Source organism: Corvus cornix, chromosome 9 (assembly GCF_000738735.6).
Source record: "Corvus cornix cornix isolate S_Up_H32 chromosome 9, ASM73873v5, whole genome shotgun sequence".
Classification (NCBI taxonomy): Eukaryota; Metazoa; Chordata; class Aves; order Passeriformes; family Corvidae; genus Corvus; species Corvus cornix.
Window position 1 is genome coordinate 15,942,380 of NC_046339.1, and position 120,624 is coordinate 16,063,003.

The following is a 120,624-nucleotide window of genomic DNA, read 5'->3' on the forward strand; positions in this document are numbered from 1 at the left end:
TCTCCTGGATAAATAAACTGGCAAAAGGGGTTCCCTCAAGTCTGATTAAGATGAAGCTAAGTCTTCATGCTAAACAAAAACTTGATATATAGCAGCTGTCTGCGGGTGAGGAAGGGATTATATCTTACGGAGGTCATAGGTACCCCTAGGGCAAGCAGAGTGAGCAAGGTGGAAAGTGGCTTTAACAGGTGTCAACACACCTGTGTAATTATTTTAGCTGGAGGCTCATAACTAAGGACTGAATTTCAATCACAAGTCATATTTTCAATTAAAAACAAATAAACATATCCCAGAGAGTGCCAATTTTAACTTTTTTTTTTTTAATTCCAATTTCCATTTTTTTCTACAAACAGACTTTGTTTAACAATAGTTCAAGAGGTATTATAATCCTAACTACAGCTTAAAGGAAACATTTTGGCACAAGACAATAACAAAATAAACAGAATAAATAACCTGCTTTACACATGCTGAAGAAAACAAAAATAAGATGCAATAAACTTAATAAAATTCACGCTCTGTACAACAGCTTAAGGTAGTCCTTACTAAATAGTACTCATGTCATATCAGTAACATACACATATTAGTAAAAATAGAAACTTTAACATGCTTAACTCAAGCAAAACAGCGATGCAATATGAATCAACTTGAGAAGGTCAACGGTTCCAAAGAAGCCAGAGTTGGAGGTGAGTGAGCACACAACAGTGTACAAACTATCTCAGCCAAGAGCCTGAACCCAGTGCTTCTTCAGCCACGTCTGTGTTTAGCTCCTTGCTGGAAACCATGTCAGGCTGACATCTTCCTGAGCTTGTGGCTGTTAAAAGGGAGAGAGGACACACATAAATAATGACCTCAGCCACAAGTCAGTTATAGTTTTCTCTTCTTTCCTGAGAGAGTAGGTCAGGTGGAAGAAAGGGACATGTGACATGACTGTCCCTGAGAAGACTCTAGAAAGGAGCAGCTAAGTCTGACAGGACATGGAAAGACAAATGTGTTCGCCAGTGCTGTCAAAAGTGGCATTCAGGAGACACAAGAGACAGGCTTTCATACATGCCCTGTTTTTCATCAGCCTAGTGTTATTTAGAAGTTTTGACTCCTACCTCAGGAAAAGAAGATGTTTCTTGACCCAGCCTTCCTTAGGATTTACACAGGCCTTCAGCCCACTGGAGGTGTGGAAACTGGAAAAGAAATAATGATAAAGAAATCAGTAAATCATTAGAAATCCCTGCCAGTAATTGCTGTTACTCTGTATAATGATCAATAGCAACTGCTTTTGTAAACCCTAGACATGGGATGCTCCAAACGCCTCAATATTATATGAGCAAAAAGAAATTCAAATGTAATAGCTACTTCAGTCTCAGGGATCATTTTTTGCACCAAAAACTGGTGTTCAATTTCTTTGATCTATTGAGGCAAAGACCTTAGCTGATGCCAGAAACAATTTATAAGATTAAGGAGAATAGCTGCTATCAAGCTAAGGTGACAGATCAACACCTAGCCCAGAACCTTGTAAAAAAAAATCCGATCCCTGTGAATTAGAAGTCTTGTCACTTATGTGTCTGTTCACAGGTTTTGGCAAGGGAGCACTCTATGCTGGCCAGAGTCATCCTTAGCTGGAGACAAAACATGTCTTTGTTTCACAGCTGGTTCCTAAAGAGTCAGAATTATTATTTACATTGTATGACTGTCCAATGAGTTAGTAGTCCCTATCAACTAGAAGTTGTGTGTTTTGTTTACAGGTGTGAGATACAATTTATTTAGTTAATTTAACTGTTTGAAAAGGCAGGAAAAATCATGCTTTTAACATTCAAATCATAGTTTTAGCCCAAACAGACATCCTAAGGTTAATATATGTTAGAAAAACCAGAGGAAATTCAGAAAGTAACTTACATGATGGCAGGGATGTCACAGACCTCACTGGAGAGCTGTTCAGTGTAACCCTTCAGGGCCCACCGAGGCAGACGCACTTTGGTGTAAGACAGGCAACAATCCTGGTTGCTTTGTGCTGGAGTGAAGGAAAACAACAAAGTCAATTGACCCCATTTGGCCCACTCTGCCCAGCTGTCTAGGGCACTCACTGGTCAACCCCAGCCATCCAGCTCCCTCGTGGCAGAAGAGGAGGATGAGGCAGCACACTTTGCTGAAACCGTTCCCTTACAGCTGAGCCTCATCGTGCTGCCAGCTGCGAGCAGCACCGGGAGCCCTCCCCAGGGCAGAATGCCCGAGTTCACTCACCTTCGGAGGTGCCGCACAGGAGCAGCACCAGGAGCCCCAGCAGGAAAACCAGGACCATGCTCTTGCTGCTGCAGCCAATCATTCCCTCTCCACACACGCAGCTGTGCTTCAGCGAGTGCCTGGCTGCTTGTCCTGCCAGCCCTGCCGCACCTCCACCTGCTTATAAAGGGGTGGCAGGAGCCACGGGAATTCACACGGGCGGGTTCCACTGTCATCAGCGGGTTTCCCCACAGCAAATTCCATCGTGCCCAATTTGGCCCCAGCACTCCTTCCGGGTGCTACAACCAGAGATAACAGTGTGCTGGGGAATATATATATTTTTTTTTAAAGTAGCTTAAAGATTCCGTCTAAAAGAAAAGGAAGCAAAAGGCTGTGAGGTAATGGTTCTGTGGGTGAAGCATGTGTAATTTTAGGGGTAGGAGTGTGGGTTGTGAAATGAGGAAAGTCAAATGTAGGTAACTTTAAATGTTACCTACAGAAAGTGCGTGTGCTGTGCCCTGGTTTAATAAACCCAGCCTGGGGATAGAGGGAGGTGGGCTGAGCCAGCCAGATTTGTTTCAGTATGGTAAGCTCACAGGAGCTGGGTCACAAGCTGCACTGACACCAAAGTACTACCTTAATATTTACTGGTTGGCCAATGCAGTAACATCAGGCTTTCCAGATTACTGCAAATGGGTTTATTCAGTTTCCTTATCCATTTCCTTAACCATTCCCTGCCATGAATTCCTACCAGTTTGTAACACACCTGAACTATTTCATCTGAAACAGAATGAACTTAAAAGAGACTTGAAATGGGGCCTATATTCTCCTCTGAATCTGTGCTGTCTAGGATGCATTAATGCTGCTTAATGAACAATAGCTGTAGTTTGTTGCTTCCCAGACCATACCAGAGTATTGTGACTCCTGAACATTCAACAAAAATACACACAATCTTGAAATTGCCTTGCACAGCTCTAGAGAAACCACCAGGGAGAGGCTCTGTCACCACTCCAAGTACATTGTTTGAGCTGCTACTGAAGGATGGTACTTTCCCATACTGTTCAAGGATTTGTGTGAAACTACTGTTATGGCTGTAGGCTGTGTCCTGGCCAGCCAGTGTACACAGGAGCTGCTGCCAGCTCCAGGTGCTTATAGAGCAACCTGAGCTTTAAGTGGCTTCTCTTAAGGTAGAGCTCATGGACAGTTGTAGTCAGTTTATAATTACATGCCTTCTATCCTTCATGGAGTTTCAGTACCTCTATCAAAGGGTGAGTTCTTATTATTTCTTTGTAGAAATGTAAACAGCTCGAACTCTAGAACAGAATGCTATTCAGAGAAATTAATTTCTCTATGTAATAGCGAGAATTTAGGGAATTCCATATGGTTGAGGTATACATGAGCAACCTTGCAGTGTGCATGGCATCACATACCCTGGACATGCTTCTCTGCAGAGTCACAGCAACTGGCCAAAGGATGGGGAGGAGGCAACAAAGAACCCATGCCCTGATGTATGCGGCTTTTTGTAACTGCTTTATGGATCACAGCGAAATGCCACAAAAATATAAAAAGATCAATGCTCTCAGTATGCAGCTATCTCTGCACTGCTTTAAAGACTATTTGTCAGCATTAGGCAAGGCCTCAAACTGGCTGCCTAGAATGGCAGTTTTTTCCTTTATGTACAGATTTCATGGATCCCAAATCTATTACACCTGTACCCAACTTTGGCATTTCTTATGCCATTTCCTAGTCCATGCTGTTATCCACATGGAGGTGGCCTTGCACCTCAAGTCTTCCTTGTGACTCTACATGTCTATTTCTTCTCCATTCAGTGCTTCTTGGACAGAATCTTCTCATCTGAGCTTTGACACTTCTACCTAAACACCAGCAGTTTGGATACCAGAGTGATGACACTACTCGGGCAGTGCTCACCCCATACTCCTGCCCTCAGGCAGTTTTCATCACACCAGTGGTTCCCATAACTGACCATGGCTGGGGATGCGCCTCATCACGCCTGGTCTCATGCTCATGGTGCTCCTTTTATCTCATGTTTTGTTTGATTTAGGAAATTAGGTTAAGATTTAGATTTACAACAGCCACAAGGATGGCCCAAACTTTAGGAACGCTGTCATTTTGTTTGTACTTGGTGTCTACAAAGCACCTTCAGTTTATTTGCACGAAGTAGTTAAAACAATCCAAAAACGTTTAATGCAAACAGCTCAAGAAAGCTCTGCTGGTTCTAATATGACACATAACTGTATCTTATCAGTCTTTTATCTTCACAAACCCATAATGCAAACAGAAAGCAAAAAATATATAAAAACAGGGAGGTGCTTATGTGTTCCAGGGAAGTGTTATTCATTATTCCCTGGGCATGATGGGACAGTGACTGTTGTTCACCCTGACCCAACCAAATTTTTAACCTGGTTTCCTTTGGCACCTGTGTGACCAAGTGGGGCTGTATGGGCTGGCTGGGGACTGCCACACAGGCAAGAGATGGGGCTGCCAGGCCCCGGGTGGCCAGTGGCACTTCTGAGCCTGTTCCTGGGTCAGTTGCAGGTGCCATATAAATGTGTTTAGTGTCTTAACACTGCTGCACTTTAAAGGCTGGACATGGAGGGGGCCACCAGGTCAAGGGAGGCCATCATTTCCCTACCCTGGTGCCTGCATGGGGAGGGCTGTGCCCAGAGTCTCCTTAGAGGGTACAGCCAAAGCATGAGAGGTACCAGCCACAAATTGTGAAAAGGAAAATTCCCATCAGATGTGGGGAAATCTGCTTTCCATAGCAAGGGGGTGAGGCACTGGGACAGGTTGCCCAGGACAGGATGTGAAAGCCTAGTTTGAATACCCTTGCAGATACTCAAGCTGGATGTGGCCCTTCCCTGAGCATGATCTTAAACTTGGGTTCCTTCCCAAGCCACAATCAAGCCCACATTATTTTTTGTGAGTTTTCCCCATTTAGCTGTTTGTTTCTTATTTTAGTTTCCTAACTTATTTGTCTTCCTGACTTGACTTTGCTGTCAGCTTCTCAGCTTCCCTCCCTTCTGTTGTCCCTCCTCAGATCCCCTCACAACAACTGCATTCACAGTAAGGCAGAGCAGCAAAACATAGACTGACAAAGTGTTCATCCTCTCCTAAGCTTCCTCTCCCATTGTTCCAGAGAACAGGCTCACACCCTTCCTGTGTGTGTAACAAAAGATGAGGCAAAGACAGCCTAAGTGCCAGTGCTGCAGAGCCATTCAGTCAGACCTGTGGAAGGAGAGGAAATGCATCAGGAAAAACTGGGCCTTTTCCCAAATAATACTGGGAAACTGACAGTTCTGAGCAGTTTGGGGATGTTAAAGAGGAGAGCTGCAGAGTCAAACTGCTCTGAGACACCATCTGCAAAGCTACAGCCAGAGGCAAATTTCCCTGGTCACCAAGCTGCTGCATCCTGATAATATGCTTCCTCTCTTATATCCCAAAGGACTCTTACTCACAGACATACCTGCTGGAAGTCTGAAGAGCTGAAGAGGACTTAATAGTTCAACCTTGATAAACACCCCCATACAGGGGAAAAAAGGCATTCTTTGGGGGGAAAGAGCTTACCACATCACTCTCCCCATCACAGAGAAGCGCAGGAGCAGTCCACCTGGTTTCCACACAAGAGTTAAAACACTTCATGGACTTTTGAAGAGAAGGAATTTTATAATCATTAACCATTTGATTATTGTCACTTTATGGGTTTAGGTCTAATATTAAACGTGAAAGATTAAAATAAAAAAGCCCAAACCATCTCTTATCGACTTGAATGTCAGACACTGTCAGTATCTTTTCCTGTCCCCTACAAAAGATGAGAAACATAATGACAGTTGTTAATCAACTGGCAGTTAACAATAGTTTCCATGTTTTTCCTCCTCACAAAGAGATGTTGTTTTATTGCATATTAGTACCTTTTCTGAAATGGTGAAAATAAAGCCTTACAGCAATATAGCTGATCAACCAGGAAACAGAGAACCAAATGGGAAATTCCCTTCTGTAATTTCCAATGGTTTAGGACTCCTTTGACAAAGCAAAGGGCATGAGAAGGCAGTAGCTGAAAGGAACATGGCCAGATATGGGGATTTAATCATTGCATAATCTCTGATGAGTAAATGTGTAATAAATCCCAAGCACAAAAGTTCCAGAGGTAACTTGCTCAATATCTCTGGAGCTTCAGAGGCTGTGATGCAATCCAGTGATTTCATGCAATTTAGTGCTTGCATGACTGACAAAAATCGTTATCTGAGGAAGAAGCCAATTTGCACTAATTATAGGTTGCACTTCATAAGTTACAGATCTAGAAATACTATTGAATGACATTGCTTTGATGCAATTATGGACAAGATGTGCCTGTTGGGGGAAATTAACTTCATCTATGGAAAGTGCAGGTTATGAGGAGACCTGGTGCACCTGCCATGAACATCCTGGCAGCCATCCTGGAACTGCTGATTGCTTGCTGCTACCTACATATAGAAGCTAAATATCCAGTGTTCTGAGGTCAGATTTCTCTCTGCAAAGACTCTACTCTGTCTGCAGTCCCTTGGGGTAGCCAACCACCTTTTCACAGAATTGGACCTCTCAAAGGTGATGGCAAGGCCTGTAATTGGAAAGAAGAATGAAAAAATAGTCTTCATTAGATTTGTGTGGCAGGGTTTTGGTAGTGGGTAGGCACCAGGGGTGGATTCTCTGCTAGAATCTTCTCCCATGTCTGGCAGAGCCAATGCTAGCTGGCTCCAAGGAAGGACTCTGTGGACAAGGCTGAGCCCGTCACCAACAATGGTAGCATCTCTGGGATAATGTCTTTATGAAGGGGAAATAAACCCTGTACAACTGCAGCCAGAGAGAAGAGTGAATATATGGAGGATGGATATATGAAACCACTCTGCACAGCGCAAGGCCAGTGTAGGAGGAGGGGCAGGAGCTGCTCCTGGTGCCAGAGCAGAGATTCCCCTGCAGCCCATGGTGAGGCAGCTGTGCCCCTGCAGCCCATGGGGAAGCAGAGATCCACCTGCAGCCCTTGGAGGACTCCACATCAGAGCAGGTGGATGCCCAAGGGAGGTTGTGACCTCTTGGGAAGCTCACACTGCAGCAGGATCCTGGCAGGACCTGTGGCCCCATGGAGAGAGAAGCCCATGTGGGAGCAGGGAGATAGTGTGAGGATTCCTCCCCCCAGGAGGAAGGAGCAGCAGAGGTAACATGTGATGAACTGACCAAACCCCCCATTTTCATACCCCTGAACAGCTGGGGGAAGGAGGTGGAGAAAATTGGGAGTACAGTTAAGCCCAGGAAGAAGGGAGTTGTGGCATGAAGATGTTTTAAGGTTTGATCTTACCTGTCATTGTCCTACCCTGATTTGATTGCTAATAAATTAAATTAATTTCCTCAAGTTGAATCTGTTTTGCCTGTGCTGGCAATTGGTGAGTAATCTCTCCATGCCCTTACTTTGATCTCAGAGCCTTTCCTTATTTACCTCTCCTCTGCCCAGCTGAGGAGTGGAGTGATAGAGCAGCTTAGAGCATCCAGCCAGGGTCAAGACACCATATAGTCAAAAGAGGAAACAGTTAAAAGCTGCCTGCCAAGCTGGACTCTAAGTTATATTATATTTGCCTTGTTACAGCCCTTTTCTCTTCCAATTTAAATTTGTATTTGCCTTTAGGCAAAGTAAACACAACAGCAGAAACATTTTGACTAATACGTTTCTGATCCTTAAAGTAGTCCAGAAGTGCAGATTTTTCTGAATAACTTACAAAGGTGAGGAAGAGAAGAAAGGAAGGAATCACTTGAGAGGATACACTATCTCCTGCAAAGGACTGAGACCACCAAGCATCATTTGCAGACAAAAAGAAACCTGATTACAAAAAGTAAGAATGTGATTAATTAAGTAGTTAATGTAATTAATGAGTGCAATTCAAGGATTCTATCATGTTAAACACATGATAGAAACAGATGTGTTTAACATCCCAAAATCTTCACCAAGAAAAGCTGTCAGCAACTTTTCAGCACTAGAGTGATCATACAGCCACACTGAAATTGAGCCTGAGCCTCACCACTTCCACACAAGTCAGTGCTTCTCAACTACTCTGGTTTGGCTGAGAGTTTCCCCAAGATGCATAGATCCCAAAGAAGATTTGGAAAAGGAAAATTGCTGGAACCAAAATCCACATCCTGAACATGAAAATGCCTTCCAAAACTAAAAAATGAGGGCTTGCATTTTAAAAATATTTAATTCAAAAAGAGAAGAAAAAGATACTCTGCCTTGGCAATTATGAAAGAGTGACATTTTCTGAATTTTGAAAAGCAATAGACAAGAATAGAGGTAGGGGGAAAAGAAATCTGCTACTTAAAATTTTCATTAAAATGCAGTTTTAGGTGTGCTGAAACTATTCATTAATCCAATTGAAACATGGTTTTGTATCAAATTAGAAGAGAATAATTTAAAAAATGTGAAGCTGTTTTTTTCTTGTGTTCTCTTTGCTTCCTCAGGAAGACCTAAAACAAATAAAACAAACCTTATAAAGAAAAGAGACAAAAGAGGAACTAAATAAGATGAAGTGGTAAAGTTTTAAGTTGACCAAGACAACTCATGAAGGTTTTACTAAGTCATTCTTGACATATGGAACATGTGATTACTTGGACCACTTAGTACATTATTAACACAGCCAGGGTTTTGTCATGTGTTACTGGAAGACTGGCTTAAAAATACCCAGTAATACCTGCTTATTTTGGATTGCCACACAAAAACCAATCAAGATCATTTTAAATAGCTGTTAGTTAACCCTGTGGAGTGGCTGTGTCAAGCAGCTGTGGCCACAGGCCCTCTCAAGGCAAGTGCTGCAATCACTGCAGCTTTTCAGCACTCCATGGTTACGTTATAGGGACTTTCCTATCAGGAGCTTTAAACCATGGTTGCCCAAACCAGCTAGCTTGGACTTCCCTCTTTCCAAGAGGCCTGCTCTTTTCCCAAGGAAAGCACACCACCACATCCCTTCCATCCTGACTCTTACAGGTTCTTTTGCATAACACAACCGAGATCACTGACTTTCTTACCCTCCTACACCCCTTTTCTGGACCTTGGTCCTCACCTCTTGATTTCTGTGAGGCATTTGGAGGCCCTAAAAAGGGCAGCCTTGCCCTAGCTCCTGTTAAGGAAACATCTGCCAGGGTAATTTTTCCTCTCTTTCTGCAGGGTTCCCTTGGCTGCTTCAAGCATTATCTTGCTTGTCCCCATTTTCAAAGTCTTTCTTACTTATTGCTAGCCCAGACAACTCCAGCCAGCCCCAAAAGTGCCCTGTTGGTTGGGCCCTTGGCTGGGGCTTCGAGGAGGATGCTGTGTCCAACCACTCAAGCCTGCTCACAACCATCAGGTGCTCCTGTAAACAACAAGGCAAGAACCAGAGACAAATAAACTGTTTTAAGACACAAAAGATGTTCTAAGTCAAACCATCTGGGCTTGACAGAAATCTGCTATTCCAAAGTGACCTGTGTTTTACAAGAACATCTCCTCAAGTAAGTTGGCTCAGCCTTCCTCAGATCAAAGACTGGTCCTCTTTTATGCATGTTTGTACCTAGCCTAGGACATCGAGGGACATGGGAACCAGGGCCAGAGCTCCAGAGTACAACACATACTGTTACTGCTCTGCCTTTGAAAGGACAGGAAGGTGAAGGCACTTGGAAAAAAACTTGGACCACATAAAAAAATTGTTTCTTCATGAAATGGATAAAACTTAACACACTGTTGATGAAAAAAAACAACCGACCAAACAAAAAAAGCCCTAAGGACTTTGGTGACTCTATCATCAAAAGTCTTCTGAGCTGGCAAGAAATCAAGGTATTAGAAGAACTCCAGACACTTTAAGTGCAAGAATTCTTACTTTTAAGCAAACACTAGCAGCATAATGGCTTATTATAAGCCTGTTCTAGGTGTCATTAGGGGTTTAGCATTAAATGAAGCAGCCCATTTGATATAAGCACTTGTCAAAATGTGACAAATGCTCTTCCAGCAGGACTTGACACTACTTGGGCTGTTGCAATGATTCAGTCTCCCATGGTGTCTGTAATGAGATGAACCTTGAGGGTAAAAAAATGGTAGAGGAGGTGCTGGGCTGAAACTTCCTGCACACACAGATTGTGCAAATGTAAATTTGCATCTCTGAAATGATACATCCATCCGTGACGACAGGACAATATCTGCCACCAGTGGGAGGTTTGTGGAATAAGTCTAGAGGGGAACACACCCTGGAAAGTGATCTTTCAACATGGAAAGTTCCTTAGAAATCCCTTCAGGTTTTTCCTCTCGTTTCTCTTTGGCAATCCACAGTAAGTGAGCATTAGTCATTACAAGTATTAACCAATTCAAGTGAGATTTCTTTGACCTATATATCACTTCCCTTTTGTTAATTAACTGGAGATTTTAAAAGTGTGCAATCCAAGAAAGACTAAAGCACGGTCAAAGAGTGTGCATTGAATTGGATCGTATGGCATTGTTACAAAAACTACAACTAAGGTGGTAAAGTCACCAGGCCCAATCATCAAACTTGGAGATAGGGGAGGTTTTTTTGGTTGCTGGGATAAGCATCCTACATACATCTATTTCTAACTGTAGTTAGAAATTCTAAAGGTGAAGCTTAATAGAGTGTTTTATATTCTTCCTCATCTCCTAAAAGCAATTCTTCTTTGCTCATTTTTTGCTCACTGTTACCAAGTGTAACAATGACTGCACTGAGTAAAAAAGATGAGGTTTTTTTCATTTCTAAAAAGAACCACAGAAAACAACAAACAAACAAACACAACGAGAACCAACCCCCCTCCCCCATAATTAAAAAAAAAATTGCAAGAGTGGTTTCATGGACCTTGGCTGGCTCATTCATCACAAGGGGTTGGTCTGCGGTTGGCACTGATGACAAAACAGGCCTTAACTTTTATAGCATTTGATATTTTCTGAAAGCAATTTTCTCATTCTTACATGTAACATGTAGGTCATATCAAGAAAGTATTACACAAAATATTCTTATTAGCTACAGTCAATAGATGTGTTTCCCTCAATCACAGTTTGCAGAATGGAAGAGCTCAAAACCAGCTTGTGAAGCACACAGACAATCTTGACATCAAAGTAGTGGTGAAAGATTACTTTGCAGCCATAGCAAAATTCAGCCACTTTTTTCTCACCAGAATCATCTTTCTCCACTTCATTGATAAACAAAAAACTGCTGTTCTTCCTTTAAACACTGATGGCTTCTAAGAGCTGACAGACAGTGTAGGAGACAGAGGGACACCAGAGCCTGGTGCTCCCAGCTACAGTCAGCACTTGCACAAAAGTCAGCTGCAAACCTATAGCAGTGACCTCGTAACATTTTATTAGAAAGGAAAATCCTCAGAGAATTCCACTGACAAAGGAGTAGTTCCTGTCCTCCACTGATGATCTGGAAGAAAAATATAAGGAAAACTAAAGGACCTACTTAAGGTATAACCTATTCTTCTCTCAGCCTTTCTGTCCTGCTGTAGCATTCATTGAATGCAACAGAAGGATTTTCTCCACCTTCCAGTAAACTTCAGATCTTTTTGGAATTTCAGTTCTCAATTTTAGAAGTCTCAAGACAGTAATTTGCTATTGATACAATTACAACAGAAATAACTTTGGCAGTGAGGTCCAAAATACACCCTGATGCCAAGAGGGAGACCATACATGAGATATCATCCATCTGCTCAGTCTTGGAAATTTTACCATCTATTCAACTCGTTTGCTTGATTTTTTTGTTGCTGTTCAGTAGTTTTGAAACATTAAAAAAACAAACAAAGAAAAAAACAAAAAAAAAACACCCAGACAAAAAGAAGAGATGAAATTGAATTGTCCAACATTCTCAGACCTATGAAGAAAATAGGAAGATACCACAAAGCTCACAGCTTCATTTTGAACAATGAATTTTGCAGCCGATCAGCAGGTACTTCCACATGCTGAACTATTTTTTGGCTCAGCTCCTCTGGACCTCACTGCTTTGCACCCCTCAGCTGGGAGAGCCAAGTGTGCCTTGTGCCAGTAAGAGTGAGAAAGTAAAAGGCTGCTCAGCCAACAAACCCAGTCCTCAGACAATGGGAAAACACCTTTATTTGGAAACCTCCCACGGTCTTGAGAGGTTTTTGCACAGAGCAAATCAGAGAGCTGCAATGCAGGTCACTGACATGCTAGTAAGGATGCCTGTAAAGTCTTGGTAATGCTTCCAAGGGGACACCCACTGTAACTGAATGCTCCTTGCCCAGCTTCTCACAGCTACATTGGTAACCTGTCACCTACAGTGAATTCAGCAATGAAACTGTAACCAAAAGCAGAGACAAACCAGCCAGTGACTTATATTGCAGAAAGCTAATGCAACTTATCTTTCCCTGGCCAATAACAGATTAAGAGGGTAAATGACTCCTTTCAACACACTGGCCCAGACTTCATTGTGTACAAAAGGGGCTTTAAGCACAGCTCTGCAGGCCAAGGTAGGTTCAACCAGTCTTTATAAACCCATTACAGGACTTTTATGTGCTCCATACCACGTTGGTAGCATGTTATAACAAGAGCTCCAGGCCTTGTTTGTGCCCAAATGTGCCACCACAAAAATGCTGCCTGTAAGAAAAAGAATTAACCTCCCCTCCCAAAATGTCTCAGGGTGATGATTAATGGCACAGCTGTTTGTTCCAGATCCTGCACTTCTACCAGCAGCCACTGCCTTTCATGGTGCAAGTGGCAATGGGCAGTCCAGTGACAAGAGTAAGAATGAATGGATAAAAAGGGTGGGCATTATGCTTAGGTAAGGTGCAGCATAGTGAAAAATAGCCTTATGGCATTACTTTTTAATAAGGAAGCAGCTGTAAGTCTACATTTAAACCAAGTACCTGAAACATTCGTTTGGTTGAATGTATTTCCTAACCTACCCCTTGGAGTAATGCCCTTAGTACCTTCTAGCTAAACATCCCAAACTGAAATTTGCATATTCAGTTTTGTGTCTCCGATGAAAAGCACCTGAGACATATGAATGCCCTTCCACCTTGGGAAGCTGGGGCAAGATTCAGCTGAGAAGCAAGTTATGGAAACCCTCACCCACACACCATGGGATTCAGGGCCAGACTGCAGAGAGCAGCTCATTCCCAAAATGAGCATGCAGTACATGAGAAAAGATAAAGATCAGCTCATCCATAAGTCAGAAAGTTACATGTCCTGTGAATACTCCTGGGTCTGAGAAATCAGACAAAAATACACTTTAATCTTTATAACTGCCATTGGAACCTTTCTGTGCATAGGCTGTATTTGGCCACGAATGGAGAAAAATCTTCAGTATTAGCCACAGAAAATTTTCTTTGCTATTGCTTGCTTTAGAGAGCATAGTACACATTCTTCAAAAAGAACAAGCCTTCAGTTTCATTTGAAGAAGTCTCTTTGTCTGAGTTGGGCAGGTGTCAAGAAACAGATGTGATTTGTGAGCTGAAAGCCAGTGACCAAACTTACAGATAGAGAGACACCTCACACAGCCAATGTGAGCCTCTCAGCCTTGGTGCCATCCTGTGAAGCACCAGAGATAATATCAGGATTGAGTCCAAGGGGCAGCAGAGGCACGAGAAAGGATCTGGATGACAGAGGTTTGCAGTCTCCTTCCTTTACTGCCTTTCCTTCCCCTCTCAGAATTGTCCTATCTCCTTGATTCATTAGAGACATGCTAGATTAACTGTTTAGGATATACTACAACAATAAAACTCACCTTTCCTCCTCTCTTACAAAATCTTCCCTTTCCCAACTGAACAGAATTGGGATGTCAACTAGAAACAGATCCCCCAGCCCACCCACCAAGCAGAACAACACTTCTGCTTCTAACTACTCTTCATGAAAAGAGTGTAGTCCCCTTCAAACCCAGCAGCCATGCTCTGCTGCAGGCAGCTTATGGCATAGGGCTCAAGTTCACCAAAAACTTGCATAAGCTCATCGCAGTTTTACAGTCTTCCATCATGCTTTTTCACTGATTCACATAAACGTGAATCAGTGAAAAAGCATGAAATTTTAATTACAAACAAGGTGGACTGAAGACTATGAGAAGAGAGGATCTGAAAGAAAAGAAACCAAATTTCAATGCCTGGAAGTTGCTTAAATCATTCTTCCTCATTATTGTGTTACAGGAAAAGCAGAATTTTGCCGTTTTTCTCAGTGTCAAGATATTTGAGTTGGATTCTTAGTAAGTCAATGCAAACCCCAAGTAACACTCTTTCCCTAAAGGGTTCTCTGCATTTTAACAAGAGTTCATGAGAATAAAACCAAATGCAGGTATACACAGGGTTCTCTCAGAGGGGCTGTCACGTCCCATAGCTGCAGGGTCAACAGAACTAAGATAGCTCTGGGATCAGTGTCAGACAGAGACTGATGGCTCAGAAAGTGCCCAAAGGAGTTATTACATTCCATTCATGCATCAGTTTCACACATATTACAGAAGCTGCCAGCATTCACGGAGCGTCTGGATGACACACTGAGTCACAAGGTATCATTTGAGATAGTCCTGGGAGGAGCAGGGACTAGGACATGATGATCATTATGGCTCCCTCCCAGCTATGACTCTGTAAGTACACAGCACTGTCCTAGGCAGGAGGAGATGGTTTCAGGGACAAAGGCCAACAAACAAATTATAAAGGCAAGAGGCAGAGATAGCCCCTCTAACATCACTAATCCTGTAGTATAGACTGTTGAGGGGTAGAAGGAAAAAAGGCTGCAAAATCTGGCCAAGAGTGAAGACAAAGGACTGGCTGAGCTGGGACACTCATCAGACCAGCAAGGAATGTCATATATTTTTCATATTCATGTACATGTCCATAAAGTTGCTGTTCCATTTTACTGTGTGTGAACCAAGATGCTGCCTTCCTCTGATTGGATAATTCAGTGTTATTTTCAAAGATTTACAAATTTTCCTACTGTATTGGTCATATTCCTAAATAATTTTTACATCCCTCATTCCAGACTTACATGTTTTGGGACCAGGGTGGGAGTAGATCTAGATTTCTGTACATACGTTTTGTGAAAATCTGTACATTTCACAGAGTATACTCTGCTGTCGTGAGTCCCACAGAATCTTCTGAAGCTGACTATAGGGCAGTATCCCCATCTTCAGCAGCAATGTGAGAACCTGCCTAAGCAAAAGAACTAACAAATTTGCCAGCAAGTAAGTCAAGAGGAAGCAGAGCAGGGTGTTTTACTTTTTACTTTTTAAATTTGTCAGAATAGTTTGAAACCCCATGTAAGTAGTGTGGATACATTCCAATCTTACAACAGTGGTATTTGCTCGCCCTCACCTCTGTCACTACCCACACACAGCTACTGCTCCCTCTTTAATATAGGCCAGTATGAGGCACAGATGGCCCCCAAGCCACACATCCTGTTAAATAGATCCAAAATTCTTTGGGAAAATGACTACCTCTATTGATTTTGTGCTAGTCAGGCACCAAACCGTACTTTGGGTCTTGAATTACTGCTGCCTTGGAGCAAAGACAGGCCAGGATTATCTGGCTGTTCCTTTAAGGGTGCTGAACATGGATGCTGAAAGAAAGCCAGCTGGAGGCCGTTTCAAAGGAGGTGTCAGGGCAAGCTGTAATACCAGAAGAACAGGAAAAGCACAAAACCCAGAGTCCAGTAGCTGCAATACACACAGGACAACCAGAAGTAACATTGGAAATACTAAAAGGAGGCTTTCCCCTTGGAAGTAAGAAAGGAAGAGCTCCAGCACAGAAGGTATGATTATATATGAACTTTAGAAATCAGAAATCCTGCAATGACAAGGAAAAGTGGGAGGAAAGAAGAGAGCAATCTGGTGGGGACCTGGGAGGCTGTTAGGCTGTGTGTAGAAGAGCTGACAGCTATGGCACCAAGAATTGCTGAAGGAAAAAAGAAATATAGGATTGTTTTGTTGCAGAACACCAAGGCATCCTAAAATCTCTTCAAAAGTGAACAAAACCCTAGATTTACAAAAGACTAATTGACCACATGGGGTGACTGAACCGGGAACAAATTGGATTCCTCCCCCTCAAGCACCAAGGCAGAGCTCTGGTTGTCAGAGGTTTGTGGTCATGAATTCAGAAAGGAGGGGTTGTACAGCAGCTGCAGAGCTGGGGGGGGCTTACTGCTGGCCAAGGGCTGAAGTGTGAGGGGAACACAAACCCCACTGCAGGTTGGGTGACACCATCTCCCACTCTCCAGTGGCAGAGTGGGTTGCCCCTGAGAGCCCTCAGCCCGCTATGCTTCCCAGCTCAGCACCAGTGACAGGGGTTTTTTCTGCACAGCTGCTTAAATCAAGTGGGAAACTTCTCACCTGACTTACCTACCAGCCTAACGGTGGCACCTCAAAGAGCAAAACTGCAGGTGAGAGGTACAGGTCTAGCCAAAAACCCTAAACAGTGCACGTGCTGGCACTGTAGGGATGCAGTGACCAGGGCACACCTGAAGTTCTGTGTACAGCTGAAACCGTGAATTCTTGCACAGGATGGCAAAGCCCGGCCGCTGATGGGCAGCATCTGAGCGGGAGCACAAGCGCGCTGCGAGCCCTGCAGAGGCAGCAGCTTGCCCCACTCACCTCCCAGGATGTGGGATATTTTGACAAGCTACATGAGACTTGCTGCCCCTGTGTCACACAGCCTGCTGGGGGGTGAACAAACAAGGCAGGACCTGAAAGAGACCAGAGCAGAGAATCTAGGCTGGAAAGGGGAAAATACGCCCTGGCTACTTCCCAAAGCTGACTTGTACAAATGTTTCTCATTACAGTGCTAGAGATGCTCTCCACCCCAGTCTTCTCGATGCCTTTCTCAGAATCACATGAAGCATTCCCACAGCACTGGGGTGCCGTATGGCTTTAATGATTACCACGTGAGAGGAGAGCCTGGGGGTGTTATGGTGTCTAAGTGAGCACGATCCTGGGCAGGGCTCAGACTGGTCCTGCCAAAGCCGCGTTTGCAGCAGCCTCATGTTGCAACAGCCGGGGAGGAAGGAGGGGCAGAAATGTTTCCTTCCTGGAGCGCTCAGTATCTCACAGCCCTCCCGAACTCGTTTTGCCTTGCTGGGGTCACCTTGCCATCTAGTGGTTCACACTGCAGAGCTGACACAGAGCTCGGTTCTTTTCTGCTGGAATTCCTGTAATGTCCATGCTTTCGGCTGTTACACAGCAAAGGAATTCAAATTCCCTTTGATCTGCACACATTTCTTAGTGGATCAGGCTGTCAGTAAAATGTGCTACCATAGCATGAAGTTAGAAAAGAAGATGCATAATGCCTACTGCCTTATACATATCACATCCTATAAAAAAAGATCCTCTGCCCATCCAACCTGGAGTGATGTACTCATCAGGACATGACTGGTTTTGGCTGAATAGACCTTTCTTCAGCTTTTACAAATAATTTTATGAAAAAACACTACTTCATTTTTAAGATTTTTTAAAATTCATTTTTTGCCTTAAAAAAAAAAAAAGAGTTCTTGGGAGGGAAGTTGATAAAAGTTCAAAGCAAAGTGATAGAAATCCCATCTGCTAATAAGCAAACTCCAAAGGACTCCAAATGATAAATTGCACACATTAAGATTCTTGACATTGCCTATACTAACATGAATATGGATATTAACTTACTGTGTATTTACTTTGCATGTCCCCATTACACCCATTTTGACTTCTGTTTGGGCTCTGTCCAGCAGAGTTGCAAATTTTAATTTATTCCATCATCTCACCTAGTGACAAGAACAAAAATATCTGCTTCACTTCATTTTAGCATGGACTGTTAACCTTCTGTGACCACTTTTATACATGGAAAATACGAAGTCTGTATCCAAAATGGACTTCTGATGCAGGCAATTCCAGATGAGAATCTGACTTGACATCCTTTCTGTATTTATTAGCAACTCCCATCTTCTAGGCTCCAGAGCTACTAGCTCTCCATAACGGGAAAGCCATGCACATCTAGGAGGCAAAGGAGAAAAAACAGCAATTGGGAACTAGTTACTTGTCATTCAGCAAAGTGCTTGGCTGTGATCAGTCATGGTGTCGAGGGAAATCTCAGTGCTCAGCTGTCTTCAGCCACTTCTATCTAGAAAGGCTTTTCCTGTGTTTTATCTTGGTCAGTGCAGATGGAATGACAGGGTAGTTTGTCTCCCAGTTAAGGATCTTCAAATTCATTTTTTATGCACTTTCTACAAAGAGAGCAGCAGCCAACTGTAAGGGATAGCTGTTCACTTTAACATTACAAATAAAAATTTTTTTGAACTGTCAACCTCTAAAGAGCACCCCTTGGCATCAGAAACCACAAAATAAAAATGAATTACAAGATCTCTTTGCACTTGCATGGGCAGTATCATCATCCTAACAAACTTTCTCCTCAGCTTTGCTGCAGAGGCCATGGGTTGCTGGAAGCAAGAAAAAACCAACACCTGGGCTTTTCCCACCCTGATCCTCTGCCTCTATGGATTCTTCTACATGATGAAACCATCAGAACCTTTCCTAACACCCTATCTAACAGGACCAGATAAAAACCTGACCACAGATGAGGTATGATTTTACTCTACGATTTGTTTTAATTGAAGTAGTGAAAATAGAAAGGGAAAACATTCTTTAAAATTTTTAAACAAAGATAAAAAGGAAAAAAACAAAGCACACAGCTTTAACCAGCTCTGGCAGGTTACCGTTTGCAGCAGACTGCATAAATAATAGATCCATTTAATGGATCCAGGATCCATTTGTCTGCCCAACAGTCCCATGCTGATTCAATGTGGTTATATATTTTATGAATTCCTTCAGAGAAAAAACTTCCCTCTACAACACCATTTAAAATACATGAACTTCCTTTCCTCAACAATAAAAACACTGGCATTTCCTCTCCTCTTCTAGGTTACCAACCAGATTTTCCCAGTTTGGACATACTCCTACCTTGCTCTCCTTTTCCCAGTGTTCCTGCTCACAGACTATGTGCGCTACAAGCCCGTCCTCCTCCTGCAGGGCATCAGCCTCATCATCACGTGGCTCCTGCTGCTCTTTGCACATGGAGTCATGGCCATGCAGGTGGTGGAATTCTTCTATGGCATGGTGACAGCCACCGAGGTGGCCTATTATGCCTACATCTACAGCGTGGTCAGCACCCAGCACTACCAGAGGGTCACCAGCTACTGCAGGAGTGTCACTCTGGTGGCAGCCACCGTGGCCGCTGTGCTGGGACAGCTGCTGGTGTCCTTAGCACACGTCTCCTACTTCTACCTCAACGCCATCACCTTGGCTTCCGTGTCCCTGGCATTCCTGTGCTCATTCTTCCTGCCCATGCCCCAGAGGAGCATGTTCTTCCACAGGAAAGACACCTCTGAGCCTCTCCCAGGGGCTGATAAAGGGGTGGCTGCAGGCAGTTCCCACAGGCCCTCGAGCTGCCAAGAGGAAAAGAGCCCCAACCCTGCTGCCAGGGGCCCGACCCCCCAGCCCCAGGCTGGGAATGCCAGGCCTCACAGTCACATGCTCAGCGTGCTGCTGCAGCTGGCCAAGGACCTGAGGGATTGCTACAGCTCCCGCAAACTCCTCTACTGGTCCCTGTGGTGGGCTCTGGCCACGGCCGGCTTTAACCAGGTCGTGAATTATGTCCAGGTGCTGTGGGACTTCCGAGCCCCGTCCCACAGCTCCGCAGTGTACAACGGAGCTGTCGAAGCAATAGCAACGTTTCTGAGTAAGTTGATGTTTAAACATTGATCACAATGACAGCCTCTGAAGTTTCACTTTAGTAAACTTTCAAAGTACCATTCCATTGCAGGCGCTCCAGGGAGCCAGTGCACATCCTGTGCATTCCAGACCTAGGTCTTTGATGTACAACAGTTCAAATGTGAGTTATGTTGGTTTTTCTTTAGGACCGGACAAATAACTGTATCTTACCAGCATGCAGAAAATATGCAAGTCCCAAAGACATTGCATCTAGCTGGTAAACCCATTCAGAGGCACCCATGTTTCTTTGGATGAGGCTATTTGGTGTTTTTTTTCCCCAAAACAAGTATTGCACTGCTCCCATAACAATGATATCAGCTTACACATATGAGAGAAGTTTTTCATAAAAATTTTACACAGAAAGTATATCATACTCCCGTTAAGATGTTTTTCTAGTGAAATACCCTTGTACAATCAGACAAAAAGAAAAATTCTAGTCATTGCAGGATACAAAGTGCAGGGGAAAAAAGACCCTATTGAATCCTTATGATACTGACGTGAACCATTCTACTTTTGCACCAGGAGTAGATGCTCACACCACACAAGCAAAGTGAGGTTATCAAAAGGTAACATCAGAGGATAGCACCCTGCCTTGTCTCACACTGTGCTGCTGTAAAGAACTTGCACAAGACATTGGGGTGTATTCTACCAGGAGAAATAAACACCTCTACTCCACACCTGGTCATTCAGGTTACCCTTACAGACATTAAGGAGAAACAGATACTACTCTTGCAGTGGGAAACTAAATAGACCAAGTAAATAATGAACTAGAAGCCCTCCTGTAGTATCTACTCCTTGATGAATTTCTCTCTCTTGTGGACTTGCCTTTTTCTCAGTGTATAATTATAGAATTTTTAAAATTGTCTGGGACCCCAAGATGGGCAGTCAAATGGCTTAACTTTGCAACAGATGCATCTTCTAGGAGTCCCACCAAAAGCAAACCAATCCTTTTTCATTTCCTTAGATATACTTCCTTGACACCTCAAAACTCACTTTTTTGACAGTTTACCCCCTCTATGAGGTGCCCAGAGCTAAACTGTTACAATAGAAGGTTTACTAGCCTAGTTCTGTTCTCCTTCCAACTAGGAGAAGCTGGAAGAAATTACTTCTTGAACTCCAAACCATGTTCCTGATTCTCTTCCCAGAGATAACATGCTGTGAACAGACACCTAAATAATGAATCCTTCTACATTACAGTTTATCCTGTGAAGTGGAATAAAACACCAAGGATGGAATGGCAGAGACTTGATTTATGCAGTTGTCTTAAAATGACCAGTCATCTGCACAGCTGCAGAAGTCATTAGAAATGCTTTCAAACTTCAGACTACTCTGCTTCATTATTCAGCATCGCCTTTCAGCATGTGAGACTGGCAAGACTTGGTCATACAAGCTGTGGAACAGATACAACTTTTACACATGTTTTTTTCTCTTTTTCTAGGCTCAGTAACATCTTTCCTAGTACAATATATGAAGATTAACTGGGACCATTTTGGTGAACTGGCTTTAGGGATCTTCTCTGCAATAGATGCTGGTTGTCTGTTTCTCATGCACTTCTCTACCAACATCTGGGCATGTTATGCTAGCTATCTCATTTTCAAGGCATGCTATATGTTACTCCTGACAATAGCAACGTAAGTACAAAACATCACAGTGCTGCCATCATGCACAGAATACTGACCTTACTTCCAGTTTGCTTTGGGCATCCTTTTCCTCCGAGGTAGCTGACCTAATGCTAGACATAACTGTTTAGGTAAGGACAAGGACATTTAAATGTCTGGTTATGTTGTTTTCATTCTTCCAAACAACCAGGAAAGAAAAATTGTCAAAAGGACATCAAACATTTACCTAAGCAGAAATTAAACAAGGTACAAGATAACTTTATTACTAAAGGCAATTACTAACAGCAAAATGTAGAAGCCATTTCGCTCCTTCCTGGCAAGAAAGATGCAGAGTGAACAATAGGGGACAAGCCATCCTTTAAGATCACCATATGTCTAGACCCCCTTCTGATAAACCTTTTAGCATGCCATGAACTGCATGAATGCAGGAAAAGATTCAACATAGAGTGTTCCCCAACATACTTTCATATATATAATCATTACTGATATTAAGATGTAAAGAAGGAATGAAAGGGAACATTGGATGTATAAACTCAGACAAGATCTCATAGGAGACCAAGCCATTCTGTTGTCAGAAATAGAAATATATAAATAATATTAATAACAAATATTTTATCCTGTGTAATAAATATAAAATATTATTGCTCCAGTCATTTTATTGCTTAGAATGTCTTTAGACATACCACACTATTTCATTAACAAAAATACTAGATGCATTTTTTGTCAAACCCCAAAATTAATCAGATACCATTTTTAAAAGCTGCCAAAATTATAATGCATGGCAAGGTTATGCCTATCTTGAAGAAAGCCAAGTGAGCCCTTTATTTTCATTTTGGTAGATTGTTAGTACATTATAGTGAATTACACCTGGACTATTTCAATATATTCTGAAAAAAAACCCAACAAAGTAAAATCTTGCAAAAAACCCCCAAGCTAAAATAACTGAAAATGAGTCTCGAAGGAATAACACCCTTTTGTTTGTATAGAAACTTTGGAGATATATATTGCAAGGAAAGATGTTCTGATTATTGTCAAAAAAGATACTGCAAGTAAAATCTACAGACTCTTGACAGAAATAAGCAGCATGTTACCTCCACTGTCAAGTCACAAAGCAAAATGTGATTCACCACCACAGAAAGTTTGGTTAGAAGATACCCAGTGACCTTCGAGCCCAACCTCCCAGCCAGGGCAGAACTGCTGCCAGTGCCAGAGCAGGTCACAACACTGCCTGGCCAGGTCTCTGAAAGCTTCCAGCCATGGACACTTCACAGCCTGTCAGAGGCAGTCTGTGAAGGCAAAGGAACAAAAAGGGAGGGTACAGAGAACTGACATTCTACCTGATCACCTGATAGCATGGGTTGGAAAAGCAGCCCATGCCAGTTCAAAAAACCATTAAAATACACTATGGTACCCCAGACTTTTTTTTTAGAGAGCAAGGAACCAAACAACCAAATGAAGCACCATTTCCTGTGTCCTTGATGCACCATCTCCATTGATCATTTTCTCTTCATTGACTGATAGACAGCAATAACTTTCCCAGTGGGAAGTGACTGACCTGCCAGTCTCCCATTAGGTTCCAGATCGCTGTCAATATGAGCATGGAACGCTATGCCCTGATGTTTGGATTGAACAACTTCATTGCCCTGCTGATTCAGACCATTCTCACAATTGTTGTTGTAGATTCAAGAGGTTTGGGACTGGACATGGTGACTCAGGTAAGTGCTGTTACCTTGCTTCCTATTTACTGCTCAGCCAAGTCATCTTCAAAAGTTTACCAAGAAATTCCTATGCCAAAGCACAACTTAATTCCTCTTTCTTCCATAGAAATCCGGACATCTTGTTCTTCCCTTGTCATTGTTCATCATCATTTGTCATCATTCTTCCCTTTTGCCTTTTAATGCATTTAGGATTAAAGATGCTGGTCTTTGACTTTTAAAGGGAGATACACCAGAACATAATTAACCAGGCTATGCTATCTGACCAGTTTTGGTAACTAATAGGACGCTGAACAACATCCTCTCTTCCCAAAAGCTCAGACTGGTTTTGTCAGATGCAGAATGGGAGTTCAAAATTATGAGACACAGTCTGGATTATATGAGTTATTTCAGCTCAAGTAATTTCTAATTCTAGCTCTGGAGCAAACCTGGTCTGTATCTCAACATGTACGATAAAGTCTTCTGCCCATAGCTTGGGCACTCCATTTCAGATGGGATATTCTATCTTACAAGAGTGTCCGTATCTTCAGTAAATCTAATGTCACTCATGCTGAAGTCAACTGAAACCTACTGACTTCTGCATTTTCTCAGATGGGCTCTCAGCTGGGGCAGCTGTCTACTCTAATGGATCTGAAGAAGACTAAAGCTATTCACACTCTGCACAGAGAAAGCAAAAGTGACTTTGAAAGAGTAAAGATTGACACAAACATTACATCTTTAAATTTAAGGACAGGAATATGTAGGACTTCGTAAACAGCCTTGCCACTGTTGTTGGAAATACTGATATAAAATCACAGTGTATTTACTGAAGCCATTGTGGTGACAGCACTGAAATGTGCAAAAGCAAAACAAGGATGAACTCAGACTCTTCAAACAGATTCATGACTACATGGGTAATGAAGCTGCTACTACATTTTGCCCTAATAGAAAAAAAAAATCCTGTTCTTATCCCTCTCCCCATCTGACATTTGTTAAGAGGCATAAGGAATGGAAGAAAGGAGCAGTTCTTCATTTCACAGTGCTGTTCACAAAGCTGAGATTTTGCTTTATCACAAAGCAAATTCTCAAACGTAGAGAAACTGTCAGAACACAAGAAAAAAAGAGTGACTGTCATCTCCAAAGAAGCAGCATACCTCTAACGTGTTTTTCATTAATTGTTCTGCCTTTTTCTCCTCCCAGTTTTTAATTTATGGCAGCTACTTCGCAGTCATACACGGGATTTTCATGATCAGAAGCATTTGTGTGCTGGTCTCATGCAAATGCCAAAGGAAAATAGCAAGATCTTGCACAGAGCAGCTGAACCAGACTGAGCACGAGTCAAGAGAGCAGATTGTCACAAGCTCCATGACACAGCTGTAGGAGGCAGGCTCCTTGGCCAGGCCCTCCTGGGAGAAGGATTCCCAGCAGAGAAGAAGAGCAGCATGCAGGGAACAGCAGTGCAAGAAGAACATTCAACTCAGCCCTGAAAAGCTACGCTGAATCATTCCAGCTCTTCAGCACAACATATGCCAGCAGAGAGCTCACCAGAATGGTACTCTGCCAAGAATAAAAGATAAGTTCCTTTAGATTCTTGTTTACATGCCTATAAATAGCTTAAGGGCAGTAATTTATACACAGAATCAGAGCAACCACGTTTGCATCCCCTTGTGCACGACGGCAGAGTGCAGAGTTCACCCTGCCCTGCTCATTGTAGCTCTGAATGTGGCGCTGGCAAAGCTGCTTCCATCATATTTGCTGATTCAGTGGCTGAAGGGTCTGACCCCCCCCTCTACACAGCCCTCGTTCTGAACCAAGGAAGTGTTTGCATCATTATATTCTTTCATACCCAGTACAGGCAGATGGGGCACAGGCTCCTCCTGTCTCATCCCACACCTCTGTGCATACAGCCTGCAGAAAGCAGGGCTTGCACAACCCATCCCGGGAGCTTCACTGCAACACTGTTACGCTACGGTTGTTGCCTGGCCCACATTTGAGAGCTGCAAACACTGTACTGGCTTCACAGCAACCTCTGCCGAAGAGGGAATAATTTCAGGGTCCAAAAAAAAAAGAAAGAGCACCACTCCTTTGCTTGTGCTTCCAATAAATTTAAATTCAGGTCTGACTGTCTTCCTCTTTCAGCAGGAAGAGAAAAAATATCAAGGGGCTTAAGTAGCACAGACTAAAACCAGAGAAGTACACTGTGAAGAAATATAGCTGATTCCATACAGGAAAATTGCAGATTAATAGGAATATCCAAGAAGATTTGTAACTGAAATAAACAGCTAGCTTCGTGTGCTTTTGAGTGCCAAGTGAGGGAGGTCCACTGGTCTTGCCCAAGAATTTGGCAGGATCAGCATCTCAGAGTTTGTCAAGAAGCTTCAAATCCTACAGCTAATTTAGTCCAAAAGACAGTCCAGGAGAAGAAAAAAGAGACTAGAAATTAGTTTGCATAGCGAATGTCTAATTTAATATGAACTATATCCATATGCTAAAGTTATTTCTGTACTGCTGTTTGTTTCTAGCTTCCAATATCTACATCTAACTAATAAAAAATGCTTAGCATTTACAGAATAATATTTTTTCTGTAGAGACACAAGCTATCATTTGTACAGACGTAACTGCTTTTCATACTACTGTCACACACTGCAACTAGACAAAGTGCCCAGATGTGAGGGCAGGCAGGACAGAAGCAATTTGTTTCAAGTCACAAGAACAATCAGTAGGATCTGACAAAATGAAGATCCTGGCTAATTTTTTTAGGCTTTTTGTTTACTATTGTGCACTGTGGGGACATTCTCTGTTGTAAACTGGCTCTAAGCAGAACAGTTTAACCAATGCAGTCATAAAAGTGGGAGATGTACTTAGTCTCCACTGAGCAGTGAGTATCTTCTATTACTGCAGAACCGAGGGCATGATGCTCCTGCCTGAAGAAACAGGGACAGAATCCAGGAGTGCAAGGACTGTTTTTTCTATTCTTCCTTTGTGGGAGTGTGTCTTGTTTGGTTCAGTCCGGGTCTCCCCTTTGGGTTTCGTGTTACTGTACCATCCCGGTTTATACCCTCCTGGTTTCGTGTTCATAACCCTGCTTTCTCTATTTGTCTCCTCCCAGACCCCTGCCAATCGCTCCGGCACCCCTCCCAAGCTTCTAGAAAGTTCTGGCAGGGGCGTCGCGTGATTAGTCTTGGGGGGAGGATCCCTCCCTTCCTTTCCCAAGATAGGTTCCCTTGTGTGTCCCTCATCCCGCAGACCCGTCCTTCTCCTTCCCTGATTCGATGCCGTTGTCATCCCTCCCCCGTCGCCACCCCCCCATAAAGCCCCTGGCAGGCGCGCTCAGGGTTGCTCATTGCTGGATACCCGCGGGGGGCGAGGTCCCCTGTTCGGAGACACAATAAACCTTCCGGATTTCACCCAGAACTGAGCCTGCCTCTTTTGCCGCGGTCCTGTGGAAGGACCCACGAGCCAGACCTCTGGTCTCCCGGATTCCGGAGGCTGGCCCCCGCAGCCTGCTGCGTCCAGAGCTGACCGGGCTGAGTGGGAACTGCTCCAAGGGGACGCAGAGGCATTCCTTGTCAGTAGGAACTCCATTTGAGACATTCCATTTAGAACTAGGTGTCAGTCCTGGACTAGAAGTTAACTAGAGTTTGTATTTAAATTAAAAAGAGGAACTTTGTATTTTCAACTCCATGGTCTTAAACTTTGGTACAGAAAGTTAACAAATATTTCCACGCAATATCTGACAAATGGAAAGGAATCAACAACGTGAAACTTTTTGCTGTTGTTAAAAAACATAATGCCATTTAGTTCAGTAGACTAGAGCTAAAAAACCACGTACAACCAACCATAAAAATTGTTATGTTCTGGCTAGAGCTAGCTCACTGCTCTCTGTATCTGTGGGATGCCACTGAGGAGCAAAGGAACCAAGCAGACAAAATGTATTTGGCTTGCAGCTTTAGAGAACACCATCTTCAGAAAACAGATAAGACTTTAAAGAAAAAATAATCCGTTCCTATTCTCTCTAATCTCAAAATAATAATTCTGAAGTTGGAAGCTGGTAGGCAGCATTATAGGGAAAATAGGGTAGGAAGAGGGCAGCTCTTAGGAGTGTTAGGAGGAAAAAGGCAAGGCTTTATGTTATCCTGGGTTTTCAGGTGCAAATCAGAACTCATCCAGCAATCAGAGGTTTCATCTAAAAGCGTAAGATGTACACATCTACCTGTGTGTTCACGTACCTGCACACACATACTCTGGAGCGGAGATAGTTGAGACTTGGCAGGTTATGAGCAAGGCTGGAATCACAGGCTGTCTAGATCTGCAGGAAAAGGAAAGTCTCAACACATCCACTTCTCCTAGCAGTTTTTAGTGTTGTCTTTCTTCCAGTGTGTTAAAGGTTTCCATGCAAACATGGAACTCTAGAGCTGGGCACATTCCTCCCAATAGCTGCAAGCCCCTCTAAATAAAACATTAATTATCTTTGAAACATTTGTGGGTTTGGGCACAAAGCTTCCGTGAAGATACAGTCCAGCAAGCTGATAAGACCGGTTTGAGCAAACAAGGAAGGAACAAATAGCATGTTTGTATTCAAAGCATGCAGGTATTGCCCAAGCACTGTGTGGGCTACCAGAGAAATACGAGCCAGCAGCCCCTTTCAGCCCCTGCCCAGCAGCACCTTCCCTTCCCAAGGTTCTTTCCATGACTCAGAAGCTCTTGGCCAGGGAAGAGGATGAAGGGCAGAAGCAAGCCTGTCTCCCCTGAGCACTTGCCTGCCTGGTTGCACCACACACTTGAGTACTGAGGAAACCTTCCATACCTGCAGGACCAGACCAGGCTCTGTCGAGCTCACAAAGGGGCCCCTCCTGCCAGGGCCTCAGCATCTGCTCCCAGGGTCAAACACACGTCCTACCAACAGGCTTCAGCGTGAACTCCAGCCTCTGATGACCCTTGGAAGATGCAGGCAGTCCAGTCTAAAAAAAATGGGTAAAGGAAAGCAAAGCAGCAGCATTTCTCTGAAGCAAGCCTGTTGACTTTTTAGCTTAGAACATAGATTTAACAGCTTACTGTCTTGTCCATTTGTCCTTAAATGACAGATCCATCCCTATATAGAAGTAATTAATGGCCAACTAATAGTATGAAGCATTTGATGTCCTACCTCCCAAAGCCCCAGGAAAACCAGGACAGTAGAGGAGACCCCACAAGCCCAGAGGCCTCTGCACTATGCACAGGACAGGGACAGTGTTAGCTCAAACTGTAAAACTGGTGCTCTTGTCTTCCCATGAATCAGAGACCAGAGCTTTTAAAGGTATTTATTAACAAAGAATGCAATCATTGATTGCTTTCTGGTCACAAGTTTTATTAATCATTAGCTTCCATGAGTCTTATAGTTTTATCCTAAAAACAGAACTCAGTTCGCTGACAAAACCTGTAAAGAATGCTTTCCCTGCAATCTTCATGGACAAGTTCTGCAAGAAGAACAGCTATGACAAGTTATTATTATTATTTAAATTCTGGTAACATTTTATAAAGTTTAGAAAGAACTTTCTGAAAAAACAGTTACAGGAATTTCTGATTACCACCAACTCTAAAGGGTGGTTTCTGACTTCTCTGCAAGACAAAGTCATCCTAGGAAGAACTGCACCTGAATCCACAGGAAATGCACCACAGCCACAGCTTTGACAGGTAATTCATCACCTTTGGAGTTATTTGGGAGTATGCTGGCTACTCACTTGCTCAGTGCATTTGGAGGTAATGCAAGATTTATGCAGATGTTATTGATCAGCCCAAGGTTTAATTTTTATCAAAACATTTCAAATCAGGTCTTGAGTTAAAGATACTAGAGGCTGTATTTTATTTACAATTATTTGTAAGAGAAAGATGACAGAGATAATTTTTTAAAATCATGTTTCAAGGTTAGGGCTGCTTTTTCTAACATTCCTCTGAGATCACAGAAATATTGTCTTTATAACATAAAATTTATGCTAAGTTTTAATGAATACAATCTTACAGTATAAGTAAAAGCACTTTTGGAAAAGTGCCTGCTATAGAATGGAATTCAACAACTTAAACAGCTTGTAACAGTATGATTAAACATCAGCTGGTGCTTTGCTTTCAATCGCTTATAAATGAAAACATTGTTTCACTTGTTTTCAGGATCAGGGAAATTGACTTTTTAATACAAAACAAGTAAAATAAACTTAGAAAACCAATTCTCTTTAGACTTCTTTTTGCTGTCAACTACAGTGAAGAAGCAAGTCTGCTTTTCCTTTTGGTCATCACTTCCAGTAGTGAAGTCAGTATTTCTAAGTCTGAGAAGGTATCATGAGCGGATAGTTTCTGCATCTTTCTTTACCCTCTCCAATGACTGGAGTGCAAGAAATATGATGAGTATTAAAGCATTTTGAAGAAATTGAGCTCACAATGGGTTGAGCTGCCTGATGGCTTTTATTGCCATCAAGAACATTTGCACTGTCATCATGTCACTGAGTACTCAGGCTCCAGATCAACAGAAAAACTTCCTTGAGCACACAGAATGAGCTTTAATCTCACAGTTCACCCACTCATTTATTCAGAAATGAGATTGCAATAGAACTTTATTCTCCTGCTACAGCACAGCCACTCAGCCCTAAGCACATCACTAAGAACAACCTTTGACAGACAATACAGAGTTTACCAGGGCCAATGCACCTTGATCCCAGTTGCTCATTTACAAGCTGCAGCTGTGGTCCCAGGCAGGTTCAGTGAGAAGAATATTGGCTTAGGCACGTGGCACAGCTGAACCCATGGACTTCACTCAAGATAGAAGCAAGAATGGCCTTTATTGATGTAACAAAGTTCAGTGGTAAATGTGACAGTGGTTTAACAAGACTCAACAGGAAGGTGTGCTTGACTTAATGCAGAGAGGACAGATCAGGTAAAACTGTGAGAGAGACCCTCCCATGAAGTCAGTGAGTTCTAAACTCCTCTCAGAGAGGAGCCTAGGTGCATTTTAGACCCACTCCTAGTCTCAGATTTGGTCAACTGCTTCTGTCTAAAGGATTATGCAATATGTGCAATAAATTCTTTCTATGACTTAGCCAAGATTTCAAGGCTGAGCACACTCATTTACCAAGAACGTGCTGCAGCATAGAATCTCAGCCTCAGGAGTAACTGTGAGATCTCCCTAAGAAGAGATCCAGATGTGCAGCACAGTGCAGGAGAGCTTGAGATAAGTGGTTTGGTTACATCTGCACACCAGCCAGACACATGAGTCACCTCTGCAGGCAGCCCTTGGCTGTCACACTGCCACCCATCCCCTGAAGTCCAGTTACACTGGATGCCACCACCACAGCCCTCAGTGGTGGTTATGGCTTAGGCGGGGTGGGGGGTGTAGGTTTAGTTAAAAAGTAAACTTGAAAATGAATTTTTACCAACTGTGAAGAGCGTCTATTCATTCCTTTGCCAGCTTTTTTTTTTTCAGGTAGACTATGGATTGCTGGAAGGGAGCTGTAAGCCGCAGCTGGATTTATCCCACAGTGATCATCTGTGCAAATGGATTTTTCACCACAATGAGGCCATCAGAATCTTTTCTCACCCCCTATCTAACGGGACCAGACAAAAACCTAACGATTGAAGAGGTGTGGAACTATTCTCTTAAGCAGTAACTAAAATGCTTAAAGCATTAGGCCTTACAGCAGTAACTGAAGGGAAGACGAAGTGTGAATATTTTATCTAGAGACTCGTATTTAAGATGCTTCTGGAAAAGAGTAAGGAGTCACCTCTTTGGCAGGAGGTCCGAACTTTAAAGTCCCTATATTCTTAGGATTTTGAAAGCCCTTTGGTAGTTGATATTTTTGGCAAAATCAGGTCAGCTAGTTCCTCTCTCCACCCCAGAGGAGGGGTAACACTGACATTTATTTATACTTACCATGGAATTGATTACACTGACAGCAACACATTGATTTCAAATCATAAGAAAGCTAAGCAGCCTTCCCCTTACGAGCTGTAAAGCTTATTTCCTACATTTCCTACATTTTACACATTCATTAACCTGCAGAGGTCAGGTTCACATTCAGAAAAATTGGGGTTTTTTAAAAAAAGCATGCACTGCAAGTTTCCTTGCTGTGCTCCTGCGTTCAGCACTGGCTGCTTCAGGAGTATACCTTCCAACAAAAGGGGACGTGGTTAACACGTGGCTGAGTCATGGAGCTAACAGTAAAATTAGAAAACACAAGCTTGCTACACCCACATACAGCTAATATGAAGCACAGTCATTCCTGATGTGTAGTAGCAAATGTTAAGGCAGAATCTACCAGCACACTGTGAACCCAAGGTTTCTGCTGAAAAAAGGTATTTGTGGTTTAGGTTGTCAGGGAGTTTTTTTTCTCCCCCTTTTTTATTATTATTTTTTTAACCACAAAGGCAAGCATTATTTCTTATATAAAGCATACCGATAGCATCATAGAATGCCTTAATTCTGATTTCAGCAAGAATCCTTAACTCAAAACCAAGCATAGTACAGATACTGTCTCTTTCAGCCAAACTCACGTCCAGTGAGTTAATTCCATGAGGCAATTCTAAATTCAGAGAAACAAAAGAAGTCACACAGAAAGATACAGTGAACCTGCTGCTCACCATGCAACTCCCTCCAGTACACTGAAGGAAAAAGCATTCCTCCAGCATTTGACACAGTTCCTTTCTAGTCTAATTACTTAAGCAGCGAACGAGAGATCAGGAATAGAAATCCCAGCAGGCCCCACAATTACTGGGCAAGACATCCCCCAAAACAGGCAGCTCAGAGTCACAGAAAAAGGTCCCTTTGTGATGTGCATCTAAAAGATGGATACGTGCCCCAGGTGTGCCCAAACTGCCCAGGCAAGCACTGAGCTTTAGTGGTGACCACAAACAGCACCTTCCAAACCAAATGCAAAACAGTTTTAGAAAAAGAGAAAGAATTTCTTTACAGGGCATCTATGTATTGAAGTCCAATGTAAACATATTGAAAGACTTCCATATTTCTTAAATTGGAAAAAAACATAGAAGGTGCAGCAACACAGTGGCAGCTATACACTATGTGCCGTTCCAGTTCCCCCATTGTAAGGGACACATGCTTTTTTTTCTTTTTCCTAAACCTAATAAGGGAAAGAGGTGACCAAAGGTATACAATGACTCACATAAAAAGTTAAAACAAAACCAGCCTTCATTTTCAGCTGCTGTAGGGAATAGGATTTGAAACTAGAGAGATTTACCTCTGACACAAAGTTACAATTGCTTTAAACAGCTGCACATCAAAACCTGCCTTCTTCATAGGCCTTTACTAGAATTAATTTTTAAGCCAATCTACGTGTTTCTTTAGTGGAGCATAGCATCACTGTCTTTGCCCCTTACATAGCAAAGTCACAGTCTTGTAACTTAAGGCAGTTTAAACCTGTACTGTTCACACAATTCAATGTTACCTTTCATCACAACTATGTCGTTCCAGCAATAACACCATCAAAACCCATCAGAAAGGATATTTTAAATGTTTAGGGGATTGGGATTGTGTTTTGTTTAATATTTCCTCTTTTATTCTGTTCTAGGTTACCAACCAGATTTTCCCAGTTTGGACATACTCCTACCTTGCTCTCCTTTTCCCAGTGTTCCTGCTCACAGACTATGTGCGCTACAAGCCCGTCCTCCTCCTGCAGGGCATCAGCCTCATCATCACGTGGCTCCTGCTGCTCTTTGCACATGGAGTCATGGCCATGCAGGTGGTGGAATTCTTCTATGGCATGGTGACAGCCACCGAGGTGGCCTATTATGCCTACATCTACAGCGTGGTCAGCACCCAGCACTACCAGAGGGTCACCAGCTACTGCAGGAGTGTCACTCTGGTGGCAGCCACCGTGGCCGCTGTGCTGGGACAGCTGCTGGTGTCCTTAGCACATGTCTCCTACTTCTACCTCAACGCCATCACCTTGGCTTCCGTGTCCCTGGCATTCCTGTGCTCATTCTTCCTGCCCATGCCCCAGAGGAGCATGTTCTTCCACAGGAAAGACACCTCTGAGCCTCTCCCAGGGGCTGATAAAGGGGTGGCTGCAGGCAGTTCCCACAGGCCCTCGAGCTGCCAAGAGGAAAAGAGCCCCAACCCTGCTGCCAGGGGCCCGACCCCCCAGCCCCAGGCTGGGAATGCCAGGCCTCACAGTCACATGCTCAGCGTGCTGCTGCAGCTGGCCAAGGACCTGAGGGATTGCTACAGCTCCCGCAAACTCCTCTACTGGTCCCTGTGGTGGGCTCTGGCCACGGCCGGCTTTAACCAGGTCGTGAATTATGTCCAGGTGCTGTGGGACTTCCGAGCCCCGTCCCACAGCTCCGCAGTGTACAACGGAGCTGTCGAAGCAATAGCAACGTTTTTGGGTAAGCAATCATTAGCAGGTACTTGTAACCCATCCTGTGCTGAGGGATTCCTCAGCAATGTCTTTGGTGCCTTTCCATCTCCTATGAGGACCAAAGTAAACAGACTGTGAGAGATAAACCCAAACAGTGTTCAAAGCATGATTTTATAGTAAACTTTATCAGTGGGCTCTTCAAAAATAATCTTAAAAAACATCTATAACTAAGCTTTTCCTTCTTAGAGGAGCCTCATTCTGCCAAAATGTTTTAAAAGTTTTAAGCTCACAGCTCTGTTTAGACTATGAATTTAACCCCAAGTAAGCACGTCAAATCCCTGTGCAATGACATCTTACGTGTTCCTCACTTAAATACACCTCAGTCTGGCTAGTTTAAGAAATAAAAGAACACATTAGCAGATACACTGCTCTAAGTACAGCTCAGAGCAGACAGTGAAATGGTCTATTTAGACAGTGGATTAAAAATCACTCTAGTCTAAGTACCCCTCAACAAATATTCTGTGACTACATCTATATCCTGATTGGCAAGTTTACCACAACCAAGGTTGTGGGTTCAATCTCTTTATGGCCCATTCACTTGAGAGTTCAACTAGATGATCCTTGTGAAGTGACCCTTGTGGGTCACTTCCAACTCAGAATATTCTATGAAACCATTTCTGCAATACGACAAGGCTGAGAGCACTGTAATTGTTTAGCCTTGAAAAAGAAGGAATCTTATTAATGTGCATAGAGACCTGAAGGGGAGGAGCAAAGAGGATGGAACCAGGCTCTTACCAGTGGTGCCCAGTGACAGGACAAGAGCCAAGGGGCACAAAATCAAGTAAAGTTCCACTTAAACATAGAACATTTTTATTCAAGCATAATTTAAAACAGGAACAGGTTGGCCAGAGGTGTGGACTCTCCATCCTAGTCAAAACCTAGACACCACTCTGAGCAGCTTCCTTTAGCTGTAAAAGCTAAGACTCAGCTTTTAGCAGGGCCAGGTGATCTCCATCTCTCTTCCAACCTCAGCCATTCTGCCACTCGTGAGTTATCTGGTCCACCCAAATTCCATTTCTCTTTAGCCATAGAGAGATGGATATGGGTAAAGTAAAACTTCATTTACATAGCTGTGCAGCACAAATACAGCCTCCTTTTTGAGCTCCCATTTACACAGCTGTCTCCCCCTTCATTCCAGGAGTTGTATCCCACACTTCCGCAGGGAGTTGTCAGTTTATTTTTCCTCCCTGCAATCAGCACGAAAATTAATTTTACTGAAGCTACTCCAGAACATCTTCTGACTACTGCTTTGAGTAGTGTTCCCGGAGGCTTTCTTGCATTTACACCCTCTGGTGCTTGACACAATTTCAGAATAGAGAAGGCACTCACAGCGCTGGGAACCACTGCTCATAGCAGGGATGGACCAAAGGGGTTGGTTTGCTCCAATTTTTGGAATTCTGATGAAGAGCACATACAACCAGCAAACAAAGTCCAGTTTTTGTGCTAGCCTGCCTGAGAACATAGGGTTTGTTACACTGTAATAGACTCGAGTAAGGGTTTTGCTACATGTAATGGTCAGTAAGGCATTGACAAATGCAGTTCATGAGGCTTTGCACCAGAAACGGAAAAGACACTTCAATAAAAAAGCAAGCATGAGGTGCTACAGATTTTCATTCCATGAAGAACTTTACATGAAGTAACTAAACTCATTATGCATATTTTGGCAGAAAATGCTTGGTGAGATTGTTCTTCTCTTTGCTCATAGTTGTCCAAAAACGGAACAACAACAATACATTGTGCACTGCAGCCTCCAGCCCCAGGCATGAGAAACTTTCCCAGAGCACTTCAGTCAGTGAAAGGTCTAAGCAAGGAGGAAAACATCCAAACTAATGGAAGACTCCCACACCACTAGCAGGAAATACAATCCACACCATTACCAAAGCCCACTATGACCAAGACTGAAGAGCTCCTGGCATGACCCAATGACAGTTATGCTCTCAAAGATAATGTTTCTGACTTTTAATTACTACTTCTCAATTTTTAGGTTCAGCAACATCCATGGCAGTTGGATATGTCAAAGTAAACTGGGATCTCACTGGAGAACTGGCTCTGGCAATTTTCTCTGTACTGGATGCTGGTTCTCTGCTTCTCATGCACTTCACTGACAACATCTGGGCATGTTATGCTGGTTACCTTGCATTTAAAGCTTGTTATATGCTCCTTATAACAATAGCAACGTAAGTACAACACACAACTGTTCTAACTAAACTGATTTAAATCAATTTTTTAAATCAAAATTTTACTGGACATTGCCCTAGATATAAATTTAAATAGGTTATGACAGCAGCATATATTGTTTCTAGCCTGTATAAAACTGGTTAAAATTATATAACCTAACCATTGCCATAGTACACTCCAAGTCAGAACAAGGTAGCTTCTGCACTTGGCTGTTCAATGATCAATGTATGAGTATTCTCTAAGGGACCTAATGAACATACACAGGCATTTAGCAAAAATACTCATTCAAATCAAGGGTAAATAGGATGCACCAAAGTCACAAAGCCAGAAAAAACCAAGGAATTTCTGCCAAAATGAAGTTGTTAAAGCTTAATAGCCAAGGCTGAAGTGACCTTGTCCTTTGAAGAGTGCACTTTGCACATTTAAGTGCTCCTGTAAGTAAAGTGCATCCATCCATCCTTGTTCTCTGTCGTTTTGTGAACCTGTGCATTCATTGTCAGGTTTCAGATTGCTGTCAACCTCAGCATGGAGCGTTATGCCTTGATGTTTGGCTTCAACAACTTTGTTGCACTGGTGATTCAGACCATTTTAACTATTGTTGTAGTAGACTCAAGAGGTCTGGGACTGGATATCACCACTCAGGTAAGCCACTGAGTCCCACTGCTTCGTTGCCCTGCTCTCCTTTGATAGCAAGTTCTAGTCCAAGATTAGCCTTTGGTAATGTGCAAGCTCAGGTGGAAGGCTCAGGACAGTTACTCACTTGGAAAAAGGTTCATTTAAAGTGAACTGGTGTGAACTACTACAGCTTGCTTGTCCCCTAGACCTCCCAATACTGGGATGACTAGAAAATACTCTATGAATATGTTCACAGAACAGGGGGGAAAGGTGACCACCTACTACTCTGGGCATTCTTTAAATGAAAGAGTTCACAAGTGAAAGTTGTGAAAGTTCACAAGTTTTTAGTCAAAATACCCTAACCCAAAGAAGGAAGCAAGCTAAAAGGCAATCTATGGGTCTATTACTAGGATAATTCTAAGTTACATAGCTCCAGTGGATGCACCTTAAAGTTACTGTGATTCTGAAAATTACCTCCTCAAAATTCCCAGCTGAATTTCTAAAATTAGTTTAAACATAGACAGTGAATGAGTCTAAGTCTAGCTTTCATGTTTTGAGCGAAGAGACAAAGTAAGTGCAGGACAGCTTTCCTCCCTTACTGAGGTGGGGAAGGGAAATACATAACAGAACATTATCTCCCCCTTTTATAACCACAGAGTTCCTATAGTGTCAAGTCAAGCAGTCCAGACTTCTTGAGTCCTTTCAAAATGGGGTCATTCTAGGCACAGGTGACAGAAGGGAATACAGCAATGGAGAGACACCCCTTAGAGTAAAAAACCGCTTTTGCTATTAGATAATAACTTTTCTCTTCCTTCCCCACCTCTTTTTCCCAGTTTCTCATTTATGGCAGCTACTTCACAGTCATTGCTGGAATTTTCCTGATCAGAAGCATGTACACCATTATCTCCATCAAATGCAGAAATACAACTGTGGCTGCTGAAAGCACTACCCATTAACAACCGAGACAAAAACAATGGTTACAAGCAGCGGGGTAGAAGGCTCCATCATCTGGACAACAAATTAGGAGAAATGTAACGTTCAATCAACCAAAACTGGTCCAGGTTGAGGCAGGCTGTTTATGAGCCTACTGCACAGAGAGCTCTGTCAACAGGATGATCCACTTGGTCCATTTTCTTCTTCAGCAGTTTAATACAAACACTCCTCAGTCTTTTAATTCAAGTTTAGTGATCTGACACAAACTTCTATTAATGCTCAGCAAGCACAAGTACATACAGATGCCTGAACCTCACACCAGAGGAACTTAAAGAACAACCTTGGGACCTTCCCTTCTATTGAGTATTTCAATTTAAGGCAATTTAGTTACTGACCTAAGACCTTCAGACATGCCCAGGGAATCTAAAGCAGCAGTTGTACCAGGCAATGACCTGTTGGAAAGCTTGTCAGAGAGGCCTTGGGAAAACTTAACACTTTTCCAACTGGAAGTTGTGACATACACTTTTTAAGCAAGTTAACAAATACCTAAACCATAGTTTTTTTCCAAAAAATGCTACTTCTGTATGATCAGTGATGGATTACTACCATGTAAAATAGTACAGCAATACTGTCAGTTTAATTTATCAATGGCCAAATGCAGGCATTTTGATTCCACACAGACAATGCACTGCTCAGAAATGTGAAGTCACAGGACTGTAAGGAAAACATGTCATTACATACAGATTAACTGCTACTGATGCAGTGACAGCTTTTCTGTGAGTTTGTTGAAGATGAATGAATAAAACACACCGACCTTCTCTTTGAGTGTTTGTCTTGAGCGTATGCATTACACGTCTGACAACTGCCATGACCCACACACACTTATCTTGGGAAGCAAAGAACCTCCTAAACTAACTTATTTCTTCGTGGGGAGACACTTTAAATGCCGTACAGGGTAGTCTTTAATAACGTGACTCAAAGTTTAAATATGACTAAAGTTAATTAGGGAATGTTCTTCCAGCTGTTCAATAAGGTCTACTTTATACCCAAGTGCATCAGACAGCAGTTAAATCCCACTGTTCCTTTATCCCAACTGAGAGATTTGTCAAGACTCAGAATTAACTCACCCAATTAATCTCACAGGGTAAATCATCAATTCTTTCAGAACATACTTCCAAAAGCTACTTGAGCTTGCCTTTATGTCCCAGTAAGTTTTCCCTTCAAGACAGCAGAATACTTGCATTGTACTTAATACTTCCAGGAATTCCAACTAAATTTGGGGGGTTTTAAATTATTTTTTGCTTCAGCAATTTGTTTCAATTGTTTTGGTGCTTGGATGTTTGCATTGAATTTTGAACTGCAGTACCTGGACATCACACATGCCTTACAGAACTCGGGATGTTCCTGCAAGTGTAGCATCTTCTTACACTTTAACAGCTGATGTTTTAGTATTAACGTCTAATCTAGGAGGTCTCCATATTAATTTCTGTATAAGAGGCCTAAAGTTATCAAGTGAAGTGCTTTGATGCTAAAGCCTAAAAATACAGCTTTTAAGCAACTACGCTATTTGCACAGACAATTGTGGGAACAACTAGAGAGATTTCCAAGATAAAAACATTTAAATATCAGGGGTCAATAATTCATTTTGTAAATAAAGCTATTTTTAAAACCTAATCAACAAAGCACCTATGGTGTCAGTTTATGGTCAATATACAGAAGACTCAAAACAATACAAGATCTCCTTCAGCTACTTATCTGGAATTTGACAAGCATAAAATTAGTGAACACAGACTAAAGAGGTATGCTTGTGCATAGTAAAAGTTGCATTTTATCCACATTTAACTCTATTATGAAAAATGGTATTCCACTACTTCTACAGCATATTCTAAACTATGTGCCTTGCATACCTCAATCAATTTCAGTATCTCAGAGGTAATATTTGGATTAGAACAATTTCTATAGATGCTGATCTCATTAGCCCTTGCCCAAAGTCTAATTTCCACCAATATAAGTGAAGAGGGCACAGAATTGTTGCTCTTGTGCACTGCTCATCTCATTGACAAGATATCTCTTTGATTTGGTCCAGTTCTCTGCACTAAACATTTTTAAGTGTTCCACAAGCCCTGCTGAACCCTTGCAGCTGCCCACTCTCTACTGCATTTACCTGTTACTATCTGGAACAGCCAAGGTTGGTAAACAGGGAAAAATTACCAATATTTACACTGCGCTAAAATACAGTGGTGAGAGTAATTGCGCCACTAATACCCTGCAAACCTCCAGTTGCTGGGGATTTGTTTAGTGAATTCCCCAGAGAATGTTGGGAACTAAACTGTACACCACACTCTGTCCAGCAGTCTCCATCAGACACAAAAGAGAGACTTCAAGTCTATTTTAAATATGCCAACAGGACAAAAACAGACATTTAAGTATGGAAAGCTGCTACAGGCAGCTTGTTTTATGAGCTGCCTGTATCCTGCTTGGGATCTCCAAAGTTAAAAAAACAAAAACAAACAAACAAAAAGAAATTACAACCCCTGTAGGCAGTCAACAGAAGTCAAAAGTATTAGCATAAATGTTTTTACAAGCAGAGGTCAAGCCTTTTAGATGCCCTAGAAAAACCTATCTAACATTCAGGCAGTCAATTACAAGTGAAATGTCTTACCTTGAAGAATTTTTGTGTTTAACTCAAATGGACTTGCACATCCTTTTTCCAAAAAAAAAAAAAAAAAAAAAAAAAAAAAAAAAAAAAAAAATCAATCTCACCTTATTTATTCCTGTTGTCCTGAAAACTGTTAGAATTTTATTCTCCAGCTGGTCACAAACCTTTAAGCTTGCAGTTTATGTATTCACAATATACTTACATTATTTGCTTAATTCCAGTATTACACTTGAACTTTACCCAAATTATCTCTATTTAAAACACCATAACCAATTACTTTGATCCAGTTATATTTTTCTTGAACCTTAGTACTGTTACAGAGAAGACAAGCCAGACATTTTTCCCTCTACAAATTTCACTCTAGTATGGCAGGAAATATTTCTGTAAATTAAAAAAAAAAAAAAAGACAAATCTAATATTCCACAAGAGCTCTTACTGATATGTATCAGTTTTTAATAAAGAGAGTGCTATTACATCTGTGATACCTTGGCCTGCTCTTACACATTCTGTTCAGACCATAACTAAGGCTTGTTCATTAGTCATTCAGCCTGTCATTAGTTACCCATAATAAGGTGTCTTTTGCTGCAAACCTTCTCTCCAATAACTACCCTCCACAGTTCTTCCAGTGCCCTTCATGACAGATATTCTATCCAAATAATCCAAACCCTGCCTAACACTCTGTGTGACAGGTCCCTTCACTTGAGCTAGAACAGCAAGCTTCATCACAATGACACAAAGAAACATATCCAAGTGAGGCATGTGAAAATTTTAAGCTTAACTCACCTTCAAACGCATTGCTTTGGACACCTCATCTGTGTACAAGACACAGTGTGTACGTTTTCATCCAATAAATGTTACTGCACAGAAATAATGCTACACAGTGGTTTTTTCTAATATTTATTTTTTCACCTGCAAACTGTAGCAAAACATGATCAGCTTTATTATGCAGACAGGTATCCCTCTAACATTAGAGATTTAGGCATGTATAAATAGAAGAGCTCTTAGGAAAGGAAAACATTTTGAGAAATGAACAAACCTTCAATTTAACTTCGTGACTTCCAATACCAATGGTTAAAATGATGCAGCTCATTCATTCCAAGAGATACAACAGCACCTTAAAGTGGCTGATCTATTCCCCAGTAACATTTTTCACATAACAATGTGTTAAAGTTACAAATACTGATATGCACAAATAGCTATTTTCTAAGAAAAATATGTACAGTACTGCAGCATAATGAGTGTGGTATCTGCAATAACTTATTAGCCAATTTTAATATACATGATACCGCTACTTTTTACCTGCCACTTCACAGGTTCAAGGATGTTACCACAGCCCTCTGTTTTGCACATTATTACCTGGTGGGGGGTTGGTTTTCTTGTTTTTTGTGTTGGGTGTTTTTTTTTTCTTTTTAAAACTTTTTAAAGGTACACAATGCAGGCTTTTATTTTTACTTCTTAAAGATTTCTTTTGTGTTTAAAGCTAATATCAGTGAAACAAGACAACAGTGCAAGAGGCGCAGAGATGTTATGTGACCACATAAGAGTTCTTTTGGGCAAAGTGTCTATAAGGCTATAAGAAAGGATTGGTTGATGAGCTTCCTGTTGGAAATTGTCCTGTTGGTGCACCAGCCTGGGGGAAAAGCAACGAAGAAAAATAAGGCAAGTATTTAAGATTTTTTTTCCCATATTGTAAATCATAAATGCAGAATATATAAAAAAGAAAACAACCTGCTGGGGAATACTTCTGTTTTATATTACAGTCTGTTTTTTGGTGCTTCTCTAGAATTACACTACTGTGAGAACATGTATAAAAGTCCCTCTGCTTTGATCTGAACATCCTTACAAATGGCATATCATCACAATAGTGAGCTGCAGTTAGGAGAGTTACATGCTGCCTTCCCTTATTAAAAGCAAGAAAACCCCCAAATCTTTGTGCATCTCTAAATTAAGTGTTACAGACTATTCTTTGGACATACAGAAGTCATTGACATACAACAACTCACCATAAAAGGGTTACTAGATACTCCAACAGCTGCAACTTGTCCAAAAGGAGTTACTACAGGCTTTGCTTGCCCAAATGCAGCAAAACCTGCTCCTTGGAAAGAAAAGTAAAAAATATTAATACCAGTAAACAATGTTCAAATAATTCTTTGCTGCAGCTCCCAGCCAAAATTAAGTGGAATTTTGAACTGCAGAATCAGCAGGACTGATCCTACTTAAACATTATCAAGAATGTAAGCGTAAAACACCGTGGTTGAGCTTTTCAACTGTTCGTAACTCATCAATCTCCAATTTCTACATATGCACTTTCTTCAATGTTATGATATCATATAAATTCAGGGAGAAAATACTTTCAATTTTCTCTTCCCTGCATTCTATAAAGTTCGAGAAAGTGTAATAATGAGTTGCACACATTCCAAAACAGCCCTTCTTGCCTAAAACCCCTTTAAGCCTGGGAACACCTACCATTTTAGTATGACATTTTGGTCAAATTTCAGTTTTGTCACTACACAATGGCACACAGCCAAGTCAAGAGGCTTAACTACAGAGCCAAAACAGTGTGGGAACCCTTCATCAACATTACTATCAAGGTCATGTAGAAATAAATATCCACCCATTATTGCCAACTTATAGACAGACCATTTTCTCCATGTTTCTGATTTAGACAAGATTATCTAAAACATGCAGACCTACCATTTGGCTGCTGAGCAAAAGCAGTCTGTTGAGGGAAAGCTGCCTGGGCTGGGAACGTGGGCTGCTGGAAGTTGCCACTATAACTAGTAGGAAGACTGTAGGAGGCAGGAGTTCCAAATCCTGCCGGCATGCTCATGGATGCAGTACCAAATGTTGCTGCTGATAGACAAAAAATAACATTCAATTATTTGTAAGAAATCACTTTTTCCACAGAACAAATTACTATAAGGCCATGTTAAAAGTCTTCTAATGCCCTCTGTGACGGGACAAAAGTTTCGTTCAACTTCTACAGCCACTGAACTGATTTGTTCACTCAGATCACCACCAACTGGGTGCGTAATTTACTTTTCCACTTTAAAAATGAATGGAGTTATTTAAAATTTAGTAGATCCAGCACAATCAGATATTCTTTCGGAAGAGGAAATTATTTTTTGTTCTCAATGTTATCATATATTTTCCCCACAGTTTTTCTGGTAGAAGTCTGTACACATAAGAAGCAAGCAGGTTCAGACAGCCCAAGCCCCCCTCTGTTTTTCTCCTTCTGAGAAAAGCATGAAAGGATTTTCCTACTTCAAGCTGCACTACAGGAGGTCATAAAAAAAAAAATTCAAAGGGATACATGCATCCCCTTTTTTTCATCCCATCTTTAATGTCTTTAAGGAAATTCTCACCATGCACATTATTGGCACACAAAGTTCCTGCAGCAAACCCTCTTACTGTTGAGGTAGAACTTAAAACAAAAAGAACCCAAAACTTTTCATCTGATTCTCTGCTGAACATTTCAAGTAAAGAACACACAGCTCATAGGTATTTCCCCATGCCTTCAGCAAATAAATAGAAGCACACTAGGTGCAAAAGTACAGTAACAAAACCATTATTCAGTCTTTTGGGAGTTATTCTCAAGAAGAGAAGTACATAGGAGGATTTTTGGTACAAATACAGACAGCAGGTATTCTATGCTAGTTAAACAGGACTTCTCTTTTGAAATATTACAAGCTACATTTTATGCAAGCTCAACTGTTTAAAAAAGCTAATAAAATTAATTTATTGAATATAGCTTAATTATCAGTTGAAAAATTTACCCCAAAAGTATTCAAGGGCAAGACATTATACAGACAAACTGTTGACAAGGTGCACACAAAACTAATTACTAACACTGTTCTCAAGCTACAGTGAGCAGAAAAGCTACTCGACAGCAAACTTGGCTAAAACAGCAAACAGAAACACAACAAAATCACCAGGGGACTTTGGATATCCCAAAAGGCATCAAACTATTGTTGGCAGAAACTTCAACAGTCACTCATTAGCACTATATGGTGACAATGGAGGATATCAATAATGGTTTTGTTTCGGTTGCTCGACAGGAAGTCTATGTACGCTCTTCTCTCCCTCAGCCCAGTTGCCAAATACCCACACCCACTCCATTTTTAAGAAGTCAAGTCTTCCACAATTCTTCGTGCAGAGAACCAGATAGCTGTCAATAAGCTTTTACAAGCAAGAACAATTAGCCACAAGAAACTTGATACCAAATGTGGCCACCTACCAAAATGAGCCTGAGGAAATATGTGAGAGTGCATTGCTCCCGAGAGGCCTTATGGAAGCCACAAAGAGACCAGATAATGTCAAATCATTTATACACTCTTGAACAGACATTTCTTAGTTATATATATATATATATATATAAAGAGAGAGAAAGAGAGAGAGAAATAGATACACATATATGTACCAAACAGTTCATCAATAGCACGACCAGCAACAGCTTAGTATAAGAAAACCATCAGAAATAAGCGCTACAAAACAGATCTCCCATGTACTAAATAGCAAAGTTCATGCAGGAGGAAAACATAAAAGGACAAGCCATAAGTTTACACCTCACAATGAAAGGGGCTGAACCTTATTTTACTTATAGACATTATCTCTGTCACCTAGTATGGAATCAGGATGGCTGCCAAAGGCTTGGAACCTCAGCAAGCCAGGGACAGCTGTACAGAAGGTGGAAGGATAGAGTTGCCATATACAAAGAAATTTATCTAAAGATGCTACAAATTCTTAATGATGATCCAAATAGCCCACTCAGGAATGAGATTAAAATAATTCGGGCATTAAATATCTGAACAAGTTTACCTGCATAGTATCTCAAAAGGGACTGCAAACAGAATGAATTTCAGCAGAAGACACAAATTTATCAATTCAGTTTTTAACTCAGCCTACCTAGATCATTGAGCAAACCACAGCTCAATGTCAAAACGCACATATCAGCAGATTTTCATCTGTTGAAGTCCAGCTAACAGATAGAAGTGTCAAAATTTAGCTCTGGAGAGGAAAATCAGCATAACCTAGCAGCCATCTAAATCCAAGTTCATAGTTTTAAAGTGCAAGTTTGCCTTTTTGAAAAGTGATTAAGTTCTGCCCATGGAATTATGATTCTACAGAATCCTCCCACAGAAAATTAATATAAAAAATGAGTGTAAAGATTAAACATATGCTTTAAAAAAGAGACACCAATGTACTGAGTAAGTGTACTGGTGAGGAGCTAACATCCCAAGAGCCTTGTCTTTACTGGTTCTGGCTCCAGCTCTTTGGTTTTGAGAGCTTTCAGCACTTTGAAATAAAGAAAGAAATTAAAAAGAAGGGCTTTCAAGATCCCTGATTTTAGGGCTACCTGCTATAAAGCATGCTCTAAAGCCAAGGTTATAGTCTTGGAAGAAACTCAGCTGGTGATACACAGACTACAAATAGGTAGAGCACTAACAGATCATTTCGACATTTTTCATGGCCAGCATTTGAAATCCTAGAATTGCACCTCAACACTGAGCAACCATGCAACATGTCAAATAGACAAGGGACAGATAATACAGAAAATCTTTAAGAAACAAATTATACAGATACAGGAAAAAAGAATCAATGCAATTCTTTAAAGCAAATTTCTCAAACACTCAATGGGTTTTTTCCTAACCTGTTGCTCCTCGGCTATTGGTCTGGAATGGATTTGTTGAAGGTGCCACTGGGGCAACAGGGGCAGCTACAAATGGATTTGTGGAAGGTGTTGCTGAAAGATTAAAGACATTTTATTACATAAGTGTTTCTCTAACAGCCAATCTGACTCACATGAAGTCTACACAGCTTTTATACAAAGATAAATAAATACCTAAAATTACATGAAAGATCAGGAATTTGTAAGAAAATACATTAAAAACAGTTATTTGGATAGCAGTATTTTTTTGTTGATAGTACCTTTCTTAACTTCAGTATTAGTGGTATCAAAGTACAGCATTATCAACTAAAAATCAGTAGATTGCTTGCTTACAGTCCCCAAGGGGTGTTAGTAACACATACCTCCAAATGGAGCAGGCACGCTTGAAGATGCAGGCTGTGTCTGTGCAGTAGCAGCCACAGGTACTGTTCCAAAAGCATTGCTGGAAATAATTTATACAATTCATTCAGTGAAGTCAGAATTGCTTGTTTAATAATTAAATACAATTTACAGTTACTGCTGGCATGTAAAAGAAAGGGGATGAACACTTATGTGCAGTTTGCAGAATGCAATGTACCTCCCTGATGCCAGGGTCAGACACTCTCACTAGTGCTGAGCATCTCCACCAACAGCAGGAGAAGGCATACTGAGCTAATGCCAACAGTATAAAGGTTGCAAAGCATAAGCCTTAGGGGAACTTGCAATACCAAGCCACTAACAGGCATTTGGTATTTGTTACTTCAGTGATCTAGAAAATAAACGGGTGGCACCATTTGCACTAAAAGTATCTGAAATTTTTTCATGCATGATCCTATGATTTTGAGTATGTATGCAAGTACTCTGCATAGCAAAGTGCTACCATCTAACAGGTTTAGCATATCACAACTAGAAAGGTGCAGAGAACATTCTGCTGACAGTACTCCGAGAATATGCTATCCCTCAGTACTGCCATTATTTAAAACAAGAGATGCAGTTTCAGTAGTACCTCTAAACTCATTCAACACTTTCTCATTTAGATAACAGATCTGAGAAATGACTTCAAGCTACTTCTGTGCTGTTGCTGCAGTCAGTGTGGGGACTCAGCAGCCCCTGGCAGCATACCTGCTGACGTTACTGGTGGCAGTGTACGCGTTACTGGAGGTGGCCGTGGAGCTGAACACGCTGTCCAGCTCTGCCAGAGCCGCATACTTGTCTGAAGATGCACTTGACTGATTGGGGGCTGACAACACAGGGCCTGCTGATGACACTGCTGTGCTGAAGCCACTTCCCTGCTCACTCCCACCTAGAAAGAAAGAAAGCAGATTCAAAGTACTGAAGATTGTTTCAGTTTCTGCCCTGCCAACATAGAGAACTAAATGAAAGTTCACAGATGGTTGTAGACTTAAAAATTAAATATGCACTAGGGCATAGAAGAAAAAGTGTTTAACAAGCCATTAGCTATTAGCAAAATGTCCTGCTTCTGCAGGTACTCTGCAGCCCCAGAGAGCTTTTGTTTTCCTAGAAAAATAATCCGTTCAACTTCAACTAGAAAATTAACAGAACACCTAACATCAAATAATCCATTTCAGAACAAAGCCCTACAGTACAAACGAAAATAAGTTTTTACACACCATTTGAGAAGAAATACATTTGAGTAATAGAATAACTAGCTTTTTCTCCTTAATTTACTATCAACTAAATCCAAGTATCACTGCTACTATTTTATGAAAAACTAAAGCCAAATCTTTTTGTGGCAGAGAGGTAAGAAAGTTGCTCTGGCAGCTCTTTGCAACAACTGCAGCTCTCCATTCCAGAGCATCCACTATAGGTTTTAGTACAAATATAAAATATATATTTGTATTTTTATACATTTTCATTACTGCAGTAATGATTATTTAGATATTTTAATTCAGAGTTCTTCATCTTGATGGGAAATAGGTTCCCAAAAAGCAGTCTTGTAATGACACCCTTTTGGAATGACGTCTTAAAACTTACATCTTGCACATTATTAAGGGTACATTGACACAAAACTCTACTGATCACTTAGAGAAGGGAAATTTTGAAATACAGTTACAGTACTTTGACAAGCACAGCCATCCTTGTGGTAACTATACACATAGAGAATAATCATGGCAAATAATAAAGTTTAATACCTTGCCCTGCACTGAAGATATTATCTAAATTAGCAAGAGCAGCATATTTGTCAGCTGACTGAAGATTCAGTTTATTCACTGCAGCTTTACTGGCTGCAGTTGCTGTGGTGTTGCTCTGAGAAGCATTGAAGGCTCCAAAATCAGCACTGGAGGATTTGGGGAAGTTATCAAAGTGGGCAAAATTAGCATTCACTGATCCAGCACTTCCACCTGTAACAAATTAAGTTAAACATGATCAATGCTCCAAAGTTAGAAAGTCTCTCCAACTGTAACTGAAGACACAATAACCCTCCCTTTGCGGTTACGTGAGGCAATGTGTTTGCCTGCCCCATCCTACACATTTAAGACTCCTTCCCATTTCCTTCAAAGTTCAGTGGGTCATCAGAAAAAAATTACAATATATTTTTTGGACTGCACATCAGGGATAAACACCCCAAACTTCAACACTTTAAATCACAGTCATAATTTGATCTTGAAAACTATATGCTATTTCTAAGTAATTTCAATACTAAAATCTTACTAGAAAAAGATGTATTTGTCTTAATCTTTAATATTCAAAACACAGAAGCTTCATTTCCCTGCCATATGTGGCTATTAAATAGCAACTATTTCCATTTACTTAGTGGTTCAATGTTTAGTCATTTCAGATGTCAGCCATCATCCTAAGTAAGAAACAGTGCCTGGAAGTCCAAAAGTTGTATGATTTCATGCCCAGGTTTAGAGAGAGTTTTAGACTGCATCCAATCAGCAAAGAGGTGAGGGGGAAGACACAACACAGCTCTTTTATAACAAGTCTCCACTGACACAAGAGATACATAAATCAATTTTAGAAATCTGATATGGGTCCACACAACTGAACTTCAGATCAAGCATGATACCATGAGCTTCCATCTCTTCATTGTCCAGACAATTTAATCTAGGCAGGTCATGTACTTAAATTTAAATGAGTTGCTTCATTAAGTGTATCATATTTTATAACAGTTGGTTGATGATTCCACTCACACTACAGTACTTTCTAAAACAGAAACACGACTTTCTAAAAGCATAATCAACAAGTTGAAACATATGCAACAGTAGGAATGGAAGTGCTATACTACAATGGCATAAAATGAAGCAAGCTGAGTTTTCCACTGCGTGGAACTTACTGTGTACAGCCTGGAGAGGAAAAGCTGAAGTAAATTCACCAAAACTGCAGCTAGATGAAAGCGTTCTGAACGCTGGACAGCCAGAAATTGTGTGTGGGTTAAAGTTAACATAAGAAGGGAAAAAGAAAATTTGAAAAAAAAGTTTAAAACAACACACACTCAAAAGAAAAAAAAAAAGGAAAAGAAAGTCAGTCAGCCAAAGATCTAGACAAACAGCAAGTGTAAACTCAAGCAGAAGTTCTAAAGCATGATCAAATTAAAGGAAAGCAAAATAAATCTTAGCAATAGGCTCTACACATGAAGTCAAACATACTGAAGTGTGTGCATATGCTATACATATGCATAGGCACACACTTTTTTGGTACTGTGACATCCTTTTGGATCTACCAAAGTGCTTCTCTTAGAAGACAGAATCAATTCAATACTTATTAAAAGCAGTAGAGTTCATTCTTTTCATAATTATTTCAGGTGTAGAGCTAACAAACACAGTGCCATAAATCAGACTTCTGAGCAGCATTAGGGGAAAAAAAAAATCAACACCAAACACAAACATTTTGAGTTTCCCCAGAGCTTCAGATGGCTTGATCTCATTAAAGCAGGCAGACGCAAGAAAAACTCAACTTCAATACCTTCCAACATAAAGGTAAGGATTATTTCAATTAAGTATTAATCAAAAGTGCTAGGAGTTCTACCTGTATTTTGGGGCTGAAAAGGAGACTGACTTGCTGTGGGGAAACCTCCAAAATTACTCGAGCCACTAGACTGTCCAAATGCATCAAAGTTTGCAAAACCTGCATTGGCAGAGTTCTGCGCTGTAAATCGCAAAGGAACAAAACATGTTAATGGATATGGGAAATAAACACAAAAACAGATGTATTAACTGAATTCATGGTCATGACAGCCTCCAAGAGTTATGTCCTACCACGTACTTCTTTTTACATGAAGAAAATTGTATGTTATTGTATGACTGGAAGTTGTCTTTGAACAAGCTTTTACAAACCACCTTCACAGAGCTGTACCTGTTAATGCTACTTCTGTCCTTCTTACACAAGCTGCTACTCACAACTGCATGACCTGATGGAGTCCACTTCAGCTTAACCCTAAGTGTTTGCACTGCTGGCTGCTCAGGAAAAAACAGCCATAAAGAACAGAATACCAGATAGTTTCCAAATCCAGAACTTGTGGGCTAACCGAACATTTCTTTGGGAATAAAAATTAGAAGGTATTCTTGTAACATATTGGCAATTCAGATTCCTCATACACAAAGTGCTTCTTCCTCAGGTGAACTTTGGTTGGCACCACTTGAATAGTTTTGGCTAGGTTTATAAATTCATTTAACTGGAAAATTCAGTCTTTAAAAAAACTAAATCAGAGTACAGAAATATGGAAAATCAATACCAATGTCAAGAAGATAGCATTCATAGAGTGTATCCACAAAATAAAATCCAAGGAAATTTCAAACAGAATTTCAGTTTTCGCCTTCCTTTTGTGCCATACTATAGGAGAAAATAGAAGTTAACACTAATCTAATTCTGAACAGCTGGACATTCAAGCATCTATAGATTCAACAGGAATTGCATGCCTAGCTGATAAACTCCACAGAAGCCCTTAAACTCTATTATAAGCAAGAAAGGAAAAAATGTTTTTAATCAAATGCAAACCAAACCTTTTTATATAGATAACTTGAATTACTATCTAAAGAAAGCTCATGAAACAACCTTCTGGAATAACAGATGGCAATACATTATATTTTTAGGTTAGAATTTGTTTATTCTGGAGAGATTTTGCGGATTAAGTATATACAAAGAGAATAAATTATGCTGATTGCTTAAGTACTGTAACTTAATAGTCTGATAGTGCTAGTTAAAAGTTGTATTATTTCACTTAATTTCTATTCAAAAGCATCTGTACTACAGATTTATAACCTAAAAGGACATTTTAATACAAACTACTGTATTCCACAATGCTGCTAATATAAATGGAAGTGCATGCATTTTCCTTCCCAGGGTAGACTGGGAGAGAGGGTGAGGTCCGGCTGGACTCGATACCACATTTAATAAACTGTGTGCATGAGCATTAGGTTTACAGGGCATGGTTTTGGTAGCAGGGAGCAGTCAGGGTGGTCCGTGAGGAGAGAACAGAAGCTGCCCCCATTTCTGCACAGCTGCCGCAGCTCCAAAACTGCCCCCGCCACTGCACAAAGCTGAGCCCACCAGCAGTGCTGGTGGCACCTCTGAGGCACTGTGTTTAAAAAAGGTTAAAAACCAGTGTGCAGCAGCTGTGGCAGAGAGAGGAGAGAGGAAAATGCAAGAGAAAATACTGCAGACACCAAGGTCAGCTAAGAGGGAGGAAAGGACATGCTCCAGGCTTATGGAGAAGACCATGGTGAGGAAGGCTGCCCCACTGCAGCCCATGAAGGACCACAGGATAACACATTCACACTGCAGTCTGTGGAGGAGCCACGGCAGAGCAGGTAGGGAGGGCATGAGGAGGCTGGAGCTCATGGAAAGCCCCGGTTGGAGCAGGGTCCTGGCAGGAGCTCTGGCTAATGAAGAGGAGCCCACACTGGAGCAGGTTTTCTGGCAGGAGCTGTGACCCTGCCTGAAGGACAGCACCCCATGGAAAAGACCCCTGCTGGAGCAGTTCTCGAAGAACTGACACCCACAGAGAGGGTTCATGTTCCAAGAAGTTTGAGAAGGACCATATCCCACTGCAGGGGAGGGACCCTACAATGGAGCAGGGGAACAGCATAAGAAGTAGTGACAGAGATGAAATCTTGTGAACTAACTGCAATCCCCATTCCCCAGCCCCCTCATGAAGAGGAGCTAAAATATTCAGGAGTGAAATTACATTTCACAAGAAGGGATGAAGGTAGGTTTGGTTTTATTTTTTACTATTCTACTCTATTATTAAGTGTCAATAAACTAAGTCAAGTCTGGTTTGCCCAGGACAGTAACTTTCTCTTGACTCATCACCTTTTTGTGTTTTCTCCCCCCACCCTGCTGAACGGAGAGTGAACACACAGCCCCCGTGGGCACCTAGAATCAGGCAAGGTCCACCCACCACAGCATGAGAGTCAACAAGGAGAAAAAAAATATTAACGTGAAAGCAAGATCTTGGTAAAGTTATTTCCACCTCTGTGCCAACTTTTTCCCTTGGCACACTTCAAACAGACAAAAAATTACTTCTATTATATCCTCTGTATTGGTTCAAATAGCATTTTATGGACTCTAATTCCAAATTCTGAAGTTCGAGTTGTTTTGGTTTTTAAACCAGTAACTTTTTAATAGGAATAGATTAAGAATTCGTTTTAAAATGAAAGTGATACTTTCATCCTAATGCATCAATTGGATAGACAAGAGACTGATGTTTAGTTGACCAAATAGGATTAAGTACATAAATGTCACTCCTAGAGTAAGGGCAAGATTATTCATTTTAACCACTCACACAAACAGAAAACTATGTCAAGAATCTTAAATGAAATACCTTTTGGGTCCAAATTAAAAACCGGAGTGTGTTACATTACAAAACACTCAATTTTACTGCATCAGCTCACACACACAGTATGACTTTCAAGTGAGCCCATTTCAAACAGTATTGCTGTAAAGACTCTTCAGTAGAGTATTCTGATACTAAGCTTGCTTTATTTTATGTACTAAAGTTTCAACGTTCATAAATGTGGCATAAAGGTTAAGACCAGGTAATATTTGTATTCTGCTGCACCTGGACAACATGTAGATTGACAATTCCAAAATTCAGTTCTCCACACAAAAACCCAAAAAACAACCCTAAGCAAGCTCAGGGACTGCCAGGGATTGCAGATTGCCATGGACTTACAGCTGCTCTTGACACTGCAAACCAAGGGGGCAGTGTCAGGGATGGGGCTAAAGCCAGGGATGACATCACCAGTCACGGCAATGCCAGCTGCCCCTACAGTCTTTGCACAGTTTGTTCTGTGAGGTTTGCACTACCTGGTGTGCAATAAAGGCATGAAACACTGCAAAACAGAAAAAACTAAAATAAAATCCACATATATCTAAAGTAAAAAAAGTAAAAAGTAAAATAAGTATTTCAAACTATTTTGCTTTTTCTAGATAAAGCCTCTTCTCCCACTTTATCTGTGATAGAGTTGTGCTGTGTCACTACACCTTTCTAAAATCTTTTGTGCAGGTCTTCTATTCCATTAGTTTGTAAGAAATCTACATGCCAAAAATTTTGATCCTTGTTGCTATTACCAATCTATAAACTAAAGACACATCAGTCATGTACCATCTTCAAAATCTCAGTTCTGCACAAATTACAGAACTTCGTAAATTAAATACAGACAGTAAACATAAGGTTAGTTTGTTTCCCCTTCCATAAGCAACAATACCCTGAACCAGCTTAACACAGTAAAGAACTTGGAAAGCAGAAACATCATAAATTGCAGTTTCTGAATAATTTTCAAGATTTACACCTACACTTCATAGATTACAGCAGAAGTTTGTTAATATTTTCTTATCAGCTGATGCACTCAGTAACTTATACTGAAGGATCTTAAGTTTGCTGGTCTCTTCAGTGATTTCTTTAGTTAGTATTGTGTACATGAAGGGGAAGAAGTCCATCCCCTATACACATAGCAAAAACCAAGCCCTAGATCAAGAACACCAGACCATAAACTTTGAGAAAGTAGTGCCAAACTAAGTGCAAATTCTCCCATCCTCCGCTGCAGTGTGTAATTGCTAACAAAAATTACATGTTTATACAGCTCCTTAATGAGCATTTCAAACTCATTTTTGCCAAAGCTGACAGACTGATCAACCCTCCTTGTGTTCTAAAGGAAGTCTGTAACATTTTATTCATTTCACTAACACTACCCTGTACTTACTGCACACAAGACAAGCCTTACAAGCATTTTACTATAACAAGTCAGAAAACACCCTCAGGTAACAAGTCTGCAATACAAGTTCAGCTATCACACGTTCACAATCAGGTTTGTCTTTTAGAAACTGATTTACGAGCCCTGAAACTGCTTAGGGCTCTAAACCTTACGGAAAGAAGTCATGGGAATGACCACAATGGTTAGTTTGTGACCAGAAATTAACAGACTCTTTCCTCAGATCGTATTTATTCTGGAGTGTTCCAATAGCTTTTTATCCTTTTAAAAATTACCCAACAGAGATGCAATGGAATTTTACCTAGACTTCAAACACAGTATTAAAATACTGCTTTAATGGAATTTTCATCTCCCTAAAAAAGCACAAGGAATAATAAAGTGTATATAAATAAAGAATTATTCAGCAACAACTTTGGAAAGAAATTATTAGAAAAATTAACCATCTGCAGCCTTTTCAGTAACACAATACAGCACTGGCCAGTCAGCACAAGTTCTCCCAGTTAAACACACCTCCAAAAATTAATTTGGAGAAATCCTTGGTATTTTGCCCAGGTCCTCAGGTGTGAATCTAAAGTCCTGTCCACGACACTATCTTGGCTGCTAACAGTTTCAGGACTGATTTGCAATAAATCTCTCTTATTCTGGGCAGCATAGCAGCATTACAGTTTCCCTCAGAACAACTACATAAAAAGCCCATTCAGACCAGACAGGCAAAGGTACTTTCCCACAACTACAATGCAAGTTAGCAACAACAAACTTCAGTGACCACAGAATCGACTTTTTCTTTAGGATAGACTTCTATTACTCTTGGTCTTCGGCTGGAAAAAAACCAAACCCTGAGGGTTCAATATATTTTACTGAAGTCATCCTCTAAGAATTCAAGGCCTATCCCCCTTCCTCAGTCAATACATTTGCTCAAGGCTTGTTTATTCTTCCTGAATCTACAGAATACCACCCACATGGGCAGTACTCAGCTTTCAAATAGACACACACACAGAAGAAGAGGTCACTCTTTAAACTGGGCAAGCCTTGGTTTTTCTTTTGACAAACTGGCAGTTATTATCAATGCATTTGAACTCCTTTAAAGTCTCTGTATCTGCTTGCTTTTCATGAATGCTTTTCCTAATAATTTTCAGAAAGAAAATTAAACGTCTAATATCAGCTTCTCCCAACATTTTGTTACTCATCCTCTCACTCTCTCCCCTGAAGAATTTTAAGTTTAGCAGTAGGCAGAAACAGTGTAATCATACATATTGTGGGAAATAGCTGTAGCAATTCCCACTTTCAAAAGCAGAATTGTCAGTCTTTGTCTTCAACTATAAAGACCTGAAAGAAATCTCGAGCAATACAACATTCCTAAGGCACAGAGATTACATACACCTCATGAAGTTTAGTCAAAAGTCATGAAAATTAAGGCTACATTTTATTCATTTAAAAGAGATACACTGGTCCAATACCTACCTGTATGACTGTTGAAGTGTGCAAAATTAGCAAAATTCGCTGTAGCAGTTGACTGAGGAGGAGCAGCAGCAAAGATATCTGAGCCAAGGTCACTGAGGAGGTCAAATTGTTTCTTTTCTTGTTGCTGCTGTCCTTGAGATCGAACTACAACAGGAGACTACAAACAACATTTCAATTAGCTAGTACGAAAAGGTGATATTTTACCGAACTGACATTTACAAAATATTAGAGGGCTAGACAAAGCTTATTTCTTTAACAAGACATTTATTCCTGAAGTTTAAGATGCTATATGTAGCACACACCCTCCTCCTATAGTATGAGGAAGACTATCTATGCTACTAGTCTGGCTTTTAAAGGAACTCTGCAGCAGATTTACATGGTTTAGTAACACCCAGAAGAAAAGAGTAGTGATATATTATTAGCAACTTCAGGTTTTGTAATTGAAACTGCGAATACTGTACAAATACAAGCAATAAAACTTAGTTTTACAAGACGGAAAACAGTTATTCACTACATTCTGGAAAAATCTTTATAATTCAGTATAAGTAGAGAAAAATTGAAGAATTTCATAGCAAGGCTTGAAGTTGCAATTTTCTACTGTTTGAGTTCCAAGAGGTCCATTCAAGAGGTGCATGTATCCTGACGGCAGTTTTCAAAAAAACTGTCTTCCCTCCAAAAATCTAAGTACACAGTGTTGTTTGACTTTACATTACAGCATACAGACACCCCCTGAAAGCCACTTAAGACAGTTTCAGAATGCAAAGGAAGCAATAATAAACACGGCATGCTTTCATCCACATATTCACTACTAATCTCATGGTTAACAGCATAAGTCATTTTCTTGTTTTCAAATAGAACAAAGATGAAAATATAACACATTAGGTCCAAACTTTAGAGATACTCATGCAAAAGATAATCAATTAATCCTATCACACTGGAAAACTCTGCTTTAAAAATAACCACCAAAAATTCAACTTGGTCAATAGAAACAAACTTCATTTAGTACCTGATCTGCAAATGTGTATATACTTCAATAAAATATATGAAATACAGAGATCGTATTAGTTCCTACAGATCAGAGCAGTTGTTATTGCAAGAATTTTTGTGCCACTGAAGAGAGTGCCAAGGACTGCAGAGCAGTTCTGTGCTCCTCAGCTGTCATTACTCACTTGGCTAGGTGTCCCCTTGTTTAAGTGCAGTGCGGGTGTAGCTTCTCCCAAGAGAGATTTGAGTGGCTTCACCTCAGGTGTGCTGCTTGTACTACTGGCAGAAGACCCCGATATGGATGCATGGACTGATGCCACCACCTTTGCTTGCTCTGGAGGAACATACCTACATTCAAGAAGAGCAATGGTTTTTACAAGTTTCATATGAGAAGTTCCACTCAATGCTCCTAAGTCTGAAGTGTGAGAACTGGCAGATGTCAGCTTTGCTACTGAACCCCTGATCCTGCAATAGATTCTGTTAGTAGTTTGCAAAATACCCATTCTTTAAATATAGCAGAGATTTTTTTAAAAATGGACTAGAATTTAAAGTCATCAATATTTTTAGCACTTATTCAATATACAACATAAACAGGATGGGAAATAATAGTCTGCAAAACTGTTACTTTACATTGTTGTTGACATGCTCTTAAGCCATTTCTGTTCCATCAATATGAACATTGAGAAACTTCTTTAGTTTGTCTTCTCTGCTTCCTATAGGAGCTCTGAATAAAGTTCAGAAATCATTTCACTTTACAGAACTATGCAATCTAGTCTGAAGAGTACACAAGAAGGAAAGCACATTCCAAATGACAGCAAACAGTCCATCTTCATTTCTCATCATAGAGGCAATCTTTAAAATTGTAAAGGTATCTTACCATCTTTTCTTTTCATATTTTTCCTGTAGAAATTCCTTTACTTTCTGTGGATCCCTGAAGTCTGGAATTGCTGATGATCTATCATCAAATAGGCCTAGCCAAATCTGTTTGCACACCTTAATAAAAAAACCACAACAATACAGATTGAACAGACAAAATAACTTAATTCAAAGTTAAACTATTTAAGTTTGTCATTATTAATACACTGGACCATTAAAGTGTGTGGCTACATAATTTATATTCCAGACTGAGCTGCTGTAACAACTGACTGGTGCACCACGTACTGGTCTAAATACCTAGAGTTGAGAGACCATCTGTCACAGCAGGGCAAGCAAATCCCAGCATCCAATTTCACCATCCAACACAAATGTTTTTACAAAACATTTGTAGAATGTACTCATGAAATGCAAAGCACCTGATTTCTACTTGTAATCTTTAAGACTCTTCTCCTTCACCTAATTCTATACATTCCCTTACTGTACTTCAGGGCTTAAACTGTTTCAACAGATTCCATATGTTCTAAGCCCCAGATGGTAGATTTTAAAGGATCCAAGGTTTATTTATACTTTTCATTACTGTTTGAGAACAGGAGCTGTTTTTCCAACAGCCTTTGTTATCATGATGTAGTTTCTACAATACCATATACATTTGAGTGATGGTATGAGAGAAGGGGTAAAAGTACTCTTGCTCCAATATAATTTTCTAACTGGAGTTGTGAGTGAGCAAAAGCTAACCACTTGCAAAATTCTCAGTATGTTCAAGCTTCAATTCCTGAGCAAAACAAGAGGAAAGGCAATCTCAAAACTAAACAAGACGTAGGAGTTTTAACTTGAAATATTTTAAGCCCTTCAGACGATTCTGCAAGTAACCTGAATATGCACCCAAACAATAACACCAAATATTAGCTGCCCTCAAAAATCTGAGTGCCCTCTTAGAACAGGTTTCTTCCAGAGAAGCAGTCAAAAAAGCTTTGTTTTTAAGATGCATACTTTTTCTTCCCACACCCTTTCTGAAATAGGCCTGACCATCCTTCTTACATGCCCACTACAAACATGCCCTCTATCCCTAAAAGTGTCAGGTTTTCAACATTGTCCCCAGTGACCTTCAGGAGAAGCACAGGCTCTGACAACCAAGAGCTGCAAAACAGATTGCTCCGAAAGCTGGCAAATCAAGGTAGAAGCTGTGATACTTCCACTTCAGCATCTTCCCCAAACAGGTTTTCCTCTTCACCTGGCCAGGGAGAGCTAGCTGACAAACATGATAAATCTTACGGGTCACTTCAGAGATTGCTCAGGATTAGAGAGATTAGGCAGACATCATAGCTACGTATTTCATACTTGATGTTTCAGTTCTAAATAGCCTGATTGCATATTCAACACCTAACAGTCCTTATTACCAACATTATTATCATCTACTGGATTGAGACAACAACAGGAAAGAGATCTAATGATCAAGATATATTTTTAAATTAGTATTTAAATAGCTAATTTAGAACTAAGATAAGTAGTTCCTACCTCAAACTCAGCTCTTCTACATTCATTCTGCAACTGTACTCCACAAAAGGGTCAAGTTCAATGCACTGATGTGAGTTCCAAAATTAAAGTCACTTGCAGTATAATAATAGATATAATGAAACTTAATATAATTGTTTAATACTTCATACAAACTTAGAAGATAAATGTAGTCAAAAAAGTCACAAGTCTGTTCTAAAGTAAAAGTTAATAGCATGAATCACTGTTTTAATAGTACCAATCTTTCACTACTTTTTGCTGACAAAATATATAAAGTCAGAATATTTACGTGTGTAGCTTTAAACTTGCAGTGCATAGCCTGAGGTGGGCCAGGAGTAGTATTTCCATACTTAGATTTGTGAGTATAACTATACAAGCAGCAGTCATATGATTGCTAAGAGGAAGAGAAGTCCTGCTTGTGGCTATTTACAGAATCTCTAGCAGCAGGAGTTGGTGGTGTTCAACTCTACACAGTCCCCTCCCAACCCCAACTCAGTATTGGAAAGAACATCAGAAAACACGGAAGAAAAGAAAAATTGTGCTTAATTTCAGACAAGCAGAAAGACAAATGTTACAACAGCCCCTACTTGATTCTGCACCCAGCACTGTTAACACTTGGGGCTGTACCATGATAATCAGTTTGCATCCAGCCTGAGATGTGCGGACAAATGAAAGAGGAAGTCCCCTTCCCCACCCATGTCAGGCCATCCAAGTACTCCTCCTTCTCCTGCAACCCAAAACAAGTGAGATCACAGAAACTCATCACAATTGCCATGTCACTGGTACCATTGAAACCTGGAGGAGATCAACTCAGCGCAACAAACCACAGCCCAGTTTTTCACATTTCTCCCTCCCAGTTTTCTGCTTCATCTTCACCCTGAAGTGCCTAAGCATTTGGAGTGAGGGGAAAAGAAAACAAACAAGAAACCTCCAAAACAAACAAACAAAAAACCCCACCAACAAACAATCCAAACCAAAAAACCCCATCACAGCTCCATGTCAAAGTCTCAGGCCATCGTGACCAATGATTTCTGTAAGGACTCAGAAAACAAGGTGCTGTGTGACTTTAGATCATTACCAGCTACAGAGCTATAGTAGATACAGTTCTATGAATATGCAAACAGGAACGGAGGAGGACTGTGCTGAACAAACACCTGTTATTTTAAAATGATGCAAGCTTCTTAAAGGCATCAGCCCTTGCCATTACATGGCAATTTTTACAAACATTCAGAAAGCAGGCTTCCAAAAGTGCTTCCTGGAGCAACTAATTCCTGCTAAATACCTAACCACAAAAAGAAGTAACAAGTGAAATATGTCTTAAGTCACTACTGTAATTAATTTAAACAAACTGCCAGGCACTCTGTGTTTTTCTGTTGCTGGTAACAGAGAGAACAGTTTTACTAATGGGCAACACACAACCACCAAGCCAAAGAACCTACCAAAGAACCTACTTAGTCATACACACTTCAGCAAGAAGTTCTCACTGTACCAGAGTCTGACTGCAGGAGATGTACAAACACAGTGTAAAACATTTACCACACCAGGTGGTAATAATAAATTTCACGTTAAGTTTCTTTACCTAAAGAGCTATCAGAGAGTGTACAATTTCTTAAAAGTTCATAAATATGGACAAGTCTTAAACCAAAACCAGACACCCACAATAGGTAAGAGTAGTTTGGATTTGGATAGTGGGAATGATGGAAAGGGACCATAAGACTAAGTGGGTGTACAACATGACTGGAATACAAAGGGTAAATCACATCCTCATAAGGGCATTTCAGACCATGATTAAGCCAAAAAAAGGCTGTTTTGTCTTCCTACTACAGCTGGGCTTGATAATCTTGAAGGTTTTTTCCAACCTACACAATTTTGACTTAAGTTCTTTAGAAAGCCGTATTTTAAAAAGCTTTAGAATCACACAAGAAACCATGAAAAGGCACATATTTCTGTCTGAAGTAGCACGCAATGCTTTGAACATCAGCAGCCATTCCAAGCAGGCATTCAGAACCCAATAAAAGGCCCATTGTCTTCTCTTGTTTGCTGGTGACCTGTGTGCTCTGTCTAGCTATACTTCTGCTACTATCATCTGACTTGACAGGGATCCACAACACTGCATTGATTATGCTTCAAGTGAGCCACAAAACACAATTTTCAGCCATCTAAAAAAAACACAAATGGCAGAGAGCTGTGCAATACCACAGGATGAAATAAAAAAATAAAATTTAAAAAATACTGTTGTCAGAGGCAGAATTCACATGTGTAATTGTGGTCTTTTGAAGTAATCTTTCCATAGTCATTTTAAAGTAAGTCACCAGCAGTCCTGAATCATGCGCAAAGAAGTAAGTTTGATGTGAGAAATCTTTATTTTTGCTGTATTTTTATGGATTGAACGTTTTTTTCTTTCAAAACTATTCAAAAGTTACTCTTGTGATAAATATCAAGGAAATTTATGCCATGGAACTTGCTGTTTATGGTGGGGAATGATTACTCAGTTTGGTACTCTGATTACTCCCCACTAATTCACTAGGAATTGGACAGATACTGAAAGATTAATTACAATGAAAAAAAAAAAGCACAAGTATAGAAAAACCAGACTGGCATCTTTAGTTGGCAACACTTCCTCATGAGCTTCAGTGCTATGTTCTGTCTGGCCCAACGGCTGCCCAGGCAGGACACCTGAACAGCACAGTTACTCCCACAGTTATTCACAGCATGTGCTGACTCTTGCAGGGCATTACTTGCAGGGAGGGGGAACAGGGAGGAACTGCAAAAAGGCATTAAAGGAAACCTGCACAAACCCAACCCTTAAGCAAGCAGTTGCTCTACTAAACACAGTTTTCTTCTTATTTAATACAAACAAACCATTTGAAAAAAATCCAAGGAAGTAATTGTTCTCAATTTTTGGTTATTTTGAAAGCATATGCTTTGAGAAATTCAAATTTGATATCCCAAAGAGCATGTATTTCAAACCACCTCTTTAACTGCTCCATATATAAATCACACTTGCAGAGCTCATTCAGAAAATGCTACTGCTCAAGTTTCATGACACATCTTCAGTCCCATTTTAACAGAATTACTCATTCCTTTGCTTTTACAGATAATACATGAAGCATCATCCCAACTCACCACACAATTACACAACACTACTATTAAGGTATCAGCCCTAAAAATTCTATGGCTTTCTGAAATCCTTCTACATTGCACCATCTCCTTGGGAATACTCTGGTTCAGCCATTTAACATTAATATTGTTCTTTCTGCAACAACAGCACGAATAAGCCTCTGCTAAAAGCTCTGTTTATTCGCCCAAAGCTTTGCTATACTCCTCCTTTTGATAACCACAGCTCTATCAAACAAAATGCTCTGCTTAGAGAAGAGCCTGACAATCTGGAGCCAAGAGTAAACATTCAAGTTATGTGGAAGCCCCTAGAAACAGTGGAACATATCCAACAATCCATAATCGTTGTCCACTGTCCCTGAAAAGTGTAATTAGTCCATGTCCCACTGGTTCACCAATGGAGCAGGGGAAAAAAAAGGAGAGCATTGAAGTCAGAATGACTAAGCGTATGCAGCACTTGAAAGTCTACTTTTGTTGAAGAGTTGACAGAAACAGTACTTTGAAGTTTTGCCCCTACTACACTCGTCAGGTAAAAATAAGTAGGTAAGATTCAGCAGTTGTCTTCATGAAGTTTAAAATTTCATGAGAATCCCTCTACAACTGCTTTGGGAAGGATAGTACCTGTCCTCTGCCAACAAGCTTCAGTCCTGTGAGGGATGTCATTAGACACTTGGCAACCAGATATTGGGACGTTCAGAATTAGATCAGTAAGTACAGCATGAAGTAAAGAGGGAAAGAGAATCACTACCAGCACCAACCTACTCGCCCTGACCTAGATAAAAACCCAGGAGGTAGCAAGACAGAAACTGTGAGTTACCGTAACTTAAATATATCATTGAAAGGAGAAACTGGGCCAAGTGCATATTGTACATTATAATAAAGCCTTTACCTATATTTCTCTTCATACCATTGGTTTCCCTGAATTTGCACTCCACAGCTATTCCACCTGAGGGAGAACTGTTTTTCCCACAGTAATTATATTTACCAGACATTAGGTTTTCCAAACACTATTTACATTTGTAGTCCTACACTTTCAGTCATTACCCTTGTTTTCAGCTTTGACAGAAAGCAACAAAGAACACCTCCCATTCGGTGCACATCTGGCACACCACAAAAAGTTAATCAGAAAGGCTTCTGGTTTAAAACTCAGCCACCAATAACATTTAATGCTTTCAGGAGTTCCAAGCAGGGCTCAAAGACTAAGAGAAAAATACATGTACCTGTTTTCCACAAAAGTTTAGCTTTTGTTTTGTTTCGGGTTTTTTTTTCCATGTGTGTTTTTACAGAGCTGGGCAAGTAGGGAAGAACAGGCACACTAAAAAACTGTTAATCAAGGAAAGAGTCATCATTATCCATCAAATTTTACAGAAACACTGAGAATCTGAGATTCCACTTCTTCCTCTTCCACTGCTATGTATTTCAACTACCAAATAATGCTTTGCTGTGTCATAACTATTTCACTGATAGAGATCTCCAGTGTGTGTGGGAAGGCGGATATAGGAGAGACAAAGGCCTTCTGCTTACACAACACATTGAGCCACCACACTTTAGAAACTCTTGCTAGCATAGTTGTGCTAGTTAGGAATAATAAAAATTCAGTCAGGCCAGCAAAGCTCAGTTCTCTCTCATGAAGCCTCCTGCTCTTGTATGCAGTGAAGGCAACAAGGCAAGGAAAAACTCTAGCAGGACACATCCTTCTGGTGATAGAAACTGCACTTCAACTAGGAAAAGCACATTACTTGACCTACAACCCTTCTTGAGACCCAGACACACCACTGCATAGGAAGATTACACGTCAGTCTAGTTTAAAAAGCTCTAATGAGACATTACCTTTCAGGAGGCTTGTAAATGCCATATTAGATTTCTTCTTCTCCCCCTCCCTGCCAATAAAATATCCTCAGTTATGCACCAAATGTAACACTGACAGTGCATAGAACTGCACAGTATCACACAACAAAACTATGTTCCAAAACATAACACCCTACAGGAAGGAAGATTTGGAAACAGTTTCTTTATGTAAGCAAGTTATAGCTTTGTTTAGCAATTCTGCACTTCTGATGTCAATATTATTCATTACTCTCTGTAGGTTAAAATTATTTTATACTGCCAGCATACTGATTTCAAAGGCAGTTTGGGTCCAGAAGTTATAGTTGTTTCATAAGCAGAGTCAAGCCAGTAAATCCTGCTAACAAAGACATTGTTCTACACACAATCAGCTCATGTATCTCTATATCGTATTAGCAGAACCAGCAATGTACTACAAGGACACCTGACTGCACAGCTCGTGCTGTCAGGACTCATCAGCTCCAGCTTAGAGACTGCTCCTTCCACTCCAGGGTTTCTAGGCCACATTCCATAGTAATGCTTCTAGGGAAGCATTCTGGTCTGGCCTAACACCAGCTCTGAACCAGACTCACACTGTTGCCAGCTCTACAAGAGTGCAGGGAAGAGGGACTTGCACAGGTGCTACTGGGAGTTGGGAAGATTGGCACCAAACCAAAATTCAACACTATTAAAATAACCCCAAACAGCTGAGCACATCTGCATGTATTCTACTCATTAGGTCAGGTAAACATGGTCTTTCCCCCAGAGTAACACAGATTTTCTAAACAGAAGACCATCAAGATCTTTTTCTTCAACCACATGCATTTTAGAATGGGCTATTTGGAAAGGCTATAAAATACCTGTCGTTTTTCAAAAGGGTAGGAGAAAAATTAACTCTGTTACCGGTTTGCCTCCTAATACTATTTTCAGCTTAAGGGAAAAGTTTCTGAATAAATATTCACAGCTATAATGGCAACAGGAGATTAGCACCACCTCCACTTTCTGCAAACAGCGGGTTCACTTCCTACTACCACCGCACAACTGAATCAGAGGCCAAATCAGCGCTAGCATCATTTGAGGATGATTATTCAAGCAGAAACATCTCTGTATCAATCTCTTCTGGTTATTCCTAACATGAAAATACACTGTTCTTCATGTAGAGAGCAAGGAGACGACAAACCCTACCCAGTGAGTCAGAATTACCTTTATCCTTGAAAAGGATTTCAGAAGGCACTTGAGGAATGTCAGCTGGAAGATGCCTCCAGTCTTGCTGCAGTGACCTAATCCCAACATTACCAAAGCTGGAGTCTGGACATCTGTTTATACCTACAGATGAGTAAGCAACACCAAAATATAGGTGTCTTCTAATACAGTGAAAGGATTTAAAACTGTTTGAAGCAGTAAAAACTCATTTAAAATAAAGTTCAAGCTGCCTGGGCCAGAATGACATTTCTTAGAACATGTACATACAGGGAAGAAGATGGTGTCTCACTTAAAGAAAAGCTGCTGTGAATCGGCTCTCCCCAAAGCAGTTGCTTTGCAGAAGCCTTTCAGTAACTGAATATTTTACCCATGTATGCCATAAAGAGGGTCATTTACAACAACTGGGGAGAAGTTAGTATTTTAAATATTAGGAAGTGTTTTGGGTTTTTTTCTTTGTTTGGTTGGAGTGGTTGGGTTTTTTTGTTTTGTTTGTTTTCTGGGTTTAGAGAACTTCAACCTCATACAATACACTGACCTTATAAATACCCTTTGAAGGAGAGTGGAAAACTACTTCCTCTAAGAACAACTCAGCACCCTAACTACTTTATCTCATGGAAGTTTTCTTGCTATTTTACTTTGTATTCAGAGCAAGATCCCTATTGTATAATCATGATCTACTCATCTGGAAGCAAGAAAGGTTATCACAGAGGCCTTGGCCATGTTGGAGAAAGACTAGAACAAAAAAGTGGGAATGAAAGTATTTTAGAAGTTACAGAAAAATGGATGTTAAACACGATAGATTGTAAAAAAGGTTAGCTTCTTTTTATATTAATCGCTGCAGAATTGTTTTAATTGTTGATATTACAACATTGGACAATTCCATGTTTGGAAAGTCTTATTTTAGGAAATTTAATTTCTTCCTATACACACAAGAGCCTCCTATGCTGAACAGCAAGCTAAGCAAAACAGTGGTTTTTTGTGAGGTCAGATGAATTTCATCTGTCCAATACATTAGCTTATCTGCAGGTTCCAAAGTCCAATACCAACAAGAGAAAGCAAAATGCCTGTTTAACTACTGCAATATAAAAAAGTGAAAACATGTTTAACTAGGTTTTAAACTTCTAACAGTGTTTAAAACAATAATCATTTCTGTTCAATATTTGAGCACTCCTTAAATCTACCATCTGCACTTGCAAGTGTCTACTCAGTTCTACTGAAGAATTAAAGCAATAATCAACAACCTAAAACTAAACTCAGGAATACATCTTCATTTTTGAGGCAGCTCATTTAAATCATTGCAATTCTCTAATTAGAATACTGCAAGTGCAAAGACCCCTGCTTTTGAAACAGAATAGCACTGCAGAGATCTGTGAACTTTTTTTATGTCAATAATAAATTACGTATCAACTAAATCATTATGACTGGCAGACTAGTCATGGCTATAATGAAAAGGACAACCACACTAATCAGTTGAGAAAGGATCACTTAAGGTTCCAGATCAGTGAAGACAAACTCAAAGCACTCTCTAGACATCGCAGATTTAGTAAAAAAATGAAATTAAAACAAATGCAGGGAGGGAGCTACAAACACATGTTTTCCTTTACTTTGTGAAGCTTAAAGCTAGCTGAAGTTTACAATCCAATCCTATGGAAAGAGACTCCAACACACTCTATGTGAGTCCACAGAAGATTCTTTATTAAATTTCCCTATGCAAGAAGTCAGCAGTATGCTCCACATATATACACATATATATGCAATTCTCTACAGTTTTAAAAAAAAACAAGCAACCTAAGCCATCAAGAGTATTTTATAAAGTCTGGGAGAGTTCAGGCCTCGTTCCAGCTCTGTCTAGAGGAATCATCCACTAACGGTCATTTCAACAAATAACACATGTTTACCAGGACAGAAAAAGAAATTGCTACTTCTATTTTCATTCTTCAACCTGACAGTTATGAATGGGCCAACTTTAAGAGAGCTGAGTACCAGCATTTTAGTGAATGATGGGATTTATCCCCACAAAGCTTCACAAGAGGACACTAATAAAACACTCTAGCCTACAATCAATAGTTCTACTAAACAGGATACAGATGCAATCAATGTGAAGCAGAACTTTATCTAGTTCCAACAGAGGCAAAATCTGCCTCTAAAATGCTCAATGCTACAGTATGGTATTAAAACACAAACTTCACTCTCAAATTGAAGAGAGCAATAGCCACATCCAGGGCTTAAGTGCTCTGTGTGTTCCCATAGAGCCAATCCAACATTTACCTCAGATGTTTTCTTCTATTAAAAAGAACAAAAAGTCAGTATGCTAGAACTTGTCGTCTTCAAAGCTGCCACAAGGCACACACTAGATAACAATTTCTCCCTTTCCTTCCTCTCTCCAAGAACATTCAACATGGATATACTTCTATTAAGTAAAGAGGCTATTAAAACTACTAGAAGACTTTCTGACACCTACTGTGAAGAAATACAGCTACAAGCTGTATTTTTTGTATTTATTTTTGTCACAGTGCACTCTTTCAGGAAACACTGCTGCAGTCAGTTTCAAGTTCTGAGCTTGCAAGAAAAAAAAAATGGCTGCATCTTGCCTTATGCAAAGTCAAAAGAAAACCCAATTCAGAAATACTGATCATGTGAATCTGGACTGTCTGGGTTGGACTATAACATTATGATGATCAGCTACCCAATGAAACAAGCACTTCAGAAACCTCATTTCAAATGATGTTGGCTTCCAAAGACTTCTGTCTAGCTTTTGCTAAAAAAAAAAAAAAACCAACTAAGCTTTTCTTAAATATTAAAGTCTAAAACATTACTTAAGTGCCAAATCCACTTTATTCTCCAAATAATACTTACTTCATTTCCATGTTTCTGCAGAAATTCTATTTCCTGTTGTGTGAATGTAGTCATTGAAATCGACTTCACTCTGTGGGGTGGATTCAAGCCCCGCCTGAAAGAAGCAAGAAGTATTCATTTGGGAAATTTGTCATCATACAATTACGTTTAACACTACAGCTAGAAGTCAGTCCGTTTTAAAATAGGAGCCATCTCTGTAAAACATACTCATTCTTGGTACAGCCATACAACTTAAGGCTGTGTAAGCTCTTCTCAAAGTAACGCTCAGTATACTAAGTTGAGTAACAGAACTTGGGGGGAAACCAATGTTCACAATCGCTCATGCAAACTCACTCCGGCACTTTCTATGCAAATTTAAGAAAACAAAATTAGACTTTTTTTTTTAAATCCTAATCTGCTTCACCCTTGCCTCAACCTTTCGTCTCTCGCTCTTGGGTCCCCCCTTGGCTGCATTTTCCTTTCCCTCCAACTCCTCCCTCACTTTGATCTCTTACTACAGCTTCTACCCAATAACTGGATTTCTTCAAGCTAAACTCCCCAGCTCAGTCTTTTTCTCCTGCTTTAACCTACATTTCCTGTTTCCTCACAGCATCTTTTTCTAGTTTACTTTTTGCCCCTGCACTCACAGGGGCTTCTTCCTCTTCCTGAACACTACAGAAGTAACCACAACAAAAGTAAAAAGACACTGGTTTTAGTGTGCTCTCACATGAGAGATACCATTGCTAATGCCACAGCTCCAGTTGTGAGCAGCTCTGCCTCAAGCCCAGATTGGCACCACTCTCACATCCACGCCAGGCTGCTGCAGAAACAGTGTGCCAGCAGAAACACTAGGCACTTCTGTTGCCACAGCCTGACATTGTCAAACCTGGTTAAGTCACAACCTGCAAGCACAGAGAGAAAACCTGCTGAGCAACAGCACCACGGTAAGAAAAAACTTGCTTTCTTTTCAAGCTCTTTCTTTAAATACATGCTAACTACTGCTTTTGCCTACCAACAAATTGCCTACAATCAAAACCAAGCTGTGCTTTGCTCAATGGTGGCCAGAACATTACATCCCACATGTTCCAAGCAGTGAGACACTCAGGCAACACCACGGGGCCAGTTTAACACTCACGTTAACCAGGCCTGGATTTCTGAAATACCATCTTAAAAACCAATTCATATACATTAACCATGAGATATCAAAGCACACAAAAAGCTTTCCAGGGATGCAATACAGGCCTAACAAATCACTAAGAAAATCAACTGATAGCTCTATTGCTTGTATTTGTTCCTATGCTTTCAATTCTAAATTTGGTTCAGACTGCTTTTAAGAATTAAAAAAAAAAAAAAAATCACTGACATCTAATTTAGGACAACCAGTGGTTTTCTTTAAGTTCCATGATTATCCCAATAATATTAACTATAAATTAAATTGTTACCCATCAGAACAGCCTATGACAAAAATCTGATATTCCAAATATTAACATTATATTCAACTTTTACAGAAAAATTTTAGCACTTCAAGTTTTCCAAGTCTAATGGGAAGAATATTGCTGTGCATTTAGCTTACAAATTCACCTTCACACCTAAATTCAAGTGTACCTGTAAGAATTCTGATCCTGTGTTAAAAGATCTTCACATTTTTAATCAAAAGTTGAATACTGGTTAGAACACTCAGCAGTAACATTTTAGCCTAAGTTTCATGAGAAACTAAATTTGAGATAGTCACTGCTTGAAACACTTAGATAAACAATTAATTTTATTTTGCTAAGAAATGCTGTGATTTTGAATACCTTAAAAGCAGAAGTCATATACAAACCTACAAGCGTGTCAAAATTAGTTTTACAGAATACTATTTGCTTCAGCAAATTTTTGAAATCAGAGCAGCTGACATTAGACTCCACAGTTCAGCATCTTGACAAGAAGGTAGACGTTTCATTGAAGTTGGTGAGAGAGGTTTTAAGATAGTTGATTAAACTATCTTCTCTCAAAACGTTTAAATTTCTTGGTAAATTAAAATTACCAATTTAACATCTTTCATCTAGCTGTATCATCTACATCACAAATAAATTACACTTATTAAAATACTATACGATTATCTAAGATTTTTTTAAAGTACATACTCATTTTAAGATTATGTAATTTAAAAGAAATCTATAAGAGTTCTCTATGCAGTTGAAATTCATTGTTTCCGAGCTGGTGCTAGGATTAGGTTTGGTTGTTTAGGTTTGTTTATTTTTGGGTTTTAAAAAAACACCTTCTAGGTCTGTGTGTGTAAGCAATTACAATTCACTAAAAGACACTGTAGCATCACATACTCAGTGACAGCATAGAAACAAAGTTGGCATCCACCCGGCATTTCACATAAATATGCTCCATCAAATGTTACATGAGAATTACCATCCCTTGCTTTTGCAGTAAGTATAAAAGCAGTTCTGCCTGCCTTAGTCTGTTCATTCACTCTCCTTCTAGTAATTACAATAGCAGCACAGTTAGATAGTTGTAAACTATTTAATGGCTAAAAGCCAGAGCTATTCACTAACACTTTTACATGTTTCCCAGCACAGGCAGTATATCTCAACTTTCCAGCTCCTGCTGGAAATTCCTTTTTGCCGTAAGTATAGTTTAAGTGCTCTGCTGTACCTGTGTTTGCAATTTAAAGGCACTGAACAAGTTAACATGTACCTACTCTACAGTCATCTACTAGGGCTCTTCAGAGCATTTACATCAGCAAACACTGATATCTTCAGTATCTTCAGCTCTATTAAGCAGCAATACTGAATGTGGTTGAGGCCTAGATAAGATTTTGTTAAATCTCACCAGAGACTTCCTCCATGCCTGTCTCTCCAGTGACAAATTCAGATTATAAAGTTCCCTGATATACACATTATATCCACATGGGACAAGATGAATTCACATTTCTATTACACCATCCTGCTAAGAGATGGAAGACATTCCCCCCTAAAGGTCAGATCACCACACAGAGGTGTCAGATGTCTGGCACAATGAAAGAGGGCAAGACACCACATCAGTGGTCCAGGAGGACTGGAAATTCTGAACAAAACTTTAAGAGCCTTAATGTAAACTATCAGGGTGCAATACTGTACATACAAGTATTTATGTCCATTGAATACGGCAAAGGGTGGAGGGAACCTATGTAAAGCTTCCTTTTATGCTAAAGCAGCCTAAAAAGTCAGCCCAGAACAAGGAATTCCAGACAAGAAGCTGCACATAAACACAGCCCAAACATATGCATTACCTTTCTTAGATAAATTACTTTCATTCTACCATTAAAACAGCAAACACTCTATTTTTTTATGATTTCTAATCCATAATCTACATCCATGAATTGCCTGGAATTTCCCTAAAACAGAGCAGTTGTGGGATTTTTGAAGCAGAATTCAAGGACCAACCCTTCCTTACCTACAGAGATTATTTAATGACCCAAATGATTCACAAACAGCTCATCTACATATGGGGGAAGCTTATTGGTAGACAGCCAAGTACAATTATCCCTTATGATGAATTTAAAAACCTCCTTTTTCATAGGAAAAATGTTTTTTTCCTTGTATTTGACAAGTGTTTCACACAGTTCTAACGCTTTACAGTACTCCCTATTTAACAAGGGACAGAATGGATTACAGTCCCTTAGTGGAAATTATCCATGCCTAAATTTAAATTGACCCTGAACAAATATTTGCAACCTGCCCCTGTGCAGTGGTACCAGTTACTCCCTTCCCTACAACAGAGCTCCTGGGGAAGGCAGCAACCAAATGCTACCTCAGCACTTAAACCAGACTGCAGCCCTCTCCCAAGAGGCCCTGGGGAAAGATGACAGAGTAAGACAATTCTGCCATCTGCGCTTATCCAGCACACCAGAGCTAGAACATCCCACACAGAGATCCCACTCATCACTGCCAACTTCTTCACACTCAGCAATGGTTATTTCTGTGGAAGAGCACTGTGACCAGAGCTTCCAGCCTGGAGACTCTCCTCCACTGACCCTCACTGAGTCACAGCCTAGCATAGGGGCAGCTTCAGAGAACATGAGACCTCTGTTCTCCAGAAGGCATTGTTAAACTGGTGCTCTCACAAACAAAGGAAGCTTTAAGGCCACTGACACAGGATTCTGCAGTCTGGCAATTGAAACATTAAACATTCAAAACACAGTCAACAAGCAGTGGATATTTGTTACTAAAACAATTTAGCAGCAAATTATAGTTGAACTTGTGATTGTTGGCAGAGCAGCCATTCCTGCATTAATCTCAAATAAGAGTTGGCAAAGTTGTCTGCAAAGGCCAGGGCTGGGAGGCAAAAAAAATTTAAAGAGTAAGCTCTGGCAGAACAGAGGGTCCCTTTTGTGGGAGGAATGGTGGTCAGACGGCTGCTCAACACTGCTAACATCCCCTGGATCATATTTTAACACCATCTTGAGTCTAAGCCAGCAAAATCTGATCCCCTAAAAAGCATGAAGTTAATGAGGCAAGTCAAATACCAAGCCATCACAGAGCACCCCACATCCCCAGGTGTCCAGAAAACAAGCGCCAGAAAATCCAATGTCACAGCATTTGTTATTATTTCTGTGGTACTGTAATTAGCAAAAGAGAATATAAGCAGCACTGGCCATTCCTGATACTTGCAGACCTCCCAGGAGACCCTCCGCCATCTCACAAGCTCATTTATTTTTAATAGCAGAAGACTCATACACACGTTTTGAAGCAGAGTCAAGGTTAATTTAAGTTTTTTCTTAAAAAAACCCCCAAACATTCTTTCTGAACTGCAGTGTTCACTGTGGTATACAGACATTTCCTTTGCTCTCCTGCCCTGAAACTGAAAACAAGAAATATAGTAATATAGAAAATACCCTTAAAAATCTATATATACACACACAGAGACACACAACATGGAGTAATTTTCCAAACATGCTCCAAAGGAAAAAAAGGATGGAAAAGTCATGCTAAGACAATCACCTTCACTCTAGCACTGTTTGTTTAGACTATTTTAGTTTCTGCTAACCTTCTTCTAGGGAAAGGACAATAATTCACCACCACTTCATAGAGATGTTAATAGTCTGTTACTAATCTATCTGCCATCAAATACTTCCATCTGGCTGACACAAAACTCCCCTACCCATGAAAATTTTAAATTTAAAATTTCAACTAGAAGCATTACAAGCAGCCAGAAGGTGGCCAATAATTGTGAAAAATAGCATAAAAGGGCTTTAGCATTTCTCAAAGTACCTGTATGTTCTAAACATTCCTTGGTGCTGAACAAGAGACTTCCTTAGTAAGTTGGGAGGGAGGGAGGGAATTGAGAGGGCAGTGAGAGAAAGGAGTGCCTTAATTATCACATTAGCAGATATTTAAAAAGTGTCAAGATTAAACAAAAAAATTATGTATTAAAAAACATGTGCAAGTGGACTCTTAATCAAACAGGGATATTTTCCATTGGTGAACTGAAAAACATGTTCTTTTTATCAAAGTTGGGAGCGGGCTGACTGCGAGTGCTACAGAAGTGCTCGAAAGCAGATATGCAGAGACAGCTGAGATACAAGGCCAAGAGGCATTTGATAAGACAAAGGGAAGGATGTCACTGTCAGCAGGCCACATGGGAGCATCCAGGAAAACAACAGTCATAGCTACCAACATAATCCTTTGAATCAAAGGACTTCTTTCAAACCAAAAGAATCTCCCTGCCAACATTTCCTGAGATGTGGGTTTGCCGTAATAAAGAGAAATCTTCCCGTGGTGTGTGACTGTAATCCTTCACCTGAGCACACTGCTCCTCCACAGCATCTCCTCCTGCTCTCAGGGCAGAAATGACTGTGTGTGCAGTTCCAGATATCCTATATTCTTGTACAAAAAGCTGCATTAGCTTGTGTGATGCTAGCACACTTTTTTCCCACATGAAGAATTTAAACACAGGGGACAAGTGGAAGTATTTTAAGAGGAAGCAAATTCACATCACTGTGCATGAACTTTCTCCTGCATGCACCATTTTGCACAGCAAAACTTCTGCTCTGGTAAACCTGATCGGAGATAAGGTCATTTAAATCCCAGGTATTACAGAGAAAAACCTCCTGTAATTTTTACTTGACATATTTTTACTTGACAAGACTCACTTTCAACACTTAAGTCAGAAGCAGATCTTTTCAGCAAAGCCACTAGTCCTGTCATTGTTTTTAGCAGCTTATGAACAGGCTAGACATACTATTTGGGAAACAGTAGAGGGAACAGAAGCTTTTTAAAGCTAAACCTAGTAATACATAGCATCACTCTTTTGATACACATGAAACACTTAAAGGAAGTTCAGGATGAATCCAGAATTAAGGTTTTAGATCTGAATAGACAGTCCTTCGCAGGACAATGCATAAACACTTCAGAAAACTTGTAAAAAAAGGTTATACTACAGTTTTTAAAAGTTTAGAGTTAACAGTACCCAGAATAACATGCCTATTTAAGATCATACTGATATTAGCAGTCACTTTTAATTAATTGAGAAACCTTTCTGAAGGAGACTTTTTAATCTACTAGTATTTTAATCTTGCATTGGGCACTTCATACTTGAAAAAACTAGTCTACTTGACTCCCAAGAATACTTCCTGTACCAGATTAGAAAAAAATTAATTAAAACAAGAAGCAATGCAAGTTGTTCACACAGCACATAAACAAGATAAAGTACTAAGATTATTAAAGCCTTACAGTAAAGCAAGTATTATGAGGCAGAACGCAAACAACCATTAAGAACTATAGAAGCAGCTATACTTTTATACTTATTTGCCATTATGTGGTTTGTTCCCCCCTCATTTCCCTACACTGTGGAATTCTACAGTGAAAAGCATCTGGAAATAAACAACTTGTATGAAGGACCATTCTGACAGAAGTGTTAAAAATAAGTTTCTAGTTATGAAACAGACATGACCTACACCAAGTCTCATCACTAACAAAAATACCCTACTGGCTAGGTCCTAAGCTGCTAACCAATGCATATGATCCTGCACACACAATTTATGGAAGCTTTTCCAAGTTAACATGAAAGAATGAGTCGAAATTTATTTTAGAGGGAAGCTTTAAGTCCTCTTAACAGTCCTTTACTCCAGCTGTAAGTGTAGGTGTTACTAACTGTAAGAACCAAACATGTTGTTTGTGGTTGCTTTTTTATAGCAAGACAAAAACACTGCATATTTAGAAAGAAAGAACTATTTGCATTTTATTGGAATACCAATACATTAACCACGTTTTTGCTAACAGTATTCCTCCTTTAAGCATGGTAACATCCAAATGATGGTCAACTTAACATCAAGTGGCAGCTGTCCCCTGCTTATGAGCTGTTTCACTGCCTGTACATCCTTTTGGTTGCTGTAAATTGGACTACGCACTTTAGTAGTCCATACCTCCCAGCCAACAGATAAAAGGAACAGACCCTTCTGAACCCACGTTGAACATCTCAGCAGCATTCACAATGTATTTGTCTATTAAGGTTAAGAAGCCTGAAAAATAAAGACAAACACTCCGATGGTGCAGCTTTATTATGCTGTCAGTTTAACCCAGTAAGAACATGATCAACCATTAAATAAGCTCAGTGCAGTAGCTTAAAATAGTTTCACATGCCAGCACAAATAATAGTTTGCAAAGAGAGCAAACAACAGCCAGAGCTGGCTATGTATGTGTGGCATGTATGTGTGAAAAACCAGAGTCTCTTTTCAATTTCACAACTTATATGTATTTTCTGTATTTGTGTCAAGTCTGTTCAGAAGTCTACACAAAGTAGAAGAACCCCAAGTCTAATCAGCTATTAGTATAAAAGGCAGTTTATTCCATGTAAATTCAGCAAAGAACTAACATACTTGCTTTGTTTTGCATTTCAGTGTAATTACCAACTTTGTTCTTAAACACCGGACCTTACTTGGAAGGCCTGTTTGAGGTAGTAAGGGGACAGAAATTAGTTCAGGCTCCTGAATGCCTTTTATGAACTCAAACCCTTACAAACACCAATCTGTATCCTTTGATACTATTTATTACTTCTTTGGTTACTCTTCAAATCTGCTCCATTCCATTAGCACAATGCTACAGAATCATATAAAAGCAAACAGATATAGCTAAGGAGAAAGTAGCACTGAAGACAGCAGGGTCTTTCCCCCAAATTATGGATATGTGACTGAAATTCACAACTGACTGACCTCAACTCTTAGTTTCATACACATTATCTTTGGGGAGGATGGGTGGAAAAAGGAGGAGTAGTGGGGAGGCCCATACAGGAATGAGGAACAGGAAAAAATGCAACCACGTTATCAGAGCCAATCCCTTTCCAAGGTTTATATATATAGTTTGTAGGAAATAATCGATGTAAGAGGAAAAAAACCGAACCACCTTCTACTAGATCAAGTCTCTCAAACCATTTGGGCTAGAGTTTATCGACTGAGAGCTTAAAGAGTTGTCTTACAAACTATCGCCGAGCATAACTTGATACACATAAAGCTATACTGGTGGTTTAACTTAACGTTAAAGTAGTATCTGTAAACATATTCACGACAGGATTAGTATCCCCGCATCTTCAAGGCTGTCATGACAGTGAACTGCTCAGCCACGTGCCCCTTCCCTTTCCGCAAGTATTCTCGCACACTTGTTTAATTAACCACCCCTCCGACACGTCCGTGGGGTGGTGGTGCTCCCACTCCCCGTGCGCGCTCCCCCTACGTGCCGAAGGAACCTCCTCAGGATCAGCTCCGGGCCGCGGGGCTGCCGTGCGCCCCAGCCCTGCACACCCCGCCAGTGGCCGCCACCTCCGCACCGGGGGCTCCGACGGGGATTTCCAGCGAACGCGCCCAGTAAAGCCTCCCGACGGCCTCCTTCCCTTTCCCGGGAGAGCCCCCCGCCCGCTGCCCCCCGACGTGGCCAAGCCGGCAGCAGGAAGGGCGAGCGCAGGGGGAGCGGCGGCGCAGCGAGACCCACGGCGGGGCTGCACCGCCCAGCCGCCGCCGCCCTGCGGACGCGTCCCCCGGCGGCCGGGGCGGAGGTCACCCGTGCCGGTGGAATGGAGCCGGCGGTCCCCGCCCGCACTCACTCACAGGATGCCGGAGCAGGAGGTGCACACGAAGCTGCCCACGGTCATGTCGGTGTAGGTGGGGCCCCGCTGGTCACAGTCGAAGCACTTGCGGTTGGGCGGGAGGCTGCTCATCTCCCGCAGCAGCTTCAGGTGCTTCTCCTCCTGCTTCCGCTTGGCGCTCGCGGCCATGGCCCCGCCGGCGAGGACGGCCCGGCACGGCGCCGGGCCCCGCTCACACCCCGGCGACGGTGGCGCTCCGGGGCCCGGCCGGCGGGAGAGGGGGCGGGCGGGAAGGGGGTTGAGGGGAAGAGAGGGAAGGAAGGGGCGGGGAGGGCACAACCAGCGCCCGCCGGCGGGCCGGTGCGGGGAAAGCGGTGGCCGCTGACGCGGACCGGCGGCCCGCGAGGGAGAGAGCGGGCGGGGGCCGCGGCGCGGGGGAGGCGGCGGCGGCGGTACCGGGCCCGGGGCGGCGGAATGACGAGCCCGGGCGGAACCTGCGCGACACCTTTATGAGCTCAGCGAGGAGATGGCGGCCGCGGCGGAGCCCTGCGCGCCCGCCGGCTGCAGCGCCCCCTGTCGCCTAGGAGGACGCGCTACATCCCCCCCCCCCCCCTCCACCCCCCTCACGCCGCAACCCCGGCCCGGGGCGGCGCCTCCGGCGGAGCCGAGTCACCCCGCGTGACCCGGCGGGGCGGGGGGAGAGAGCCTTGGGGTCGGTTCTGTGGAGAGTCCCGATGGAAAAATACCAATAAAAAGTGCAGTTAGCCTTTTCTCGGAGAGGAGGGGATCGCCCGCCCGCTCCGCAGGGTGCTCGGGGCGGGCTGTTTCCCTCACACCGCGGGGTGAAGGCCAGGCGGTCCCCGCCGCCCCTCAGCCCCGCGCGAGCGGTGGGCTCAGGCCGGTTGGGGAGAGCGGGAGGTGCTCTGTGAAAGAGCGACCACCCGCCTCGCCCCCGCCCCAGCGCTGCCGGTGTCCCTCTGTGTCCCTAAAGTCTGGAAATTCAGTCACGGAGCGTGGCGAGAACGGAGGCGCTCCCGGTCCCGTCGGGGCCTTTCCTCCCGCTCCCAGAGAGGGTGCCCGGGGGTCCTGGCGGCGGGCATGATCCAGGGCACGGGCTGGTGGCAGCGAGGTGGCCCGGGTTCCGTGAGGATCGTCAGTGCCGATTGCAGCAAGCAGCGGGATTTGTGAGAACACCCTCACGGGTGGCTTTCTCGGGACGGAGGCGAGAAATGCAGTTTCCCTTTGGGAATTTGGTGCCAGGCTGGCCGCTCCCCCATCAGGGGTGAGAGCAGAGCTAGGAGTCACGTCCATCTGGTACCCGAGAGGAAATCCCAATCAGCCCCTGATCCACAAAATACGTGTTTTTCCACACAAAGCTGCCTAAAGGAATACTTCTCAACAGTGTGCAAAATCAATGTGAAAAAAAAAAAAAAAAGTCAATGTGCTTTATATTTTAGTGATTTCATTTACAAAATGCCCCAGCAATACTATGTATGATTAAAATCTTTTAAGGTTTAATGATTCCCAATGCAATGTATTTAGGGCCAAGTTTTGTGCCCCTGACATCAGTACACATAGGAGCAAGATCTGATCCACTGTATTTTCCTCATAGTTTTAGTTTAAAAATCTAGGACTAGGTGTTCAGCATCAGTAATCTGTCCTTCCTCTTCTGATTTCCCTGGATGTGCTAATTCACATGAGCTGATCAACCAGTTCTTGAGTTTTAAACACAGAAGGCAATACTCTAATTTTTTTCCTAGTATGGGTGGCAGGAGCTGTTAATAGTGAAACATAAACATCACTAAATAATCACCAATGCTTAAATAACATTCTTAAGAGTAAACAGGAAATATTTCCTGTCTTATAAGGACCAAATTCTCACTGCTTCCTCTAATTTTTCACTTCTCTATGAAATGTTGATATTCTTGTTATTCAGAAGGTTTCATTTATTTTGCCTTTTATGGAACATGCTAACATTGTACCTTTGCCAATGACCTAAATGACCTAAAGCAGATGACCTAAATTTAGAAAAAAACCCTGAAGGTTAAAAAACAAGGTTTTTTTTTTCCTGGAAAATCCTTTGCAGAGCAGTGATTGGCCACGCACCTGCTGCAGCAGAGAGTTGCTACATGCAGTCAGGTTTTGTTTCAACCAGAGTCAAAGGTGGTTTGTAACTGAAACAGGAACATGCAGCTTCGACTGCTCGTGTCAGGACTGTACTCACGTGAATGTCACACAGGAACAGCTGCTAATAAAAACGACATCACTGTCATTGACATTGTCATTGTCAGTAAAATGTAGAACTGAGCTCCCAGGGAAAATCCTAGCACTGTTTAAGTCAGTCAGAAAGTTCAGTAGGAACCTTAAGGCTCCAATTTTTTTTGTGAAGAAACTGTTCTGCCATTATTCTGGCGTTTGATAAGCCTGTAGGCTATCTTGTAACCAAGACAGGCTTACACTAGTGGATAAATTACCTATGTTAACATTGATGTGGTTTAGAAACCCCTTTTTGTAAACACCAAGCCTCCCCATTCTGTATATTATAAAGCAAATTTACCCCAGGAAACTACAGAACGAGACTTCAGGAGTGTGTGGGGAAACACCATGTTACAAATGAGATCTGTGGGATTTGGGTTCTTCCAGAGTCTGTGGGCACACCTGCTCCAAACCTTGGGTTCCTACAACCAAGTACCTAAATCTTACCCTCCTGTTTCCCATAGGAATCAGTGCATAAGGAATCCAAGGACCTATGTATACCTGTATGTGTAACACTGTTGACATATACAGGTCTAAAAACTACAGGGCTACAGTAACTTCCAGCCCTGTTTCACCTCCCCTCAAACAATAACATAACTTGTGCTCCTCTTCCGCTCCTGCTTTTTTTATTTTTTTGCTGCTCACAGCTAGCATTAATTCCCTCAAAGCAGCTGGCCTGTGTTTTCTCTAAATCACTAAAGGAAAAATCCACAAATAATACACATGAACAAAAACTCTACTCTTCAATTTTACTCATTGATTTTCTTTTTCTTTATATAATTTTCTGTTTCTCTACCCTAGAACCCAAATTTCCTTTCCTGCAGCTTCTCTGTCCAAATTTGTTCTTCATTCTCTCCTTCTAATGACCAGACTTCTGCAGTTGGAAATATACTGGCCAGCTGTTTATTCCAAAAGTGCTTAATCCCTGCTGCACCTGCTACAGCTTTTAACATTAAAATTAATTTCTTAACAAGAGGTAAAACAATTGTTTTTTTATGCTTGCAACATTTCTCTTTACATAAGAAACAGAATTTAATATTCCAGTCGTGGTTAATAATAGCTGAGAGGCGTTGCTTCGGTATGTTCTTAAATATGGGCCAATAGGGTATAAATTATAATATACAAACACATAATCTAAGGCATTTATTGTCAGGACCAAAAGAAACAAGAGTCTAAGAATGTACATTTGGGAGATGAATAAGATGTTCTCTGTTTGCTCTAAGATTGAGGTCAATAATATCCACTTTAAAGCAATTAACCCAGCAGGATAAGTGACGTGAAAATTATCATGCTGAAAGGCTAATGGGCTATTAAATCCATCTTGCTTCACCACTGATGGGCATACAGAATTAATCCTGGGATTAGGTATATCGGCTCGGTGGTAAACTGCTACCTCAATGTTTGTATGGGAAGGGTTTTCTGAAAATACTAGGAAAGAACACAGCCAGAACGTTCACTGATATGTGCTATTCAATCCTCTGAGCATAAATTAGTGTGTCTGTGCCTGGCCTTATTCAAGCAGTAGCTTTTTATTAATGAATAGATACATTTTGGTAAGAGATCAGAACAGGAGAAAGTCATAGTAGTGATTATATAAGTCATACTGCCTGTTGACAGTTATTTAAATCTGGACAATTTAATGCAAGAAAATTGTCAGACAAATATGATTGAATTACAACATTATCTTTACTTGCAATGCCATTTCCCTTGGACATTTCCCACCCACTGCGATGACATTAACACAGTAAAAAAAGGTAAATGGTGGAAAGCCCTGCTCTTACCCTTAATAGCTGTGAATAAGAAACTGGCCTCACAATAAAGAGAAAGGCACAGTCACATAATCTTGGGATTTTTGTAATGAACAAGTTAGTGGTCTGTATTTTTTTAATGTCATGTTTTATTTGTGTGACACACACCTAATTCATTTGGAGTAATATGGGGTAGGAAATGATTTTCAGTCACCGTATGATTCTCTTCCTGCTTTCTAGATTGGCCAGTGATGTTGAAAGATTATCAGTATTTCAACCTTGCCCCTTTATTTGACACAGTTCTTGAATTTCCATCATGCCTTAAGTGCACAAGATCACAGTCCAGTTTGTAATCACAGACTAGGTAGTAGAAAGAACATGCTTATATACAGTTGCAGTGAAGGCAAAATATCTTGGAATAGGAATATCTTGTATGCAAGGTGAATGCATTTAATTTTTAAGTTCATCTTTGCAGTACATTTATTTTTAGAGTTTGTGCCAATGTTTCTATTACTGATTTTTTTTGTATTGGTTTATCATTAATCTATAAGACCTTGTAGTTGAATGATGCTTTGTAAACTGTCACAGAAGTTTTGGTCAAATGATTGTTTCATGCATCCTTTCAGAGGAACATGCTAGAGGAGAGTGGAACCCTTTAAACCACAGAGTGAATATATTCATATTTGGTCCTATAACAGCAATGGAAATATAGTGGTAAGTCATATAATATTTTACTTTTGCTGGAACATCCCACAGGAATGTTAGCAATACACAAGGCAGCCTAGAGTCCATGGGTAGAAGAAAGAAGTTGTGGAACTGATATGAACAAACTGAGAAGGATGCAAAAAACCCCAACTTTAGGAGACAAACATGTGAAAGACATAACTCGATGGTGAAAAGATAGTTCCACTCTTAACTTTTGGTTCTAAATTAGAAGAGGGAGATAGAGAATCTAAACAGACATCTAAACCCCAACAGCTTCTGTAGTATTTGGCTACATAAAGTACTGAACCAGGAAATGCTCTCTGAGCAGGAACAACTTCATTTTCACATTAAAGTTTAAAAACTTAAGATATTTCTTGATGTATAAGTGAGATTTTTATTTAAAGCCCAGTGTATTTTGAAGTTCGATTCTTCAGTACCTTTTCCACTTGATGATGAGCATTTCCTGCCTGTTTTCTCTAAAGCTCCCATAGGAGTGAAGAGAAGCCTTTGTTCCTTTACACTAATGAATCTAAATTATTGATTAGTCAGTCTAATTTGTGGAAACTGCTATTGGTTTGTGCTGTCTTAGAAGTGCCTTAGATTGGGCAAAAAGAATTACAGGTAATTTCACAAGTATCTTCAGTGATGGAAAGAATATTAAAGTAGATAGGAGAAATAGCATATTCAGCCAGTGTTCTTTTATTTTCCCACACTTTATAAAACTCACATATACTCCTTCATACTTCCCTAGAATTTTATTTATTTTAATAAACATCACTTGAGGGCTGATTTGGAGAACACTAGAGTAGAACTAACTGTTTTGAGCAGACATCTTTCAGTGCTTGTGGTAATCCTGAAGGAGTGTCTACAACTGGAATCTAGAAAACAGGTCCATAACTTTCTAATTCTCTAAGGCAACCTGATTATATAAAGAATGAAAAAGGACAAAAAGAAAGAAAAAAGGTGTAATGAGTCACAGTTGCCAAGACAAGTTATGAAATACCTGTAATGCACTGCATGATCTGAAACACTGACATTGTAAATCAGTGACTCCAATGTAGTAATGTTTGAATCTTGCCTAATGAACAAGGTTTTGTACACTCCACTGCACAAATCAATGAATATAACAAGTGTCAGAATAGCTAAACATCAAGGAAACATTCATTTGGACTCAAAATGGGATGAAGAAGAACAGTATCTTTGAGGAAAGCAATGGAGATGGACATAACAAAAGAGGGAAATTTAGGAAATAGAGCTTTTAGATGTTAGACATTCAAATGGAAGAATACAGAAGATATTCTATGTCATGTGAATATAGGAAAATTAAGTTTTTCAGTCACCCTGTTTCTGAAAGAAAATATTTCAGTGGACAACTACCAAAAGAAACCAGATTCTATGACCTTTAGTGTAATGTTTCTCTGTTTAAAATCTGAGATGTTGTCACCAAGATTTTTTCCATTAATCTTTGAGAATTTGTCTTGTTCAAACTGCAGTGAGAAGGGCTTTAGGATTGGGAGCATTAACAGATAAAAGTAAAAGCACTAACAAGATTCACGACAGACAGAAAGATCCCCCAGAGAATGTAGCACCGGCTCCTGCAATTGCAGTGAGTGGATATGGATAATCCCTGGTAGCTACAAATACCCTCTTGGGGGAGGTTTTCTGCAGGAGAAGCCTAATCTCAATCCATACATGGGAAAAATAATGCTAAACCTAGAAATGGTTTAGCACATTCTCTCCATGTCATTTTCTTCCGAAGTACAAAAAGAAACCTTCAAATTGTTTAGAATAACTAGTTTAAGAAGAAAAATGAATCCCCTGACATTCAGGCCTCTTGTACCTTCTCCTGTACAGCAGGAGCATCTGCAGTGTCTTGCCTTGAACTGTTTTTAACACTGCAAGCCATACTTGTAGTTACAAACAGCTGGTACAAAATGAAGATTTCTTTCAAGAATGCATTCTCTGGTGAAGTGGCAATGACAGACATGTCTCTTGGATACAATGTGTGAGAATTTCACTGAGAAGGTTGATTTTGAAAGCATTTATCAATTAGAAAAACTCTTTTTTAAATAGGAGATAAAAAAGAGAAATGTGTATCTTCATGTGACTTAACCAAAATGACTTGACATGAAAAAGAAACATTTTTCATTATATGACCGGAGTATTTAATATTTACTAGTTACATGGTTAAAAAAATTTTTAAAAAGATCCAAAAAACAACACAACAAAAATCCAACAACAAAACAAAACAACCACCAGAAACAAATGAATAAATAAAGCATGTTGTGCATAGTAATATTCCGTGTACTGTGTTTTGGAAATGGGAAAAGAGTAAGTGTTCAGAACACCATTGCAGCCTGAACAGAACAAAACCTTGTTTTGGTTTGTGGATGAGCAAGAGAATTAATAAATACTCTGAAACAGCACAGTGAATGAAAAATTTGGGATAACAGCAGCAGAAATAGCAGTGTCTTACTGACATAAACACAGGAATTTGAGAAATACACCCCTGATGTGCAAGAGATTTTATACAAATGGAAAAAAACCCCACTAACAAGGTCCTCTAGGCTACCATGCATAAGGAAAATTGATAGGGAGAAGGAACCTGACAGTTAATAAATCATCACAAATATGGATACAGAAGTATTACAGAAGCTGTTAGGGAAGCATATTATTTCTTACAAAGTAGGATTTTTAATCAAGTCTCTTGTAATTGTTAGAGTTTGTAACCCTGTTAGTATCATGTTTTTAGATCTCTCTTCTCAGTTCACCCCAGCTTTCCTGAATTATCAAGATCCACTTTATGAATACACAGAGGTTTCACATCCTGCTCCTCTTTGTATGTGGCTGTTTCAGACCCCCCAGTGATTTATTAATTAAGGTCCAGCTTTCCAGTTGTTCTGGTTTGATGTATTCATAGCCAGCTTACAAATACTGCTCTGAAACCTTCAGGTTCTTGTCCCCTCCCTGCACATCCCTCTGTGCCCACAGATATCTGCCCAGCTGCCATGGGGACACGTGCAGGAAGGAGATAGAGGAGATGGAGGAGCTTTGTGCATGGCTGCACACTACAACTTTGCTGATTAGGAGTGTAATCATTCAAAACCAAACCAATTTAAGCAAAGGAACAATTAACACAGAAAGGTTTCATAGTAATTACTGAAAAGTTTCCACTGATACTGACCTAAGCATTTGCCAGGGTAAACTCATTTTACACTCCTGGACAGAGATCACAGTTCAAACCCACCTGCCAAAAGGCTTAGTTCTTTCTGTATTTTCTCATTAGAAACAGTCAGTGAATGTTCAGAGTTCTCTCTGCAGTCTCAGCTTTGCTCTGAAGCACCACGTGTTTCGTTTCTTTGCTGCAGTCTCTCAGCATTGCCAGGTAACGCCCACAATTGCCCTCGGTCCTCTCGACAGCCAGTGTCATCCCCTTGTATAATGAAATCCAAATAAGCATTTGTCACAGCTCTTTGGAATGACATCTTCATGTTAAATGATGTATTGTTAGGCTTCAAAACTGGAAATTATCTTGAAGCATAAAATTATTCCTTGCAGGTTTCAAAAACTATCTAGTAAGAGTTGGATAACTCAGCGGTGTATACTGTCACTAGCAACAAATCCTTTCTGCAACAAGGGGAGTTTTTCTCTAAAGGAAAATTTTGAAGCTTATTCCAAATTTTATCAAATTTTATTATTTTTGTTGTTATCATCTAATCCCTGATGTTTTTGGTTACTAGGAAATGATGAGTATAGTACTCCAATCAACAACAACAAAAAAGTTCAAACTTATTTTTAAATAGCCTGGTTTTATATATGAGATCAACCAAATTCAACCTGATCCATGATCCTAAACACTTGATCTTACAGCCAAGCTTGCAGTGGGCAGTTGAAATAAGCATTTAGGAACTAATAAATTCAACAAGAAACTTTCAAAGAAATAAACCATGAAATAAATGGCCTAATTCTGAAACCTGGGAATAATCAACAGTTTGTTACTGGTCTAGATTTCCATGAACTTCAGCAGCCTGCCTGCTGGTCATGCAGCACACAGCCTGAATCAAGGAAATCCTCACAAACCTCACTTGGACATTGTGCCTGAAGTCACAGGATACTGTCAGGGCAGCTGGGAAAAAAATGTGCAACTCTGGGGGTCTTGAAGTGAAACTGGGGGGGTGTGGGCATCTAAGTTCATTCTAAAGTATTCAGAGGAGCAGTAGAAGCAATAATGAATTGCCATGGGGGGATCTGCTAAGTGTCAATATGAATGTCATCCTTTTTTTTTTTCTTCTCCAATTGTTTTCTCATTGCCTGGTGGCCACAGGTTGTTGAAAACTGCCATGAAAATATGCTGAAATAGCATCACATGATATTTGAGACAGAAGTGAAATATTTAACATATATTTCTACTGCAAAAGAAACATGAAAGAAAACTGAACTGTACTCTGATATTATAAACAGAAAATGACAGGGGAATCATTCAAATCTAAACCCATCAGCTCCCTAGTAATGAAAGCCTAATCAAATTATCAAAGTAGCTCTCCCAAGCTCACTGCCACCATCATTACTCAATCAGAAGGTCGGTGTAATGGAATAGGAAACCTTCAGACACACTTTTAGATTAGGCAACAGTATTTTTACTGATGGACTATAAAAAAAAAAATTTATAAACATTTCCAGTCCCCATCACTTGAAATTAAAGAGAATAATTTCCATTAACATTCAACAATCTCAACTAATGAAGCTATTTTCTCTCTGGATTCCTTTCCTTCTTAAACATTCTCTGATGTTGGAATTATTTTCTCAAATTGTTTTGTTATGTTGTCATCCTAAGCACCGACACTTTTGCCAGTAACTTAGAGGATAAAGCTGTGCCTCCTAGTTCTACTGAAATAACCACTAAAGTAACTGGATTCTTTTTATAACCAAGCCAGAACTTTTAGACAAATCCTTGCCCTTTGGTGGTGGGAATGCTTCCCCTGGTTAGTCCTCCTCTTACATGACTAACCCTGTGACACTTCCTTAGTTTCAACAGTATTTTCTTAATTTTGCAGAACTGTCTCTGTGAAGGAAATACTCCACAAGAACAGGTTTCAGAATGCTATCTTTGAACTCCAATTACTCTGAATTTTCTCTCATAGCTTTAGGTGTAATGTGGCAGTGGTGCTCCACCCATATGTTTCCTTCAGCCTCGAGGAAAGCACACTGATTTTTTATTCCACTTGGCTTAATTGTTTGACCTGGCAATATCCCCTGCATTACTTCAGAGATATTCATCCCAAATCTGGATATGTCCCCACAAAACTACTGTCTCAACGTGGCAGTGGGTCTATCCTCCTTTACTACCTGCTATGCGGCATCATTCTCTAGAAATGGTCAAATAAGCGAGAGTCAAACATTTTAAAACTTCCAAACTTAATAACTTCAGAAAGTGATCTCCTGTACCAGTCAAAAGTATTTATTTTCTCCCTTCTCTAAGGCTGAAAAATTGCCAGGGGCACTTTTCCTCCCCACCCAAGTGCACGGTACAGCCTACAAAAAGCCACAAATACACTGGCATTGACAAACTGACAATTTGATTCAATATTTGGCAAAATATGTGGGAATCATGAAACTATGGAATCTCTTGCCAGGAGCAAAGGACTACAGCTCACCATTGTCTACTGAAACAACTTGCATTAAACAGTGTCAAGTTTGAAGGCAGATATCAAAACATTTTTTAGAACCTTTTTCTGCAAGTTGCGTATTTTTAGTATTCAGAAATGCTATGTAAACATTGGCCAGGTTATTTAAATTACTATGGAAAATTACAGTTTTAATAGACCTGCCTACCTTCTGATGCATTAATTTTGGTTTCCTATATAAAGTAACAAAATTTGGTGCTTTAAACCAAAAGAGTGCTTTCAGGACTAAACTAAAAAGGTCAGGTAACACTTAATCTAAAAATGTTACTCAAGTTAGAGAAACAAATGTTGCTCTGATTTATGTAAGCATCCCAGACTAATTAAGGGTAAACACAGGACTGCAGAGCTATTGAGATGCCCCTTAAAGGGGAGCTCTCAAGCATGTTCAAAACTCAATGAAATTTTAATCTCATTGGAATTAAATGCAAAATTCCTCTACATCAATAAAATAAAAATTTCTTCTGATAAAGCACAAGTGAGCATGACTGGCAATGAAAACTTTCAGAGGTAAAGCATAAATTTTAATTTCCATATCAGAAAAGTGAGGTTCTGTAATTGTCCCCACCTGGAGCAACAGGAGCAAAAGATTTAATGTGTCCAAAATTAACATGTTTTAATATAAACCTGTACGTTCAAGAGCACGGTCCCCAGCACAGCTGCCACTGACTGGCAGAAACATCACACTTATTACACAAAACCAGAAAAGGATGATGATATTTACCTTCTCCCTAGAGTTACCCTTTTCCAAAGAAGAACAGCCCAGTTTTTATGTGCACCACGAAGAGCTGCATTGCAGTGTGCCTGTGATTTAGGAATCACCAAGGGCCTTCAATAATGCTCTGACTGTCACACAGAGCAGCTGTTCCCACTCTGCAGCCTCATACTACAACAGGAGCTATTTACTGACCAACTGGTGGGCACTGGATCTTTAATTTCTTAGGCAAGCTGAAACGGGAAACATGCAAAACTAGTGCTATTACATCTGGGGAATCGATTTGGAAGGATAAAACTGATCTGTTCTTGTTGAGAAGTGTTTGCTTCTCGACACTAAATGCATCTCTCAATATTAAACTTCAAAGCTCTGATGTAAGAGAACCCAAATAGTTCAGAGCCTCTTTCAAGTTACTATAGCACTCAGTGAAGTTAAGGACAAGGAAAAAGTAGGGCTCTTCTAATGTCTGTACTGCATCATCCCCTCCCTCTGCCCTGCAAAACACGACAACACATCTTTTGATGTTTTGAATTCTTCATGGCTTTGTATAGCAGCATAACACCAGAGCATCTCATTTAAGTTTTTGATTTATGATAAAACACAAGAGATTATTATAAGAAATAAAAAATAAATGTCATAAACCAGTAAAAGCTTTGACTTTTCACCAGCAATTTCAAACTCTGAATTACCACAGAGGTAACTATGAAATGATTGTGTTTTCATCTCCTGCCTTTAAGTCACAGTAAGAATTAAGAATTATTCCTGAACTTTTTTTTTGTTAAGAGAAAATTGTAACAAAATATTTGGTTACTGAAACCAGAAGCTGCAGTTGGAAGCAAGGAGATAGAACTGGGTGCTCAGTCACATCACTGAACTGCTGAGACACAGGAGCAGAGGCACAAACTGAGAATAGAAGCAACTTAACAACAGTGTATGAAACCATATTAAGAAGTTTTTCACCAATTACTTAGCTGGGACCAATGGCATAGGACTTCTCTTATCCTTCTCAAAATAAAATTACTTCTACAGCACTTAAAAAAAAAAAAAAAAAGACAAAGGATGTACATGACAGAGTAATCCACGACCATTCACACATTGGATTTATCTAACATTTGGAGAAAAAGCAAGTTTAGGTTACTAGCCTTTCCTACTGTTTAGTGAGTTTACAAATGTAGTTTTTGTAACAATAATCACTGAGCTCTTCAATGGGTTGGAAGAATAAACTGTCCTGATTCCTTTCTGTCAGTCATTATTGACACTCTGCTCAATCTACTGTCTCTCTGAAAGATAAATAAAATGTGACTGTGAAAGGAACAACCGCTGAGAGACATAAATGCACTTGTACTCAGCACCAATGCAAGCAGCTCAAAAAGCACTTTTCAGACAAAACTGCCATGGAATTTCATGAACAATGTTTCTGAGCTGCCATTTTCACCACATGTTGTAGATACTGATTTCTGTAGATCTTACAAATCTTTTAACATCACTTAGATACGATTTATGGCTACTGATTCAAAAAACAAGGAAAAAAGTTAGTAATCTGAAGTATGTAAATGATCCCACTAGTACAGCTGTAAATCCTGAAATATATGTTGAGTGTCTGAAATTAAAGCACAGATACCATATGAAATACTTTTCTGATCTTTAGAAACTTGAATATAGAACACATTTTCTTATAAAAACTCCTTTTTCAGTCACACCTCTATAAAAACCCAGTCCTTTCTTTCCATGTCCCCAAACTCTTTCCATTTGATCTCAATACATTCCACACGTGCCACACAGTAAATTGATTTATCTTGTATCACTCAGCTTTTACCAGCACAGTATTCAGTAATCCACTTCTCCTAGGACTTATGCCCACATTCCAAACTATAAAGACACAGTAAACAGATCTCAATTATTTTTAAAGGTAAACTGACTGAAATTTACTTCTCTATCTCAAAATACATAAATATGTATATAAAAATAGTAGGCAACTTTGGCTGTAAAAGACCCCACCTTCACTATTGTCCTTTTAAAATAGGTAAAGAGCAATAACCTCATCTGAAAACTAAAAATAGCATGAGTAATTTTACCATCTTTTCACATTTTGCTATTATTCCCCTGGAATCTAGTGACCTTATTGGCTTTGCTTATGTAAGTGGTAATAGATTGCCTAGCTGGAATTTTTCACTTAACACAAGGAATTTTATGCATATATTATGCTGGGCTGATCTTTCTGCCCTCCTTTTTGTATTCCAGTTCTCACTTGTGTGACCTCCCATGCCACAAGCAGCAGGAAGGTCTCGCTGCTCTCCAGCCACATCAGCGTTTTACACTGGGTAAGATGCAGGGCACTGAGTGCTGGAGACTCCTTTTGCTTGAGAACACCAATAAATCTGTTTCCATTGGGTTGACAGAGCCAGCACTCACTGTCACAGCACAGACCTACCCAGCAGCCACAGCTGCAGCCAGGACCTTTAGCTGCCAAGTGTCCTTCCCTAAATCCATCTTGTGGGCCAAAGGCAAAGGATGTGTTGCGATGCACAGCAGTACCAAACTTGGATGAATGGCCACCTGCCTGATTTTCTCCCACCTATTAGTGAAGGCACATTTATTTACCTGGTGTCTTTTACAATCAGTGCTCACGATGGGATGAAGCAGGAGACACTTCCTGAACAACTGTCCTACGTCCAGCTTCTTCCTTGCAGGGCTCAATCCAGTTTGTAATAGACTCTCACTCACTTTTAAAGAAAATTGTTCCAAAAGAGCCACAGTTCTCACACATCTGTTTCCCTCTGTTAGACATGCTGAGTTTCTATGACATTTAACAGGAATATCATGCAGGTACCTGAGTTATTCGTGTCTTTCCATTCATTTGGAATTACATTAAAACAGCTACAGATGCTGCAAACAAAACAAACACTGATTTCACTGAATCCAGTACTTCAGTCATGTGACTGCTTAAATGAAAGTATATGGACTGAACAGGATAAGTACCAAAAAGAGAAAAAGGAGGAAAAAAGAAAAAGCTTATCTTCCAGCCTATCATTAAATCATGTTCTCCAATTTCTTTACATTCAGGCCTTCATGATCCTTATTTTCACTTATTTCTCATTTTGCAATAGAGGCATTTTTAGAAATTTTAAAAATCTCTGAGTGTGCTCCAACAATAGAAACCAATGTGCATGGCAAATAAAATTTCTGGGAAAGCAGTGAGCTCTCAGAAGTTTGGATCCCCAACAGTGTCAGGATCATCATCACACTTGATGTTTTCACAAGGTTAAGGACACACAAATCCAGATGCAATCCAAAGGCTGATGTTGCATATGTTAATTCAACTCAGCTTATTAACAGTCCTCTCCAAACAACCTCTAAGGAAGCACTCATGAAACCTCTTTCTGTACAGTGAGATTTTGTCACACATTATTAAACATCACTAAAAATGATCTCCTGTGATGTACAGAAAAACTTCTCAGCCAAAAGGCAAAAATTCAGAATAAGGGCACTTCCATTACATTTAGAAAAATGCGCAAACGTTAAACATTGTGCAAAAGGAAAAGGCTTTATTTAACACCATATTTGATTTGGAAGTTTCAAGCACTGAAGACCAGAAAAACAAACAGTATTTTGCTTTTCCAAATACACCTATATTCAGCATGGAAGCCATCAATTTTTAAGATAAATCAGAAATGTCTTTTAGCATCTAGTTACTGCTGATTGCCTTTTCAGCTGCCAATCCTTGTCTGGGTTTCGAGTAATCCCATGGTCTCCTGTTCTCCGTGTATCCATAGAGCTTCCGCAGTGCCACGCGCGCAGCCTCCTCCTCTGCAGCCAGCAGTGTTTCACCAGGGCCTTCAGCTAAGATCTTCTTATCACTTGGGGAAAGAAACCAAAATTACAACCACTTCCATCATGAAACCCTGAGGACTGCTGTGTACCGTGAATAAAACAGGCTGGTTTATTCTCCAGCATCTGTGAATACCGATTTCTATATACACAAAATGGAAACATTTCTGTTGGTCTTTCCTGCAAAGGTGATTGTATATTCAATAATGGAAACAGATCAGAAATGTGTCCATTTCCTGGAAGAACAACACTGTTCATTTAGGTTCCTAACACAGCACTGACTCTTTAAAGCATTCCATTTGTTAGCCCTGATAAAAATATGCCAACTCATTACTCTGGTTAGCTTAAGCAGGAACTGAAATGCTTTTGTCTTTTCTCCCCCCCGATAAGGAAGCACTTCCAACTGCTTCAAAAGGACTGACAGAGAAGCTCTCTCTGTTATGAATTACATGCTCAGCTCTGTTTAACAAACACCTATGGGCGCTAAATAAGAGCAGAGAAGGGACATCACACATGGCAAAAGAGAAATAATCAAAGTTCCTTTCCTTTTTATAAAAAACATCTTAGAAGGTATAGAAACCAAAGCAGGGTGAAGGAGAGCAAGTTAAGGCAGCCTTCCCACGTGTTTACCTGCGGCTCCTTTAGGAAAGGAGCAGTGATGTGGGTTCTGTTCTGCCCCTCAGGAGCGATGTCACTCCTGGGAAAGAGACCAGGACAAGCACTGACCACACCTGACACAAGCACACCAGGGACAACTGGCACTTCCTAAATCTTGCCTGGACACAGACACTCCTGTGGCCCAGTTTACAGTGCTGCTGATTTGAAAATGAAAAGGCTTCTCTGGAACTTAAATGATTCTCTCTGTCATCTCACCTCCCCTGATGTCTCTTTATGCTTGCCTAAGCCCTGGATACAGCTGTCATCCCTCCAAAGCCACCTGGTTAGGCTGTTCCCAAAGTTCCTGTGTCAGGTCACCCAAAGCACATCCAGGCTCTTTAGTACACCCCATTTAGCCTTTGGAGCCCTTAATCAGAGACTGTTTATGTATCACCACAGCGAGCTGTGGCCAATGCTTAAAAGGCTCATTTTATATGGAAGTTACTATCAGGTTTCTTTTCTGGAACAACTTGACTGAAAAGCACGAGTAGAAAAGTAAAAGACCATCTTCCCTCCTCCCCTCTCCTCCAATTAAACACATTTAACTTTAAATTAATATTGCACTAACCAGTACAACCCAACAAAGTAGACTGGCAGAACTGTGCTGACTCCCAGCTGCCTGGTAATTCTTGGTTCTGGAGCAGAGATATTCCTCTTGGTCAGTTCTTCCAGCAGTAAGCCCATAGGATTTACAACTTCCCAGATCTCGAACAGGTCTTTTCCAATCAGCTGGGGAATAAAAAAGTCCTAAACAAGAATACTTAGAAGTTACAATTAATGGCTTGAGTTTTTGGTGTCTCCTAATAAAAACACAGTATGAAGAGGCAATGAATTGCTGAAATGAATGATAAAGCTGCCTCAGTGCCCCATCCCAGTGCTTGAGTCTCTGATTGTGTTTTAGCCGCTGACAGATGTGTGCCCAGGGCAAAGTCAGCCCCAGACCCAGGGAAGGGACAGCTCCAGCCTGAGAGAGGAGCTGTGACAACAGAGAAATTGTGACAATACAAGGGAACGTGCAAACCTATGAGTCTTTTACCTGCCTGGATCACTCTCTTGTCTGTAAACTGCTCCTTGCTCTTAGACACCTCTCAATGGTTTTGTATCAGAAAGAACATTTTAAAAAACACTTCTCCATTGCAAAACTAAAATAAGTGAAAAGGATGACTGAAACAACAATAGCTGCTAGAACGACTTTGTCACACTGAATTTTAGTAGAAATATTTCTGTATGAAATATCTTCAGGGGTTTGCACTCCTACATGCAAAACTATGAACTCATCCCTGTTTATATACAACAGGGTTTTTTAAAATTGAAGACATACGAAATCTCACATGGAATAATTTCATTATCTGATAGTATAGTGCATGGAATATAATGCTTTCCCTTAGCAACTTTCAGCAAATATAAATATCACCATCATAAACCAAAAGTGTATGATTTTATGTACTTGATCAGCCTTCTTAATGAAAAAATCCCCCACTAAAATCCCCAACCCCCAAAACCCCAGCTGACCACCACCAAAACCCAACATATCTCACTGTTAAATTGTCTTCTTACAGGTATTGTCAAACTCTTCCCAGCCTCCCTGGATCTCTCACCATCCGAGTACAAACCACCATTTAATGAACCTACCCTGACAAAGATCCCGGTTCTCTCGGGCCCACTGCTTTCCAGCAGGGCTCCTATCACGGCGAGGAACGTCCTCTGCAGCACGTCTGGTGGGGCAGGAAAATCCCTGCAAAGCGCCAGGTCCTGTACGGACAGGTTTTGAGCCACATAAGAGACAAGTTCCTGACTGGTAAGAAAATTAACAAGTGCTTCTATGCCCTTTGCAGGTAACTCTGGGTAGGCGCCTTCAAAGCACTGCGCCAGGTAAGCGCGGGCGAAGCGCAGCCCTCGCTCCGCAAGTCCGGTGTTGTCCTGGAGCTGAAGAGCGATCGCGTCCTTGTCCAGCCCCAGCTGCCGGCGCCTCGTCTCTTCGCTTTCGATGTAACAGGGATTAACAAACGCAGTCTTGAGAAGGTCCAGAGTGAAGTTTTCCTGCAGCCGGTGGCTGAAGGCCTGGATCTCCGCATGGTAATCCCAGTTGGGCTTCTCGGACCTGCGGGCGCGGAAAGGGAACCAGCTCAGGAACAGAACGCGTTACCCGCCCCGCGCCTTTCGAAGGGGAACGAGAAATGAAATTGAGCTTGAATACCAAACCCAGTATTTAAATCCCTGGGGTCAGACTCTGTCGGTTCCGCATCACCGTCTGCGTGCCCCGTTCAACCGGGGCTACGCCAACCTGCGGAGCTCAACCTATTCTGCTCCACAGCGTAACCAGACGGGGCCAAAACATTTTGATTTACCCCCTTTCTGGGGCCGTCGCACCCCTTCCCCGAGCCCCGCCCGACCGTTCTCGCCGCTTACCGCCGCTGCGGAGGTGCCTGCAGCCGCTGCAGCTCCAGGTACGCCCGGAGCCACCGCTTCTTTTCGGGGGGCGGCGCGGTGCTGAGCGCGGTGCTGAGCGCGGTGCCGAGCCCGGCGCCCCGCCCGGCCCCGGCCAGGAGCGGCCCCACCGCCCGCAGGAGCAGCCGCGCGGCCATGGCGGGTGCGGGCAGAGGCGGCTCCGCCCCTCGGCTTCCGGGCGGAAACGCTCCCGGCCGGGGCGGCGGAACCGGGTCCGGGCTCTGCGGCCGCCGGACGGCCCCGGCCCCGGAGACATGAGCGAGGACAGGAGCGGGGCAGCTGCACTGCCGGGACTCCGGCTTGGGCCGCTGGGGTGTTTCGGGTGGGACCCTCAGGCTGGGCGCCCGTCAGCGCTCAGGCCGCGGCAGCGCCGTGGTGTGAGCGAGCCCCTGGCAGCGGGTCCCGGGGCAGCGGCACTCGCCGAACGTGCCCCACGGGCGGCTCCTCAGGTGGCGGCGTTCTAAAATCTTTGAGTTCCATTCCCACGTGCAAGACAAAAGTCCGGTTTTGTGCACTTAAAAGAAGCTTTATTTATGACTGTCGCCTATACAGTTCTTTGTACAATCGCTCAGCCCTCATTTGCACCATCAGAGTTCTTACAATACATCCTCCGTGCAAAGGTCATGATATAAAATGGAAAATGCAGAAAACGTGCAAAGCAGGCCTGGCCCTTTTTATCGTCTTTACTGAAAGACAAAGGCACACACTTGAACATTCACGGTAAGAAAACATGCACACCAAACACCCCTATGGAATCACAGAACACAGTAAACAAAGCTCAGAAAAAATATATGCCACAGTCCCATGGGAGAAGCCAAGGAAGCAGGTACAGCAGCCTGTACGGCAGTGCAACAGCCACACTGAGCCCACTCTGACTCCACATCACAGGAAGGGGTGAGAGCAGCATTCCTCCTGGCATCTGCAGCACTTGTATCTAAATCCTCAGGCCTTCTCATGCTGCTGCTCCCGGAATCCACTGTCCAGGGCACTGCGGCACTGCCCCCCAGCCCCGTGTGCAAGCCCCAGCAGCGCCCTGGGTCCCACCGTGCAGGGGCAGCCCGGGCACTGTGCCGCGGCCTCAGCACTGCGGGGTGAGCGAGGACAGCGCTGAAACAGACTCTGGCTCCTTCTCCTCTGCAGCCGCTGTGCATCATCCATCCTTCACCCCGCTGTGCCCTGCTACAGCACAAAAAGGGTCCTGCAGAGGGGGCTAGGTCCAGCTGTGCATGGAAGGTTCCCTCTGAGCAGCGTTGCGGCGTCACCGCCGGTCTCCGGCACACTGGCACGAGTGGTTCCGTGCTCTGCGGGGAAGGGGCTGCGGCTGCCGCTGCCGTTCAGGGGCCTGAAGCCACCAGCCTGCAGGGAGCTCCCTCAGCGCCCCTGTGCCCGTATCTACCAAATAAGGTGGATCACGAGGCTGAGCAGGGGATGTTTAAACTGACCCTGGTACCAGGGCACTCCAGGCTGGCTCCCCATTTCTGACACCTGACACCAGCACCACAACCCGCAGGGGATGGCAGCCTGCACTGGGCTGTCACATGCCCCCCTGCTGCTTTAGAGCTGTTCAGGCCACTGCCACTACTTACTTCAAAGACTAATAGTTTAGATAAAATCTCAGATAAATTCTCATAAATGATATTAAACAATGGTTTGGGGCTGGGCTTTTTTTGAGAGAGTTTTATTAAAGATTCTACATCAAAATCTTGTACTCCATAATATGTTGATCACTCACAGACTGACTTGTTTAAAAATGTATTTTATAGAAAAACATCTGCAAAATTAAACCTAAAAAAAATACATATTACACACCTCTGGACAATCTGCATGTTAGCAAAGAATTCCTTTTATTATTCAACCTGAACATGTACTTAAACAAGGAACATACTCATGAAACAGGACACACTTCTTGATTATGGCCCATCTCAAACTACTTGGACTAAAGGAAAACTAGTGCAATTGTTTAATTGCATCTAACAACAGAACAATAAAAATGACTTTTTATTCCTTTGTTTTTGTTTTTTTTTTTTCCCAAACCCATTTCATTTGTTCTCTTCGTTCCACAACAAAACCTCCAGTGGCTAGTCCTGGAGACTGCTGTCACACTGCATGAAGCAGACTCCCCATGGGCAGGTCCATGTTTACACAGAAGCATGCAAAGGAGGATACTGCAGCATTTGCAATGCAAATCTATTAAATACATTATATAACTGAACAAGGTGTCCCTTTAATACTGCAATTCTAGAGCCTTTATCTGTGGTAGAAGTTTCCAGTGTATTCATTATAAAACAGCATACAATTCCGAAACAGAAACAAGGAATTTTGCAAATTGTTTGTGTTTTCAACTAGTAAATCTTTCTGAGAGCTGTGTCTAGCGCCGAAACCAAAGCCAGCTATTGAGTAGCCAGAAAGCTACAGTAATGGAATACATGATCATTTCCCTCTTAGCACGCTCTTTGTTCTCTTCTTCCAGGAGCTGGAGACGGCGATTAAGTTTGATTATCTAAAAACAAATACAGGCTTTTAATATTTCATTGAAAGTTGCCACACCTTCTAGAAGCTTCCAAATAACCACGTAAAATTAGTATCTCAAACAGATGGATGTTAAACAGTTGATAATTTGACTCTCTGTCTTCAGTCAGTAGTGACTAAATCTTACAGTCCCTAATATTTAGGAACAGAAACGGAGTCAGATTCTCCAGATTTCCAGAACAATACATGATATGTGTGGGCAGTCCAGCAGGGGCACAGAGAGGAGCCCTTGCCCTGCCTGTTGTGGATACCTTTGTAGTCATAGAGAAAACCTCTTTCTCCATTTTACCACTACAGCTTTGTCCTAATACTGTCAACTACCGTGCTTTACATACCTGTCTTCGTAAGGAGGCAGCATCTACAACTGTCATGTCATCTGGTGTTCCCTCGAGCGTCGTATCGAAGTTGGAGAGACCATATCTATCAGAGAAAGGAGAAGGTTCAGCTGTCTCAGCCATGCAGATCATGCCATATTTTATCAACATTCTAGCAGGTGAATATTTTGGTGGTGATGGAAAGAAGAACTAAATTTTTTTTTGCAGCTGTTACAGAGCTGCATTTCAATAGGATCCTAACTGTGTAAAGCACATATGAAGTGGGTAAGTGCTTGACTAAATTCGGGTTGGTTGCTCTCCACACTTAAATATTTTTGAAGATTCTCTACACAGACAAACTTCCTGCTGACACACAGTTCCTCAAAAGACTGTTTCCAGTTATTTAACTGATTCATGAAACCTGAACATTGCCTGACCTACAGTGCCAAAGTTGCAAGAGACCTGGCAAGAGTAGAAATAACCAGAGACTTGCAAAGTGTCTTCTTTAAGTACCTACTTAAATGTCCCAAGGGGACACTTACTGAGATTAAGAACCTCAGTCACATTAATTTCTGTATTTTAGGCAGAGAATCTGGCAAACAGAACCCAGTGCAGAGTTACTCACTGCTTGCTGAACTGTGTGCATTAGAAAGTTTGTTCCTAGGGCACTCTGAGTTTTCTTAATGCAGCAATTCAGAAATAGCATTATTCCAACTCCAGGACAAGTTAAATAAATACAGAACATTTATTATCAGTTAAAAAGTGGCAGAAAGTCTACATAGGTATGTATTTTGATCATCCAAGTGCTATCTCTTAACCAGATTAATTTCCAACAACTAACAGGTAAAAACAGTTCCTGATCCCCCACCTACCCCTGAGCTTCTCACTTTCTATCTTAAAACCTTTGTTTCCAATATTAGCTCCCATTGACTTCCTTTCTCATTAGGACCCGTGAACAACTGCTGCAAACAGCTTAGGAAATGGAACAAAATGATGCCAAGGCTACCAAATTGACAATGAATACACCTAAAAGAATGTTTAGCATTTAATGACAGTTAATGGTCAACTTGAACTAACGAGAATATGAGCAGAATTCCTGGAGCTTGCAGAATGCACTTAAGTGCAGAAACTAATTTTGCACTGCAGATTCTTCCATCACGTTCAAGAAACTGCTCTTAAATGCCCTCAGCTCAAGCAGCCTCTCTTCCCCCAACAGACAAATTGTCACGTTTCCATGTATCACTGCTCATCAATACTTTGTTTCTCAATAATAACTGCTATTGCTACATGAGAGTTGCACCAGTCTGGACTTCAATAACAGTGAAATCCTTCAGATCTGCAAAAACATAAATCAAGTTTTCCTTACTCTACAGGTCCTCAAAAAGCCAAAGAAATTTCTGATAAGGGTCTTTTTGTAGTTATTTTTTTATTAGTAGTAGATGCACCTACGGCTCTACAGCACAGTTGTCCCTCACCCTCCCCTGTGAGAGGCAGGAAGGGTCAGCATTTCAGTGAGATGCACATGCCTCCCTCCCAGCTCACATCACAGTGTATCACTGCTGCTCTACAATTTCCAAGCCATTCCAAGGGTTAAATCAAGAGGGTTACCAGCAAGAAACCCTTTGAGATATCTCTTGGGCCATTTAAAAAACTGAATTCCTGAGTTAGAGAAGAATCACCTGCTTGAATCCAATTTCTACTTAAGCACAAATCTAAACCTCCATTTTAATGAAAGCACTGAAGTCTAAATGGCAAATGGGAAAAATGGATGTGAAGGGACTATTTTTTTTCCATTATCCTGATGATGGGATTATGTGTCAATCTTTTACCCAGTTCCACTGACACGATGTCAATCTGCCAAGACAATGAATGGCAGGGAAAAGGCATCCAGCTACACCCAACAAACAATCACAGGCATGTTACTGAGAGTACCTCCAAATTAGGTGAGGTAAGGCCAAATTTTCTAGCAAGCTCCCTATTAATAGCAAATACTGGAACTATACAGCTCATATAATGTAAGAGCCTCCTGTCATGCATTAACCTGAGTCAGAGATCTGCAGCACAGTGTATCTCAGACAACTGAGATCTGGGCAGGTGACTTGGATGGGGAAGGAATAAAGGCCTGAAATATCTCAAGAGTTGAGACGCAGCATAAAAATGAGCACTGTGTTTTAAAATAACATCACTGGAAAGAGGGGAACAGAAATCTGAATTTTAGAATTAGTGGATCATGACTTAACAAAAAAATGCTCTTTACCTGGTGTTGTCATGATGAGGGTTAGAGGAAGTGGTAGCAGCTGACCCACCACGTAACATTGGCCTACAGCAGGATTTTGTAGATTGAAAGCACAAGACAGAACCAGGAAATGACAAACAGAGATAAGAGGTAAAACACACAGAACAAAGGAACATCAAAATACTTCCAGATATACTCTATAATGTTTCAATATACCTTCTATAATTTATTTTCTGGTAAATTGCACTTTCATATTTCTCTCATTCAAATTTAATCAACACTGAATGTTTTTGCAGCTAAGATATGTAAGCAAATTTTTCATGAAGCAGCTTCATTTACAGAAGACAAACTATTGGAATAGAAATTTAGGTGACTATTATCAGCCTTATAAGCTAATCATGGGAAACTTCAGGTTAAAAAATAAAAATTTTACCCCCCAAATCTAAAACCTTACCCAACAATAACAGGAAATCAATAAATGTACTACACGTACTTATAAAAACACTTTTAATCATCCTCTCCTCCCTGTAGGGAAAGGGGAGATTTGTCTTTCCTGTATTCATCTATGCTAGATGTAATTCAGAAAACTTGGGCTGGTATCCTAAGGGCCACAAATAGTCTGAAGAGAAGTAGATCTCTCCAGGGAGAAGTGACTACAGGCTTCAGGCAGATGTCTGAACATCCTTACAAATGCTGCTCTTTTTCTTTCTGGGCAGAGAGGAAGAAAAGGTAGAGCTTTTTAAACTGCTGCAACTTTCTAATATACATGAAGTTTGCAAAGAGAAGTTACTGTACTACAGTTCACAGCAGATGAGAGGACCAGCAGTACCCTCTGACAAGCTGGCACCTCGAGTTTCCACTGCCTCTGGTAACGAGGCATTAATGATCCACATCACAGATGTGCAACAAACTGTGCAGGAGCCTGAAATCTTTTTTCAATCTCTTTCATTTTCCCAATGCCAACTGGAGATACTTGTACCATGCATTTAACCTACGTATACTGCAGGCTATAAAAATGAAGACAAAGAGAATCTGGGTATGAAGATCTTTCCAGCAGGTCTGTGTGGGAGGCAGAGCTTTGGTACCAAGGTGGCCGGGAGAATGCTGTGGCCTGGCCTGAAAGCCAGCCAGAACCATGCAAAAATATCACAACCACCAGCCTCACTTCAAAAGATCAGGATCTAGGAGCCTTGGCAAACTCTGCTACCTGAGGCACTATTTATCGGGACTAGGTCCTACTCTAGTTAGCACCATAAGTACAATGCTCTCCTCTCTAGCACTTAAGCCAGCATGACGTGCTTGACAAAACAGCAAGCCCCATTTCCAATACATAAAGAATGTTCTTACCTAAACATACAAGATGTATCAAAAAAAGTTATCAAAAAAAAAAAGGTATTCCTAATCAGAGAAAGAATTCAGCTGGTCAAAGTCTTGTCTGACAGATGCTACAACTAAATACTTTGAGACAGAGTAAGAAATCAAGCACACAAGCTATGGAAAAGGTCACAGAATTTCTCTGAGAACTTAAGTCACCTATAACTAACTGGCAGATATGTGAATGCCAGGGCCAGTATCCAGCAGGCATTTCCCACACCATCTGACACAGGACAACATTTGGATTCTGTGTAATGAGAATAATAGTCTCAAGTGCTCTCTAAATTCAGCCTCTGTGCCATCTTTTGGGAAACAAAGTTTCACAGCTGTTGTAGAATTAATCAATACTAATTTACAACTACCCTTCCCAAGGAAAGTCACAGGCTGGGAGACAGCTGAGGGCTACAGCAAGGCACAAACCCAGAGCACTCTGGGATCTGTGCGAGTCTGGAATTTAAATTAAAGACTAGTCTTTAATCCCACTTCCCAACACAGCCAGGCTGTTAAGAAGCTGCATGTTGTTTCTTCCTTTTCTTTACAGTTCACATTTTATTTCATTACAGGTGGGCCCAAAAGTAATACCACAATATTCCCCCACCTCTTCTACACTTCTACCTGCTTGTTTTTTTATATCAACAGAAAATTGATTACATAGATCACAGTGGCCTCGTAACTGAGATCCTTACCCCAAAATTAGCAGCAAGTTTTTTGGTAAATACAGAATGCACAATATAGGCAAGCTATTAAATGCATGGCCTTCTTTAAAAAAATAAGTGTACATTAAAAAAATAGGTGTACATTAGAACTTTGAAGTTTCTGGCTACTTCTGTCAATTCCACCCTAAACATTAGTGTCTGATCAGAAGAAGCCATAACTCCAAGGTCATGTGTACTCCCTGCAAATACAGCAACAACCTCAAACTTGAAGGGAATGCACAGGAATACAATTTAATACCAGTGGGCAAACAGGAAGTAAGGCAAGGAGCAACTGAATCTGGTCTGTCTTCTTCCGGTTCTACAGTGATGATGCAACCCTAAACACATGGTCTGGGAGGGAAACAACAAGGGGTGGACAATCCAAGAACCTGGTCCAGCTTCCATCATTTCTGTGCCTGTGGCAGGGGACTGGGGCCAGCACACACTCTTTGCTTAGCAGAGGCAGCAGCTGTGTTCACCTCTGGCTGTCCTTTAAAATACCTCTGCAAGTCTCAGCAAGGCTTCAAGAATGGGCAGTAGGATAAAGGGATGTGTTCTGGACATGAACTGGGTGAGCTTCTGAAGTACAGACAGGGCAGTGGCTGGCTCAAACTGCTACCCCTGCTTGTCTCAGTGCTGCCAGCAGTTACCCCATAAAGTACAGCAATAGCTGCTGCCTTTCCCAGCCTCCTTCACATCTGCACACCCATCTCATTTCCGTCTGAACTATTATTACCCCAGGCCAGAGTCAAGTGTAGCCCTCTTTGATGGTCCTAACTCGCTTCCCATTTTATTTCTACAATGAAAAATATCATTAAATTTCTCAAGATAAAAAATGATCTTATAAAACCTCAGGTTATGATTATGTGGGTGAAGTTTGGCATTTTAAAAGGACAGTGGCTTTTTAGAAAGGGCTATCCTAAAGAAAGGAAATAATAAATTGCCATGCTCTTTCCTCCTAAATAAAATGTACTGAGACCCAAGAGACAAAGAACAGTTTAGACAAAATATAGATTTCAACACAGCTCTATACAGATATGAAATTGTCTGTTTTTCCTGCATTTACACATCACTAAAATCTCCTTAAATGCATGGAGCTTTTTTGGGGCTTGTCTGTTTGGCTGATTTGTTTTCAGATTTTTTTCTGCTGTCTAGAGCATAAAAGATCAGTCTTTAAAGGACACTAGGGGTAGGCCCTACAGTCATTCCACAGAAACTGAAACAGAAAAATGGTTAGAACTAGAAACCAAAACTGACCTATTGTCCTTGTCCAAGCTGAAGGAAATGCAAGAGTAAACAGTGATCATTAAATTTGTGCTCATTTAAATAACCCTTTATGTGAGCAGTGCTGGCTGAGCTAGGCATAACTCATTATCTGCAGCAGTACCATCAGCACCTACCGTTAGCAGTTTTAGTAGATTGGAAAATGTTTGGAAAAAAGACAAGCTATAAAACAAGTTAAAAATATTTTCAGTGAGTAACATACAGCCAGATCTTGTTAATTTTAGAAGACCTCTTCAAGTATTAAGCATAAAATGTTAAAATAGGTAAGGCTTTGAGATAGAAAGCACATTACACAGAGCAAAAGAACAGAGTGCAGCTTTGGAGCAATTTAAGATGAACAATATTTTGCAACCATGCAAGTGGATCATCCAAATTTCACATTCCCACGCCAGCTGTAATGGTGGGTGTCTAAACACCCAGCCACAAAGAATACACTTTCACCTTATTGAAAAGTTCATTATTTTGGCACCTATTTATCCATAGGTGGCTAGAAACAGGTTTCCCATTCCTTCTAGGAAGGTTAGCAAGAACACCTGAAAAATTAACTCAAACCAGCATGAGTAATGCAGCTTTTGAAGTATTCAGAATCCTAGAAATTTTCTGATAATTGAAGTAAGTTGAAAGTGTATGTATGTATATGGATCTGTTTTCCAGAATCCAAGAAAACGCAGGCAAGGACATGCATAAGGGAAGCCAGGAATAAAACCTGTTAGCTTCACTGCAGGCTGGAAAAAGGGCTACAGCTCCAAACTATATTTTAAGAAGGACTCTTGGCACAGGATCCGTAAGTACTACTGCTCATAGTACAGTTTCTTCTTATCTGGGAGCTTTAATTTGGCAAAACAAATTTATCATTCCATACGATTTTAATATTGATAAGGAAAAAAACCAGTATTGATGCCCAACTGTTGATAGGCATCAAAATTAACAGCTACAGCCTGGCATTTCATGGGATTAAATAATTCATTAGTTAAGCACCCAACTCACAGTATTTCAAGGGACTCTATGCAGCTGATTTTGTTTTTCTGCATCCCAGTTTAAGAATACAATGGCCAGCAAGACTGGAGTTCTTTACAATTCAGGAATGTTAATATGGGCATTTATGTATTGTCAGGTCAGCAAACACAGTGAGCTACAGGAGGTGCCAGTTTGGAAAGTGACTGCAAACACACAGACATTCACAGTAAGATTGGCTTGATAGTCACATTTCGTTACCCAAACAACTAGAAAGCAAATAATTTAAACTTCACACTACAAATAATAAGTGTGCTGCTGGGATATTAGCAGAGGCAGATGGCAAATTTCAGAGAACTTGCTAGCACAGGCCACACTGAAGGGCTGCAGGAAAAAGAACAGTTCCTCCCAGTGTTCTTACCAATTATTTCCCCTAATTCAACCTCCTGGCAGAGGTCTGAGCTAGCCCTACACTAGAGACTGTGTGCAATTGTTACCTGAACTTCTGTGCTGGCATACAGCTAAACTGAAAATTGCTTTTGGTAAATGAACATTGCCATTGTTAATCCTTATGAATGTTTCTATAGTGTTAAACATGCCGTTCCTGGAACGCTTCCAAATCCCAAATCCAAACAGTGCAAGGATACACCAAGCGGGCAAAACTCCACTGAAGAGAATGGAAATAACTATACAGGGATTGCCATGAGGCTTGTTCTGGCTCATTACTCTCCAAGTGTCAGCTTATCCATAAAATCAGAGACAGCAATAATCAGAGCAGCAACTAACTCCTCAGTGTCCCCTGCCTTTCTTGCTCTCAGCATCCAGCATGGCCACCAGAGAGAACCATTCCCAATATAAACCATAACAGTTTCAAGTCTTGACACATTATTGAAAGTAGTCTACAATGCCTTGTAATATTCTACCCTGTTTCTGCACATGTGTTTTAATGATTTATGACATCATCAACCCAATCTTATTGATTTGCACCACTGCTCACCAAAAGAAAAACAGAAGACAAGGCCTTTAAATTTGCAGGTTTGGGGTCAAGTATTAATTGCAGAAAACACTGATAATCTCAAAACAGCAAAACCCCTTGCAGCCACAGGCTAACCTTCCTATTTAGATTTTTATTTGGAAGGAAACCAAAACAATCCTATATTTGAAACAGAAGCATTTTGAAATGTGAATTTTGGACATTTAAATTGCTTATGAATAGTGAAAGCAAAGGAAAGCAAAAGCAAATAAATTCATCTCATCATTTTGTAAACAGAAACCAAACTCCACTAAAAAGGAGAAAAGAAAAACAAAGCAGCAGAAGCTGGCAGAATCAGTGACAACCAATCACCTGCGGTTTTCATCCAGCACATCCAAGACCTGCTGGTAAGCCCTACGAGTGGAAGACTGGATAAACGACAAAATGCCACGAGCAGAGTAAAGATTAATTCCATCTTCAGGTAACATATTGGGAGGACAGACACGAGCCTGTTGCAGTGATGGGGTCACACTGGTCATACAAGCACAGTAAACGAAGAGAGAAATACTAAAGTCAGATTTTAAATTAAAAAAAAGCTTTTCAGATAGACCCCATTCCAAAATGCTTATTGCTTGCTTTTGGTTTACCCTTCTCCCACCACTGTAAGGTAACACTCCCAAATTCTAGCAGTGTGGGGATTATGAGCTACATTTACATACGTTCATCAGAGGCAAACACAAGTAGTAATAAGGACACAGTTTTGATCTGTTATACAAGTTAGTTCTTACAGAGTGCATGTACAGCTAAATCTGTACCTGTTGAAGTCAGTGTTCAAGTCCCCACTGACATCAAGGAGAGGAGTGTTTACACAAGCACTGGCATTTTAAGAAAATCCTACACATCATGTCTTTTCAAAAAACAAGCCTTTTTCAATAAGGACATCTCACACAGAACACTTTCAATAAAATTTTTTGGAAGCTGTGATCAAGATAGTATTTTGATTTGCACATGAACAAGTTTAAAGGCAAACTGCAACAAATTCCAAAAATAATAAAAAATTCACATCCCAGTGACAACAAATTACATGATCTAACTTGTTGACTATGATGCAAAAAATATTATTTAAAATATGCAGGACTGGAATTCAAACATGGCCATTTGGATTATACAAAACTTTTCTATCAGAAAGAAATTAGTTTTGATAAACTGCCTATGATTTGCTTATGTTTCTTTACATTCAAAGTGACTTTATTCACATTTCCTGCACACATCAAGACTTAATCTTGATTTAATCTGGAAACTTTAATTAAAGATGAGATGCTTTTTTAATAGGAATTAATTTGTGTTAACTTAATTGTAAATATTAACACACATGCAAACCAAGTGAGAGCCACTGTACCCGTTAAATCTTGGGTTAGCTTTCATTCCTAGATTAGCACCTATATTTCAACATATTTCCTTGCCACTTGTGCTTTGCTACACAGCTTTGGATTTAGAATGTCAATCTTTTTGACCTTGGCATTTTAATAAAACACTAATGCTGAGTACTTGGAAGCTGGTTTGGTATTTGGCTAATCTCTAGCTGGGTCAGAATTCTGTGGATACTCTTACTTTGAATAGAGCTGCTCTGCAAGTGGCTGGCAGCAAGATCACAGAGCTGAGTAAGAAAGGAAGTTCCATTGAACAGACTGAATCAAAGAATGTTACATGAATGTCACCTCACCCACAGCAGAGTTCAGCCATCCTGGGCCTCAAGGGACATTCAAAGACTGCAGCAGCTGGTGCTTGGCTGATACTGGTCACTGTTTATTACCTAAAGGGTAGGTATCTTTTCATGCTCCCATAGGCTACATTTCAATAAATATCTGGTTGCTTCCTTACAGCTTTTATTGTTCTCCAACACCTGTAGAACCCACCTTTCTTCTATATTTATGATGACTTCTACTGTGTAATCACTGGTAGTTGTCACACCCACGTATTTTACTCTGGAATTACACTAGAAATGCCAATATTCAGTAGAAAAATAGCAAGCAGCAGGGGCAAGTTCAAAATATTGCCACTAAAATGAATTTATCAGAATTTTTAATCCTTGTGGATTTGCTGGATTGAGGCAAATGAGGGAAGAGTTAAGGCTTGAACTCACAGTTATGTTTTACATTAAAAGTAATTTCTCCCGTTCACCACTTCAGAGATTTACAGAATAGGGCGAAAGACAACTTAAAAAAAAAAAACCAGGTAGCAAATAATATTTAGACATATTGCAAAACAGAAGACATTGTGGAATTCCTGCTGTCCAGAATGGTATTACTGTAAATACTATAGCAATGATATTTGCATACAAAGACTTCTGTATATACTAAAAAAAATTCTAAAAAATTAAAAAGCAAATGCAAAAAAACCCCAGTTTAACTAAGACTGTACGGTTCCAGAATTAAGTTACATGTGCTGATTAAATTCAAAGTGTATATAGTACGGAAAAATCACAAAATGAGAATAATTCTATGAAGGGCACAAAGGCCATGACTGAGGGGTGGAGAGAGAAGCAAAATTTTTCTTCTATTTCCCTTTTTCAGGATTTGAAATTACTGTCCTGTAAACATATGGTAGTCCTCTGGACTATGTCAGAGACCATGAAGAAGAAATATAAAGCAATTACCTAACACACAAATCAGCCCAGATAACATAAGAAAAAAAAAATCTCTGCCATAACGACAACTCTCTAATATGTAGTATGAGCACTTATCATTAGACATGGTGGCTATCCTCATTTCCTCCTCCATTTCTAGTTAAATGGTCTTCTTGTACGTATAAATTTGTTTCTCATTTCTGAAAAGAATTCTTAAATACAGCTCCAGCCACTTACTTTATTATTCCCTGATTACAGACACCAGTCAATTCCAGGGCTTGGAACCAAACCAAACCACATGAAATTACAGACATTACTATAAAGAGCACAGTAGCCTTTTGCCGTATGCAGAGGTTTTAGTTTAGCAGTAATCTCCCCTAAACCTTCTCAAAGCATTTATGATGTACACAGGCTTTATTTCAGATATTTCTCTGACTTGCAGTTCCGGCAGTATCCAATGAGAAGTAAACAGATTCAACTTATTAAGGTTACTTTAAATTCAAGCACATAGACAGACATGCACACCATCACCTTCTCCTCCATGACTTGCATGAAGAACAGAATTTCTCAAACTGTGAAACTGAACTCTCTAGAAAGATGTGTTATTCTAAGGAAAAGGCTGGAGCAGAATGAAAATTAAGTGCTGGTCACTTTTTCATGCACTTTTGGCAGTTTGGTGACCTCCAATACAGAAGGGGAATCCTTGCCTTCAGCATTGGCTGGCAATGACCAATGAAAAGCTTTGTTTCTCCAGCTATTCAAACCCAGCCAAAGAACAATGAGTCAAACAAACTAAAATTATTTTGAAATTTAACTGTCCCTTTCATTAGCTGTCAGGTGTCTTTCCCTATGCTCTTTACAGAGGGAAACAATTTGGCCAAGTTTGAGAAACCCTGAAGCAAAATTAGAAACCACACATTCAGTGTAGCTGTTTCAGATTTTATATTCTAAACTACAGCTACTTAGTCAGAATATTAGTACTGCAGAGAGCTACAGAATTAAACACACTCTTGATTTTCATCATTTCAGGTAACATTCAGGCTTACGTGCAATCCTTAGTCGAAAGAGGTGACTGGAACCGTGGCATTTTATTTCTTGGGACAGTATCTGATCTGTGCCACCTTGAATAATAATTGTAATCTCTTAAGTAAGCATCCTTAGAAATAGAGGGATTGTAATTTAGAGAGCTGTCATTATTGCTGCACAGACAGTTATTGTACCAGCAGGTACTTGTTAGTCCCAGGATTTCTAAGAGCATTAGAGAATTACTGACTTTAGTGAAGCCCAGCTGCCAAAAAATCCTCAGAACTGTCTCTGCATGCAACTGGATGAGAAGAAGAGAAAGACAATGGAACAGAAACAACTACATGTGCCATGTCAAGAACACTGTGATAGGGAGCCCAGCCAACTCTCACTTGCACCTGACAATCTATTCCAGAATGTTTAATTTTGTCACTTTGTAAGTCAAGCACTGGAATTTCACACAGTACATCTGCATATTTTGTCCAAGGAGGACAACAGTGTGTTAGATTAAAACTTGAGAACTGTAGCCATATTTTGACAACAAAGGTTTTAAAAGGCAGTGCTCCAAGTGCCTCTTCACTGGAGTCCTCATCACAGCATCTGAGCAGCCCATCACGTGGACTTCCTTTTCTATTTGAAGATGTGAACCAGATTTCACACAAGCAAAGAAAGAAGAGCTGATTTTTGTCAAGGTAGAGCACCACAACATTTGTTAGTGCAGAAGTAAACCATTTTTTCAGCCAACAACACCACATATAAGGACTTCAGGAGCAGCTAGTTTCTTGTATTTTTGTATCACTGGAAAAATTAGTATTTCCAGATGGTAAAGGAATTTCAAGGTGATATAAATGAGGCAACAGGTGCACAATTACATTTTCTGTTGTGCAAAGAATAGATTTACATGAAATTTGTCTTTTCTTTTGCAGTTTACACTCTATGTCCTGTGGGCTTAAATTGTGAGGAAACAAGAGCCAAGAGGTTATTTTTTCACCAAGTACAGAATGCCTGGCTTTTCTGCATTTTTGGGAGCCACACAGGTTCCACTGTGGAACGTGGGTGTTTTTACAGTCTGAATCCACAGAACATTCTCCTGAGAATTAGCCAGGTACAAAGTCACATCCTCCACTTGGAAACTGACAAAACCCAGATGAGGGAGGAATGTCAGACTCAGCATCACAGAGTGCCATAGCATGTTCGAAGTGATTTCTTTTTTTTTGATCATATTGTACCAGAAGAAGCAATTATGACAAAGAAAGAAGCCATTTCTAGGAACCACTGTGATTTCAAAGCAGGTGATCTAACACTAGACTCAGCATAACTTCTGTCATAAGAAAACAAGCGCTTGGGAGGACAAGAGAAAAATGAAGTTCTACTAAAATACATTATCTGCAGGTCAGCAAGTGCAGAATACTGCAATGAAGAAGGATATCTTCCACACGGGCAGCAGAGAATACAGATCAGAAGGCTCAATATAATCTAGCTATTATTTTTCATACAAGCAAGAGAAGAGATCCTGGATCAATCAAAAAGATACAATGGAAAGTGCTTGGCATTGGAATTTTGATTCATTTGACAGACCTTATCAAGCACTAGCGTGGGCATCAAGAGAAGAAAACTAATCTCCAGGTGTGTCATAATTTCCTGGCTTTTGTAAATGATAAACTGAGTCATGCCAGCTGCCAGTTATATGTTCCTTGATCACAGACTTTTTAAATTTACAGGGTTCCAGGTGCTTATTGTATTGCTAAGCCTCTGAAGGATTGAAAGTAGATTTAAAAACTGTGACAGCAAATAACATGCAGACCACGTAAACCCAGTAATTCTATATATAACTATAGAGTGACAGCAATGCACATGGGTGAATTTTACAGATTTAGGATTTTCAGATTCAAGAAGTCCAGACAAGTGTGAGAAATCTGACAGCAACTATAGGCAGAGCTGATCTTACTATTTTCTCAGATGGCTGGCATGGCCCATGACTTCTGGAAGACTAAACTAACACGGGAAGCAAGTGTAAAGCAATTTCAAGAAATTGCAAGAATTTCTTTACCATCTGTTTTTCCTTTTAAGTGCAATACATCAAAGACTGGCAAAGCAGAGCTGGCAGCATCAAAGGGAGGAAAGTTTCCCAGGAAGCTCCCATCACATGAAGACCATCTACTCCAGCATGTACCATGTCCAAGCTACCAGATGGGCAAGAGAAAGCCATTCTGAAGTGACATTCCAGTGTGTCCAGTCCAACGGGACATAACTGGGTAAGTGACACCTGGACACCGAGAAGGCTGAAAGAACACCCAGAGACTGAGTTGATCAGGAGCTTAAAGATGGGAATCTAAGTTTTGCCAGCTCAGTAAATATGTGTGACTCTGCAGACCTGAGCACCTAGACATGTGCAATCTATAAACTTGTATGAACTGAAAGTCTGATTAAATAAGAAGGGCAAGATATGAAACAATATTTCCATAAATATCTGGAAGAGAAGGAGAACTGTATCATGTGTGGAACATGCATCAGGATACATTTCACCTGTTTTAGCCAAACTAACAGGTGGTCAGATTTGTAGCACACAAAGTATCTCCTAGTGCCCCTGCTGTAAATAGAAGAAAACAGGCATTTCTAGGACATAATTCACTTGTTCTACTTTAGACTAAAAATAGGTAGACCCTAACTAGGTTATGCACTTATTTCCCTCTAGTCACTGAAAATTAAGTTTTATGGTGATTTAGCAACAGTGTTATTCAGTCTACATCGGGACAGATGAATCCCATCTTCTAAATTTTAAATCTGAAGCTTTTTCTTAGGCAAGTATTCCTTATGGCAGCCATATTAAAATTCATATATAAAAGATTTCCAAGTGTTACATTGCAAAACCAGTTATTTCCAGGTGGAAAGATGCTGCCACTCAGAATAAACCATGATTAATCCAAGACTATCATATCTAATAAAAATTTACAGACATATGTCTTCAGAAAGTGCCTTAAGAACTGCTACCTTGGATGGTAACAATAGATGAAGTTTCCAATTCTAAATATTCCTTGCCATTTTGGTCAGAGAAGATTAGTATATATATACACTCACAGATTCCAATATATGAAGCACAGTGACACCAAAGAAAAATTACTTATTCTAATATTTATGAGGAAATAAAAATATTTCTTCTTCTATGAATGAAAATCATTGTAATATCAACAGTGAGAGAACTGGGAACATTTTGAAGCACAAAAACCTCAATTTCCTGAAAATTCAGGGGAAAAAAATATTATACCAACTCAGAAACTGAAAAATATCCTGAAATAACAATTCATGGTAACTGGTGAAACGAACTGCGAGCCCACAAACACTTCCACCCATTCACTGCAAGAAGCCACCTCATTAAACAAAACCCATCGAAATGAAGAAAAATGCTGGCATTATAATAGTTAAAATTATGTACTTGCCACAACATACAAAACATTAGTTGGGAAAAGCAAGGAGAAGGTAAGGAAAAAAGGCAGTGTGTCCCAAAGCTGCAGCAGTGCCCGTGCAGGTGGGGCTGCACTCACATGGAATCATTGCGGGCCAGCTGCCCATTCTGCCGTGTGGCGTTTTCGCTCATGGAACGCTCTCTCTTCAGCCTTCCCACCGAGCGCACCTGCAGCAAAGGAGGAAAAGAGACATAAAAGCCAGAGAGTTCCAGCACACAACACTGTGCACTGGAGCTTTGTCAGTCAGATCTGCCCTCAGATACAAAGGCACATTTCCATGGGTTTCACAGTGGTTAGGAAGAAAACAACTGATGACAGGATCTGATGCTGGTACATGTAAAATCAGGCTCCAAACTTACTGCAACCCTGTTGTTACCTATCCATTTGATCTGATGTCAAAACTATGAACCAACAGAATTTTGAATATTCTCTGGAGATACTCAAAACCCTCTGGACACAACCGTGAGTAACATGGTCTAGGATGAACCTGCTTGAGGGAAGCTGGACAAGATGAACTCCAGTGGTCCCTTCCAGCCTTAACCATTCTGGAATTACCTCCTATCACCAGAGATAAACATATTTCTATTGTATTTTATAAGTCTATAAAATACGCAGCTTCATAAATAATTAACCATGTTTTGTCAATTGCCATTATTCACTTGGATGCCAATGTTATACCATTCTTTGAAACTGGTTTTCAGGGTTTTGTTAAAACTCATTAATTCTGTGTGGTGTTATATCATCTAGCTATGAAGTCCAGAGTTCAACTATATACATTACAATGTCTAACTATATACAATTGCAAGAATCTTACCTTTTTTCTGATACTCTGTAAATAAACCTTGCAGCCTTCTCTTCAGCGCAAGGATTTTTTTGTTAGAAGTATTTTGGGTAGTTCTAATTATGATTTTATTTTTGTAAGTAGGGAGTAAGCTTGCTGAGCATGGCAATCCCAGGCCATCTGCCACTTCAAAGTCTAATCAGAACAACTATAGTGCTAATAACAATATTTTTCTATTTTCCCAACATATGTCAGCACCAAGTTGATCTACACGACAGTAGAGAAATCATTGGTCATTTCACTTTCTTTAGTAGAATGCTTCTCATCTAAGGAAAAAGCAAAATAAATACTGGCCTCTTCACTTTGAGGTGTCTGCTGTGGAGGTTTTTCTAGGTCCAAAAAATCTAGCGGTTGATCACTAAGAGAAATAACACGGGGAGGAGTTTTCAATGCCAGTGGTTTGAATGGAGTAGACTGAAGAATGTCAAGGTCTGCTGGTCTGGAAAATGGAATGTCTTCACTATTACCTGCAAGAACATCAGCTGTCAATAGAAAGCAAACTGTTCTGAGGCCTGAGGGCCAGTGCTACAGTTCAAAAGAACATCACAGCAGTTACCTCCCCTGCCTATGCCAAATGATCAAGTATAATCTTGTTTAATAGGTCTTGTATGTTAAAAACTACTATTAAAGTGCTCATAAAGACCACATTATTTGACACTTATTTGAGCAGTTTCTCTGAGAACAATGATCCTGAGTAACCCTGAACCACATCAACTGTTACTGCAAGTGAGGGCACTCAAGACACAGTCCTATCAGTGGTGTATTTGATTGGGAACATCAAAGCATAAAATATATGCATGTCACACATTTTGCAAACTGTAAGACCTTCAGCAGTTCTGGATCTGTCACTGTAAAGCCCATGACCACAAATACTAAAGTAATGTTGATAGAGTCTACTCAGACAGATTCTTAACAAAATTAGCATTCTGATTAAAATCAAACACATTACAGATGACAAATATAGAGCACATCCCCAAAACTTGTTCTAGTTACTTCAGCTTACAGTTAATTGCTAAAAATTAGGTGTAAATCAATAAACATTAATTTTTTTCGTCCAAAAATAGCATAGTAAGATGAAACATCAGCAATTAAACCTTCTGTTCATAATTAATTCATCAGCTGTCTCCATTATAAGCTACTCCAAAACTATTCACGAAAACATTTTCAGAGCTTAAGAAACTTCCCAAGTTAAAGAGCTTTAACTGTTTGAACACCAGAAAGCATTTTACAGGTTGTTCTTTTAAAAATGACAAATCAATATATATTTTTTCCATCCAGAAATCTGGGGAACTAATTTAAGGTTTCACCTGCACTGCAATGCAGACATACCTGCCACTACAATCCGCTCTGGAACCTGCATAGTTACACTGGCATTTGGAAATCCTTCCTGGCTGCCCTTCTCCAGGTCAGCATTCTGAGGAGCCACTTTGAGCTTCTCTGGGACTCTCATGCGCTGGCTGATGCCCTCGGTGTATTCCATCTCGTACTGCAGCCGGTTCATCTCTGCCATCTCGGCAGCCGGGGAGGGGAATGCGGCCCCACTCATTCTGCCAAAGGGAAACCAAAACTCTCAGAGCAGTACAGGAACCCAGCAGGAAGAATGGAAAGGAAACACTTTCTTCTGACTACCAGGGAAGTAGGAGATCCTAACTGAAGAGTCTTATTTACAGGAAGAAATTATGCAATAAAATTCATAGGAAGTGTAGTAACAAAGTGCTCAGAGGTACAGGCAATGAAAGAAGAACAAAGTGATGCTGTAGGCAATGCTCAAATTGAGGGTCCTCAAATTGAGCCATAACAAATAAAAAAAAGGCAAAACAAACCAACCTAGAAATTCTGCAGATAAGGTACTATTCCTGCACCAGCTGGCAGAAATAGAAACATAAACAAATGCATCAAAGAATTGGTAGGGTTGATAGGAAATCTATTCAGGATTGGTGAGAGATCTAAATTATTGATTTGCATTTACACAAATCCAGTATACTGGTAGTTGAGAAAACGGCTGAAGTCTCAAAAAACTGCATCTTGAGGCAGGGGAATGACAGAAAAGACTCAGTCTGGGCAGCAGCCCCCTGCTCACTGTCAGTCACCCAGATCTTACCCCACCCTACAAGGACAAAGTTCCTTATCAACAGCCTGTCAAATCAGCTTAAAACTGAGAATATTAATAACCCTTCCCAAATGCAGCAATTCTTTAAAATTCTCACATTTTTCTGTAAATTAAAATCTTACTTTTGCGGAACTGATACAAGATGGGGAGGAGAGAGAACAAGACTTTATTTAAACTTAAAAGAGTTTGCCAATACTTTATATATACATTTTCCTAGAAAAGGAGTGGGATCTCATATGAAGCAGTGGAGGAGTTTCCTAGAAACTGGGCTGTGAGAAACTGACTAATGCAATTGCTGGGAGCTGTGTCAAAGACCAAGGTAACTGGGGGTTTGAAGTTAGATTTAAGGCCAAGAGAAAAAGAAATCCTAGAGCTGCACTGGGGGGGTGGCTGGAAGGGAACCTCACCTGGGAGAAGTTGATCACATGCAGTGGCCCTTGCTGATGACTTAGATCCAGATAATGGTTACGGGCTCAGTTAAAGAGACCCAGAAGCTGCATCTGGAGTAGGGCTGGAAAGGGGCTTCCAGAGGAAACAGTGAGCTGCAAGAACTGGTTGTGGGAAACTTTTCATCCAGGCAATGGCCGGGGCCTTGTCAACAGCTCACACTGAGGTGATGGTTATTTTTAGGGTGAGGATAAGAAGACAAAGATTCTAGACATATATGTACATACACAATATGCAAATACAGCTTTCCTGGCAAACCTGCCTATGTGAAGCATGAAATCTTTTAGTGGTGTTGCTTAAGTAGGTCCCTAAATGAAGTAACTCATCCTGGCAAAAAGGCAGGGTTTGCCACTAAAATTGCAGTTCCTTTACTATTTTTGGCAGCAAGGCCACGTCTGCTGCTGTGTGTGCACTTTGCTGAGCTGAACGTGCAGAACTCTGAGAGCAAAAGGCCTCAGTGTAGAGCAGCCACAAAGCAGGTGAGACAGCCCACAAGCCCTCCCTCCCACCATCTCACACAAGCAATACTTCCACATTTATCAATAAAACCTTGAATAATAACCTTCAGACAATGGAGAGAAGCACAGAGAAGGATCTGGATCGTGTAACACACAAATACACACAGAGTATATCCAAGATGTGATGCACCTGGCGGTCCATCCTGGGAGCCTCAGGGTTATTTGCAAGACTTACTATCACCACAGATCAAATAAAGTATCTCATTAATCTCAAAGTGTCACTGTAGCACAGTAGGAGAAGGGGTGATCAGGGAGCAGGCAAAAAGGCCACTGTGCAACCTTAAAAAAAGGTCTATATAAACTTAAAAAAAATTAGTTTTAAAGGAGATACTTGAAGTGCTGCAGATTTACTCCACCTGTATTAATTCTCACTGTTTGTATCAAGTGAAAGAAAGTGAAACAAACCATTTCACTAGAATAAACACTTTATAGCAGTGCAAGAGGTGCTTAAGCATGTCACTTCAAAATTTTTAACCTTTTCACATGGAGTTTTTTCATCCATGCCCTTTGCTTTTACAAACTAGATTTGTCCCTCTTTCAAGATGTGTGCTAGATCAGCCAGTGACATGAACAAAATATGCAGCCTTCTGAGATTTCCACATTCTAAAAGGTGCTTTTCATTTTAAACATTGTCTGTGATCAGTAAAGCATTTCCAGATCTAACAAAAATCATAATGTCAAGAGAGAGACCAAATTTTAAGAACTTACAGTACCCAGAGTACTGACTGGCAACAGCTTTAAGCACATTTATTGCTCACACGACTTCACAAAAGGTGTTTCCCTGCTTGCTCACTTTCTCATTTTGAAATACCTGGACAGTTTTAGGGAGCAAGCATCCCTGCCCTGCAGCAGTGTTTGCACCACAGCTTCCCTACAGCTTGGCGTGGCTTTTGGACACAAGTCTGCACAACAACTGCTTTCCAGCTGCAAGGTAAAACCTACACAAAATCAGACAGCAGCAGAAGAGTCACTTTATAAAGTATTTATAAACTAAATGACACTGTGTGTGTTTAGCAGTATTTGCCAAGGACCTACAGATACAATACCTCGATATCTTCCTACTCTTGTCTACTTCGTGTCACTGAGAACTGGATTTGCTGTCAAAGTGATTTAAATTTTTACTCCTTTTCACAAGAGAACAGCAAAACAAGAACCAGTGAGATCTCAGCAACAAACATTTTAATGAAGCTTCTGAAAAAAACAAAGTTATGTTTTCTACAATGTCCTTGTTACACAAAGCATTTTACAGAAAGTATTAATAATAAATCAGGGAGATTGAAGATTTTAAAATTGATATTTACAGGACTAAGTATTTCATAAAGAGGCATGATAATTGAGAATGATAAGACAATAAAAATCCAAACACAAATACAGGATAAATAGACAGAGAACAGCTGAAGTGCAAATGAGCATCAGCAGCATTAACTGAAAGAGATAAAGGAAGGAAGAAATCCAGAGGAGAAGGCAAGAGAGAAAAAGAGGTTATAGAAAGTGAGTTGTACGTTCAGAAAGACACAGGAGTATCTCCTTCTCCCTCTCCTAAACAAGAACATCAATGGAAGAGTTGAGGACAAAGCAATGCATACAAATGTGAGGGATAATCAGACATTGGCCATATCAGACATTGGCCATATCTGTGCTGCAACGGGGAATGCTCTGCACAGTGTGGAGCCCCACATACAAGATGAGCTCTGGTAACAGTACAGCTCTACCAACACTGAGATCAGAAGAGGTTTTACAACCCACACCAAACTGTAGTTTCTCCAGCTCCATTACTGTTTGTTCCTGATGTGGCTACTTCAAGGTCCTCTGTTCATGTGCACGTAAGGTACAAAGTGTTCCCTTGGCAAGAGTGCAGATATCCTTGGACAAATAAAAAGGGGAAGAGGAAGACCCAGAGCAAAGTTAAGGATACGAATTAAGGACCCAAAGGACTCTATTCTGGAGCCCTACAACTGTCAGAATATAGATCAGAGAGGCTGTAAACTAACAAAGCACAAACAGAACAATCTGAAGGAAAGGAGCACCAGGTGTAGGCTAAACGTCGAAAGCTGTTCTGCAAAGTACAGTTACAGGTGCTGAACTAAACACAATACACTGGTCCCTTTCTCTAGCACTGGGATGACATCAACAAAATGTACCTATTACAGACGAGCAAGGCTATACAATCACAAAACACTAAAGGCTGCATTCTTTCAAGTTTGCTTTACTCCAGCAGAAGGTTTTAACACAAAACAGGCTTTTTTAAGTAAGAAAATAATTCCTGGAGAACGTTAGCAGAAAAACGTCACTCTGACAACCATTTTTCTGAAACACCCAAATATTCACTGTGCTGTGGCGGCATTTAAGAGCATTCGGCAATAGAGGGGGGTGTAGGCGCTTCCTTCCCTTTATAGAGGGGTCATCACGGCGGGTCAGCCGGTAATGTCCGAGGGAATGGGGGACCCCGCGGGCTCGGCGCTTCGTCCCCTGAGTGTCCCCGGGCGGGTCGAGCCCCCGGGACAGGCGCTTGTCCCGCTGCTGAAACGCTCCCGCCACACCCGGCAGCGCCCCCGGCCGCGGGGCGAAGCCCGAGGGGCCCCAGATCGGGGCGAGGGGCAGTGCTGGCAGCGGGGAGACGGGGCGGGACAGGCTCTGAGGGGGCCGGGGCTGAGCGGACACACGGCTGCGGGCAGCGGGGGGCACACGGGCTGAAGGGGCTCCGGCTGCGAGAGCGGGGAAGGGCCGGCTGCGGCCCCGCGGACAGGCCGAGCCCCCCAGGCGGAACTGGGGCCGCTGCCGCGAGGCCCCGGCGGTCCGTACTCACCCCGAAAGGCAGGAAAAGACCGGGGAGCGCTGCCAGCCCGGCCCGGCCGGGAGCGCGTCAGGCACCGCGGCACCGCGCCCGCACCGCGCTCCGCTGCTCAGCCGCCAAACGCGACCTGCGCGCCGCCATCGGGCTTCCGTAAGGGCCGCGCTCACGTGACTGGAGGCGGGCGGAAGCGGCTCTCGCCGGTGCCTCACGTGCGAGGGAGCGGGGGGCAGCCATGTTTAGTGAGGGCAGGTCTGCGCCGCGCAGGCGCGCTGGGCTCCCCGGCAAGGTGACCTGCGGCGAGCGCTGAGCGGAGCGGGGTGGCTGTGCTTTGTCCGGGGTCGCGCTGCGGCCGGTGAGCCGCGCTCCGTGCGGATACACGGAGGGGTAGCGTGTGCTGCGTGCGTGGAGAGCGTGTCTGGGTGTGTGCTGAGCCCTCGGCACGGGCAGGAGCCGGCGCACTGCAGGGCACGTCTGCCGAGTCACAGCCCGTTGTGCCCTGAGCCGCTGCTCCGGGGCAGCCGCGCTGAAACAACCCCGCTGCTCGCTCAGCCTCGCGTCTGGCCGGCTCTCGGCTCCCGAGGCCCTGCCTGGGCCACACCAATCGCCGCCGCGTTACCATTACAGAACGTTTGTCACCAAGCGTGGGTGACAGCCATCCACCGCTGACAGCCAGCGCACACGCCAGCTCGGACCAGCAGAGCACTGGCTGCCGACGCCGCTAAAACGCTTCCGAGGGCACCACTAGCTGACCCTTCCTGAAACTGACTCTCAGAGAACCTAGGAGCAGCTGCTGCTTCGTGGTGTAACTCAACCTTCCAATTCCATACAGGAAAATACAATGAAAGATGCTAGTGTATATCTATCTATCTATCTATCTATCTATCTATCTATCTATATCTATATAGATATAGATATATATCAGGTATTTTTTTAAAGAGAAGAAAGTAGCCTCAGAGCTTTCCCTGTATTTGGATTTATGGTTACGGTGTTTTGCAGGTCAGAAGGTGTAGCAGTTCCAGAAGCACTGAAGCATATATTGATCCAAGGCTTGCAACTTGCTAATTCAGCTCTTCACAAATGTCAACAGTACTGTTTTAAAGAGGCTAGTGGTTAGAAATATGATCTCCTACCAAATAAAAGTTGTCTAACATTGAGAATGATACAGTAGTATCATTAAGATATATGATCTTACATCTGGCCTCCTTGAAACACAAGCTGTGCCCTGAGCACATCTTACCAGGCAATCCTCATCGTTCTGCATGTAGAGTCCTCAAATTTACCTCCTCTTTAACATTTTATAAACTATCAAGAGGATTTCATCTTTAAAATAAAAACAATCAAACAAGAAAATCCCAAAGCAATTACAGTCTAAAAACTGGTTCTTCAAGCATACTAGAAATACGGTCCATCTTCTGTGATTCCCCATATATAATTTTATGTTGAGATCAGTTATGTGACTGTTTTTACTCCATTGAATAAATGACTGTTGTTAATAAATTCAGTGGTCACAGGCAGCTCACTTGAGTTGTCCTGAGTCACAGGAAATCCTCCAGAAGAACATCAGTGGGGAGTTCTAGTGAATTATCACATTATGAATTACCATTAGTGGGTCATGACTGCCCATGCCCCTTGTCTTCTGTCCCATCTCAAAAAGAATTGCATCAGGCTGTATCACT

At 41.1% G+C, this 120,624-nt stretch overlaps 6 protein-coding genes and 1 long non-coding RNA gene across 31 annotated transcripts; 2 read left to right on the forward strand and 5 right to left on the reverse strand.

Annotated features, from left to right (window-relative positions):
- Positions 1–300: 300 nt before the first annotated feature.
- Positions 301–7,210, reverse strand: CCL20 (C-C motif chemokine ligand 20). The gene is made up of 4 exons (XM_010406073.4): positions 2,233–7,210; positions 1,888–2,002; positions 1,098–1,175; positions 301–811 (listed from the first exon to the last, which is right to left on the reverse strand). The coding sequence occupies exons 1-4, from the start codon at positions 2,312–2,314 to the stop codon at positions 784–786; spliced, it is 303 nt and encodes a 100-aa protein (XP_010404375.1). The 5' UTR covers positions 2,315–7,210; the 3' UTR covers positions 301–783.
- A 3,930-nt stretch (positions 7,211–11,140) lies between these two features.
- Positions 11,141–28,503, reverse strand: LOC120410455. 2 transcript variants are annotated; one of them, XR_005602604.1, is made up of 5 exons: positions 28,412–28,503; positions 28,073–28,226; positions 27,495–27,574; positions 17,853–18,179; positions 11,141–16,903 (listed from the first exon to the last, which is right to left on the reverse strand). It is a non-coding gene; the product is annotated as an uncharacterized LOC120410455 (long non-coding RNA). The 2 variants fall into 2 exon arrangements; XR_005602603.1 differs by having other exon boundaries at positions 11,141–18,179.
- On the forward strand, positions 15,885–25,836 carry LOC104693437 (thiamine transporter 2-like). 2 transcript variants are annotated; one of them, XM_010406067.4, is made up of 6 exons: positions 15,885–15,973; positions 18,599–18,764; positions 19,104–19,920; positions 21,391–21,583; positions 23,145–23,286; positions 24,466–25,836. In XM_010406067.4, the coding sequence occupies exons 2-6, from the start codon at positions 18,615–18,617 to the stop codon at positions 24,643–24,645; spliced, it is 1,482 nt and encodes a 493-aa protein (XP_010404369.2). In that variant the 5' UTR covers positions 15,885–15,973; positions 18,599–18,614; the 3' UTR covers positions 24,646–25,836. The 2 variants fall into 2 exon arrangements, with proteins under 2 accessions (XP_010404369.2, XP_010404371.2); XM_010406069.4 differs by having other exon boundaries at positions 23,252–23,286; positions 24,466–24,708.
- A 351-nt stretch (positions 28,504–28,854) lies between the features above and the next one.
- On the forward strand, positions 28,855–38,213 carry SLC19A3 (solute carrier family 19 member 3). Of its 2 annotated transcripts, none has more exons than XM_010406072.4 (6): positions 28,855–28,938; positions 30,701–30,872; positions 32,814–33,630; positions 35,647–35,839; positions 36,341–36,482; positions 37,289–38,213. In XM_010406072.4, the coding sequence occupies exons 2-6, from the start codon at positions 30,723–30,725 to the stop codon at positions 37,409–37,411; spliced, it is 1,425 nt and encodes a 474-aa protein (XP_010404374.1). In that variant the 5' UTR covers positions 28,855–28,938; positions 30,701–30,722; the 3' UTR covers positions 37,412–38,213. The 2 variants fall into 2 exon arrangements, with proteins under 2 accessions (XP_010404374.1, XP_019145420.1); XM_019289875.3 differs by having other exon boundaries at positions 30,716–30,872.
- Positions 38,214–40,915: 2,702 nt separating this feature from the next.
- On the reverse strand, positions 40,916–77,012 carry AGFG1 (ArfGAP with FG repeats 1). Of its 9 annotated transcripts, none has more exons than XM_039556993.1 (15): positions 76,751–77,012; positions 67,702–67,795; positions 57,191–57,306; positions 56,499–56,661; positions 55,330–55,486; positions 49,685–49,804; positions 48,993–49,064; positions 47,848–48,057; positions 46,817–46,997; positions 46,078–46,157; positions 45,698–45,790; positions 44,285–44,332; positions 42,742–42,900; positions 42,051–42,142; positions 40,916–41,677 (listed from the first exon to the last, which is right to left on the reverse strand). In XM_039556993.1, exons 1-15 carry the CDS (start codon positions 76,915–76,917, stop codon positions 41,618–41,620), a joined length of 1,812 nt encoding a protein of 603 aa, XP_039412927.1. In that variant the 5' UTR covers positions 76,918–77,012; the 3' UTR covers positions 40,916–41,617. The 9 variants fall into 9 exon arrangements, with proteins under 9 accessions (XP_039412927.1, XP_039412934.1, XP_039412931.1 ...); XM_039557000.1 differs by having other exon boundaries at positions 76,747–76,834; XM_039556997.1 differs by lacking the exon at positions 49,685–49,804.
- Positions 77,013–91,354: 14,342 nt separating this feature from the next.
- Positions 91,355–94,903, reverse strand: MRPL44 (mitochondrial ribosomal protein L44). Its single transcript, XM_039556605.1, has 4 exons — positions 94,728–94,903; positions 93,951–94,419; positions 92,887–93,047; positions 91,355–91,690 (listed from the first exon to the last, which is right to left on the reverse strand). Exons 1-4 carry the CDS (start codon positions 94,901–94,903, stop codon positions 91,519–91,521), a joined length of 978 nt encoding a protein of 325 aa, XP_039412539.1. The 3' UTR covers positions 91,355–91,518.
- A 1,603-nt stretch (positions 94,904–96,506) lies between these two features.
- Positions 96,507–119,099, reverse strand: MFF (mitochondrial fission factor). Of its 14 annotated transcripts, none has more exons than XM_039556618.1 (10): positions 118,961–119,099; positions 114,409–114,626; positions 113,374–113,561; positions 112,317–112,405; positions 108,798–108,872; positions 105,498–105,656; positions 103,172–103,189; positions 99,867–99,929; positions 97,631–97,715; positions 96,507–97,266 (listed from the first exon to the last, which is right to left on the reverse strand). In XM_039556618.1, exons 2-10 carry the CDS (start codon positions 114,623–114,625, stop codon positions 97,135–97,137), a joined length of 1,026 nt encoding a protein of 341 aa, XP_039412552.1. In that variant the 5' UTR covers position 114,626; positions 118,961–119,099; the 3' UTR covers positions 96,507–97,134. The 14 variants fall into 14 exon arrangements, with proteins under 14 accessions (XP_039412552.1, XP_039412540.1, XP_039412543.1 ...); XM_039556606.1 differs by having other exon boundaries at positions 113,374–113,546; positions 118,961–119,064; XM_039556609.1 differs by lacking the exon at positions 108,798–108,872 and having other exon boundaries at positions 113,374–113,546.
- Between the last annotated feature and the right edge of the window lie 1,525 nt (positions 119,100–120,624).

Coding starts and splice junctions, on each gene's coding strand:
- CCL20 (XM_010406073.4), bottom strand. CDS start 2,314: ATGATTGGCTGCAGCAGCAAGAGCATGGTCCTGGTTTTCCTGCTGGGG. Junction 2,003..2,232: donor CCTGTGCGGCACCTCCGAAG/GTGAGTGAACTC, acceptor CCTTCACTCCAG/CACAAAGCAACCAGGATTGT. Junction 812..1,097: donor AAACATCTTCTTTTCCTGAG/GTAGGAGTCAAA, acceptor CCCTTTTAACAG/CCACAAGCTCAGGAAGATGT.
- LOC104693437 (XM_010406067.4), top strand. CDS start 18,615: ATGGGTTGCTGGAAGCAAGAAAAAACCAACACCTGGGCTTTTCCCACC. Junction 19,921..21,390: donor AGCAATAGCAACGTTTCTGA/GTAAGTTGATGT, acceptor CTCTTTTTCTAG/GCTCAGTAACATCTTTCCTA. Junction 21,584..23,144: donor TTACTCCTGACAATAGCAAC/GTAAGTACAAAA, acceptor GTCTCCCATTAG/GTTCCAGATCGCTGTCAATA.
- SLC19A3 (XM_010406072.4), top strand. CDS start 30,723: ATGGATTGCTGGAAGGGAGCTGTAAGCCGCAGCTGGATTTATCCCACA. Junction 30,873..32,813: donor AAAACCTAACGATTGAAGAG/GTGTGGAACTAT, acceptor ATTCTGTTCTAG/GTTACCAACCAGATTTTCCC. Junction 36,483..37,288: donor GACTGGATATCACCACTCAG/GTAAGCCACTGA, acceptor TCTTTTTCCCAG/TTTCTCATTTATGGCAGCTA.
- AGFG1 (XM_039556993.1), bottom strand. CDS start 76,917: ATGGCCGCGAGCGCCAAGCGGAAGCAGGAGGAGAAGCACCTGAAGCTG. Junction 57,307..67,701: donor TGCAGAAACATGGAAATGAA/GTAAGTATTATT, acceptor TTTTTTATTAAG/GTGTGCAAACAGATTTGGCT. Junction 46,158..46,816: donor GCCACCAGTAACGTCAGCAG/GTATGCTGCCAG, acceptor AATTATTTCCAG/CAATGCTTTTGGAACAGTAC.
- MRPL44 (XM_039556605.1), bottom strand. CDS start 94,903: ATGGCCGCGCGGCTGCTCCTGCGGGCGGTGGGGCCGCTCCTGGCCGGG. Junction 94,420..94,727: donor CAGGCACCTCCGCAGCGGCG/GTAAGCGGCGAG, acceptor CCGCGCCCGCAG/GTCCGAGAAGCCCAACTGGG. Junction 91,691..92,886: donor TACTTTGTTGGGTTGTACTG/GTTAGTGCAATA, acceptor TCTTTCCCCAAG/TGATAAGAAGATCTTAGCTG.
- MFF (XM_039556618.1), bottom strand. CDS start 114,625: ATGAGTGGGGCCGCATTCCCCTCCCCGGCTGCCGAGATGGCAGAGATG. Junction 113,562..114,408: donor AGAGCGGATTGTAGTGGCAG/GTATGTCTGCAT, acceptor TTCTATTGACAG/CTGATGTTCTTGCAGGTAAT. Junction 105,657..108,797: donor CTTTCGACTAAGGATTGCAC/GTAAGCCTGAAT, acceptor TTGTATGACCAG/TGTGACCCCATCACTGCAAC.